General features: G+C 53.5%; 8 protein-coding genes across 11 annotated transcripts in view; 3 read left to right on the forward strand and 5 right to left on the reverse strand.

Annotated features, from left to right (window-relative positions):
* Positions 1–4,410: 4,410 nt before the first annotated feature.
* On the reverse strand, positions 4,411–8,485 carry GATSL3 (GATS protein-like 3). The gene is made up of 9 exons (XM_012658002.1): positions 8,244–8,485; positions 7,580–7,650; positions 6,220–6,407; positions 6,007–6,139; positions 5,664–5,787; positions 5,103–5,216; positions 4,866–4,948; positions 4,687–4,781; positions 4,411–4,533 (listed from the first exon to the last, which is right to left on the reverse strand). The coding sequence occupies exons 1-9, from the start codon at positions 8,354–8,356 to the stop codon at positions 4,465–4,467; spliced, it is 990 nt and encodes a 329-aa protein (XP_012513456.1). The 5' UTR covers positions 8,357–8,485; the 3' UTR covers positions 4,411–4,464.
* A 2,436-nt stretch (positions 8,486–10,921) lies between these two features.
* On the reverse strand, positions 10,922–40,336 carry TBC1D10A (TBC1 domain family, member 10A). Of its 2 annotated transcripts, XM_012658001.1 has the most exons (10): positions 40,031–40,336; positions 22,472–22,571; positions 18,144–18,251; positions 14,743–14,849; positions 13,936–14,050; positions 13,791–13,856; positions 12,960–13,149; positions 12,686–12,840; positions 11,691–11,769; positions 10,922–11,418 (listed from the first exon to the last, which is right to left on the reverse strand). In XM_012658001.1, the coding sequence occupies exons 1-10, from the start codon at positions 40,237–40,239 to the stop codon at positions 11,294–11,296; spliced, it is 1,254 nt and encodes a 417-aa protein (XP_012513455.1). In that variant the 5' UTR covers positions 40,240–40,336; the 3' UTR covers positions 10,922–11,293. The 2 variants fall into 2 exon arrangements, with proteins under 2 accessions (XP_012513455.1, XP_012513454.1); XM_012658000.1 differs by having other exon boundaries at positions 10,922–11,769.
* A 6,499-nt stretch (positions 40,337–46,835) lies between these two features.
* SF3A1 (splicing factor 3a, subunit 1, 120kDa) lies at positions 46,836–67,124 on the reverse strand. Its single transcript, XM_012657991.1, has 16 exons — positions 66,908–67,124; positions 63,569–63,690; positions 58,894–59,101; positions 57,496–57,753; positions 54,749–54,823; positions 53,912–54,062; positions 53,384–53,577; positions 52,413–52,527; positions 51,950–52,135; positions 51,144–51,265; positions 50,809–51,054; positions 50,048–50,255; positions 49,378–49,532; positions 48,300–48,401; positions 48,114–48,185; positions 46,836–47,346 (listed from the first exon to the last, which is right to left on the reverse strand). The coding sequence occupies exons 1-16, from the start codon at positions 66,968–66,970 to the stop codon at positions 47,245–47,247; spliced, it is 2,379 nt and encodes a 792-aa protein (XP_012513445.1). The 5' UTR covers positions 66,971–67,124; the 3' UTR covers positions 46,836–47,244.
* A 6,325-nt stretch (positions 67,125–73,449) lies between these two features.
* Positions 73,450–82,175, forward strand: CCDC157 (coiled-coil domain containing 157). The gene is made up of 11 exons (XM_012657992.1): positions 73,450–73,697; positions 75,632–75,803; positions 76,481–77,123; positions 77,814–77,891; positions 78,195–78,385; positions 79,602–79,769; positions 79,904–80,072; positions 80,983–81,014; positions 81,121–81,273; positions 81,717–81,805; positions 81,896–82,175. Exons 1-11 carry the CDS (start codon positions 73,450–73,452, stop codon positions 82,146–82,148), a joined length of 2,196 nt encoding a protein of 731 aa, XP_012513446.1. The 3' UTR covers positions 82,149–82,175.
* Positions 82,176–83,903: 1,728 nt separating this feature from the next.
* Positions 83,904–90,761, reverse strand: RNF215 (ring finger protein 215). The gene is made up of 9 exons (XM_012657994.1): positions 90,474–90,761; positions 90,042–90,185; positions 89,488–89,559; positions 89,323–89,408; positions 88,735–88,891; positions 85,291–85,407; positions 85,071–85,214; positions 84,727–84,829; positions 83,904–84,637 (listed from the first exon to the last, which is right to left on the reverse strand). Exons 1-9 carry the CDS (start codon positions 90,759–90,761, stop codon positions 84,615–84,617), a joined length of 1,134 nt encoding a protein of 377 aa, XP_012513448.1. The 3' UTR covers positions 83,904–84,614.
* Positions 90,762–101,819: 11,058 nt separating this feature from the next.
* SEC14L2 (SEC14-like 2 (S. cerevisiae)) lies at positions 101,820–119,767 on the forward strand. Its single transcript, XM_012657993.1, has 12 exons — positions 101,820–102,023; positions 104,122–104,197; positions 108,364–108,407; positions 108,803–108,862; positions 109,077–109,265; positions 110,222–110,317; positions 110,478–110,538; positions 110,931–111,014; positions 113,745–113,851; positions 113,934–114,073; positions 114,203–114,372; positions 119,315–119,767. The coding sequence occupies exons 1-12, from the start codon at positions 101,970–101,972 to the stop codon at positions 119,443–119,445; spliced, it is 1,212 nt and encodes a 403-aa protein (XP_012513447.1). The 5' UTR covers positions 101,820–101,969; the 3' UTR covers positions 119,446–119,767.
* A 2,756-nt stretch (positions 119,768–122,523) lies between these two features.
* Positions 122,524–125,357, forward strand: MTFP1 (mitochondrial fission process 1). Of its 2 annotated transcripts, none has more exons than XM_012657996.1 (4): positions 122,524–122,736; positions 123,443–123,570; positions 123,939–124,171; positions 125,197–125,357. In XM_012657996.1, the coding sequence occupies exons 1-4, from the start codon at positions 122,670–122,672 to the stop codon at positions 125,267–125,269; spliced, it is 501 nt and encodes a 166-aa protein (XP_012513450.1). In that variant the 5' UTR covers positions 122,524–122,669; the 3' UTR covers positions 125,270–125,357. The 2 variants fall into 2 exon arrangements, with proteins under 2 accessions (XP_012513450.1, XP_012513449.1); XM_012657995.1 differs by having other exon boundaries at positions 122,572–122,736; positions 123,891–124,171; positions 125,197–125,356.
* A 9,851-nt stretch (positions 125,358–135,208) lies between these two features.
* The window catches only part of SEC14L3 (SEC14-like 3 (S. cerevisiae)), a 10,544-nt gene continuing 8,395 nt past the window's right edge, over positions 135,209–137,357 (reverse strand). Inside the window, exons 10-12 of one of the 2 annotated variants that reach the window (XM_012657997.1) lie at positions 137,220–137,357; positions 136,956–137,125; positions 135,209–136,109 (exon numbers count right to left, since the gene is read on the reverse strand). The exon at positions 137,220–137,357 is cut by the window's right edge and continues 2 nt beyond it. In XM_012657997.1, coding sequence (XP_012513451.1) covers positions 135,988–136,109; positions 136,956–137,125; positions 137,220–137,357 — 430 coding nt within the window. In that variant the 3' untranslated portion in view covers positions 135,209–135,987. The remainder of the gene's footprint in view (positions 136,110–136,955; positions 137,126–137,219) is intronic. The other variant, XM_012657999.1, reaches the window with a different exon arrangement.

The following is a 137,357-nucleotide window of genomic DNA, read 5'->3' on the forward strand; positions in this document are numbered from 1 at the left end:
AAAGTGTCTCTTCCCCCGGGGAAACTCCCCAGGCTCCTGTGGGCATGCTCAGCCTCCTTTCGGAATTCAGGTTCTGCCATGCCCAGCTATGTCACTTTGGGCACGTCACTTCACCTCTTTGCGTTTCGCTTCCATCTGTGTAACATGGAGGTAGCGCAAGCACGTGTTGAACATACAGTCACGCGCCGCATGACGACGTGTCAGTCAGCGACGAACCACACAGATGAGGGTGGTCCCATCAGATTATAACAGGGTTGAAAAATTCCTATCGCCTGGTGACGTCTTGATGATCCGAACTATGTAAGCCTAGGCCAATGTATGTGTTTATGTCCCAGTTTTTAATAAAAAAAAGTTAAAAATTTTTAAATTTTAAAAATGGAAAAAGAAGCTTATAGAATAAGAATAAAAAGAAAATATTTTTGTAGAGCTGGACAATGTGTGTTTTAAGCTGTTATTACAAAGGAATCAAAAAGTTAAAAAAAATAAAAGTTGGCCAGGCGTGGTGGCTCGGGCCTGTAATCCTAGCACTCCGGGAGGCTGAGGTAGGAGGATCGCTCGAGCTCAGGAGTTCCAGACCAGCCTGAGCAAGAGCGAGACCCCATCTCTACTAAGAATAGAAAAATTAGCCGGGCATGGTGGCGCGTGCCTGTAGTCCCAGCTACTCGGGAGGCTGAGGCAGGAGGATCGCTTGAGCCCAGGGGTTGGAGGTTGCTGTGAGCTAGGCTGACGCCATGGCACTCTACCCTGGGCATCAGAGCCAGACTGTGTCTCAAAAGAAACAAAAAAAAAAGTTTATAAGGTAAAAAATTTACAGTAAGCTAGGGTTATCCTTTTTTTTTTTTTCCAAAATATTAATTAAGGTGGTACAAGGGTTTTTATCACATGGCTATCTTGTAAGACGCTTAAGTCAGGGCTTTTGGTGCGCCCGTCACCAGAACAGCGTACATCGTACCCAACAGGTAAATTTTTATCCCACGCCCACCCTCTCGCCCTCCCCGCTTCTTGGTTTCTCATGTCCTTCACATCGCTTGGTGCCCATGTATACCGATCTATCAGCTCCCGTTAAGGTTATTTGTGAAGAAAAGTATTTTTTATCAATGTAGCGTAGCCCGAGTGCAGTGTTTAACGTCTGCAGGAGGGTACAGTGACATCCTAGGCTGCACACCCACCCAGCACCCACTCACTGACTCGCCGGGAGCAGCTGCCCATCCCGCAAGCTCCATCCATGGTACGTGCCCTACACAGGGTACCACTTTTTACCTGTTCACTGTGCTTTTTCTATGTTTAGATATGTTTAGATACACAGATACTTACCGTTGTGTTACCGCCGCCTACAGTACTCAGTACAGGAACGTGCTGTTCAGGTCGTAGCCTAGAGTACACTCTATGACATTTCAGTAACGATGACATTGCCTAGTGACCGTGTTTGTCAGAACGTGTCCCTGTTAAGTGCCACGTGACTGTGTCCATTAACGGAGCACACCCCCTGTCCTCCTGTACAGAGCATGCACGGTTTCTTCTCTCGCCCCCACAGAAAGAGGACCCAGAAGCCAGCCGTGGGGCGACTTGGCAAGCGTGGGGACCAGACGGCCCCACCTGGCAGGGATGGAAGATGAGGACTTGAAACCCGAAATTTCTGCTCCGGTATCTCAGAGGGGGACTTAGGAGGTCATTTCCTCTGCATCGGCATGAAGATCCGAAAGGGTGGAAATGAGCCGGTGACTCTGTCTGGCTGAGGTTGCCTCATGCCCCGTCCCCACCCGCCCAGGCCCACATCCTCCCCGCAGACGCTGGGCACTGGGCTGGCGGTCGGAGGGCTGAGAGCCCCTTCCCACTCCTGGAGGGACCGTGGGCAGGACCCCTCCCCAGCAGCAGGCTGCCATGTTCAGGAGACCAGCGCTCAACCTCCCCAGTCTGTGCTGCTGTGGGCAGGCGAACGAGGTCCCCAGGGTGGAAAGTCAGGGTGGTGGGCTGTGTGCCAGTGAATGTCCCCAACCCCAGGCCAAGGCTGACCAGACCAGTTTCCTTTGCCTTGGGACTCTCTGGGGGCCTGGGTGGGACAAGAAGGTGGTTCTGTGAGCCCCCACCACCTGCCCGAGTGGACCCAGAACATCGGCCGCATGCGAGGTCCACAGTCACAACCCTGGAAGCCTCTCCGCTTCTCAGGTGTCCTCAGGGCACCTCCCAAGCCCTGTGCCCCTGACCCCAGGTGGCTCTCAGGGTCTCCCCAGCATTCCTGAGTACATGTCCCTGTCTGTAACCTATTGAAGCCAAGAGCTGGCCCAGTGACCCCCAAGGACCTTAACATCTAGGAGCTAAAAACCCTCCGTACGGACACACTTGGATATGTGGCAGAGACACAGGTGGACACACTGACCTCCAGGTCCCGGTCTGAGTCCTGCGGCCCGGGTGAGGGGACATGGGATTGCCATGGACTAGGGCTGCCCAAGGACTAGCCGAGGCTAGAGTGGCACCTGGTATGAGACACCTGGGAGAGGCCTGAGGCCCTTGGAGAGCCAGGGAGACAAAACACCAAAGCAGGCAGTGACTCACAGGTCAGCTGGACATGGGCCAGGAGCTCTCTAGCTGCAGGTTAAGCGGCCCCAAGAATCCTGATTCGAAAGCCCCACCTCAAGCCCAGGACACCACCAAGCCAGGGCCTATACCAGGCCCTTCAAGGAGAGGAACTGGGACTCCCCCTGACCCCAAACCAAACTCCAAGGAAAAGCCCCCCTCCCAGTGTTCCTGAAGGAGCTATCTCCTAGGTCTCCACGCACATGGGGAAACTGAGGCTGAAGGGAAGGAGCTGGCCCAGGTCCCCTACTGCTCACTCACCGGGCTGGGGTTGTGCTCTCAGCTCCTCTGATCTGCAGCCCGAGGCCCCAGACTCTGATCCCCAGGGGCAAGGTGGGCACACCGCCAGAGGCCTGGTCTCTGTTCTGGCTTTTCTGGGGAGCTACGCAGACCTCTGAGTACACAGAAGTCACACCCTTCTTCTTGAGAGTGGGCTGGTCTGGGCTGAGAGCAGCCGATAACCTCCCTGGTGCATCTGTGGGGCCCCATCAGGCCACAGCAGAGTCTTCGCCTCGCCGAGCAGGGAGGCAGCCCCTGAGAACAAAGACGGCTCAAGGGAGCCTTCAGGCCCCTGTCCTGCCCTCCTGGCCCTGCACCTAAGCAGGGAGAGGCCAAGTATGCAGGGTCCTTCCCCCAACTCCAGGAGAGCCCTGGTGGCAAGAACGGACTGATCTCTTAGCCAACAAAAGGGACAGCCAGACCTTAGGTAAGACCCAAAAGAAAACACGCAACAGCCTGGAGGCAAAGCTATTTCAGGCCCTCCTTGGTGGGTTTCCCAGCAGGCCAGCCGTACCGTACCTACGGTGGCAGGCAAGGCCAGGGGACCCTCAGCAAGGAGGGTCTGGGAGTCTCTGCCCATGTTTAGAACCTTCTGGGCTATTCTGGAAGGAGCAAGGAATGAAGATCAAAGAGCTCAGACGTCAAAGGCAGGCAGCTGGGGATGGGAGTCACGTGACCGTGGCTGAGTCTTGTCACTTCTCAAAGTCTCGGTTCCTCATGTGGAAGATGGTGATGGTTCACGTACCGCTCGCAGAGCCGTGGCGAGAAGTGAGCAAGTGAAGGGAGCCCGGCCCCGAGACAGAGGGGCCGTGAGGTGCAGCCGTGGCTGAGACTCAGACCCAGGTGAGCCCCAAGGACCACAGCCCAGCCCAGCCATTACAAAGTCCTTTATTAACAAGTCAATAAAAAAAGGAGAGACAGAGATGTAAAAATACTTTTCTTAGAGGCCCCACAGGGCAAGGCACTGTCAGGACTCACCTGCCCAGGGAAAGCAGCCCAGCCAGAGGCACAATGCAAGTCAGGGCCTAGTCCAGGTGACAGCTGGCCCGGGGAGGCTGGGGGACAGGGTAGGGGATGGCTCAGGCCTCAGATAAGGGACTGTGCAAATGCCAAGGCCGTGCAGGGAGTGATGGGTTAGGCCCCGAGCACCGTGCTCCCCTGGTAAGGGCAAATTCTCGGTGGGGCAAGCACCTGCCCACTCCACCTGTGGGTGCACACACGTGTCCACGTGAGAGCCAGTTCCTGCACGCAGCTTACAAACAGAAAGTGGGATGAGGGGTCCCAGGCAGGAATGGGGGTCTCATCCCAGAGCTTAAGGAAATAGCTTAGAGAAGTCTCTGCCAGCCTAGGCAATACAGCGAGAACTCGTCTCTACAAAAAAAAAAAAAAAAAAAATTAGCCGGGCGTGGTGATGCACACTTGAAGTCCCAGCTACTTGGGAGGCTGAGGCAGGAGGATCACTTGAGCCCAGGACTTTGAGGTTGCAGTGAGCTATGATGATGCCACGGCACTCTAGCCCAGGCAACAGCGTGAGCCCATGTCTCAAAAAAAAAGTCTCTGGAAACCTGGAGACAAGGAGACACAGAGAGGCTGCTCTGCTGCCCACAGGCCTCAGGAGGCCAGGCCCTCCTGCCGTTGCTGGAGGACCTCGATGACACTGCCAATACCATCCTCAGGTACCTGTGGGCATGTAAGTGGGAGGGAACAGTGAGAGCTGAAGTAGGCCAGGGATACCCCAACTTCCTGGCCTAGCTGAGACCCCCTCCTGCCCACCCACATTTTTGGGCCTCACTGTCCCTGCACGAGCCCCCAACCCCAGCCTGCGGTGCTCACCAGGGCGTGGTCAAAGTTGAAGGTGCTGATGTAGTAGGCAGAGATGTCGGCAGCAGCCAGGGGGCCTGCGATCTGGGCCACGATCCCACATTCATCTGAGTGTCGAGGAGGGGTGCATGTGGCTCACCCCAGTCGCCCAGAGGCCCTCCTGAACCCCCAACCCAGGGAGCAGCCCTCACCAAAGCCCAGGGGCTGTCCACCGATGCGCACCATCCTCCAGAGCTCCCCGGATGAGCTGGTCAGCAGGAGGTCGCTGGGGAACCTAGGGAGGCAGGTGGCTGGTGGGCAGGGCACCCCATCTGCCGTGCCATACCGTGAGCCCCTGGGGAGGTCTGCCAACTGATCTCAGGGTCTAACCACGTCCCCCTCCCCAGGGCTGCTTAGGGTCTGTGGCCCGGGGATCAAGGGTCACATACTTTTTCTGCGTCTCAGCGTCCATGACAATGGAGATATAGCCCTCGATGAGAGAGAAGGCAAAGAACGGAATGGAGCTGGGTTCAGGACTGCCAGAGGCTGCCTCCTTGGGGGTGCTGGGGAGGAACAGGAGGTACAAGGGCTCTGCCAGGCACCCAGCCCACTCCACCTCCTCCCACTCAGCCTCCAGACCCCTGGGAAGGGGCTGGCACAGATGGCCTGGGCAGGCCCTCTTGTCTCTGCTCCGCTGTGCAAGGGCCCAGCCCTCTGGAAGTTGTGGGCAGGAAGGAGGGAGGATGATGAACCCTGCCTGTGCCAAAGACAAAGGACCCCGGGGCAGAAGGTGGGATCAGGGCACAGCTCAGGGGTGGCTCTGCTAATACCGCAGGAGAGAACTCCAGCTTTGGGGTTGGGACCTTCCCCAAAGGTCAGTGAAGGACAAGTGGGCATGATTGGCTATCAGGAACCCCAAGACACAGAACAAGGCACAGACCGGAAGGCAGTGGGACACGGCATAGCAAACAGTGGTGTGAGGACAGAGACAAAATGCAAACAAAGCCCACCTGTGCGAGTAGAAAAGGACATCGATGAGGGTGGTGGCGATGGCTGGCAATGTCTCAGGGTCCAGAGTGAGGACACAGAAGCGGTTCTGTGGGCTCTCGATGGGATGCACCGTGGGGCTGGGCCCTGCTCAGGAGGGACCAGGGCATCCGTGGGCTGGGGCACCCCCTGGTGGCCACTCGGGGATGGGCCATGCTCTGCAGGAGCAGGCCCTTGGGGCCCATCTCCTGAGACAGACAGTGTCAGCTGGTCTCCCCACATCCACAGACCCACCCGCACAGGGGACAGGCCCCAGTGGGAAGAGGAGGCCCTGCCTAAGTTTGGGTGTCAGGGGGTGGCCCTCACCATGCTGGGCTCGGGGAAAGCCGTTGGTGGAATCATCCCTGGCCACAGGCACAGGCTCCCCGCCCACCTCACGGTAAATGTCGAATTCCTGGGCCAGCGTGTGGATCACCACGGACAGGTCCTGCTCCCGTACCTGGGGCACAGGCAGGTGAAACGTCACGTGGGTCCCCAGACACCCACACCTACCCTGCCCTGCACCAGTGGGAAACTTACCAGGATGAAGTCCGTCTGGTAAGTGGACAGCATCAGCACAGACACGTGGTGCTCAGCAAAAGGCGCGATGACTGAGCGGGCGATCTTGGTGACCCCAGCAGCCTGTACCGCTGCACCACTGTGAGATGACACGTTCAGCACCAGCCATGTGGCCTCAGCCACTTGCAGGAACTCGGATGGAGGTAGCTCTGTGGGTAGGGTGCACATGCCTAGTCAGGGCCTGCAGGGCTGGCCCCTGCCCCTCTCTGAGCCTCAGTTTCTCTGTCTGTGCCTTGGAGGGCTCTATCAAGGTAAGGGCAGGTCTGGAGACTAGGGCTATCTCCCCCCGTTTCTGCTCCTGATGTCTGTACATATGCAAAGACTGAGAAGTGCTTCAAGTGCCGGCCTGCTGGGGATTGAAACTTCCTGTTTAAGACCAGAGCTCCAGATTCAGACAGACCTGGGTTCGAATCCCAGCTTTGCTATTTACTTGCCATGTGACCTGGGGCAAGTGATTTGAGTCTGTTTCCTCATCTGTAAAATGGGATGACAATTATCTACCTCATGATAGTGTATTCTGTGGGTTAGCAGAGGCTCTACACCACATGGCACCACCAGGGGGCACCAGCAGATGGGGGTTGGCTGGGTATTCCCCCTCCCCTTGTGCAAACTCAGACTTTCCTGCAGTACAAACAGGGAAACTAAGGCCTGAAGTGGAGCAGGGCGGGGAGAGGCCAAGCTCAGTTGGCTGGCCTGAGACTCCAGGCCTGTGAGGACGGGCCAGGCCAGCAGGGGTAGGAGCCAGACGTCTGCTCCAGGGCCCAGGGAGGGACCAGGCTGGTGTCCAGCCCTGAGCAGGGGCCAGGTCCAGGGTGGCTGCTGTTCACCCAAGCACAGCTAGGAGGCCTCCAGGACCCTGCCCTGGGATGGCTGCCTGTCCTGCATTCCTTCCTCAACCCTCAGCTCCGAGAGTTCCCAGACAGCAGAGGAGGCGGCGGGACCCAAACCAAGGAGATAAATCCGGGAGGAAATAATGTCCAGGGGGTTGTAACAGCCACAGGGAACCATAACTGCAGCCCCGCCGCTAGCCTGAGACTGCTAAGTGCCCCTCATACACGGCCCCCCACGGGTTTTAAGTGTATAAAGCCCTCATGGGACCCTATTATATCAGAACCATAACTGTACCCATTTTACATAAGAGGAAACAGCTCAGCGTGGGGAAGGGCACATAGCCAGTGAGCGGTGGAGTAGCATTTGAACCCTGATCCATATGCTTTTAAGGCCCGAGCTCTTGGGGCGGATCCCAACACATGGTGAGAATACTGAAGAGGGGAGCAAGACAAGCCCCTCCCGTGCTCCCCCTTCGCAGACCAGCCCCCACCTTTAAAGCCCTCCTCGTCCACCATGAGCGTGTAATCCTCAGGGGTCTCCGTCAGGCTGAAGAAGTTGCACCTGGTTGGGGGTGGGGAGCATCTTCAGCTTGGGGCGGAGAACTAGGGGGTGGCGGCAGTGGACATCTATGAGAGATGTCCCTGAGAGACCCCCGCCGGGCGCCTTCTCGCCCCCTGAAGGCTCAACTTCCTTCCCAGGGCAATGGAGCGTGGGCCCTATCCCGCGGACTTATTTTCCGCCTCCCGACCTCCCCAGGAGCCCTCCGCCATCCATTCCTGGAGGGAGAGGCTCACGCCGCGGCAACAGCCCCAGGGGCGTTGGACCTTGGGCCCCCTAGTCCAGCGTCTCTGACCTTAAGGGAGGAGTCTTGGAAGGAGGTCTCCGCAGTGGCCAGGTAGCAATGCCCCCATTTGACACCACTCAGAGTTAAGCACTGCTGACCCCAAGCTGTTTGTGCCTTGGCCCTGGGAGGGGGCCGGATAGGCGGCGGTCCCAGGGAGGGTAGGCCCAGGCCGGATGGCGGCCGGAGGAGCAGAGCCCTCCCCTCCCGCTCCCGCCCGCCTGCCTCGCGGCGGTCCCAATCCTCCGACCCTAGCCCGGAGCCACAGCAGAGCCCCCAAACCCCATCTGTGCCCTCGAACCCGGGCGCGCACCGGCTGCGGTGGGGCAGGAAAAGCAGCTTGATGAGCGGGTGGGTGTAGAGCCAGAGACCGGGGCGGGCGAGGCTCAGCACCCGCACCCGGTGCTCTAGGATGTGCAGCTCCATCGCAGCTCGCGCGGACCCGACCCCGAAGCAAACTAGACCCAGGCCGCGCGGGAGGCGGGGCGGCGGGGGTGGTGCCGAGGATTTAAAGGCGCCGCTGAGCGGCCGTGTCCACGCCGCCTGCTACATGGCAGACCCGCCCAGCCCAGCGCTGCGACCCGCTCCCTGACAGCCACGCCCCGCGTGAGGCGAGGCCTATGGGTGACCACGCCCCCTTCCAACACCAGGTCCTCACCTCGCTTTGCAGCTCACAGAGCCGGCCCCGATGGCTCCGCCCCTTTAGCATTGGCTGCCGAATCACCGCCTGACCCCACCCCCCGCCTCCTCCATGCCCCGCCCCTGCCGCGCCCCCTCCCTGGGCTCCGCCCTTTCCGCAAGACGCCAGCAGCGCTGGGGTGGGAGCATCCCGGAAGCTGGGGGTCACTTCTGTCGTTCAGGCTCACACGTGGGTCTTATGACTGAGGTCATTGAGACTCAGATGAAACGAACCGGAGCTCAGCTGGGACCCGAACGCTGCCCCAAAATCCCCGGAGCGTGGAGGGGCAGAGATTCGCTGTACACCTCAGTAGAACCTGTGATTCGCTTCCAACAGTGGCACCTTTCTCCTTCCTTTCGTGGCTCAGCAGGTGGCAGGGCCGACAACCCAGAATTGGTATTGATGCATACCCCTCCCCCGCTTTGTGAGTAGGCTGATAAGATGAACCTGGCCTGGTGCCCTACTCGTTCCTCTCACTCAACTCTCAGAGTAGAAGGCTCCCCACCAGGGGCACAGACATAGGAGAGTCCTAGCCACCTCTGCAAGAGCAACATACTTTGGGGTAGGGGACTGAAGGGGGCCCAGGCCTAAGGGCTTGAGGTCCCACAATACAAACCAAGCCCAGGAGTGCTTGAGCCAGGAATGCCCAGGGCACAGACTTTGAGGGTCAGGCCACACAGGTGAGGCTCACTGGATACTCAGACCTTAGGCCTGGGACTGGAGCCCTGCCAAGGTCTCCCCAAAGCCTGCAGCCATTAACAGAACCCAAGAGGCCTGAGCACATCTAAACTTGCTTCAGGCCCAGGGTGGCCCCCAGCACTGGCAGACACCCCAGATCTTATCAGGCCTCTGCACGTCTAAGACCCCAAGGCTGAGCAGGCATCAGCATGCCCAAGTTGGCTCCATAGTAGGGGGCCAGCCATGCTCCAGGGGTCCCTTGTCTGGCCCGAGCACCTGAGGCCTCAGAGCTGAGGCTTTGCACCAAGCAGGTTAAAGCAGGCCTCAGGCCTGATTGGGACCCAGCAGGCCTGAGCAGGCCATCTGCCTGCTCTGGATCCTCCACCATAGGCAGATTAAAAACAAGCTAAGCCTCCTCCCTGGACTCTCAGTCTCAGCACATTCCTGTGGAACACTGTACAGCCGCCACATCCTGGCCTGTCCCCTGGAGGACTAGGGAAAGGAGGAGAGTTTCTCAAAGGCTAAGCCCATCTTGTCAATGGCAGGTACTGATGGGGTGGGGCATCACAGGGGTGAGGGGTAGGGGGCAGGAGTGGGGTGGCCTGCCCTGATGGTCTCTTTTGACCCTTTACCTCCCTAGGCCTCGGTATCCCCAGCTGTACCAGGACGGGATGTTCCAGGCCAAGGCGATGCCTGAAAGCTCCCAGGGAGGCTCTGCTCCTCCCTCCCCCACCCCTTCCCCTACGGCCTGGCCCAGCTCGGTGTCTGCCAAGAACAGCCGCTATTGTTTGACTGGAAAAGCTGCTTCCTCAGCAGAAGGGGGGCCTTTCCCAGAGACACCCTGTCCTCGCCCTTGCCAGTCATCAGGTTGTGACCGCAGGCCTGCCGGGGCCCTCAGTGGCAGTCAGGTCACCTGGAACCCCGGCCAGGAGAGGGAGCTGAGTGAGGGCTCCGGGTGCAAATCTGGCTTGGCTTTCCTCTCTCGGGGGAGGTTCCTTTCCCACTCAGCTCCCATTTCCTTGTCTGTAAAATGGGGATAACAAAACCTACCTGATCAGCCATGTGACACAACCAGTCCAGCCTGGCATGTGGCAAGTGCTCAGTTAATGCAAGGCAGCATTTTATCAAGGACGCAGACTTCTCCCCTCACTGCTCTGCCTCTGACCGAGGCCTGGGCTGAGGATGTGAAGACATGTGTGGTGCTCCCTCCTGCTGCCAGCCCCGGCCCAGAACCAGTGCTCAGAAGCTTACTGGGGCCTGGAGTGGCATCCTGCCCAGGCCTTGGAGGAGCAAGACCCTAAAACCTCTTCCTTAAGGAGCCTCCTCCCTCTCAGTGATGGGTAGGAACCAAGACCTGGGGAGCATGCCCTGCCCTGCCCCAGCACTGGGCTCCAGCCCTGGTGCCCCTCATCCATGGCAGAAGGTGGACATGGGGCAGTAGGGATGGGGTGAGTAAAACTGGGGGCTAAGAACAGGGGCTGGCCCTGGACGTGGCATGTCCTCTGGCACAGGTACTTCTCAGAGAGGCTGTGGTACTGGGCTAGGGCCCAGCAAGGGGGCCTCTGCAGGGCATGGAGAAGAGATGCTACGCAACAGGGTGGCACCCCCTGCCCAGTCCCTAGCTGCACACCAGGTCTACACAAGCCTGTTTATTTCTGTACAAAACCATGTTTCTATTTTACAAAGAGCACCCAACCCTCTCCCCTCACGCCAGTACCCTAGCCCTGGGGACCATCCCCCTAGGAGGAGGGGGCTGAGTGAGGCCCCACCCACTCAGTCCTGGCTTCTGCCTGCCCTGGCTGGGCTAGCCCGAGCTCCACTCTAGAGAAAATAAATAAGGAGGCTCAGGCAGAATCTGTGCTGGGCCAGCCAGACTCTCTCCCAACTCCGCAGCCAGGCGGCTGGGCCCTCAGAGGGTGGGCCTGCAGTGTCAGTCCATGAATCATGTAGGTGTGTGGAGACCCCGTCCCGGAGGCCTGAGCTGCTGGGGTTACAAGTAGGTATCCTCACTCTCTTGGGACGTCAGGCTCTCCTGGGAGTGGTGGTGGGCTGAGTCCTGGGGAGCCGAGTCTTGAGGGGCTGGGTCCTGGGGTGCCAGGTCCTGGGGTGCTGGGTCCTTTGGGGACACATCCTGTGGGGGACATGCATCTCCTGCAGCAGCCACCACCATGGCTTGATTTGGGGCTGGGGTCTTATCCAGCTGCCCACTCGCCTTTGTCCGCTTCCGCTGCTCCTTCTGGACCTGCTTGGGTGGCTTGGGCTTGGCTTTGGAACTTGGGAGGGGGGCATCTGGGGGCAGGCGGATGGATGGTGAAGGCTGCAGGGCAGGCCGGGGGCCGGGTTCTGCATCCAGGATGGCCTTGGCACCATGCAGCCTGGGCGGGGAGCGGCACTGCAGCTCACCTCGGGTCTCCTGCCAGCGCCGCAGCTGGATGAGATGCTCACGCTCAATCTGGCGCTCTGTCACCGGCAACTCTACCACCTGCAGAGGGTGACAGGCAGGTGGGCACCAGAAAGAAGGACCTTCCCCTTCTTCCCAGCCGGGGTCTCCCCTGTCCCTCAGCATCCTCCAGCCCTGACAACCAAATGCTGACCCCAGGAAGGACACAGGTCTAGTCCCAAGCTGTGGTCACAAGTCCCAGAGCTGAAGCCAGGTGAGCCAGACACTTGAGACCCTCTGCCTCTGAGGATAATGCTGCCTACAATTCATGAGTCCGCCTGCCCCACTGTGAGGCACGAGAGGTAAGGCTCAGGCAGGGCAAAACCTGCTCTCTGTCCCCAATACTGCCCAGGGCAGCCTGGCTGCCTGGGCTCAAATTCCAGCTCCATCACCTTCTGGCTGGGTGACTCTGGGGGAGACTGCTTTGTGACCCTGCCTCTGTGCCTCCATTTCCTCACGTGTGAAATGGGGGTGCTGCCACAGCCCTCAGCAGCTATTGGGAGAAGCAGGTGTAAAACAGGCCATTGCTCTTCTGCTTCTGCCCCACACACTGGCATCAGCCCTGCCCCCAGCCTGGCCCTCGCCTCAACCCAGAGAAGCTGGCTGTGCGTGTGTCACCTCATTACAGCCCCTAAGAGACAAGTAGCCATAAGGAAAGAAAAAAGGGAATAATAGAGCCAAAGCTGGGAATGAGGTACCAGTGAGGAAGAGAGGATGACAGGTCACCACTCCTCTTCCTTCCCGGCTGGCTCAGATAAGGCAAGCCCTGCAAAGCTAGGCTTCCCTGTGCCCCACACTCCTCACCCGGACAGGAGGATGAGGTCCACCCACACCCTACTGGGCTGCTGAGCAGCGGGCCTGGCACAGGTGACCCAGGGGCAGAGAATTACCAGGCTGTCCTCCAAAGGACACCCACGTCTCCCCCTCCCTTCTGGCGAGGGCCAGGTGTGGGCCATACCTCCTGGACCAGGAAGGCCTCCTGCATGATCTTGGGGCTGAGGCTCCGCAGTCGCTCGATTGTCTCGTACTGGCCCTGGCAGGCTTTGACCTTCTCGGGGGAGCCCAGCGCGTGCTTCAGCAGCACCAGTCCCACCCGGAAGATGATCTTGACCCCTGCAGGGGCGGGGGGGCAGGTGGTGAATGCAAGGGGCCTTTAGGGGCTTTCTCTGGAAAGAGAAGCTGCCTGTGGGCTGGCTGGGGGCGGGGCCACTCCTTCCAGTCCTGGCTGGTACCTTCACAGAAGAACATGTCCCAGACGCGCAGAACGGAGCTCCAGGGCAAGGTGCGTGCGAAGGCGCACATGAACCACTCTGTCATGTAGAGCAGCGGGTCGATCTTCTGCCGGCTGAGGTGCTTGTGGGCCACCGGTGACACTTTCTGCAGCAGTGAGAAGAGTATCTCCCCATCCAGCTGGATCGCCTCCTAGGGGGACATGGAGGCCACGGGGCCATGACCCTGGCCTGCAGGAGCCAGGGCAGGGACTACACCCCAGCGCCCAGCATCAGACAGGCACTTGTTCATTCCTCGGGCGGCTGCTCCCTGCAGGGTGCCAGATACAGGGTGCTGGGATACAACAATGAACAAAGCAGAGACAGCTGTCCCCTTCGTGTAACTCAGTGAGAAGCGGCACATGAGCACAATGAGAATGCGGGGAAGGGGAGGGGGCTGAGTGCCCGGGACAAGGCAGGAACAGGAATGTTCTTGAGCATGTGTTGGAACATGTGCCTGTCAGGGTCAAAGAAGCTCCCTGAGGGCTGAAAGCTGAGGCAAAGGAGTTTTCCAGGGACAGCGGGACAGTGAGGGGAACAGAGCTTCCAGGCAGAGGTTTGAGCCTAGGCCCCGAACCTGGTGCCCTGGAGGAACTTCAGTCCCACCAAGTGGCCAGAGCGGCAGGAGGCGGAGATGGAGGTGAGTGTGGAACTTGATGATGGCAGAGCCCAAGAGACCCGACCTGGCAGGCCTTGGGACTTAGCCTGTGGGCAACAGAAGGCCCTAGGCGGGAGTTGCTGTGGAGAGAAAGGCCTGGAGGGGCCACAGAGGGTGTGGGCCTAGTGGGCACTCACCAGTTTCTCACTGTAGTAGCCGGGAAGGTACTTCTCACAGATCTGTACCAGGCACCAGAAGGCTTGCTGTGGGCGAGAGAGATGTGAGGCCTTGCCACTGGGGGTTCCCCACCAGCCCCCCTGCTCTCCCAGGGCTTGGTGGTACCTCAGCAGGCATGTGCATGAGCAGGACGGCGGCGATGGGAGCCTGGGCCTGGCAGTAGCCCTCCTCAGGCCGGTACAGCGTGTAGGCCTTCAGCACGCGGAACAGGTCCTGCTGGCTGTGGAGAGGCCAGGCAGGGCAGCAATGACAGGTGTGACTCTGCTACCCACTGCTCTCACCTCTGTCCCACTGGATCAGACCTGCCTCAGAATCTGCACTTCCCTGGAGAGGGGAGGTGACCTGCTGTGGTCACCAAGGAGTCAGTCTCCCACTGCAGCATATGGGCACCCACATGACCGGAGGAAAGTGCTGGGGCGGGGCTCCCCATGACAGGTGAGGGCAAGGGCTCAAAGAGGAAGCAGGGCCAGGGCAGGATGCAGCACAGGGTGGGGATGTGTTGGGGGCCAAAAGTGGAGGCCCCTCACACAGCAGCTGTGGCCCCTTGGCCAGGCCAGCTTTGGCCCAGGTGTCTGTCTTAGTCCTCTTGGCTGCCCCATCTCACCCCTGCTGCAGACCCTCCACCCACCCAACTCCCTCAACCCTCTTTCTCCCCAGCAAAAACTGTTTCCAGAAGAGGGCCAGGCTGAGCAAGCTATAGTACTCTGGGGAGTCGATGAAAGCTGCCCCAGAGGTAAGAGGAGATGCTGAGAGCACCTCTCAGACTCAAACCAAAAAGAGGGGATGCTGACAGTGGAGATTTGGGCACTTGGCTTCTGGACCTCTGAGATATCCTCACACTTGTACTTCCTCTGCCCCCTGAGAAACTGGGCCTACAGCCACTTCCCAGCCCACAAAGCCCAGCCTGCTCACCCGTGACCCCCCCGGGACACAAACATCTCGTGGAAAGGGAACTGCCGGTGCAGGTCACGCTCAATCACATCCAGCCACTTGGGGTCCCCAGGGGACATGTCCAGCTCCTGGAAGCAAGGGCAAAGGCACACATTAGGGGCTGTGGAGGATGGAGGGAGCCACTCCTGATAGAACCTGGGCCGACCCAGGTATTGCAGGAGCCCTGCACCAAGGCTATGCCCACGCAGTCCTATCATGGACTGGGCCTTCCTGAGGACAGCTTCAGATGGAAGGCTCCTTGTCAAAGCAATAACTACCATCTGTTATACATCTCTGAGCCACAAGCCGAACTGAGTATGGAGCACCTGTGGGCCTCACTGACTCCTCTCCTCAACCCCCTAAGGCAGGTCCTATCACAACACCCGATTCACAGACGAGAAAACCGAGAATTCAGACCATAACGCAAAAACAACAACAAAAAAAACCTGAGTGTCAACTAAACTCACTTGCCCAAGGCCTCGTGGCTCAAAAAATGGTGGAGCTGGAATTGAAGCCAGCTCCGACTCAGAGCTATCAATCCCAGCTCCTCCGCTACTCACCTCCCTGTGCAGGTGGCATCACCTATCAGGGAGGGGTGTGTGTGAGTGATTGGCACAGGGCGCTGTCTAGAAGGACATGACATCTGTCAAACCATTAACCTCAGATGCTTGTCTGGGTGCTGGACTTCAACAAAGTTTTACTCTTTTATTTGAACTTCTGTGAACATTTTAGCATGTGTACCTTTATAAAAACAATGAAACCATTACAAAAAGAAAAATCGTTTCTCGGTCATTTGAAATGTTCTCTACCTTGATTTGCATGCTGGTTCCACGAAAGTGTATTATTTGTCAAGACTCATTGAACTGCACACTCAAGATCTGTGCATTTCACTCTATATACATTCATATCTCAATTTTAAAAAAGGAAAGAAAAATTAACTAGGAAGGAAACCCAGAGGGCTGAACAGGGATGCAGAGTAAGTACAAGTTGCCTGCAGGGCAGGGGCAGCAACAGGGAAGGCCCATGCGAGGGAGGCCAGGTCCTCAGCGTTTGCTGAGGCACCAAGTAGGCACAGGCCCTGGCCCTGGCCCCAGCCCTGGCCAGCAGGTGACTTCATACAAGCCCCTTTCCCTCTCGTGCCCCTTGGTGGGGGTGTCCCAGCATTAAGCTAAGGAACCCAGCGTGCCAGGAGCTTGACTAGAGAGTGTACTGAGGGGAAAGGCTGATGGTCTTCAAGGCTGGAGGGTGTAGGGAGTGGCTGGGGCCTCCACAAAGCGCCCTGGAGCAGGCGCGCAGCAGAAGGCGTGGGTAAGCACCCTCAAGATGGGGACCTGCGTGTGTCCTGTGCGCTTCTGGGTGCTGTCTGAGCACGGCGCGGTTTGCTTTTGTCAGAAAGGGCCCCACAAATTCTCCTGGTGGTTTCCATGAAGTAGGGATCTGAGAACCCCAAAAGTCAGTTCCTAGGATGTGTTCGTCTGGTATCTCAGCAGCTCAAGGTACTCGGCTGCACATGGATTGGTGAGAAAGGAAAAGGCATAGCTGTCGGGAGAAAGGGCGCTGGCGGACGAGCAGGTACTGCAGTCAGTGGGCCTGCAGCCTCCACCAGCCTGAGAGTGCTGGTACCATCATGAGGGGAAGCCAGAGAAGAAAGCCGGGTGAAAAAGGATAGGAAGGTCCTGCCTGCTCAAGGAGGAGAAAGAAATAGCAAGTCCAGGAGAATGTGGAGCTGGCAGCACCTACAGAACCCGCCCTGACTGCTGCAGCTGGGGTTGGCCACCTGGACGGCGTGTTGAATGGAGGGCCCTGGCAGGGGGAGGGAGCACAGGAACGGGTATGTGGGGCCACCACAGCCCTCTCACTGTACCCCACCTTGGCGCATGTGCCCAAAATAGCTTCTCAGGCATCCTCTGGGTCACCTGCAGGCAAAGTCCTTCCAGGGGTGCTCACGAACCACTCTTCCGCCCCCAGGACTGCTGCAGGACCCTGTCACTCAGCTTCAGTGCATTGAGAAGACCTTTGTCAGCAAATCTACCTCCTCCTTTCTCAGCAAAGCAACCTTCCATACCCCGCAGAGGTGGCCTATTCCTCGCTGGACACAGCACTCTGCCCACACAGGCACACAGCTCTGCACGCTGCTGTGCTTACTATGGATGTGTTCACACCTGTGGAACTAAACAACCAGGTGGCTGCCGGGCTGCCTACACTCTTGGCTCTCATGCCTGGCTCTGGCAACCTGACACAGGGAATGAGGCTCCTACCCCGAGCCTCCCAGTCTGCCCAGGATGCAGCCCCTTAAAATGGAGGAGATGTAGCCACTGGGAAGAAGACTCTGGAGTCAAGAGGTGCTGCTCTAGTGGGGCCTGGTATTGGTGCCCTGGGGGATAATCCAATCCCCCTGATACAGAGCTACCTCAGCCAACACTCTACCAGCTCCCCTGACCCCACCCCCAGGGCCAAGTGCTACCAGCAAATAGCTCTCACCCTTTCCAGGTCAACAGCAGAAACTCTAGGCTGCTTGGCCCTGTCCTGCCCACCCTTCTCAGAGAATGTGTTCAGCAGAATAGGAGTATCTGAAGCTTGAGGCAGGTCAACAAAGAGCTGGTGGCTGGCAGCTGTCTCACTGCCTGCCACCAGTCCCAAGGGCCTGGGAGAAACCCTGATGCCTGGGGCAAGGTCTGGCAGATAAGCTAGGGACCCCAGGGAAGCCTAGAGCCTCCCTGTAGTTCCCTAGGGGAGCAAGCTGGAGGAGCTGGCCAGCTCAGTGAATGGAGAGGTTTTTCACTCTGGCCAGCCATGGGGCAGAGGCGGCAGGAGGGAGGTGGGGGCAGAGAGGCTTGACTACAGAGGGCACCCTCTCTGGCCACTGACTGGCTTTGACCCCTGGGGATACTGGTTTGGCTCTGTCACCCCCAGGGCTGATGACCTCACCAGCCAGACAGGTGGACTGTGTCTGGCCAGGCTTGGATAAGGAAGGAGAAAGAGTAGAGGACGGGAGGCCAGGAAGTGTTGAGGGGCCTGTGGTCCCTCTAGGCAAGCTTCCAAAGGGGCTTCCCTGACTTCAGTCAAGGAAGTGGTCTGAGTGTCCTCTCCTGATGATCAAAAGCCCGCTGAGCATAAGGAAGCAAAACCTGAGTGGTCACCAAGAGGAAGCTGGAATGGGAGCAGCATGTCTGTCCATCCCATTGAGGGCTGCTCAGGGCTGCAGACTCAAATGAGCAGAGCCTCCAGGAGTCACAGGTACCCGGGCAGTCAGGCATGTGACTGGAGGAGCCATTGACAGCTCATCCTGCTGATGTCCAGGTGAGCACATGGGGGATTCACGGCTATGGGGAGGACGCCAAGAGATGCGGAAGGAAGGGCAGGGTGAAGGAAGGGAAACTCACGTCAAACTTTCCAGGGTTCTGCTGTAACTTGACCTTGCCTCCTGACAGGTACTGCCAAGCACGGCCCCGCAGAGAAGGTGGGATGCCCTTCTGGCACCGGAGACGGATCTGAAAGTCAAAAGGATGGCTGTGCCCGTGCATCTGCCCAGGCAGCTCCCCAGCCCAGTCCCTCTGCCAGTGCCTGCCAGGCCCTCAGTGCACGTATCAGCTAGAGCAGAAACAGGGAGAAGAGAGGACTTTCGTACTGTTGCTATAATGCAGACCCTATAGTCGGGGGAGGAGGTGACTGCAATTAGACACGCTGCCACCAAGTGATGGCAGAGTTGCACAGCCCCTGGTCCAGTGACAACACAGGCATTCCTGAGGTCTGTCACAGAATTCTGGACCCCCCAAACTATTTTCTGAATCAAAATGAAGCCATATAATTTGGGAAAGCCCTATGATTTGTCACCAGGGAAGGAACTGCACTTTATGGGGCATGGCTTGGACACTTTCGTGGGGGTGTTGTTTTAAGCAGCCAAGTGGCAAGACACAGCCAGCGTAGCGGGGAGAAATTGCAGCAGAACTCAGAAGGCAGATGGGAGCTGCTCGAATGGCTCCCTCTTTGTTTTGGTAAAAAATCCCTTCTCTTCTCTCCTTGACCCTGAGCTCCCAGGATCACGAGCCTGGGGCAGAGGCAGCTGGCCTGGGTGTGAATCATAATCCCAGCCCTTGCTAAAATGGCCCAGGTCTTCTCTGCCACTCGCAGAACGGGAGAAGTGAGAAAGGAAGTATTTGAGGTAGCTCATGACCCAGAGCTAGTGCTTAATTCAGACTAGCTGTTTTTATCAGAAGTTTTCTAATGCCAAAACCCCATCTGAAAAACTAATATGTTTTTTACAAATGGGGAAACCAAGGCATAGAGTGGGAAAAATTAAAGTCACACAATCAGAGACCCAAATACCTCCTAGCTGCGCCACACAGGCTCCAGGGATCCAGATCCACGCGCTCTCCACTCCACTTGCCTCTCAGAGATGGATGGGGGTGGGGGGCTCCCCCTGGGCTTGGGACCAGAATGAGGCTCTGAAGGCAGCTGTCCTGCCTGTCAAGGAGGGTGGGGGCAAATGCAGAGGCACTACTCCTATGGAATGGTGGAGGGTGGGGCAGGGGCCAGTGACACTCCCTCAGGCCCTGCACTGGGATAAAGGAGATGAGCACCCATGGCATGAGAAGAACATCTGGACGGACGTGGGTTTAAATCCAGTGCTGACTTTGAGCCAATCACTTCTCAACTATAAGATCAGAATGATAATATCTCTTCCCTGGCAGAGTGGTTGAAAGGATTCCACTAGAAGGGGAAAAATGTGCTTACTGTGGGGCCTGACACACAGCCTGTGTTCACTAAGTGACAGCTTCCTCTCCGCCCCTCCATCCCAGCAGGATGCCTGACATAGAAGCCCCAGGGCCTCCGCTTACACCTAACTTCCTCTCACCTGGAAACCCCCTCAAAACAGTCCCTCTAACAGCTCTCGGAGGAGGGAGCACAGAAGCCCTGGCCTTCCTGATGACCAGTGCAAACAAGAGAAAACTTTCCAAGGGTCAGAGAGAGTCAAGAACCAGGAAGGAGCCAGGCAGAGAGGGGAAGAGCAGCACTGGCTGGTCACAGGCACCAAGTAAGAGCTTCTGGGACTGCCTGGAAAGGGGGCATAGGAAGGGAGTGGAAGGGAACTGCCTTGGCAAAGGGACATAGTACAGCCCAGAGTCACAGGCCCTTCAAGCTCCCCCAGGGCCAAACTCAACATGAGGCAGCCCCCCTGTGACAGCCCCCCATCATCCTCCTTCAAGAGAGCCCTGGAACACTTTCAGTCTATTAAGGTTCCCAGAGAGGCCTCACCCTAACTGCGGACCCAGGGCTGGGGAGCTGGGGACAGAGAGCCCAGAACATAGCCAGCCTTCCCCACTCTGGCTGCTGGTATTGCCCTCAGCATAAAGGTGCTAGAGACCCCACCTGCCTTAGGCAATCAGTAAAGATAAAGCATGACAAAGTGCTTCCAGAAACCACAAAGGACTACCATTCTCTGAGGCAAGGCCTGGGGAGAGGTCTCTGATGAAAGCTGAATGAGGCCACACCCTTGCCTGCTGAACTCTGGGAGGGCAGGGCTCTACAGGGGAAGACAGCATTCCAGCCACAGCCTTGCCTCTATGCAGGCCCAGAATTCTGTCCTGGACATGGCTGGGGAAGGAAGGCACTCTCTCAGCAGGATTATGTATGGGTCTGAGCCCACTTCCTGAGACAGGTATTGTCCTTCCTGTACCATGACTTCCAGACCAGAGGGAGAGCCCGAGCCTCCACAGGCAGGCCAGGAAGAGCTCCCAGGGCAGGGCCCGGTGGGGCCACAGCTGAGGTGGGAGGAGGGGTGCCCTGTGGTTGTCTCGGTCTGGAGAGGAGCAGTAGGTTAGGGCTTCTGGGCAGGGTGGGCTGAAACACTCCTGTGGAAGCCTCTGCTGGGCAGGGCAGCCCTTGGGCTCTAACTACAGTGCCAGGGAAGCAAAGGGGGAAGAGGAAGTGCTGCTCACTGCTCTGCTGACAGGAGCTTCCCAAGGCTCCCCTCTGGAATCCCCATTTGCAAGAAGGCCAGAGCCACAGTCCCTGCCAACCACTAGTCACCACAAGAAATGGCTGAAGAGCAAGCTACAGCTCAGGGTTAGAGCCGAGCGGTGATGAGGCAGGAGAACAGACCCCAGAGTCAAGCAGGAAGCAGTTGAGGAATAACTGCCTTAAAATTTTTTGAGAGAGACAGTCATCGATTTTCTCGTAAGCAAAAGATGAGTGCCCCAAAGTCCATGTAGAACAATAATAAAGAGCCTTGGCTTGGGTGAGCCTCTCCCATGGCACAGTGCATTACAGTCTATGAAGTACTTATGGTCACCACCCTGTGGGAACCTTGAAACAGGATTATCACTCTCACTTGACCAGAGAAACCAAGGCTGAGAGGGCAAAGTGACTTGCCCAAAGTTATACAGCCAGCCACGGGCACGAAGGGAGAAAGGGAACGGGGCTAGGCCCAAGCCCAGACCTGACTTTTGGTCCTGAGTTTTCTGCTAGGCCTTGCAGCCAGCTGTGTTGGCCCGGACCAGAGCACTGTGTCAGCAGACGACAGTGGACAGTGGGGTTCACTCTGTGGACTGGGAACTTGTGCAGAGGAGACCCTGGCTAGGAGGCTCTGGACAGGTCTCCTCTAAGCCAGGAAGTAACTAGACCCTGGTGAGGGTAGCCAAGGATGTCGACACACACACACACTTAAGAGTGGTGGCCAAGAATGTTTTCCCAGGGGATAGAGCCTGACTAGAAAAGGACTACTGGGTGTTTTCATTTTTGTAAGACTGTTATTAAACTGTCAGGTTACTTTTCTTTCCTTTCACTTTGGCCAGGAGGCAAGAGGGAAATCATCAAATTAATCCAGAGGGTGAAGAAAGACACTTATTGTGGTGATGAAGAGGGCAGGTGCTAAAGTTACATTGCTTGGGTTCAGATCTTTTTTTTTTTTTTTTTTTGAGACAGAGTCTCACTTTGTTGCCCAGGCTAGAGTGAGTGCCGTGGCGTCAGCCTAGCTCATAGCAACCTCACACTCCTGGGCTCAAGCAATCCTTCTGCCTTAGCCTCCCGAGTAGCAGGGACTAGAGGCATGGGCCACCATGCCCGGCTAATTTTTTCTCTATATATATTTAGTTGTCCAGATAATTTCTTTCTATTTTTAGTAGAGATGGGGTCTCGCTCTTGCTCAGGCTGGTCTCAAACTCCTGACCTTGAGCAATCCACCCGCCTCGGCCTTCCAGAGTGCTAGGATTACAGGCGTGAGCCACTGCGCCCGGCCTTGGGTTCAAATCTTGATCCTGCAGGCCAGCCTACAGTGGGGCTACTACGACCACTAACCTCACACCAGGGTGTTGTAAGAATTATCCGAGACAAGTGCCAAGCACACTGCAAATTTTCCATACATGTTAGCTATTATTGGTATTATAAAATCCTCCCTGATGGGGTAAGCAGCACTCAAGGCCTTCTCCCAGGAATGCTAGGGGAAAGCTACGTATAAGGGCTATTGGCTAAAAGTGGCTTTGAAGATGAACTCCAGAACAAAGTTCTGCACAAATCTGAAATCATCTATGAGGTCCCAACCTTCCCCCTGCCCTCCAGCCAGTTTCTGTCCTCCACTGGCAGCTGAAGGACACCTAAGGCACCTGGTAGTTGGAGAAGCCCCTGCCCTCCTAAGTTGAAGTTCCTACCTCTTCCTCCTCCTCCTACCCAGGCTGCCAACTCCCAGCCCAAGGTCCAAGGCCAGGCCCCTCACCTTTTTGTGCTTCTTGGCCATCCATTTGTCCCAGTTGTTGAGCATGTCCAGCCACTTGGACTCCCTCTGCCTCAGCACCTCCAGGGGCACTTCCTCCAGCCTGTGGAGCAGAGGGCAGGGCCTGTCAGAGGTGCCAAGAGAAGCAAAGGCCCTGGCTTTCGCCCCAGCCACCAGCCTGGTCAGACCTCCATTCCTCCGCGCCCCCATCCCTGCCATTCCCTCTGGGACTGGTAATTCATGAACACCCCACTGCAGACGACAAGGAACTCTGCCCTCCTCCCTGGAAGACACAAGCCAGAGAGACAGCAGGTTCAAGTGCTCTCCCAATGTGTCCAGGGGCCAGGGGTCACTGTGCTTCTCTGGAGCAGAGGCTAAGTGAGTGTCTGCATCTGTGCACCAAAGCAAAACATTCCAGTCCTGGGTTAGCCTTGGTAAACAAGTCTTTTTGGAGGGCCTGTGTGCAAGGCGCAGAGTTGGACACAAAAACTAGTCAAACGAGTACAGAAATAACATGCCACCTCCTCACTCGAGCCAAACTAGTTACTCAGAGTTTCCCCAATTACGCCCTGGCCCTTTCCCACCTCTCAACCTTTACTCACGCCAGTCCTTTTGCTGGAATGCTCCCCAAGCTGTCTCCACCCATCAAAATCCTACACACACTTCAAAGCCCCATCAAACACCACCTCTTCTATTCGTACGTCTACTGCCTGAGCAGCTGTCAAAACCGTGCTTTGTTCTGGACCGGCTGTGGGGATGTATTCCCGTGACCATGACAAAGTCTTGATCCTCATGCTGTTGATGTTCTGGTGGGCACTAAACGTGGGGATAGCAGCTCAGCATCGACACCCACCCCAGGCAGGCAGACTAGCACCAAAGCAGCAGGAGGTGGGCTGGGGCAGGAACCCCTGGCTTAGCCAGAGTGTGTTATCAACTGAGTGGGCTTCCTCCAAGGAGTGATGCGCTGGAAATTCACAAGTTCACATAACTGAGGGGCAAAGAGAAGAAGGAGACTAACATTTGTAGGCTAGGTATTCTACATATGCTTTCTAATTTAGTTTACAGAGCAATTTTGGTAACAACAACAATAAAATGTATGCATGCATCTCTCTCTCTACACACACATACACACACACACAACACACACACACACATACACTCTTTTCTTAAAATTATTTTGAAGTGGTGGATTATGGATCTTTCATATTTTTTTGTGCTTTATGTGGTTTTTTTTCAAATTAAAAAAGTACTTGTCTTCATTGATCATGGCTGAGGAAAAAAAAAGTATTTGACAGTATTAATAGAATAAAATATTAATGACAGACAGGGAAATAGAGGCTCAGAGAGGTACGATACTCAGGAAAGGTATCTTGCTCAGAGTCAAACAGCAACTCAGTAGAAAAACCTGGACTCAAATCGAAGTCAGGTCCTTGCCAAGAGCTGCACTCAGCGCTGCCTGACCTCCCAGAGAGGAGCACAGGGTCAGAGGCACTCAAGGCAGCTTGCAGGAGGCTTTCAGGAACAGGACCTGGTGGGGCGGGGGCCTGGCCCAGGCCTCTCGAGTCTCTGATTCTCTCTCTACCGGAAGGAAATGTGCTGCTGTGACTTTTACTGGTTGGAAGAACAGAGCGAGGAGGGGCCCTGGCAGAGCGGAGGCCCCCAAGACACAAAAGGGCAGGTCCTCTTCTTCCGTGCACTTTACCTGGGGAACTGCCCAGGCCTAAGAGCAGCCTTGGAGCTGAAGAGTTGAGAAGGGACGACAGCCAAGGGCAAAACAGGCCCCCGACACACTGACAAGTCACCCCCCTTAAACTGCTGCCCCCCTCACCACCTAGAGGCAGAACTAGGGCACAAAACCACTCCCTTCCTTTCTCTTTCTGATAAGAGCAAAGCAGGGATCAGGCCTTTAGGGACACACGTCTCCAGGCAACCCCCAAATACCCAGGAAGCAGAAACCAAGGGCCCACACATTCCAGGCCATGACGCCTTCCACCACTTACAACACACTCGCTTATGCAACAGTCAAGGGATAAGCCTTAGAGTTAACTAAACGAAAGGGTACCCACCCTGAGTCAACAGGCAGTTCTGGATGTGGATATAGCTGATCCAATCCCCCCACTGCACAGATGATGAAACTGAGGCTCAAAGAGGGCAAGGCTTTCACCCTAGATTACCAGTTTCTAAAGAACTCCCATGTGATTAAATACAAGCTCATCTGACACCTCAGTCTGGCTTTGCTGATAAAATCTGACTGCAGGGCCTCAGAAATACCCATTCTCCCAACTGTAGATACACAGAGGAACATGTTGAGTTCTTTTAACTGATGCCAGATAACAGCTTTGGCAGTTTCAAAGCCCCAACGTCAAACCTCAAACCGGAATTTCAACAGGGTACAAAACAAACTACCATATTTCCTGGATTCTAAGACACCACTGATTTTAAGCTACACCATTGATTTGGCAAAATCTCTTCAGAAACAAACAAAACCTCCCCCCCCATTAAACCCACTTTTACTATTTTACTATTTTAAATGTACATGTCAATCAAAAAGATCCATTTTGATTTTTAAAATCGTAAACTAGAAAAATTTTGGGGAAATATGGTCATTTGAATGGCTTCTCCTTCAACAGCCATGGCATTTAATCTACCTGGGGATGGTGAGAAGGAAGTGTCTGGAGGGCTGGCTGTTCCCAGCACTCAGCACACCACATGCTTTCTAACTGCAGGTAGACATCTCTTGTGCACAGGATGTGCTCCTGAAAGGCTATTCATTGTTTAAAAATCAGAAGGTTCATGTATCCTTCAACTGAGCCATTCAGGATCTTGGAAAGCATCTGATGCAACTGCTGTCTGCTACAGGAATCCCTTCTATGACAGGCACGTCCCCTTCCCTCTCTGAGCCTCAGTTTCCCTATAGGTTTGGACAGCCTGCATTGTGAATTTGACTCCATAAGGACACCCAGAGAGGAGCTGTGAGATGAACCTGGGGTCAGGGGGGTCCCTGCAAACAGTGTGATGGCGTAGAGGCCCTGGTGGGTTCCTCCTGACAGTGGGAGAGAGGGCACAAGCCAGCTGCTAGTGAAACTGAAGCTGATCCAGGAGAAGGGATCAAATGACCCATGGGGTAGCCAAGCCTCTGCGAGAACTCTTCCAGGGATAGGGCCTCATGACCTTCAGGTGAAGCCACCCTATTGTTAATTTTCCTAGCATCTTCTACCTATAATCTAAACACCCCCTTCAGAGGCCGCACAATTCTCAGACTTCTCTCATACCTCGCACACACATGCTTATCCTTGGTCATCCACCCATTCCTACCTGGGATGCCCTTTCTTCTCCCAAGTCACAGGAACCCTTCAAGGCCCAAGATGACATTAAAAACCACAACTACAGCAATAACAACATTAGCAACAGTCGTTACCATTTGTATATCATTTACTACTCATCAATTTTTTCTCAGTACTTTGTATAAGTGTTGATCACATGTACATTTCATAGTAACCCTACCATAATATCATTTTCTCCACTTTGCAGTAGAATCCAAGACTAAGGTTGAGGGCTTGCTTAAGACCACGTGGCTGTAAGTGGCAGAGGTGGGACTAAATCCCAGGACTGCCTGACTCCAAAGTCCTTGCTCTTGACCCTTGAACTACACTCCTCTGCCTCCACACGGCCTGCACGCCTGCTGCCCAGATCTCATTAATTTTCCTCCAGCCTGAAGACCTTCAACCTGGCTTAGAAAACTATTTCTCACACTTTTTAAACTGAGACCCACAGTGAAAATACATTTTATACTGAGTTTATACACACACACACACACAAATATGTTTTACGAAACAAGTTGCGCTAACATATACTAATGCACTGATATTTTCAGTTCAATTTTATATTATTCTATTTTTTTTCCCCTTTAAATGCCTGTCACAATCCCCTGAAATTGATTTCAGCATCAATTCATGAATGGGTCAAGCCATGAAGTCCGAAATGAGCACTCCATTACGACTTGCTCACAGTGCTCAGCACTACCCCTCCCTCCCTGGACCAGGTCTTGAACTTCTTCTCTAACTCCCACCATACACCTCACAGGTGCTCAACACGTGCCTGGTTTCCTCCATGACATCATTACTTTCATTTGCCACTGCATTCAGGGCTACAAGCCACTTCTGCCTACAGCAATTTTATTTGTCCCTCTAATAGCGGAGCCCTCACAGATTAACTACTATTTCCATTTGGCCCATGGGAGACTTGACCTGATCAGAGAGGTTGTATGACTTGGGTAAAGTCACGAAGCTAATAAGTAAGTGGCTGAACCAAGCCTTCCCCTCTGCCTCAGTGACTCATGGGCTGCTTCTAACTCCCCAGGGAAGGCTGTTGGGAAATCAGGCCCTCCTCCGGATGCTGCTGTGTGTCTCGATCTCTGGCCCCTAAGCCACCGGAGACAGTCTAACCCCACCTCCTCCAGTGTCCTGACTGCCCCCAGAGAGCAGCCTGCCCAGACCTATGCATGCTCGGTGGCACCAATACACTGATGGGTGTAGCTTGCCAGCAAAACCCCAGCTGGAGATGGTAAGCCTGGGCAACCTGCTGTTTGCCAGCACCCCATCTCCTGAGCAGGAAAGGCTCAGAAGAGACAAAGATGGTGACTGATCACAGATCCTGTCAGGCTCCTGGGCTGAGCTAGGCTTAGCTGTGCTGTGCCATGCCATGGCCCGAGGCGGCAGGGAATCTACTGACCCCATTCTCTGCACATTCCCGGTTCTCCAGCCTTCTCCTGTAACCTAGAGGCTGGAGGCTTCCAAAAGCTCACTTGACCTCCTAAATCTCAGCCTCTTCCTTGTTAAGTGGGGCCATAATGCACACCTCATATTTTATAGGGCTGCAATGAGGGGTAAATGTGTACAAGGGCCCAGCCTGGCAGGTGGCTAGCAAATGGTAGCCGTTAGGCAACTGGCATTTGCAGTTTACCTAGCACTTTCACATCCCTCTTCTCATCTGACTGGTCCCCATACACAGTCCGCTGACGTAGGGAGGGCATGATTATCGTCATTTTACCCAGGAAGCAACTGAGGCCCTGAGAGATTACATAATTTGCTCAATGACAAATTATAACTCCTGGCTTCTCATCCCAGCTCTACCACTTCACAGCTGTGTGAAACAGGGCAGGTTGCTCCACTCTCCGAGCTTCCAGTTCCTTGGCCATAGCATGGGGGCAATGCCACCTCCTCGGACAGTAGCAGTAAAGATGATGTGAGGCAGTAAAAGCTGACATGTTTCGAGCACTGGCCATGTACTAGCTCTGCCAAACACTACGTAGGTACGCAATTCCCCAAGGAAGGAGCCTGTATTATCTCCACTTAATAGACAAGAACACTAAGATTCATCGTGGTTGAGTAATCTGCCCGAGGTTACACAGTCTGGAAGTGGAGGCTGCCACTTGAGCACTAAACTCTCCGATGCATATCAAGTGCCCTGCACATAACAGTGCCTCAATCCCTGTCACATTCCCTTCCTTCTTCACCACCCTCTGTGCTAAGAAGGGCTGGAGGGAATAACATGAAAGTAGCCTCTCACATTTGGGTCTCCAGGATGGAGAGGACGCAACCAGAGAAAGTCTCACTGAAGTGTGGAAAATTGGGAAATGGGTGTGCAGAGAAAGCACAGCCAATCACAGATCCAGAGACAAAGGAGGGTGAGGGAGCTTCCCTCTCCCGCTCAGAGCTCAAAAGAGAAGTGAGGATAAACAAAAGGCTGACCTACTTTGCACATTGGGTAACAACCTCTGGAGTTCATTACCCTAAGAGGTGGTAATGACTCAAAGTATAAATAGCTTTTAGACCAGTTCCATAAGAAGTGATGATGGGAAACCAGAGTGCAGGAGAGGTGGTGTGCAAATGGCTGGCTGTCAGGGCTGGGAGCCCTGTAAGATCACCCAGGGAGGCCATCCCCTCCCCAAACAGCTCGGGAGGCCTGTGGCCCAGAGGGTAAGTGATCTGTCCGAGGCCATGCTGTGAGCCGGTATGGAAAAGGAAGATGGTCCACAGCAGCCTGGCGCTCCCTCCTGCAGCCCGGCTGCCCCTGTCTTGAAGCTGGCAGTGTGCAGGCTCCCTGTCTAGGTGACAGTCTGGCTAGCTTCACTCTCCCTCGCTCCCCATGCAGGCTAGTGCTGGGCCTGCCTCTCTTTCCCATGTGGAATTCCTGGCTCTGCTCCTTTCAGCGCTGGGTCAGTGCACACTGATAAACAGGTTCTCTCCACCCTTCACTGGCCTTGGTGCCCTGGGCCTCCGCCCAGCTCCACCCCACTGAATGAAGAAATGGTTCCTTTGGCCACCAGCCCTACTGGCTCCAAAATGCAAGGAATACCCTCCTCCTCTGCCCCACTCAGCTAGAAAGAGCTCAGACCACAGCAGAAACCCCCAGGGCAGCTCTGACAACTGCAGAAAGGTATGGAGGCTAGTCTCAACAAAAGACATCCCTTCCCCCAACCCCAGGCCCTACCAGGCAGTGCTGCTTACAATTCCCTGCTGGTGACTAGATCCTCAGATCACAATCTCATTGCAGGCACTCAGGGGCCACTTTAACTCATGTATGGCCCTCACCTATCCTTACCAAATTGCTAGATCTTACTGATAGATCTTACCAAAATTAGTCTTGACTTGTTTATATAAGGCCCCTCATCTGCCCAGACTCCTTCACAGCTCCCTACTGCCCTCCTTGTCCAACAGAAGGCTCAGGCCCTGGCTCTCAGGCCCTCCTGTTCCCCTGCACATCCCTCCTTTCTTCCCTAGTACTACGTCTAGGTGCCTCTCCTGAGCTACTCTCCCTCAACCCCACTCCCCCACTCTAATGTGGTTCCACCAACTTGGGAGGCCTCTTTCAGAACTCTCTCTCATCTCTACAAAGCTTTTCCTAACTACTCCAGGGACAGAGCACAATCAGCCCCTTATTATATTCCACACACATCTCTCCAGAGCCCATGTTCCAGACCCTGAATCTACGAAGATGAATAACATGCAGTCCCTGTCCTTGAGGAGGTGAATCTGGCCGAGGAGACAGATGAGTGGGTAAATTACTAGCACACATAGAAGAAACACTATCACAGAAGCATGTAAAAGGTGCTAGAAGACTGCAAGTCCCTAGGGTGAAGGCAAGGGTGTTTAGGGAAAGTTTTAAAGGGGAGCTGACTTTTGAATTGGGGTTTCAAGGGTGACAGGAAGTAGCCAGGCTGGGAAAGGGGAAAGGACACACCAGGCAGAAGGCTCCGTGTGTGCAAGTGCAATAGGAAAGGGCCTGGCTGGCTTGGGGAACGCGAGCAGTCCCGTGGAGCAGGTGCAGCTTCTCCACCCGCCTGTCCACTCTGCTAAGGCAGCATTCCATGAGAAGGTGCGCTCCCGGGGGCAGGGGCTCTCTCGGCCTCCTTCTCTGCAGTGTGTCCCTGGCCTAGAATAGTGCCTGGTACCTCCTGGCACTCAATAAACATGTGTTGACCAATTCATTAGCTTTGTGACCTCAGGTTCAATGTTGTCAGCGAGAGATGGGAATACTGTCCTCTACCTTGAGATCAGGTGGGTAAACACAGTAAGAGCTTGATGAAGGACATCCTCTCTGGCCTGATGCCAGCTCTACATCTTCCTCAAAGCCCAGCACAGGGCTGAGCACAGATCTGCTTGACAATGGCCTTTTACAACATTACAATTCTAATATTCAATTACCTTAACTGAATGCCTGTTATAGCACTTGCCAGGCACTTGCCAAGCACCAGACACTGTGCTCAATACTTAACTTGCATTATTTCATTTAATCCTGACTAGCCTGGGAGACAGGTCCTTTAATTATCAATCCCCTTGTGCAAAGGGGGAAACTCAGGTTTCCAGCAGGCCAAGTCCACAGCGAGCAGGGGATGGCCCAGAAGTGAATCCAGGCTCTGCTCTTCCTTCACTATCACTTGACTCCAGTATTGAGTGTTGTCCACTGGGCTGGGGGCATGCAACCCTGCTCACAGAGAGCTTGGAGCTCAGTGGACTCAGAGGCACAAACTGTGTGATGCCTGACACATCACTTTACCTCTCTGGGACTTGGTTTCTGCCTCTGTAAAATGGGATTATGATGATAACTATATCTTGCAGAATTAAATGAGGTGGTGTAGGTGAAAGCCTGGTCTACCATACAGGCTCCTCTGTGAAATGCCATTACCATGGCTATTTTGGGAGGACAGAGGGGGTCACTCAGAGGCAGGACAAGAAGCTCAGCATGAAAGTCTACAGGGAATGCAGGAGGGTGGTGGGAATTATGAAGCAAACTGGGACTCCTTCCCCAAGTGACTGCCAGGAGGGCAGAGGCCCCAGGCAGCACTATGGCTGCACGCTTTGAGTTCAATCTTTCAGAAGGCCCACCTCTGCTCTCACTTCTGCTTTGTCTTCACAGGCCAAGAAGAAGGAAGATCAGGCCCTCGGATCAGGGCCCTGTTCCCAATGACTCAGTAAAGAACTGATGGGGGGATTCCCAATATGCTCTGGCAGGCTGGGAAGCTCCAGACCACAAGCTGAGTGGGACTGGCTCCTGCCTAACCCCCAAAGCCCTGGGGTGGGTGGGCAGAGCATGGGGTGGGGGGAGGCAGAGCATGTGAGGGGAGCCAGATCTTCATGCCTATGCTGCCTTGCTCCCTACCATTATGCCAAAGGCCTGAGGTGAAATCTCAGAGGGTAATTCACACTTGAATTGTGAGCGCCACCATCTTCCATGGAACCCTTACTTTGTGGCAGACATTGTACTGGGTGCTTTACCAACACCATCACCATTAATCCTCATAACACCCCACCTCCCAGTGCCACCCTAGCCCATTTATAGACTGAGAGAGGTCACATGTCTAGAAAGTGACAGAGCCAGGACCTGAAGGCAGGTCTGCTGGTGTCTTCGACCTGGGCTCTCCCAGGCCCAAGTTTAGATTCTCCTTTCTGGTGAAGCCAAGACAGACGGGGAAGGGAAAAAAGGAGCATCCTCCAAAAGTGGCAGGCCAGGAAGGATCACTTCTGGACACACAGCATCCAGGGCCCAGAGAGCACTGAGGAGGAACAAGAGCTCTCCACACTTACGCTCCCTCGCTAGGTAGGCCCCCCACAACCCAGCTGCTTGTCTTGGGGAACATGTGAGGAGTTGTGTGTGGAGACCTGGGACAGCAGTTATGCCATCCATCATAAGAACTCAGCAACAAAAACAACCCGAGAAGCTTGTTAGGAGAAATGCAGACACTTGGGGCTGGGCTGAAGTCCTAAGGTTGGGACAAGGAGCGGGGGGGGGAGAGGCCACATGGTGGCCATTAGCCACTGGGTAAGCCTGTATAAGATGGAAAATTGGGAAGGAGGACTCCTGAGTTCCAGGCCCAGTTCCATCCCTTGCTCAGCCTCAGTTTCCTTGTCTGTAAACAGGGTAAAATAATACTTACCCTACTAATTTCCCACTGTTGCTATAAGGGTTACTACAAGGCAACAGGAATGAAAGCACTTGCAGACTAAAGAGCTAGACAAACCAAAGCATCCTTTGATGTCATTATACCCCCAAAGACATGAGGGCCATTGGTCCTGCACACAAAGAGAGGTCCTCTTACAAGAGGAACAGAGCATGGTGGAAGCACTGGCTTCCGTGGGCAACAGCGTGATGACCCCTTGCATTTGTGTGGTACCACACAAACGACTTCCCAAAGCATCTGCCATATACTCCAAGGTCCGTCTCGGAATGTTAGAAGTAGACATCGTCAACATTAATCCCATTAAAAATGTTTTATTATGTGGGGGAAACTGAGGTTTAAAGAGATTAAGCAACTTTCTCAAGGTCACACACCTAGTAGCGGCTCAGTGAGGCCCAGGACACAGGTCCCCTGATCCCTGTTTGGGGAGTCTTTGTTTATGCTGTGCTCCTAATCCAGTTGTCTCACTCGATCCTCACAATCCTTCCTACACAGCCACACCTGGAACTACTTGTTTACTAGCTGACTTCCCTGCCAGGCTGTGAGTCCTGTGAGTAGGACCAGGTCTGTATCCTGAGCCTAGCACAGGGCTGCACACACAGTAAGTGCTGGATGAAAAAGAGGGAGGTTTAGTTCCGTGGTTGGGGACAGCCTGGCCCCTGTGCCCAGTTCAGAGTGCTTTCTCACACACGAGCCGAAATCCACATTTCCAGCCAGAATCTCTCATCTCTGAGAAGCCGCTGGTGTTGCCCCTAAGTAGTGCAGAGGGGTTTGCCTTCCCACAGGTGCTGGACTTGCTTGCACTGTCCCAGCTAAGGCACCAGCTCCAAGAGCAGAATAAAGACACTAGGTGAGGTCCAGCAGGCCCTCAACTGCCATCTGCTTCCCCTGATGAGTTTCTGCTGTGTCCAAAGGCCCAACCCTACACCCCGCAGGTGCCATCCCACTGCAAGGTAGGTTTTCCATGCCCTCAGGCCTCACCCCTCTCTCCTTAGAGAGCAGCCTGGTTCTCCTAGCAGCCTTCCTTGCCACCCAATATGTTTACCAGGCAGAGACCACAAAGCTCAGTCCTACTCACCCCACTCCCTCCCCAACCAGGTCAGCTAACCCGCTCTCCTGCTGGAGGGAGACAAAGAACCCCTTGATGTGCCCTTGGCATGCCAGCCATGCCAGGCACCTTGGGGAGCCCAGGGCTGTGGCAAAGCAGAGTCAGCAACATCTCACTGCCCACTTCAGAGAAAGGCCATAGCTGGTCTTGCCTCCTGTAGCCAGAAGGCTCCATAATGGGCTCTGTGAGAGGCAAGGGCCACTTCCCACCTCCCTGTCAGTCCACACGGCCAGTCAGGAACCAAGCCCTAATGATTTGCCGGCCTCTTCATCCTCATAGCTCCAGACCTCTTCCAGGCCTCACCACCGCCCCTTGGGCTACCCTGGATCCTCCCAGCAGGTGTCACTGCCTGTGGCCCAGCTCCTCTTTATACCGCCTTCCATACCGGACCCGGACTAACCTTCCTGAAACACAGGAGGCCTCAGCCTGACACTCACGGCTAGACTCGACTGCCCAACCTGTTTCCTTGGCCCACCCTTGCTTCCCGTCATCCTCCTGCCTCCCACTCTTCTTGTCACCTCTGCTCTTCACACACTACATGCTCGAACAGTGGCTTTTGGGAGGGACTTGGCACATGGGTCCCCTCCCATTCCTTCCCTTCCCATGGCCTTTCTTGCCCCTTCGGAGGCCTAGATCAAATGCCACTTCTTTCCAGGCTCCTGTAGGTGGGGCTGGCTCTGCTTCCAGAATAACCACATGCCTCAATTACAGCCTTTATCACTCAACACCGTTGAGATCTGTTTGTGGTTCCAGTTTCCAACCAACCTGTGAACGCTTTGAGGGCAACACAACACAGAAGTCTTGTTCAGTTCTGTACCCCTTGTCCCAATCATGGGTCTGGCAGAGTAGGTGCTTAATAAATGTTTGGTAAATAAGCTCACTGCTAAGATGGATAAGCTGGCAAAAAGAAGCTTCGGCTTGTTCTCCAGGCTGCGGAGTTTGCTGCCTACTTCCCCACCTGAAGAGGAGCAAGGAGCTAAACTGCGACAGCCTCTGAGGAGCTGGACAGGACACAGAATGGAGTAGGGTGGGATGTGGGTAGGGATGGGGAAGAGAAGGACAAGATAGAGAAAGCCAAAGTTGGCAGTTGCCCTGAAATCCTGGATGAGAACTTCTAAGCAGGTTAAGCATAAGGAGCGTTGATTTGCCAGTGGGGCAGCCAGGACACTTTTCTCCCTGCCAGGGAGTGTCCCTGGGCCCAGGATAGCAGCAGATTTACTGGGGCAGACTAATCAGCTAAAGGAGACCTTCTCCCCCCACAAGCATGCTGCCTGCAGGATAAAGAAAGTGATCGGCTAGGGCAGTGGCAGTGGGTGGATGACTGCAGAGCTCTCTGCTCTGGTGGGCAATGAATGCATCCTGGGCCTGGAGGCTCACTTGGCTTGACAGCGAGGAAGAGAACAGGCAGTGCCATAGCTGGAGGAGCACTGGGCTGAGAGTCGGAAGACCTGGGATCCCTCTCTGATCTGGCTCCACTGTTAACTAACTGCAAGGGTTATCTAAGTTTCAAATTCCTCATCTGTACAAGGAATCTAATCCCTGCTTTACCTACAAAGAAACACTACTTCCAAAAGGCACAGGCTGGATATCAAAGTCAGATGGCCATCATGCAGCATTTTGGGGTCAAGACCAATGCAGTGTGGACTCTGGCCACACTTCCAGGGCCTCCCCAGGAATCTTCCCCCCTGAGCCTTTCTCCGAGGCCATGAACTGTCACTGTACTGAGACCTGCTTTGCTCTCCAAACTGGGATGGGGAGGTAGCCAGGTTCCTGCTAACTCCTGCCCTGGGTGTGGGGGCCTCAGGGGCAAATGAGCACCTGGCACCCTCCCTGCTGCCACCTTAGCAAGGCTTAGTCACTGGATTTAATGTCAAGAAACAGCTTCCAGTTCTACCATTTACCAGCTGGCAAACCATAGGCACTTTCTTCTCAGGTCTTCAGTGTGTTTATCTACAGATTGGGGATAACCGCCCCTCTCTGGGGAAGTGAGGGTTCACGCCTGCCCACCGGGGCTGGACCTCACCGATACTCACCATCACAGCCAGAGGTGGGAAGTAGAAAATGAAAAGAGGATCACTAGCCACTTCAGTCTTTATGAGGGGGAAGAACATCTGAGCATCTACACTGTGCTGGGCTCTTTTCAAATATCAGTTCACTTAAGTCTCACAACAACCCTGCAAAGTCAGTATTATCATAACCATTTTGCAGGTGAGAAACTGAAGATCAGAGAGGTGAAACAACATGTCCAAGGTCACACAGACAGCCAGACTCCAGAGCTTATGCGAGGAGGGAGCACAAAGCACCTTCCTTCTCACATCTCGGTGTAAACAGGTTGGGTGGCTGGACCAGAGCCAGGCCTCGCTGCCCCTCTAGAGGTCCTGTTTCAGATCCAGATGCTGGGAGCACAAAACATCAAGCAGGCCCCACCGCCTTATCTCTTTCCCACAGCTTAGGGTTTCCTAGCAGGTGGACACCCCGGCACCTTCCCAGGATAGCAGCTGGTGCACCGGCCCCCTCCTTTACCAGTCAGGTCTTGTCTCAGGCCCTAGAATATCCCACAGGGCCACCAAACTGGATTTTCCTTTGAGGCTGAGAGAAGGGAAAGAGGAGAGAAAATGGGGGAGGGGGTTTGGTCTAGAGTCACAGACCTGGACCCCACATGTACAACTGCCTCCTTCCAGATGGGCCACCCAAGGACCACTCCATTGCCAGCTCCACTCTCTCCTGAGACCTGTAATCGCTCAAGAAAAGTGGTTTGCTCTGAGCTTAAGAACTGGAAAAGGTGATGGGAAGGCAAGGAGGCAAGCTCTGGCCTGCCAGGGCCCTGGCCCCATCCCAACAAAAACTGGCACAGATCAAACAATAGGGATGCCAATTAAGCCAGTTCTATAATTTCCAAAGTTGTAGGGCTGCCACAGTTGGCCAGTAGTGGAGGGCCCAGGGAACAGGGAACTGAAGAAGGCAACATTGCTATTCCAGATGTTTCTCCCTGGGCCTAGCTCAGATCCCTCACTCCCCTAACAGGAAGCCAACACCCACGGGATCCCAGACACATAGCTCCTCACTCATCTGGCCTGCACACTGAGACCGGGTGGGAAGCTTCAGCCTTAGGAAGCCAATCCTGACAATCACATGGGAAAAGGAGAGGGAGGTCAGGGATCATCTCTCTCAGGCCATCTCCCTCAGACCAGGAGGGCTGGTATACAACTTCCAGCCTTCTTTCCCTTCCTGACCACCTCCTCTATGCTGCAGAAGGGACACCAAACAAGTCTGTTCTTCCTACCCCGAAGTGATAGGAAGGGTAACATCACGCCTCCCACCCTTCCTTGCTAAGAACATATCTTTCTTTTCATCTGGTCCTTCTCGGGCTTGAATGCCCAGCTCAGTCTCCAGTCAAGCCAGAACTAATGCTGCCAGCAACCTGGTCTGTGCCTATGATACCCATAGGGTCATTTGCTGCCTCTGGCTACTGCTCAAGAGCAGGCAGGGACCAACTCAGTTCCACCAAAGGTTCCCTACAGAGTAGGCTTAAAAGACAGACAAGGTGAAGAAGTGGAAAGGCCTAGGGCTGGGAATCAGGAATTTCAAGTTCAATTCCCAGCTTTGCTCCTAATAGACTGAAGAGATGCTAATCACTTCTCTCAGGCCTCCTTAGTTTACCTATCTGTATGATGATGGCTATCTCTAAGGTCACCTTCAGCTTTCTGACTTGAAATGTCTATCAGTAAATTATCCAGTAAATAAACATTAATTAGCATTCACTCCACCACAGGCCTGAGGAAAAAAAGTGAATAATCTGGTTCCAGTTCTGAAGATGATCAGCCTAATGACCTGGTAATGACAACACACTCATACCCATCTGGGCCATCCCTGTCAGACTCCTATACTGCTGGGGGAGTCAGAAGTGCTGAGCCTAGCCAGGGAAGGTGAGACCAGGCAGGTTCCTGCTAAGAATCTTCTGTTCTACCTGTCTGGCACCTGATTTCCTTCAGGGACCACAGGCCATATTTATGGATGGTGAAGGCAGTGGAAACTGTACTGACCTAAGAGTCTGAAACCCTGGGCTGGATTCAAGTCCTGGTTCTGCCACTCTGCTGTGTGATCTTAAGCAAGTTATTCGCCTCTCTGGACCCCAGTTTCGTCATCTGTATAGTAAGTAAGGTCTAAGCTAGTCAATCTTTTAAGATCCCTTTCCGCTCGAATAGTCTATGATTTTTTTGATCTACTCATGTCAGGTACCTAATAGCCACCTGAGCAAGGTAGCCTCTGACTTTGCTTTCTTCTCCACCCCTCCAACCCCCAGTAAATACCAAAACCAAAGTGTCTGAGACAACCTTCGGCCCAGGGTAGCTGAAATGGACCTTTACTCCAGAGCCAGAGTCCGCACCATCTCCACTGCAGCCATCAGTGCTAATGTTTCACTTCTCTGGGACAGCACATGGACTTCTAGCCCTCAACCACAAGACTGGGTTCAGGGCAGTCACCCTGAAACTTCCCATAACTTCCCTTCTAAGGCCTTGCATAGGGACTTACTCTTGGCTTTTTTGAAATCACAACATAAACTAAGCAGGGAACATCCAAGCTTTCAGATACCAGAGGTTTTAGGTTGACTGAAAAGCTTAAGAAAGTGAGGCAGGAAAGAGGAGGAGACCTGGGATCCCACTTCAGCCCCAAGCCCTACAGACATTAGTGATGTAGAGAGTGTCTGCAGAGCCACATCCTGGGTTTGCAATTGTGGGGTGGGGAAGACAGATGTCTGGCTGCATGGTTGGGGACTACAGCCAAAGGGAGGTGCTCCCACTGGGGCCTCTCTCTGCCCACAAATACCAGAGATATGCCCTCATTTTTCTCCTCATTTCTCAGACCCTTAGAAGGTAAAGAAAGGAAACTAACATTTTCTGGGCTACTAATTGTGCCAGGCAGCGTGCTAAGCACCTTTGCATACCTGATCTCATTTAACCTCCACACTAATGTTGGAAGTAGGTGTTACTGATGCCCTTTAAGGCGAGTAAACAGGCTCAGAGATTCAGGATCTTGCCCAAGGTCACACAGCGAGCAAGTATGATTCCAAAGTCTGGCCTTCTTCCACTATATCACACTGCTCTGCACCCCAAGACTGGCTGACTACCTGATAAGCATGTAGTAGGAACTCTCTTTTTTTTTTTTTTCCCCATATTGGCCACATTATCAGGAACAATGTAGTAGGAATTCTCATGCCATAGAATTCACCAACAAATCTGAGCTCTTCTTTCCAAGCTCCCACAAATGCAACTGGGAACTCCTTTCCCAGCTCTCAAGATCATATCCCTCCCTGGGCCCTAATCCCTGGTGACTGCTCCCCAATTCAAAATCACACCCTAAATCTCTTTGGGGTTCTCAAAAGCTGATCCCTGGGGACTGTGACAAAGCACTGACAAGTCAGGGTGAGGGATCAGAATGAGGGGTGCTCTCTGAGTCCTGAACTGGACTTGGCTTAGGCTGCTGTAAGCAAGTGGGGAGGGGCTGGAGGAGACAGATCCAGTAGGTAGAAGGGAACTCCCCTTAGGGGAGGGGCCTAGATTTCTAGAAGGGGGAGGAGGCCTGGTGAATAAAGAGGCTTTGGGGTTGGGGAAGATCCCGGAAGTGACCATTATGGGGCTGCTTGTGTGTGGTGGGGTGGTTCTTAGACAGTCAAGGCACTTCCTTAGGTCATGAGAGAGGCTGGGGGAACCTTGGACAGTCACATCTGGTCAGAGAAGCGGGGGAAAGATACCCTCTGGAGTAGGGTCATGGCTGGGTTCTAAGAGCCTCCACTGGTGATTGTGAGAAGCTGTCTCTGTTGAATGCGAAGTGCACATCAGGAGGGAGCCTTGTCAGTTCTGTGCACGGCACTGGTCTCATGTGACAGGACAGCTCAGATGGGAGTGGATCTGGAGTCCCTCTTCCCTCAGGGGTCTGCCAGCCAGAGGTTTGTACATGCCATCTGAAGACTGGGCTCAGGGGGTTCTGTAGGGCAAAGTGACGCCCAGCTTGGAGGGAAGGTTCTGCTCCACTGCCTCACATTTCTCTGTCTGCCAGCTGGGTGCCTGGGTGCTCTAGGGGTGGGGCACCTGGGTGTGCTATGTGAGCAGAAACCCTGCTGTCTCCCTGCCTGCCCCTCCCCCGCCCAGATCTGTGTTTTGGGAGGAGGTGCATGTCCCCACAGCATACATGGAGTCTGCCTGCTGGCTCCTCTGGCTGTTGGAGCTGACAGTCCGCCCTCGAGGGGAGGCGCTGTCACCCTGTAGGTGGTACTGGGAAGGGATAGTACGGGCCCACCTGTTGCCAGGGGCAGTGAAGGAGGCTGTCTTTGAGGGGGGAGGGGAACACTCTCTGAACCTTCCATGAGGGGAAGGGACTGTCTGTCCCGGGATGGGGCTGTCTGTGAGGGAGCACGCCACTGTCAGTCCCTCCAGAGGGCTGTGTGCCTGCAGGTTAGGGTCAGTCTGTCCCGGGATGGGGGCAGGACAGTCAGTCCTTTTGAAGTCTGCCTAAGGTCTCCTGGAGTGGAGGCAGGGGGTTGGTGAGCCAGGGTGTCTGCGGGTTGTGGGACAGCGGGGAGAAATGGAAAATATCTGTTTGGGGGGTGGCGTCGGCCATCTGTGAGCCTGTCAGAGGGTGGCAAAGTCAATCAAGGCCAGGATGGCAGCGGTGGGTTAGGGGGGTGTCTGTCGTTCTGTCCTGCAGTTGAGAGGAAAGCACTGTTGGTCCTTCCTGGAGGGCGGGCCAGTCTGTCTGGGGCTCGGGGGTAGGGGAGAGGAGCTGTCGCCCGACGGTCCCTAGGTCGGAAGTAGGACTGCCGGAGGGGGGCGGGTCTGTGGGGGAAGGAGGGAGGTGGGGGTGGGGCAGGGGAGAAAAGCGGTGGGTTGTCTCTGTTGGGAGGGGGACATGTCGGTCGGTCCCGAAGGCGGCTCTGTCTGCGTCCAGGGCCCCCCCCGCGTGGATACCGCGCCTGGTCCCGACCCCCGGCGCTACTCACGCGCCCTCGGCGCCCTGCGAGCCCACGATGAAGCCGAACTTGTCGATGCGACGCTCTGCGAAGCCGTTGGCCTCGGAGTCGGAGCCGAGAGAGCTGAGCTCGTCGGTGGCTGCGGCGTCGGGACCCTGGGCCAGGCTCTCCCGGGTCCCCGACAGGCTCCCCCCGGCCGCGGGCGCACGCGGCCCATTCTCTCCGCTGCTCTTCGCCATCCCGGCCGCGCCCGCCGCCTGAGCCCCAGCGGCCACCTCAGCCACCTCAGCCGCCTGGCCGCCGCCGCCGCCGCCGCCGCCCCGCCCACGCGCTGTGTCCATTGGCTGCCGCAAGGCGGCGGGCGGAGCTTTAGGCCCACTCGAGAGCTCCCGCCCCCACGCCCAATGGGCGCCGCCGACCCCGGGCCCCGCCCACCGCCCCCAGGCCGGCGCCAACAGGCCCGACGTGAGGGGGCGGGGCAGCCGTCACCTCAGCCCTCCTTCCCGGGCTACCAATCACAGGAACTCACCTGGACGAGCTCCTTCGGCCTTTCCGGGTTGGCCTCAGGCCGGGCCTGTCACCTGCTGCTGCGCTCATGCCGAAGGCCAAGGGCCTCCGCCAGGAATTCCGCATCTGCCTCCTGAGCCCCGCTCCTCGCGAGACCCCAGGGACGCGGGTGGGGATTGTTTAATCCATTCACTTAGGAGGAACTCTGAGACCTAAATGGGTTCAGGGACTCTCCCAGGATCTCTGAGCTGCTTAAAGCCTGAGATAGAGGTTTGGCAACCCCATCCCCGTGCTCACTGCTTCTGGAGCTTTAAATTAGCTCTTGGGAGACGAATAATGCCAATGACCAATAACATAAGAATGACCAGCATTTATTGAGCCACAGGCACTGCCCTGAGTTCTACCTACTTTCTCTTGTAATCTTTTTTCCCAACAGTTTTATTGATATAATTAACATACCGTATATTGACCTGTTTAAAATGTGTAATTCAATGGTTTTCAGCGTATTTCAGAGTTGTGCAACCATCACCATAATCTAATTTTAGCAGTTTCATAACTCCAAAAAGAAACTGCTACCCATTAGCAGCCGCTCCCCATCCCCCAGTCCCTGGCAACCACTAATTTGCTTTCTGTCTCTATAGATTTGCCTATTGTGGATATTTCATGTAAATGGAGTCATATGATGTCTTTTGTGACTGGCTTCTTTCATTTAGCATTATGTTTTCAAAGTTGATCTATGTCACAGCATATATCAGTTATTTCATCCCTTTTTATGGCTGAATAATATTCTATTGTATGGATATACCACACTTTGTTTATCCATTCATCAGTGGCAGTTATTTGGGTGTTTCCAGTTTTGGGCTATTACAAATAATGCTGCTTTGACCATTCAAGTATAAGCTTTTGTGTGGGTATGTATTTTATTTTCATTTCTCCTGGGTAGGTATCTAGGAGTGTAATTTCCGGGTCATATGGTAACTGTTTAACCTTTTGAGGAACTGGCAAACTGTTTTCCAAATTGGTTGCACCATCTCTTTTGTAATCTCTTAGCAATGAGGTATATACTATTATTTAGTCCCCTGTCACAGTTACGGGAACTGCAGTGCTGGGAAGTAAAGTCCACTGCCTAAGGTATCAGAACTAGCTTGTGACAGAGACAGGATTTGAACCCAGCTCTTAACAACTGCTTATATTGGGAGGAATGGGCCAATTTTACCTATATAGAGTTAGCCCCCAGCAGCCAACTTCTGACCTCAGAACTTGTCAACTCCAGGAGCTATAATGATAGCTCCTCACTTAAGTCTAATACTTTATGGTTTACAAGTCACAACCATGTTATTGTCTGACACTCCACTGCAGACCTGTGGGAGAGAGAGGCCCAGAGAGGGGAAGGGACTGGAAGACTCAGGCATGGCTGCAGGGCCTGGGACAGGCTGCTAAGGGCCGCAAGAGGGGGTCTTAAGCCTTGAATGATTTCACCAGCCGTTTCCTTGATGCCTCATGGCCCAGACATTCTTGAAGACTTCATTGTGTGGTTGTCACATTCCATGGGCTTCTGGTTTTCCATAAACAGGGCTACAGAAGACATGGGAGTGGGCACAGGCTATTTTGGTCTCAAACCCTCAGTCTGGAGGATGTTCCTCCCTCTCCAGTGGCTCCAGTGTGGTGGGCTTAGTCCCATCTCCTGGTAAGGGCAGAGTGGGCCTCACCCAGGAAAGGGAGAGAGAGGAGCTGGATATACCAGGAGCAGATGTGAAGCCCCAAGCATGGCAAAGCAAAGTATTCACAACCCTTTGACTTCATAATTCTGGTCCTAGGGTCATATCCCAAACATGTTCCTACTCAGCTCTGAGAGGGCACATGTACAGAGATGTTCACCCCAAGAGTATTTGGGGTGGGGTGCAGGTTAGAGGCCCCTGAATGCTCATCTCTGGGAGACAGGATAGATGTTACTCCAGATAAAGTCTTAATGCCCCAGCTTCTCATTCTATCAAACCACCCAGGATTCAAATTTCTGCTCTGACCTTGAGCAAATCAATTCTCTCTCATTTCCTCATCTGTAAAATGGAAATACTGAAAAAAGAGCTGTTCTGGGACTTCAGTGTGACAATATATGCTAAGCATCTGGCACAGGGAGATGCCCAGTAAATAGTAGCCAGGAGTGGTGGCATTCGTAGTTTGCAAAGCATGTGCAAATCCATCATTGTCTTGAGCGTTCCCCACCACAGCCTGTGGCTGCAGCAGGAGAGTTTACCCAATTTAATCAATAGAATATGGCTTGGAAGACTTTACTTCATGCCTGTGCCCCTTGACAACTGGGTGTTTTTGTGCAAAATTGCTTAACTTTTTAGAACCTCATTTTCCTCTTCTGAGAAACAGGGATGTCAATAATTACTTGATGAAGTCAATCAGCTATGCCTCTGAAGCCTCCAGTACATAGTAGGCACTTAATAAATATTACGTTTCTTTGCTTCCTTCAAACTCCAGAGCTCTTTAATATAACCAGACAATACTCTAGTGAACCAGAGTAGTCTTGGCCCAATAGTTTACAGTCCAACATGACCAAACATAGAACATTAGTCAGGCAGCATGAAGAAGAAAATGAAGCCAGATAAGGTATAGAGAATGCTGGGGTAGGGGGTTGGGGGAGGGATGGAAATGATGGAGCCCTTCTGGGGGACCTGGGACAATAGCGTACAAGAAGCAGGGCAGCAGGGGCAAAGCTTCCCCTTGAAGGAGAAGCAGGCTCAAAAGATGGTGTGGTTAGATTGGTGTGAGAAAGCAGGGAAGCAGCAAACAAATGAATAAATGATCAAAAAGGAATGCCCTGCAGAATCACATGGTTCACTGGAATACAAAATAAGAGGCCTCAGGCAATGAGGTGAAACATCCTGGTGAACCGGCTCTGTGGACATTCTTTTGAAGATGAGAGATGCTTCCCAGGGCTACAGGAATGTATTGATATCCTGGAGTCTCATGCTGAGGGGTCATTCCCAAAAGCTGGGCCCGAGACGCTGACACAGGCCCCTCTCCTGGATCCTGGCACATGCAGTTTGCATGTGCTCAGGAAACCTGTCAGCTTTGGGTGTGAGCAGAAGTCCAGATGCCATATCCTTTATTCATAAAGACAGCAGAGTTGAGGCTCAGAAGGTAGACAGCTGGAGCCCAGCAGCCTACGAAGAGCGAGCAAATCATAAAGTGTATTTATCCCAATGTGGAGAGTATAACGGTTAAGAATCTTTTGGTTAAAACAGCAAAAAACACAACTCAAACAGGCTTAAACTGTATTAAGTGTATCCTATACCTTAAAAGAATTCATAGTGTAAGCTTCAGGAACAGTTTGATCCAGAGGTTGTATCACCAGCATTATGGTCTTATTTTTCCTTTTTTGTCTTCCTTCCTGTGGCTACTTCATTCTCAAGCTAGAATCCCTCATGACAGCAGCTCCAAGCCTCACATCCTTCCTCACACATCCACGCAAGTGTTCTGGTAGGTTCTGTTCAATTGTAAGAAGGCTGCATTCCCTCATGGGTCAATCATTTACACTGGGTCACATGTCTATCACTGAACTAAATCACCACAGTTCAGAAATAGGGAACACTGACAGGCTTAACTGAATTCAACTGTTGTACCTTCTCTGTAATGATACAAAAATAAAGTATGGGAGTTTATCTTTTTAAAGAAAATTTTTTTTCAGACAGGGTCTTACTATGTTGCCCAGGCTGGCCTCAAACTCCAGGGCTCAAGCAATCCTCCTGCCTCAGCCTCCCAGGTAGCTGAGACTATAGGCACGTGCCCCCACACCTGGCAGGAGTTTATCTTGTCCTGCTTCATGGACTGAATGGCCCAGGGGTACCTAGAATTGTTTGCTTCTGTGCTTATTAAAAGATAAGAATGCAGAATAGTTAAGAGCAAATACCCAAATCAGGTAGAGTTAATGATTGTAACTCAAGATCTTACACTTTACTTTTATTTTTAAAAAGTAAACCTCTGAAAATCTTATATACTAGTAGCATGTGTATCCACGTATACCCTTAAATATGAGATGTACTTTTTTGCCTTTCCAGTTCTCTAATTACAGGGATATTATGTATGATTGCTATAGTTACAGTACATAGATTTCGAGTTATAGCCTAACATAACCTAATGTAACTGTTGTATTCTCTGACACTATTTAATTTTAAAGTGAAATGGATCTGATCATTAGTGGCCTCCCCTGAGCTACGTAACGGCTACTCATTCTAAGCAGTGGTTGGAATTAAAAGTGACATTTCCTTAACGTCTATGACTCCGGGAGTCCTGAGTGCAAGTCTTTAAAATTACGGTGACTCTGAAAATGTCAAGTCTTATCCCACCTGGTTTTCCCACAGTCCCACAACAGGAATAGTTCTTCCTATTTCACAGTCTGCTCAGGTAGAGCAGTGCACACAGAGCAGTCACCAGGAGCAGATGAGCTGCTTTGGCTTTCCAGAGCCTTAACTGGCTACATGACCTTGGGTATTCCACCTCCTTTTAAAAATGGGGCAGGTAATCCTCAGGAGATTGCAATAAGAATCAGAAAAGCTGTGCAAGCAGCTTTGTAAACAGCGAGGAGCTACCTACATGCTGCAGGCCCTAAACGGGAAGTGCAGTGCCAGGCCACGCACTGGGCCTGTGGCCACTGATGGTCAAAAGGCTTCATGGTCAATGGGCTTTCTGCAACTGAGCAAGCGAGGACAGATGTTCATTCAGGAGCTCTGGGAAACTGGGTTCGCTCCTCGGAAGGCGACTCAAAGGGCCCATTCACTCACATTCCGCCCAGAAACATTCCTGGCCTCCAATCACAGTGTCAGCCACGGAGGCCCTACGGGGTCAGCCAGTCTGTGGAGGCGAGTGCCCTGACCCCCACTTCTAAGAAAGAAAGAACTTGGAGTGTGGGACTCCCCAAGGTCTCCTGACCCGCCTCCCTATCGGAATGAGTCTCAAATAGTACTTGGGGGATTTCTGGTGTTGACCATGGAGAAGCAACCAGCAGTAGGCTCACTTTAGGTACCCAAACCATGAAGCCCACTTCAGGAAGCCACATTTCATCTCTAGCCCCTGGAACACACTTCCAGCAACAAGGCAGGAGGTAAATGTCAGACAGGGTAAGAAATGACATCCTATTAACCAAGTTAAATATGCGAGGGTTCCAGCAATTTGTAATGGAGCCACACAACTGGCACAACTGGCACTGTAGACAGGCTGCCTGAGCCCTAAATCTGAAGTTGAGGGCTTTGAGCTTGGCTGAGGGGGACAGGTAGGGATAGGGTGGTGACTAGAGAGCTGGTTCTATGACCTTGTGAATGATTTCACCCCTCTGAGCCCTGGAGATGATCCGATGGGGCAGCTAGGAGGATCAGCTAGGAGGATCAGCTAGGAGGGACCGAAAATAAAAGAAACTGGGAACCCTCAGGGGACACACACGGACGGGGACACACACGGACGGGGACACACACACACACACCTGCAGAATGAAATCAGCTTTAGCTTTAAAACCAGGAAACTGTTATCAACAGGCTCTCACCTTCCTCCCTCTGAACACCCACAGTAGCGCCTATCTCCGTGATAGCTCGATTCCAAAATAGCAGCCTATATCTGGCCCTTACTCAGGCACCAGGACTATGACAAGTGTTTTGCACACATTCTCTTTTCCCCTTCACACTGTGTGACTGTGGGCATACAACTGACCCTCTCAGTGCCTCAATTTACTCCAGTGTTAAATAGGGATATTCACATGAGGATAACATGAGTTAGAATTTTAGAGTGCTTAGAACAGTAAAGAGTAAATTAAATTTTAGAAAGTCCTTAGAACAGTGCATGACCTTGGCACAATTAAGTATTTATTAAATAAATACATTTTAAAGAAACCTCATCATATCCGCATACTGGTGAGACACCTGCCCAGGGCCACAGAGCCAATCAGGTGATGGGTGATTGCAGGTCTGTAGGAAACCACTGCCCTCGAGTCTCATCTGCATGTGTCTCTGTGGCCCACTAGCCCAGGGACTGTACCACCTGTCTTTGTTCTTCTGTGGTGTCTGGCATGCTGAAGGCTTCCTGTTTCGATTTGGTAAATACATAGGGGTAGGTCTTTGGAAGAGTCCCAAAGCTTTAAAAGGGCAATACAAATACAATGCTTTTTAAATGTTTAAGAAAGATTCTTATACATAAAAGATAAGATGGCAGCAAGAATTAGCTGCAAACCCCAGTATTGCTCAGAGTAGAAAAGCCACACAGCACTGTTCAGTGTTCCCAGTGCCTTGCATCTGGATGGGGCACAGGTGGCCGAGGGACAAGTCTTATTACATTGATTTCACAAGAAGGTCCAAGAGGTTTATTAGATAGCCCATGGCAAGATACAAAATGATTAATGACAACAACAATCACATTCTATCAGCCAAGTACCACTTAGCTCTATGAAACTATCCTGCAGGACATCTCTGGGCTCTCAGTTCCTAATGGGCTGCCTGAAGAAAGACACCCTAACGCAAAGGGATTCCAAAGAGTGGCTTAGAAATCCCTGCTACTTTTACCAACGTGGGGAAGGGGTGGGAGGAATGAACCTGTGTAGGACAATTTAAATTCCCAAATTGAGTAAGAGGGAAACTAATATGCAGGCAGGGCCCAAGGCTCCAGGTAAGCCTCCTGGGTCTGGGGCAGGGGGTGGGGGACAGGAGAGGCAAAATGGCAGGGACCTGACAGTGGGTTTCTCTCTTCTACTTCTTCCTCCCGCCTCTCTCCTTGAGGGCCAGGTGGATGACGGCACCATTGGCCATATTGTAGTAAGCCAGCGAGTTGGAATCCTTGATGAAGATGCCCTGGAAAACAGACACCATGCCTTAGTTAGGGGCAACCTGGCCTGGGGCACACCGCTGCAGCCTTACAACTCTGAACTTAGCCTGTTCACACTCTGAACTTAGCAAACACAGGAGCTTGAGGGAAGGGAGCAGGCAGGGGACTGGAGGGCTCTCCTTCCTCCCACTCTTTTCCTTCCTTCTCACCAATTTATGCTCTTCCCCTTTGTCAACATTTGACTCAAAGCTCAACTCCCTAAAAAGCTGGCCCTGACAAACCCCAAGGAGTTTTGACTCTCAAATTACAAGATCTTTAGACATCACCTAGCCCAACAGCCTCACTATATAGTGAAGGAAACTGAGGTCCAGAGAGGGAGAACACCGGCCCTGCATGCGATCTGGCAGGCACCAGGCTGGCTGGACTACCACCTCTGTGCCCGTGTGTAATGCCAGGCTGCTAGAGAGCACACTGCTTGCTAGGACAGCACCGCTGGGTCAGGAACCTCCAGAGCCACTCCCAAGTCTTGTCCCCAGATCTCTACCCTCTAATCATTGAGGCAAAGCGTTTTCTGGCCCCCACACAAACTACGACTACTGTGACCCTGCCAGAGCTTCACACTGTCAGGCTCGCCTGGCCCAGCACTCCCAGCCAGCACCATCGCTTCCAGGTTGGACTCAGATGGCCACACCCAGATGTTTCTCCACTCCCCACTGGGTTTCCACATGGGATTTAGCTTCTGTGATGGCAGAGGTGTTAGGACCCAGGGGTAGGACGGTGGACACTGACTCACCTCATACTGCAGCTTCTGTTTCCCTGCAGGCATACCAGTGGCTTCATGAATCTTCACCTTAATGACAGACACCTGTGGGACCAAGGAGAGGTCATTTACCCTCTTGCTAAGGCCAGCCGGAGGAAGACATCCCCTGACCCCTTGGCTCCCATACACCTGATGCCAGCTGATGGCAGCAACCCATACCTGGTCTGTGAGCGGAAGGGTGAAGACCAGCACCTGCCCATTCAGTTTCCATTCCGTCTTATCCTGCATGTTGGGCACCTGGACTTTGATGGACACTGGACCCTGTAAAACAGGAGGCAGTCATTATGCCTGGGGAGCCCGGAGCCAATCAGGAACCCTACAATGCTATTTCTGGGCCAGTCCAGATAATATCACCTGTGCATCTGGGCACCTGGATTCTGGCCGCCGAATGACATCTGATATCACTTGTGATGTTGCACAAGTCCCTTCCCCTCTTCAAGATTTGGTTTCTTTTCTTTAAAACCACCTTTATCTTGCCTCCTGCTGAGTCTGGAGCTAAAGTAGTGAAAATGCTCTGCAAACCCCAAGAAGCATTATAAGGGGAAGACCTGGGTTCCCAATTCAGCTTCCCAGCTAATTAGGTCTCTCTGAGCCTCAATGCTATTATCAGTATGATGGTTGATCATAACTGTTGTGAGCATTAAATGGAAAAGCGCCTGTAAAGTGCTTAGCTCTATCCTGGCACTCGAATAAGTACTCAAAGAAATGAGAACTATTATTAAAAAGTTAAAAAAGGCTTGGTTAAACACACCGGGGGAGCAGGGGCTGGGGCTGTTTCTGCCTCTTCACTGGAGCCAACCAGCTTTCCTAGGAACCAGCAGTGCCATGGTTCCCACCTCCCCTTACTCCAGTCCCCACCAGGACCCCTCCACAACAGGCAGACCTCCAGAGGGCTGGAACTGGGGAGGAAGGCCACAGTGAATTTAAGAACTGCATCCAGGATTTCCTCCAGGTGTCTAGGGTCCCTCCCACACCTGAGTTCTGCTACCTGTGCAGCTGGGGTTCCTGCTGGCCTCTAGAAGAGTCCATACCAGAGGGAACACCACCATTCCTGCAATTGCTGATCCCACATTTCGTGTGCACTCAGAAGCCCTAAGAAGCCTCCGATGGCTGACCTAGACCCCAGAAGCCAAACCATGAGTGGAAACAGGTCGGCCAGGGGAATATGTGCCTAGGGTGGGACTAGACCCCCCAGCTAGAGATTCCAGGCCACAGGCAGCACTCTGCAACCACATACCTTGTTCCTACGCAGGAACTCCTCCTCAGGCATGAGGCTATCCTCGGTCTTCAGTTTCTTGGAGGTGGGCTCATCTTCCATGGGAGGTGGGGGATGGACGGGGGGCATTGGGGCCGGAGCTGGGACGGGTGCCACAGGTGGAGCAGGCACAAAGGCTGCAAAGACAGGAATAAGCAGGCCCATGAGTGGGGGGAAGGGGCCCGGGACTCAGGCTGGTGAGGATTTGAAAGATTACAAAGGTTCCCCCAGTCAGATGTGTGAAGTGCTACTCCTTGCTGAGTCTGGCAGGCATTAGATTAGGTTCCCTGGCAGGGTAACCTGGGAGGCTGCCCACATTGGACAGCAAGAGACTGGAGGAGAGGCAGGACTGATGGATGGAGTGGGTACCAGCCAACAAACACCTGTCAGGCTTCTGAGTCTGTCTGGGGCCTAACCTCTAAGTGCAGACACCAGCTTTGCCATTTCAGACTCCCATCGAACTGTGGCTCCCAGCTCCAGGCTTGGGAATCTTTCACATGGGAAACCAGGGCTCTCCTCTGGGCTGGTGAGGATTTGAAAGGGGAGATTACAAAGCTGAAACATGTGGTACTAACATTAGCCAGTGCTCTGTTGACAGTGCTTGGCCTGTGGTCCCTGACCCAGTGGCCTGTAAAGCTGCTAAGACACTGACCTGTTGGCACAATCATGGGAGGTGGGCGAGGTGCCATGATAGGAGGGGCCGAGGGAGGCATGGGCACCACATTGATCCTGGGTGCATGGATGATGGGTGGCATTGGGGCGATCACTGAGCCAGGGGGCAGCCGGACCACAGACGCCATTGGGGGCCGGGGCATGACGGGTACCGCAGACACAACTGTAGTACGGACAGGAGGCGGCATCTGTGGAGGGCAAGGAACCCACATGTGACAGGAAGCCAAAGCTGGATTCCAAGGGTACACACAGCTAGCAACTAGCCACCTACAACCCTGAGGATGGGGCTGGGTAGCTCTGCCTCAACGCCCTGGTGCTGATAGACTACAGCCTCACACTGGGCATCTGACAGAAACTGAGTTGCTGAGAGGACCAGGGCAGCTCTCTCGACTTGGGACTCAGCGGGTCAAACTCAACGAGCTGCTCGTGGCAAACACTGAGAGCCACTAAAGAGGTTAACCTTGACTAAGCCTCCTGGAGACAGGCCAGCAGTCCTCAAAGACCCGCTAAGCCATATAGCCTTTCTCTGCTGCAAACTGCCCCTTGTCTCCCTGCCTGTTCCAATCCTCCTCTGAAGATAGATCAGGCCAGAGGTTCCCACTTCCTTTTAAAGGGTTCTTGCTCTTTCAACTTGACCCTCTCAGCACTCAGGCCCCACTATAAGGTAGCTGCCCTTCTCAGCCAACAGTGTCCAACCCCATGAACCCTAAAACGTCAGTCACAGGCTGGCTGCTGGCTTACCGTGGGTGGTCGGGGCACCGAGGTGATGGGTGGGGCTGAGCTGGGGATGTTGGTGGCTGAAGACGGAGGTGGTGGCTGCTGGGGGATTTCATTCGGTTTGCTGGGGCCAATCTTCTCTTTGGTGTCATCTTCCGGCACCAGGCCCTTGGCCTTATGGATGGCCTCGATCTGCTCCTGGAGGGTAATGTTGGCCTGGGCAGCCTGCTGGGTCCGGGCCATGCTGCCCGAGTGGCCATCCCAGGTCACCTGTAAGGCAAAGCTTGTCAGGACTCCTGGAACTGAATCCAGTGTGGGAAACTAAGGGCAGGGAAGGCACTAGGATCTGTTAGCCACACCTTTTCCTCTGGCTTCTGGATCTCCTCCTCACCGATCTTCTTACCGATGGCCGTTTCCTCTACACCGAAGATGTCGGTACGCCGCTCAGCCAACTGTTTCAAGCTGCTCTCAATATCAAGACCTGTACACAGTCACAGAACAGGAGCAGGGGACAGAAAAGGAAACTAAACCATGTGTCCTTGTGACAAGGCAGCAACTTTCCTGGTGTGCAAGGTGGAGGATGGGATGAGGGTGACTCCGGGCTCCAACACAGCACTCCTGTTCTCTGAGCCTGGGGAAAGCTGCCCAATCGGCACTAAGCTTATAAACCGAGTGCTTGTCAAACCCCTCTGACTTCTAAAAGGATGGTGGGCCAGAGAAGGCAACTGTGCAGACAGGGCCACATGAGTGGTAAGTGCAGAATCAGGACTAAAAGCCTGGTCTCCCACCTCTGGCATGGTTCCCTCCCTATCGTCTGCTTCTCACACCGCAGCTACAGGACCCCTGTTCCATTCCAAGGAGCTCAGAGTACTCTAGCCATCAGTTCCCTCGTTCTAAGAAAGCCACAGGAATGAGCAACCCCCCTGCCAATAGCCAGATCTTGCTCTGGGATGTCAGCAGGCATATGTCATGTACGTTAGTGCCTGCCTTTGGAGGATTCCTGTGGGGAGTCCTTCTGGAAAATGGGGAGTTCTTTTGCAACATCGAGGGCTGCATCTATCCTCAAAAGCTTTTGCTGACCTCAATTGTTGCTTCCTACATTTGCTTAAAGGGAGTTGACCGTAATTTGGAAATTCCCATGGGATCTCTTGGAGTTCCCACTCACCTGGTGCGTACACCTCATCGTCACTCTGCTTCTCACGGATGGAGCGATCCCGCTGCTCCAGCCAGCGGGGGTCGAGAAGCCCGATGCGCATGTGTTCCTGCATTTTGCTGGCAGGGATCTTCTCCCCCGTGATGGGGGACACAAGATATTCATCTGGAGCAGGGGCTGGAGGCAGGGGCTTAGAAGCTAAAAGGAAACAGATGTTTGAGTAAGAACACAGGATGGCAGCCTGGGTTAAGTGACACATCCATTCAGCGCTACCCTTGTACGGGACACTGTGCAAGGCACCAAGGCACCAGAGATGACTAAGTCTTGTTCCCCACCACAATGCCTGTAAAAGAGAGACTACCATTGCTTTTACAACAAGCCACCTCAAGTCCTCTCAGAAACAGCCAGGTCTGAGGAAGGCACGAGGGCACACAGGACCTTCCTAGGTGGTCTAGGGCTAGGAAGCAGGCCACACCTTTGGGATCATAATCCTTGCGGACAATGACTTGGTCTGGAGTCGGGGGCAGAGGCGGAGGCATGGGTGTCTCTGGCGGTGGGGGCACTTTCTGCCCTTCTTCATCATCTGAACCCTGAAAAGCAAAGCAGTAGCAGGACTCAGAAGGGATGAGAGGCCACTTCCCTGCAGCTGAGCCCTGGCAGCTCTCAGGGTGGCAGGGAGCCTTGGCCTCTGCCAGCCAGCATCCATGTGCTAAGCCTCTCAGTGCAGCTGAGGCCAGCCGGCAGCAGGCCAAGCTGCTTCCTTAAAGCATGAATGGGAGCGCTGGGGGCCATGGTGCTAACATTCCTCCCAGGCATTTCCAGCAGTTGGCACCAGGCAGTCCCAAGAGGCCAAGGGCACTTAACATGCTGGGGAGGGGTGCAGGAGGCGAGTCAGCACTCAATGGTAGCTGCTCACAGAGCAATGCTGGGAGGGAGAGAAAAAGTCAATTCCCACAGACACAGGAGCCCTTTCTTCTCAGACTGTACACAAATTCTTTCCAAGGGGGAGAGCAGTTTGGCTCTGGACAGTTTATGCCTGCTAGGAGTGCATGGCTTGAAGGGGGTAGGGATGTCCAAAAGGAAGTATCGGATACATTTAGAAAAGCTCTGGGAGCCTGGGGCCTGGCTAGGAGCTCAAAATATACCAAAGCATAGGATGATGCGGAGTGCTCCCTAAATGAGGGCTAGCATGAGGCAGTGGGTATAGGGCCTGTAGGCAAAGGGGAAGGCCACAGAACAGGGCCAGTACAGCTTTTAGATCCTTGCCTTGAATGAATCTTTGTTGCCAGAGCTGGAAAGAGGCTCTGTGCTGTCTGGGGTTGGGCAGCTGTACAGCCCTGTTCAGGACCCACGCTGCCTTATAAGGCACACAAGGGAGCTGGATCTCTGACTGCAGCTGGGGCTCCAGGGAGAAAGGTCATCCTATAGGCCCACCCAAAAGCTCACCTCATCCATGTCTTGCACTTGGGTGTCCTGGTCCAGCTGGGAAGAAGGCTCCTCTGCTTTCTCCTGTTTCTCGTCCTCCTCATCAGATTCGACCTCCATCTCGACCTCCTCACTCTCCCCAAACTTCTCATAGCGTTCCTGAATGAGGATTCGGGCCCCCAGCTCCTCCGGCGTGGTGGGGGGAGGGAAGTTCCCTACCAGAGGGTGAGCCAGAGTCAAAGAGATTCCTTAACAAAGACCCACCTATTGCCCTGTCTGTCTGGACTCTCCAAGGCTGGGGCTCTGTCTGATTTCTCTTCCTACCTCCAGAGGCCCACCCAGGGTCTGGCACAATACATCTATATTGAATTGGACGTAATTTGGGGAAAGTGGTACAACTGAAGTCTTCTGGGAGCAGGGAGGAAGCAAATATTGATAAAGCCCTCTGTGAGATTTGGCTGCAACCTGGGAACACTCGTCCAAAGTCTCCCAGGATGGCTCAGATTTCCTGGCTTCTCATCTGGAGTCACTCTCCTCTCACAGACCTACCCTGCTCATTGGGTTGGAAGTCCACTGTTTCCACAACCACAAAATCATGCCAGTCAATTTGAGCATAGGCCACCCGCTCCTTCTCCTTCTCCTCTTCTTCCTTCTTCCTCTCACGCTCCTGGAACTTGGCCCACTCCACTCGGTAACACACCTGTCAGGAGATGGGAAACAGCAAGGTGCTAAGCTGAATCAGAATCTGTTCTCCATGGGGCTATCACCTCCAGGGCCTTCACCAAACCAGAACCTCCTTCAGAACAGGATGTTGCTCTGCCCACAATGGGAACTTCCTGGAACAAACTATAGTGTTTGCATCTGATTCCAGCCAGGCCCAGAGTTTGGACAGATGAAAATTCTAAATGCTACAGAAACCACCCTCTGTCTAGACCCAAGAGCAAATATTTGTTATAAGTTTTCTGCTCAAGTTGGCAAGGGGCTCTGTGCCCAGAGTAGCAAAACCCTCCAGGAAGTCTACGTGACAACGTACTGTCCTCAAGAGAAGCAGCAGTCTCAGACGCTGAAAAACAAAAGCCTTCATGCAGCCAAAAATAGCCAACACCAATATGCCTTCGTGACTCTGAAAACCTGGGGGTTCAAAAAGCATCTATCATCAGAGGACTTGCTCAGGAGAAAGAAACCGACTGAATCTGAGAGCAAAGCAGAAAGTAGTGGTATGATGGAAAGCATATGGAATCCAGGTTTCTGTGGCCTTTCTAGCCACAAGGCCTTTCTTCCCACTACTCTTGGGCCTGGAACATAACAAGGTACTGCCTCAGAGATTGTCCCTAAACACAAAATAGAACCCACACAGCAGAACTTGCACCATCGGTAACTGTTTACCTGATCCAAAACTTCTCGGGGGTTTTCAGCCTCTTTCTTGAGCTTTGTAAATAAGCCTTTGGGAGGAATCAAGATCTAAATAAAACAAAGAAGAGTTAAAGCAACTGTCAGTGTATCACGACATGGGACAGAAGGTGGCTGGGTAAGGGCCTGGGCCTGGGTAAGGCTCAGAAGGTAAGAGCATAGAATTCTGGGTCCCAATCCCAACTCCACTTGGCCATGGGACTTTGGGCAAATTACTTAACCTCAGTAACTTGGTTTCTTTCTACAAAATGGTGACACCATCACTTAAAGTTGGTACCATCGACTTTTTTAAAAACGCTGCTTTAAGGATTAGCAGGAAAGCATGCAAAACACTGACAGAACACAGTCAGTATGTGATGGCTGCTTTCAGAAAAATGATTTGCTCTCTTTTTCTTTTGAAAGTACTATTCAGATCTCCCCGGACTATGCTTTTGAAGACTGCAACCTACCCTGCCCCACCTCCCTATATTTCTGTCTCTCCTGCTTTCCTTTTCTCCATAATATTTAGCACCATCTGACATATGCTGACATTGCACTTGTTTCCTCCCTACTAGACAAGAAACTCCACGAAGACAGGGATTTCTGTCTTCTGTTCACTATTACACATCCAGTACCCTGAATAACGTCTGACAGTGTATGTTTACTGAGAGAATGAATGCTGCTTTTATGTTAAACAGCCAGCCATTCTAAATGCCCCAACAGTATCTACTGCCACTGGTGAAGTGGCTGAGCCCCACACCCCAATCCTCCTCATACCTCTACACAAAAATCTACCTGTGCACAGTGTTCCATGGCTAGAGACAGACACCAGTGCCTCAGGTTAGAACAGTAAATGCCAATACCCAAGTTCCAGGGAAAGAAAAACAGGAAAGTAACAGAATAAAAAGACCTTTAACCCTAGAAGCAGTCCACTGAGGGAAATTAACCCAGGGCTCATTTATTAATAAAATTGATACTGTTTACTTACAGTAACCCTTTGGCCTTCAATGTTTGTTATTCTAGCTATTCTGCTTCTGCATTTGGTCATATTCTAAACACACACATTTTTATAATTCTTTCTAATTATATACTTTGAGTGAAGTTAGAGGAAATCCTTATGAGTCCTTTCAAGTTAGATTTTTCATGTGTTCATTTGAGATATCAAGAACAGATGTACACACCGGGCGCAGTGGCTCACACCTGTAATTCCAGCACTCTGGAAGGCCAACGCGGGAGGATTGCCTGAGCTCAGGATTTTAAGACTAGCCTGAGCAAGAGCAAGACCCCGTCTCTACTAAAAATAGAAAAAAAATTAGCTGGGCAACTAAAGATAGAAAAAATTAGTTGGGCATGGTGTCGCACGCCTGTGATCCCAGCTACTTGGGAGGCTGAGACAGGAGGATCGCTTAAGCCCAGGAGCGTGAGGTTGCAGTGAGCTAGGTTGACACCACAGCACTTTAGCCCAGACAACAAAGTAAGACTCTGTCTCAAAAAAAAAAAAAAGAACAGATGTACAGACCATCCCACTGAAAAGGAAAATTACCTCCGCTATAAGTATAGCAAGAAAAATGTGCCACAGGCAAATCTATACCAGTGTACTTTGCAATAAATTAATGATCTAATTAAAACATTTTAACACACTGACTGCCACACTACTAAAAAAATTTTTTCCCTTGGGGCCACAGTGTTTTATTAAAACAAAACGATCCTTTCTAATTTGTTATTTTTTATTGTTTTCTGTGCATGAATTATACGCAATGCAATCCACATTTTAAGATTTGTCAATATTAATTGTAACAATAAGAACATCAACAAGTAAGATTTTCACAAATCAACTGTAGGGCTTTGCTTCACGAGGCCCTGGGCTCAAAACTATAGCCTGAGTTAAATATAATACAACTCACGTGGCCAGTTAATGTGTTAAGTACCAGTATTAACCTGTCCAGATTCTTGATTGCAGCAATGTCACATGGTAATTAAGAATTGGGGTCTGGAGTAAAAATGCCAGAGCTCAAGGCCCAGCTCTGCAACCTCCTAGCTGTGTGACTCTGCCAAATTAACTTCTCTGGGCCTTAGTTTTCTCTTCTACAAAGCGAACATCATAATAATGGCTACTTTACAGGCTATCAGAAATTAAATGAGAAGTTGCTGCATATTTAAGTTCTCAATAATATCAGTTATAGCAACTTATGTTACATTTCTCAATTCCTATATAAATGATATTTCTGATTTAAGGGACTTTACAGGGTTAAGAACAAGGGTTTTAGAGTCAAATGCGGGTTTAAATTTCTACTAGCTGACAGATCGTGAATATGTGACTTTACTTCTCTCAGCTTGTTTCTGCTTCTGAAAAGTGGAGGAAAAAACACTTAAATTAGATAATAGAAGGCAATTATTTAGGGCTTGCTTCTTCTCAGGCCCTGTATTAGGCAACTGAAATGGAAATGTACTTAAAAACAGCTAGCATCACTTGGCCTTCTCACATAGTAGGCAGCAACCTTAACAGTAGTTGGCAACCATGTGTTTCATTTCTCTTTAGAAACAAGTTTTCTGTGTTGCAGTTAAAGAAATAACTGAATAGAAATCAAGATTTTACATTAAACTGGGATTCATTCGTAACATTTGCTCAGAGTCCCCACAGGGAAGCACTGTCCCATAGACAGTGAGTGGAGAAAGTGTTTCTGGTGGTTAAGATGTCTTCCTTCCCTAGGCCCATCACCCCAGCCCCTGCCCTGCCCAGGCACCTTGGTATACTGTTCCACCAGCTTCGTGAAGTAGTTGAAAAGGCTGTGCTGTGGGCGGAGAAAGTCAAACTGGTAGTTGCGCTGCTCTTTCTGCATCAGTTGGGTGAGAAACTGGCGCCCATTCCTGGCCACAAATTGAGCTGTCAGCTTCACCACATCCAAGTCAAAGGCCGAGATGGAGGGGGGGTCGGCAATGAACTCAAACTCGGGAGGAGGCTCTTTGGGCACGATGGTCTCTTGGATCACCTGGGCTTGGACCTAAGAAGCAGAGGGAGTATGAAGCAGGAGGTATGGGGTGGACAGGCTCCAGAGAGAAGGGGCAGGAATGCCCTCCCCCCAAGCAGCATGGCCATGGACCACTACATTTCTGCTAATTACGTACACACCATTGGCATTGGTGTGAAAGAATCCTAACTCACAAGAGCATCAGTTTCCTGGCCCACCGTGGCCTCAACTCGCTGAACAGCTTCAAGTGAGACCTGTGCCCTTCTATCTCTCTGCTCCTGCCCTGAAATCAAGGGCCAAAACTGGATGGCAGAATATCCAACAGGAACGTGGCTTATTCAACCCCACCCAAGTGGGATGGAAATGCAGTAAAGCCTACATGTGTGCAGAGAACTCCACTGTACAGAGTGTTTCCATGACCTCCACATGAACCATGAGAAAAACAGATCAGGTCACATGAATCCTTCTTATAGATGCAGAAACTGAGGTAGCCTGAGGCCCTAAGAGTAGTAAATTGCAATGCATTTCTTAGAACTGGACTTTAACATTTACACCCCACTTCAAAACAAGGGGCTGCCTTTTCTACCATGGCTCAGAGGTGCAGCAAAATGAAGGGACCAGTCCAGGTCTGCACAGGAAGCAACATGTGTCAGCCCATCTTCATTCACAATATTAACAGCCCCTAGTGCTGGGCCTCAGCTCAGGGAAGAGGGTATTAGGGCAGGCCAGGTGGAGGGGGCCTGGGAAGATGAAACAGAAGGCAAGGGATGGCACAAGGGGCCCACAGCCCACACTGCCTCCCTCAGCACAGTCAGGTAGGAAGCCCTCCACACACCAGGGCACTGCCCTCTCGCCATGATCAAGGCCTTGGATAAATCACACTTCCCCCAACCCTCGGATTCCTCATCTGCCAGCCTCCTCCTGCACCCTCTGTGAGGAGTCAATGCGTCAGGGCTCCTATGGTACTGAGCACAGAGCTCTGACAAGTAGTGCTCAAGAAATGCCAGCTCTTACCAGTACTTCACTGTCTGAGCCTCAGCGTCTGCCTCTGTGAGAAGGGGATGACCTCACTTCTCTCCCTGGGTGGTTGTGACATCTGGAATTATGGATACCCTCCTGTCTTTGCTTCCCTACCATCCCTGGGGAAGTGAGGAGAGGGGCTGGGCTCCAAACCTTCTGGGGCAGCTGCTGCTGGGTGGCCTGCTGCTGCTGCTGCATGACCTTGGGGATGGCAGCTGAGGGCTCCTGAGCCTTTCCCTCCTTGAACTCGCTGACCTTGTGGCGGTAGTATGCATGGTAAGGGTCATTGGGGTTCAGAAAGTTGAACTTGGGGTTGTTGATCTCGTTCTGTCGTATCCTAGCTTCAAATTCAGGCCCGTTTCTGGAAGCAAGAGAAAAGAATTATCACAACAACCCTTGTGACTACTTAGATCCAGAACACTGTCCATCGAGCCTCCTTCACGCCACCACCCACTGCTCAAACCAGCCCATCCTTCAGCACAGCAGGCATCCTCCTCAGGCCTCCTGGGAGCAGCTGTCAGTGCTATCTGCCTCATTCAGCCTGACCCAGGCCACCTCCACACAGGGTCTCCCCAAACTCAGTCAGTTCTCAGCTCCTCTGCCATTTCTAAAACCATCTGGGCTATTGCCCTTTTCTTTTAACAAAATTTATTTACTTAAAATGGCTTGCACCCGTAATCCCAGCTGCTTGGGAATTGAGGTGGGAGGATTGTTTGAGCCTAAGAGTTTGAGACCAGCCTGGGCAACATAGTGAGACCCTGTCTCTACCAATAACAACAGAAAATTAAAGATAAAGGAGTCAAAAGTGAATACGATGAAAACAAAGTAACGTTTTCAAAATTTATTTAGCTCACAGTTTGCTGAAGCTAGTTCTCTTAGTTAAAAGGGGAGGTTAGCAAGTGCTGAAGAGGTGTTAAAGACATAATAGCACCAAACTTAGACTCTGTCCTTTAGGTAATGAGAAAACACTAAAAAAACATAAAAATTTAGATGATTTAATGCCTTGTCCAAGTAATATCTAAAATCCTCCCACTTACTACTGGTGAAGCCCACACAGGAAACCTGCTCCACAGGGACCCAGATTTATGCTACTGTCCAAGGCACATTCAGGTGACGGAGGGTGGTAAAATCTGCAGGGGATGGTCTCCCACTGTTCTCTGCGCCTGAAATGGTTGCCCAGATATGCCCCATGGTCACAGTTTGCATGTCTTCAAAACCTCAGGATAATGAAAAAATGCCCCTGTCACAGTGTTTAGGGAACTCTGATTTTTAAAAAGTCCCAGTGGTAGTATTTCAAGGTGCCACACTTACAGCACCTACATCGGTCTGGACATTCAGGCTTCAGGTTCACTACTGACTCACTCAGACCCACAGCAAGTTACCAAACTACTCTTTGCCTCAATTTCCCCATGTATAAAATGTGGCTAGTACCATATTCCCTCTCTACCATGAAGTACCACTGAGAAGATCAAATTAGTCCAGGAGATGCCAAAGCCTTTTTGAATCATACAGTGGCCGGCAAATGCAAGGGGCTGTTCCATAAATTTTCCACATGTCTGTGGGGCTTCCATCGTTCTCTGGCCAGAACTCTGCACTCAGAGCTGCCCTAAACACATTCAGGCATGGCCCCAGGGTGTGACTTTCTTCAGACTTTCACACCCCTGGTCCCGTGAGAAGGCAGGAGACAAGGTGCAGGCAGCACTGTGCTCCAGATTCACCACGACGATCTGTGCCATGATGGTGGTCAACACCCAGGCCAGCTGCTCAGCAAGTTCTGGTCACACCCTGTAGTGTGACTAACACCATAAGGTCTCAATCTGACCATGAATTAGTCCAACTGGAACCTCATGCTTTAGGAAAAAGCATTTCCACCTCACTCCTTAAATAATGCAAACCAGACACAAAGAGGAGGGAGAATATTCACTTAAATCCTGGTAAACTAGGCCACCATGCCCAGCAAATGCCCAGGGCAGACGAAGGGCTGCTAGAAAAAGAGGCCCTGGTTGTCTCGTGTATCACCGCCTAAGACATAACCTCACCACATATGGGAACAATCTGAAAGATAAAACGATCAGAAGGCAGGCATGTTCATTCCAAGCTATTTTGTTGCTTTAAATCAGCTTAATGTTAATTTTAGAAATATATTCTCTAACACAGGGAGTAGATTTCAGCAGAAAAAGACATGATTCTGACTCAACCAGCTGGTGGGACTTTTTAAGGGTAATTTCCACTTCAGTTTCTTGACAGGAAAATGCAGGAAAGGGAAGACCCAACCTAGAAAGAAAAATCCCTTTTGGAAAACCACTCAGTTACGGATTTCTGCTGCACATTCCAGAAACACACGTGAACCTAGCAGAAGTGAAGCCGAATCCTGCATGCTTGCTCTAACCCAGTCTGTCCCTTTGTAAATGAAAGCAAGTTTGGAGATTCTAGAAATGCCTACAAAAGCAATCGCTGCAGCTAAAAATCTATCTAGAGATGTGCGTGTATAGTTATTTTTAAGGGACCTTGACAAACTCTTATTTCTGTAGCAGCAGAGGATGGTGCAAAACTATAGGAAAGCTACTTAGCAAAATGTTTAAGAAATCTTTAAAAATGCTTTTAGCCAGTAATGTGCTACACAGAATTTTCTTCAAAGGAAACAACATAAAAGAAAAAGAAAATGCTCAGAGACTTCCCCATAGTTTCATTTGCCAAACTGAAATGCTGGAAGCAATCTCTAAGGAAAATACAGGGGAGACAGCCAAGTCAAGGAAGGTCCTTCACTTCAACATGGTGCATCTTCTCCACAGAATGAGCAGGACAGTGAGCGACACAGAAAAATGCCTACGACACACCGTGGAGGGGTAAAGAAGGATGTGAAAGTATCTCTGCTAGCATTATAAGAATCTAAAAACGGATAGCAAGGGCCAGAAGGAAACAGGAAAAAGTGAAAACAGCTGGTAGAAACCATTCTGGTAGTGAGATCGTGGTGACTGTTCACCCAACACCCTTTTCCTATTTATTGTTTTTAAAATATCAGGGGAAAAGGGGAAGCATGAGTGTTGCTATGAGACACTAAACATTTATCTTAAACAACACCTGCTTCCCTAAATCTGACATGACCTAACAATGTTCAATTAAGCACAGAGCGGCTTTTAACTGAAAACCCAGGTTAATTAAAGCCTGGAAATGTGAAGAGATGAAACTGCACAGAGCTGACACAGTAAAACACATTAACTGGAGTAATTCTGTTTAATTTTATTAGAAGGCAGAGAAAGGAAGGATGTTAAATGATGTGTAGTGATGGGCATGCTGCCTCAGGGGAGTGACTGTCAAGGTGTGGCCCGCTGGAGAGCAGATGCCCTGACTGAGGGCAGCAGTCTGCTCAGGGCCAGATGAGCAGGAAGAGCTGTCCAATTGGTCAAGAGAAGCCAGAAATCCAGATTTTTTTTTTTTTTTTTTTTGAGACAGGGTCTCACTTTGTTGCCTGGGCAGGAGGGCAATGGCTGATCATAGCTCACTGCAAGCTCAAACTCCTGGGCTCAAGTGATCCTCCTGCCTCAGCTTCCCCAGTAGCTGGGACTATAGGCAAGCACCACTATGCCCAGGTAATTTTTCTATTTTTTGTAAAGATGGGATCTTGCTATGTTGCTCAGGCTGGTCTTGAACTCCTAACCTCGAGCAATCCTCCCACCTCAGCCTCCCAAAGTGCTAGCATTACAGGCGTGAGCCACCATAATCTAGATTATAAAATTATAAAATCTCCTAATTTTTAAATAGTGGCAACTAATTTGAGTTTTAAAAAAATATTGTGAGGACAAACAAAACATCTGTAGGCTGTACATAGCCTACTGGTTGCCAAAGGAATACTATAAATACCCTAGATGAGGTGATGTATTGACCTTTGGAGTCAAGTGGCCATCAAGAAGATTCCACCCTTTGGCCGGGCACGGTGGCTCACACCTGTAATCCTAGCACTCTGGGAAGCCGAGGCAGGAGGATCGTTTGAGCTCAGGAGTTCAAGACCAGCCTGAGCAAGAGTGAGACCCCGTCTCTACTATAAAAAATAGAAAGAAATTAGCTGGACAACTAAAAATATATATAGAAAAAACTAGCTGGACACGGTGGCACATGCCTGTAGTCCCAGCTACTTGGGAGGCTGAGGCAGTAGGATCGCTTGAGCCCAGGAGTTCGAGGTTGTTGTGAGCTAGGCTGACGCCACGGCACTTTAGCCCAGGCAGCTGAGTGAGACTCTGTCTCAAAAAAAAAAAAAAAGAAGATTCCACCCAAGGATGTGCGTGTATAAGTGCAGTGGGAAGGAGGGAGGGGAGGAACTCTGACTAATTTCTATCCCATTGAGATGATAGCTAACACCTGCATGATGTAATTGAACTGCATTCAGTCCCATTACGTCACTCCTGCCTCAGATAAGACAACCCTGAGATGGCATTTTGTTCAATTTTCCAGATGGTTCATTTCAGGCTCTGTGGAATGCAGTCCTTGCATAATGAGAATGATCAACGCTCCATTTTATCTTACTCTGGCCAGCAGCTCAGACACAAACACATACATTCTGACAGAGCGGCTTTCCAGGCATTTCCTCAAGCCTGTTTTGAAAGCAGAAGCTCCTGGTGACTATAGAGTTAGGTGTGACTGTCACTTTGGCCACTGCTGTGCTGTGTCAGAAAAGCTACCACCTAATTGCCATGTTATGGTTTTAGACAAATTAAAAGGCCTAAGCCAACAATGCCTCTCCAAAAGCCCAGGCATTATCCTTGTGCTGATTCAGGAACTCTTCCTGCTAAAATCCACCTCTGACCCACTCTAGCAGAAGTAGCTACATTACCTGGCCACAAAGCTGGCAGTCTTGTCAACAATATTTCTGACCTCTGGAGGAGGGTAAATAATCCCCACCACTGGCTTGGAAGGCGTAGAATCCTCTTTTGAAGATGCTTCTTCTTCTGTGGGCTATGAAAACAAGGAAATACTGTTAAACCCCTCTAGGATATTGTTGAGAGCACAGACTGTCACCCACAGACTTCCCTCGGGTCAGATCCTCTGCTTCAGAAAAGCAGTTCTCTTAACAGGAGTGCACTTGCATGGGCCACTCCTGGGAAACCAGGGAAAAGAGCAGCCTCCTGGCTCCCCACTAGCTAGGCTGCCTCAGCAGGACCAGAAACCTGCATTTTTATCAAGTGCCCACATGATACAGGATGCAGAGGCTCTGACTACATTCTGAGAAACCATGGTCCAGAATCCAGAAGGCCGTGTCTGTAACCCTGCACCCAGCACCATGCCTGGCATGGAACATTCAATAATTGTTTTCTGAATAAAGAAACGGGAAATTCCTCACTGGGCAGCTCCTTCTGCCTTGAATGCCCTTTCCCTCAGCATCCATTCCACACTCTTAACCAACATTCGATTCTCAAATGTTTTGTGAAACTCTGCTGGAATATTCAATATTAAATGTCCCATAAACTCCAATATTCTTTCCTCAGCAGCTTCTTCCCCTTAGTAAACAAAGGGGCAAGTCTCTCATCTTAGAAAAATAAAGTTTCTCCCGTGCCTACAAGTTCCTTTATGCTGGTGCCTTCTCCCACCCCTTCCTCTAGTAGCTAAACATCCTGAGTTCTTTCCAGTCTTGGCTTTCCTACTTCCTCACCTCCCATTTGGGTCCCATTCATTTTAAGTGCTCCTGCCAAAATCAAAAACTGCCTACTGGCTGGGCGCGGTGGCTCACGCCTGTAATCCTAGCTCTCTGGGAGGCCGAGGCGGGAGGATTGTTTGAGCTCAGGAGTTCGAAACCAGCCTGAGCAAGAGCGAGACCCCGTCTCTACTAAAAATAGAAAGAAATTAATTGGACAGCTAAAAATACATAGAAAAAATTAGCCGGGCATGGTGGCGCACACCTGTAGTCCCAGCTACTTGGGAGGCTGAGGCAGAAGGATCGCTTGAGCCCAGGAGTTTGAGGTTGCTGTGAGCTAGGCTGATGCCACAGCACTCTAGCCAGGGCAAAAGAGTGAGACTCTGTCTCAAAAAAAAAAACAAAAAACAAAAAACAAAACTGCCTACACCATTATAGGCAACTACAGCCATTATCTGGCCTTGACTAGTGACCACTCTTTCACAAAACTTCCCACTCAACTCCCAGGCCCCAGTCTCACCTGTCTGTCCTTCTTGCTCACGATTCCACCCGTTTCCTTCCCGGCTCCTGTTTTACCTCCTGCCCTGTAATGCTAGAGACCCCCCCAAATTCTGTTCTTGGCTCTCTTCACAGTATTCACACCACCGTCAGGCACTCAAAACCACGTCCTTCACTTCCCTTCCCGCCTCTAGGCTGAATAATGCCGCCCAAATCCATGTCACAGATCACTCCTTTGTCTTTAGATCCCAGGGACCACTGGGCACTTTCATCTCTAACCTCTTTCCTCATGAGTGGCCATGCCATTATCCAGGACAGAAATTTGGGTCTCCTTTCCCCTCCTCAGCCTCCACACTCAATGACAATAAACGTCATCATTTATCAAGTAGAGTAGGTCCCAGATACTTTTCTAACCACGTTAAAGATGTTAACTCTCATAACCCTTATGAGAGTCCTACAAGGTTAAGTACTCTTATTACCCCCATATTACAGATGACATAAAACAGATGAGGAAGGGAGAGCTTAATGTCCAATTGGCAGAACCAGGATTCCAACGCATCATTTTGGCTGGGGAACCTGTACCATCAGCCCCCTTGTGACAAGAGCTTGCCCATCCCCTCTGCCCCATCCCCCTTTCCCAATCTAGGCTAGGCCCTCAGCACCTTTTTTTGTTTTGTTTTTTCTTTCTCTCTCTTTTTTTTTTACTTTGTCTCTTATGGTTCTTCTGAACCTCAGCATCTTTTGAACAGAGTGACTGACTGGTCTCCCACACTCCCAGTGATTCTCCACACCACTACCTGCCTACATGAATTTCTGAAACGCAAATGTCACTATCTGGTGTAAAACGCTTCCTTTTCTCACCATCATCTACGAGGAAAAGTTCAAATCCTAAGAATCCCACCTCCTGCCACTGCTTTTCTAACCCTACAGTTCAACACTTGTTCATTTTCCCTTGACCAGAGGCAACATCTGATCCTTACCTCAGTCTTTGTACTTACTACCAGGTACTACCTTGTTTATTTTCCCCCAGTGCCTGGGAAAATGCCAGAGATGCAAAGGCACTTAAATATTTGTGGAAAGGGTATGGCCTCTTCAGTCATGTCCCTGCTTTATTCTGAAACCAAAGCAGTGATCAGCATATAGTATATGCTCAATGAATGTTTGATGAATGAATAAAAATTACTATTTCCCTTCCCTAATCACCTCCCTGGTGAACTCCTATTCATCCTTCTAAAAGCAATTTACCTTTTGCTCCTGTGATCCTCCCCTACCTTAATTTCCTCCTGACTCCAGCAAGCAATGCTTATTAGATTACCATGTCCTTTGTACCTAAAACTTCTAGCACAGAGTATATGATACTGTACAATTATTTATGCACAGTTTTCCCTTCAACTGAGAGCTTTCTCTCTCTTTTTTTAAGAGATGATCTTCAGTACCATGACTGAGAGTTTTCTAAGGGATGATGGATGACACTATGTCATTTATGGCGATCCGCACAATAAACATCTGTTAAGTATTCAGGTATGTCTGTCTTCCCGCTAGTCTCTGAGCTCCACAGGGAAGGGTCGTGCCTCATTCAAGCCCCTGACGTCGGGGCCTGGCACGGTGTCTGGCTTAGGGTAAACACTGAGTAGACGCCGAGAATTAACATCCAAAAATGTACCGTGCAGACTGGATTACTGGGCAAAGGCTGGGAGGCCCAACTGCCAAAGACAGTTGGTGAAACAATGCTTCTCACACTTTAGTGAAATCACCTTGGGATCTTGTTAAAATGCAGATTCCTATTTAGAGGGTCTTAGGCGGAGACTCCGCATTTCTAACAAGCTCCCAGGTCGCGCTGATACTGCTGGTCCGCTGACCACTTTGAGAACCACTGTCCTAGAGCGCTCGTTCGCTACGAGAAGACAGCGCGGCACGCGCGCAGCCTCCTGGGACTTGCAGTCCCTCCAATCCCTCCCAGAGAGGCCGCCTCTTCCAGCGCGAGGGAGGAGAGCCCAGGCCTCGGCTCGGGCTGCAGGTTGAGGTGCGGGGGGGGCGAGGTACCTGTTTGGGTTCGGTGGCCACCGGCGGCGGCGGAGGCACCGCCTGCACGGGTCCGGCCGGCATGACTGCGACGCTCAGGGCTGCCAGTCCGCCTCGGTATCGGTAAGAGGAGCACCGTCAAGATAGCCTCCCTGCCGGACGGTACGACGAGCTCCCAAGATGGCGGCAGCCGAGAGAGTCGTCGCCGAGGAGGTGAGGCTGACGCATTTCCGGGTCCGCCCCCTCTCCGTGGCGTGCTTCCCGCCCCTCCCCGCGGGCGCCGCCGCTCGCGGCGCAGTTGCCATGGCAGCGGCCGCGGCGCCGGGATAGGGGTTTCAGGGGATCCCAGAAGCCGTGGGCGTGCCAGGGGCAGTTCCACGAGCCAGCCAGACACAGAGGCCGAAGGCGCGACGCTGGAGGCAGGTGAGATGTTCTACACCTGACCTCACGGCCTTGACCCCTCCTTTACTCCACAGCCAATTCTTCGCCCCCTCCGACCCCGCAGTCCACGGGCCCCGCTCCCTCCCGTTGGCCTCTCACTTAGGAGAGCCCCTCTCCCCTCAGGCCTGCAGCCTCAAGGCCCCACCTTCCTACTCCTTTACAGCTCCCTCTTTCACTCCAGGCCCACCTCCTCCAAGGACCCCTTCCAAAACAATGCCCTTAATTCCCACTGGTCCTTTCTCCCTTGGCCCTGCCTCTTCTAAGTTCCACCTGCAGCCTTCCATAGCCCCGCCCGCAAGCCCCACGGGACCCTCTCAAATCAGGCTTCTTTAGGCTCCACGCCTCACTCCCACAGGTGCGGCCCTGCGGACTACGCCCCTCGCTTCCCCTAGGCAAGCCTGGAATCCTGCAGGCTGCTCTCCCGCTCCTGAGAGCTCCTCCCCCCGCCCTGCCCCACACACGTCCTAGCTGGCTTATGTCATTGTTATTATTAATGTGGAATAATAATGATACCTAGGATGTATTATTCCCTGTAGCAATCTACAAATAAGGACAGTGAAGTTCGGAGTTGGTGGAGTGGGAATCCAAACTCAGGCCAGTCTTACTCCACTATTAGTGCAATTAGTTATTCCTTTGTTCTCACTCGGTCCCTTCAGTGTCCCCAGGGATCCAGGCAATTAACCACCTCAGGTCAGAGACTGACAACTGCCATATAGTTGGTTTTAGAGTTTCCAGAGTGTTTTCTTGGTGGTGACTTTGAATTTCAGTGGGCACATTGGCTGGAAGGTAGGAATAATCTTTACCAGTGGGGTAGAGTACTCGTTCTCAGAGAGGCCTGAGTGTTGAATGGAAGTGGAGGAAAGGCTTCTGCCCTTCCCTGGGAGTCAAAAGTCCACCTTGACCCCCAGGAAACTGAGGAGAGGCACAATTAGCCACTGCTGCTCCCTAAGGGCAGTGTTGGCTTAATTAGTGCTGTCACCTGTGTGGTCATAGGTACAGTGCAGGGCTGACAGCTTGAGGCCGAGGGTTCCACTCAAGATCCAGGAATTACAGAGAAAGCCCATGTCAGATGGTCCTTCACTGGACACACACCTAAGTGCTTCTGAAACCATGCCTATATCTGCACAACCTCAAGTTTCAGAAGGAAGGACATAAGGTAGCTTTGGATAGTCTTGATATTCTGGCATTCGCTGCCACTTATCTGAACCAGAAGCTAATGGGAGTTAATATCCAAGACAGCTCCAGATAGCAGCTGTAGTTGTTTGAAAGGGAACAGATCAATGTTTCTTGGTGCCTTCTCAAGCAAGCTTATGAGTTTCAGGTGCTTTGCCACCTGAATACTATTGCTCCCAGTTTGGGGCTTCTTGCTTGCTTTATTTATTTACTTCATGCTCATTCCAAGAAGGAAACCCAGAATGTTTTAGTTTGTTGTTTCCCTTTGTTTCCACCTCCCTCCTTGGGGACATAAAATCTCTTGGGCAGCAGTAGCTCATGAGAGGTAGTTGCCAAGGCAGCATGTGTGTGGGATGTGTGTGTTTGTGTGTGCGAGTGTCGTGGGGTAGACACACATAACTTCCCATCACGTGGGTGGAACTGACACCCAAGCTCACCTTGTGCAGAGACTGTCAGACATAGTTGGTGGTTCCTGGAGTACAGAGTTCCACGTACCCTCCTCTGTCCCTAGTCTTGACACAGTGTTCGGCATGTAGTTGATAATCAGTCCCCATTTGCTGGATGAGCACACAGCATCTGACACTCTCCACCTGTACTGTTCAGTACAGTAGCCACCAGCCCATGGAGCTTTTGAGCACTTGAATGGCATCTGGTCCAAACGGAGATGTGCTATGTCAAATAGACATTGGACTTTGAGACATAATACTAAAAATAAGAATGTAATAATAATAATTTTATCTTGGGTTCATATTGAAATGATAATATTTGAGGTATATTGGGTTAAATAAAATATGTTATTAAAATTAATTTGCCTATTTTTAAATTTCTTAATTTCTTTTTAACGTGTAGGGGAGAAAAAGTAATATCTTTTCCTCACTCATTGCTAGGTTCATGGCTGAGATGCCTATAACAAGAAAGATTTATAAGAGAAAAGTATACAAATTTATTTAATAAATTTTTCCTTAACATGGAAGCCTTCAGAAATGAAGACCCAAAGAAATGGGGTGATCTGTGTATTTTTATAGACAATTGTGCAGAAGTACGATTGGAAGACAAAAGAGTATGATCTTAGTAATAAACTGGGGGAGAATTTAGCAAGGCCCATTTTTCAGATTCTTCTAGGTGTCCCTTTGTGACATTCCTTCTCAAGTAGGTACAGGGCAGGACACCTGTCACAGAGGAGAAGGGAAGGAGAAGGTCACAGAGGGACCTTGCTAGTGGCCTATTTCAAGGAAATGGATAAGGGGAAGGTGATTGTGTTCTTCCTGCTTCTGCAGTTTTCTCAGTTTCCAAGGTGCTATATTTTGGGATAGCATTTCCTGTACCCCGTCAGTGTCTAATAGAATATCTAAAATCCCATATATGGCTTGCCTTATATTTCTTTTGGACACTGCTGCTCTAGAAGCAGCATAGCCTGAAGATAGAATAGAGATGTTAGACTGAGAATCCCAGCTCCCTGAATGACCTTGGGCTAGTCCCCTAATTTTCCAGAGCCTCAGTTTCCTCTTCTGTATGAAAAAGGAAGATTTGGGGAAGTGGCACACAGTAGGTTTAATCAGAGCTAGCACTATTTTTTTTTTATTTGTTTTTTATTTTCTAGGGTTGAGCTTCTACTTGGCAAATTTTTTAAAGAATATTTTTAGAGACAGAGTCTTGCACTGTCACCCAGGCTGGAGTGCAGTGGCATGATCACAGATCACAGCAACCTCGAACTCCTGGGCTCAAGTGATGCTCCCACCTTAGCCTCCTGAGTAGCTGGGACTATAGATGCGTGCCACCACACCTGGCTAATTTTTCTTATTTTTTGTAGAGATGGGGTTTTGATCCTAGTTACTATATTGGTGAGGAAAAAAGAGAGAGAGAGGGATGAGGTCTCACTGTGTTGCCAGGCTGGTCTCGAACTCCTGGCCTCAAGCAATCCTGCCTCAGCCTCTCAAAGTGCTGGGATTTTAGGGATGAGCCACTGCACCCTGCCAGAACTAGCACTATTGAAGCATGCATGCCCTCTGCTCAGGCTCAAGGCAGGCATCCCACTTGCCCTCTCCCTCACCTCATTCCTCTGGCCTGGAACACCCTCCCGTTCTTCCCAGACAACCTCCACCCAGCCCCGCAGGAAGCCCTGCCTGACTGTGCATTCTCTCACTCTCACCTTCATCTATTCCCAGGGACTGGAGAGCTGCTCGTGGCAAGGCCTGCACTGGAGACAGGAAGCCAGGTACCTGGATAAGCCTCTGACCTAGAGCCCCAGAGCCCACAGTCTTGTACAAGAGCCAGACACACTCAGTTGCTCCAGCTTTATAGGCAGAAACTTGCATGGAGGTGAGGGCAAGGCCTGGTCCTCTGGGAGGCTGAAGAGTCCAAGTCAGCTCTCAGCAACCACCCCTAGGTGCCTCTGAGCTTCCCAGCTGGCCCTCAGACCTCTTGGCCCAGGCGATCAGGCCATACCACACGCTCACAGGGAGACAGGCTGTCGCTCCTTAATAATGACTTAAATAATGATTCCATTCCAGTGGTTGTGTGTACTGGGAAGAAAAAGAACACAATGCTCTGACAAGGTGTAACAGGGGACCTCACCCGGCCTGGGGACGTGGGGAGCTTTCTGTAAAGACCTGAGGGAGGTGTCTTATCTAGATGAATTATGGGGAGGGGTGCATTCTGGGTGGTGAGACATTGAAGCGGAGGGGTCAGACCACACAGGGCCACAGCCCCAGGAAGTTTCCCAGTCTTTAGTGCTGCAGAAAGACATTAAAAGGCTCTGAGCAGAGGCCAAGTTGCCTTTTTAAACAGTCACTCTGGTTGCTATGGACAGGATGGATGAGGTGGTGCTGGGCCCAAGGGAAGTGGGCGACCTCTCAGGGAGGCTATGTCAGTGGTCTGGGGAGATGGCGGGGCAGGAGCAGTGACAGTGGAGAGATGTGCTGGCTTCCAAGTATGGCCTGGATGTAGGATTAGCACACTTGGTGCTGGAATGATGTGGGGGTAGAGGAAAGAGGGGATTCGAGGACACACCTGGGCTCGGGCTAAGCCATGGTGCACACAGTAGGTGCCATTTTCTGAGATGAGGGAGGTCAGGGGAGGACAGATTTTGAAGAAAAGGGGCTTCCTAGCCAGCCTGGACTTGCTAGAGGCAGCAGGGACTGTGGCCTAAGTACTGCCCCAGTAGCCCCTGCATTGCAGGGAGGGGCTGTGGTGCTAGGAGGTGCTTCCTGCTACTGAGACATCCGCGAAGGACAAGGGGCCCCTGCTGGCAGGTGGGAGGGGCCAGAGCTCAGCATCTGCACAGGTGCCCTACTCCCAGCGGAGTACTTGCTCTGAAACCAGCTGCCGACTCGCACCCCAGCCCTGCCAGAGGGTGACAAGCCACAGGACGGGCCAGGACAGTGTCCTGCCTCTCCAGCTTCTGAGTCAAGGGCCATGGATGGTTCATCTAATCACTGTCTTCAGGTATCCACAGGCTCCGGAAGATGAATGAAAAGCATTTAATGTGAGCCCCTGGGGAACAGGGAAGTATGGGAGCCAGGCATCTGCTCAAGACAAGGAAGTCTTTGCTGTTGTTACTGCTAATAATATTATTCCTAATAATAATAGTTAATATTGCTCAAGAACTTCACTGGTGCCTTGTCTTGGACCAAGCACTGTACTCATGACCCCTTTAAAGTCTTTACAACAACTCAGACTGCTTGGGGACAGTGTCCCCATTTTACAGCTGAAGCAGCTGGGGCTCAGAGGGGTAAAGTGACTTGCCTGAAGCCACACAGCCAGGAAGGGGCAGGGCTGGGACTCTGTATCAAGATGTAGTGGGCTCCCTGTCACCAGAGTGGTTAGGACAGGTCTCAGTACAAGTCTTCAGGTTTTCTTCTCTTACACTTTAGGACTTGTTTTCCCCTAAACATCAGTGCATTTGAAATTTTCTTTGTGATTCTTTTTCTCTTCTCCATTCAATCACTCGGTCTTTCATTTACCAGTGAGCATCTACAATGGGCCAGTCCCCAGGCTGGCCACACTGGAGATACCACAGTGACTAAGGTGGCCTGAAGAGGAGGCTGTTGGGCAGAGAGCAATCAGAGCTGAGATGGGGGAGCCCAGAGGGCTTATCTAAGCCAGCCTGGAGGGTGCTCAGGGAAGCCTTCCTGGAGGAGGTGATATCCAGGAACCCTGAGGGGGGGTGAGAGGAGTCAGCCAGGTGGTGGGAATTAGACGGGGAAGCATGATTCAGACAGAGGGGCAGATAGGCAAGGATTCAGAGACAAGTCCCTGGTGCGTAAGCTGCTGCTCATAGCTGCTGGTGGTAGGAGTAGAGAGTATGGGAGGGGGCTGGAGAGGGAGAGGGAAGAGTGGGGATTGTGGTCAGAGGTGGCTTTTCTCCCAAAGGCCACAGGGAGTCCTGAGGCATTGTTGGCCAGTGTGATGTGGTCAGATAGAGTTTGGCCCAGATCTCTGGAGCTGAAGTTGATCAGATCGGAGCAGGCAGGCCTGTGGCCCAGGTGGAACCTGCTGCAATGATCTAGGCGGGAGATGACAGTGGCCTGGTGTGGCCCAACACTGCCCACCGCACTGTAGCTGTAACTCTCTTTCAGTTGTCTGTGCCCATGTTTGAGGGTTCGCCCTGGGAGGGAAGGATGGTAGGCGCATTCTTATTCACAGCTGTGTCCTCTCAGCCTTTAGCTGGGGCCTGGCACACAGGTTCTGAGGAGGGGCTTGTGAGATGATGGACTCAGCAGTTGGAGCATGGGGAAGAGTAGGTGACAGGGAGGCTGGCAAGGATGCCCAGAATCAGGTCCTGAAAGGCCTCATCACCTGGGACTGGGGAACAGACTTCTCCCCATGTTCTGCAGTGGACTTTCAGCTCAGGAGCCACCAGGCAAATTAGGGTTTTAGGGAGTTCCTCCAGCAGCAGCTCATGGCTCTGGCTAGCAGGACCCCTCTCTCCTGCCCCAGGAGCTGCAAGGATGGCACACCTGCTGGGCAGCCAGGTCTGCATGGACAGCCTACGCAGGGACCTCACTGACCTGCAGGGCGCCATCGTGGACGTGTTCTCTCGTGCCGGGCCTGTGCACTTCCCCTCCTGGAAGTTCCCTGACCGCGTGGCCTGTGACCTCGACATGGTGGCCCTGCTAGAGCACTATGACCATGTGCCAGGTGACCCTGAGTTCACGCAGCTGTCCCACGCCGTGCTGCTGGAGCTGGTCATTGACAGGTGAGGGCCTTGACCATCCTAGTCATCTCAGGATGCTGGCACCCGCCCCTTAAACCAGTAGCAGCTGCAGAAGCCCACCCCCTCCTCCAGGAGTGATGATGACATTGGGAACAACATTCACCATTGGCTGACTACCTGGCAGGGACCAGACCAGCTCAGGAACCTCAAAGCGATCTCACCTTTGGTTGTGTTGTGTGCTAGGCGATGCTGTCCTGTCTGCCTCAGGGAGTTGCTGGCCTGTTGGTCTCTGTGGCACCACAGCTCTGGCTGCTGCCTCCCAGCCACTTCCAGCTGCTCCCTCAGAGTGTCTGTGTGTCGGAGATGCCATAGCTGCTGCTTGGAGTTTCCATCCCAGACTCTTTTCCCTGGCATCCTGCGGGCGGTGCTGTTCCCTCTGCCTATCACAAGGCCAGACATGGACATGTTTTTCCAAATCCTGGCCCTGCTGGATAGAGGCTAGTGGATGCCCCTGCAGCCCCACCACTTCCGTGCTATCATTAAGGTTAACGTGGTCATTGGCCTTCTACTTCCTGGGGACCGCAGCCCAGGCTCCCCGTGCTCAAAAACCTTACACACTAATAAAGCCATCGGGGCCAGGCAGGCAGCAGAGATGTGAGAGGGACCCTAGCAGTTGCAGGATGACCTGCCTGGGGACAGAGAAGCCAGGGTTACCACCCTGAGGCCTAGAGGAGCCCTCGGAATGAAAGCACCATTTGTAACCTGTGAGGGACTGGACATGTGAGAGCACAGAACACACCTTCCTTCCTTTGCAGCTTTGCACCATGCACTGTGCTGTCCCTCTGCTAGGAATGCCCTGACCCCCATTCCTGGTCTGGCCGAGCCCCACTCCGCCATCAAGGCCCAGCTTACTACCCTCTTCTCTGTCAAGCTGTCACTGACATGCCCCTGCCCTGCCTGACCCCTCTGCCCACCTCTGGCTGAGTCAGACCCTCCGGACTCCTGTGTGTATAAGTAACTGCTGGCAGAGGCTGCTGGGTCTGAGAGCCAGACCAGCCTGAGAAGCTGGAGGTCAAGGCCATGGCCTTCAGCCCACGGTGTAGCCTTTAGAGGAGCTCAGTTCGTGGATGGGGTGGTGGCTAAGGACACAGGCGGTACAGCAGTCTCCCCCAACAAGGGTGGAGCTGTCTGGGAAGACAGATGGCTCTGTTGAGGCCATGCTCTGTCCTATTTCCAGATGCCTTCCCATTCCCTAGTGCCAGTTGTCCCCATTCACAGAGGAGGACACCTTGGCCAGAGACGGGCAGGGCCTGGAGGTGGTTGGCACCTCCTCCCCCAGGCCCTCTCTGCCCAAGACCCCACTTACCTTTCTAACACCCTTTTCCCTTAAAATTAGCACCTGACTCTAATTTTGAACTTGGAGGTTAGGATAGAGACCTCGCTGTACTTTACTTCAAGTCTCCATTGTCACAGAAACGGCTCGCCCTGTAGGAGAAGCCCCTGCCTAGGATCAGGAGACTGCACACACACCCCTGCCCTGCCCTACTCGCCCTGTGGCTGTGGGCAGGCTCCTCCCCTCTCGAGGTCTCAGCTCTGTCATCTGGAAAGGCTCTGGGCTACTTGACATAGGTAGCTATTCACCCAGAACTTTCCAAGGATTCAGGATACAACTGAAGCAAGGCCAGGCCTGGCTTCCTAGAGCTTTCCAGTCCAGTGGGGAAACAACCAGGCAGAAGTGCTGCTACCCAGGAGGACCACAAGAGGCCCCCTGAACTGAACTTGGGACCAGGGAGGACTTCCTGGAGGAAGTGACCCCTGAGTTGGGTTTGAGGCTAGCCCAACAGCATGTGCTGAGACTCTCCAGGGCCCTGGTGCCTGGGCCAGTTTCCCAGAGCCAGAAGCTGCCAGTTGTGTGGTGTGAGGGAGCATGTTGGCACCAGCTGAGGTCCCAGCAACCTTGGCATCTCTGCCTATAGGCTCCTGCTGCTACTTCAGAGCTGTGCGAGCTATTTGGAGACCCTTGGCTCAGAGCAGATGATGCCTCCCACCCAGGCTGTGGGGCCCTGCATGTCTGTGGGGCTCACGGTGCGACGCTTCTGGAACAGCCTGCTGAGGCTGGGCATGCTCTACCAGCAGGCAGCCCCCCAGGTGGGTTGGACCCGCCCTTTCTCCCCCAACTATGATCACCCTACCCAGCTCCAGCTTCCTGGGGTACCACATGTGTGCTGCATCCTTGACTGGCTCCCCACTGCCCTCCCAGTCAAGGCCCACATAGGACAGCAGTTAAGAACACAGGCCTTGGGGGCCATGTCTGGACTCCCTGGCTCTGCCATTTGTGCTGTAGGACCCTAGAGAAATCCTCCCTACTCTGAACCTCAGTTTTTTCATATGTACAATGGTGGAATATGAGCCTCATTTGTTATGGCTCCTCCCATAATCCCCACAACCACCCAGTGGGGAACGACCACTATCACCATGTCGGGGAGGGAACTAAAAGCGAGAGTAGTTATAGTGACATGAGAGCAGGCAAGTCCACTAAGCAAGAGCCCAGTAACCGGCAGCTGTTACTGTCACCATCACCTTCCCGATAGCGTGCGTATAATCACATCAAGCCTGGGGCGGGGCTGGGGGCAGCAGAGCAGGGCCTGGCTTGGTAAGGTGAGTCAGTGGGAAAGAGGGAGATGGTTCTCTCCTAGTCATGCTGGTGTCAGATAACATCTGAGGGTCTGCGCCTCAGGCAAGGCTATCACAGAACATCCCCAGAGAACTGGTCACCTCCCAGGCCCATCTCCCTCACCTGCCTTCTTTTCTTTTCCTGACCACAGAAAAGGGAAAATCAAGGGGAAACCCCCACCTCCAAGCCCACAGCCAAGGGCGAGCCGGCCAGGAGCCCTGAACGTATGACTGCCAAGTTCATTAAGGCCCCCTCCCCAATGCCAAGATTGCCCCAGACCTGCCAAGAGCCGGAGACCGTCCCTGTCAGAGTCTCCCTGCAGCGTCTAGCCACGACCAAGAACACCAAGAGTGTCCACTGCCAGACCATTGAGACGGCCCTGGTGCCCTGTGACGCGTGCACCAGCGTCCAGGGCAGCCTGCAGGAGGTGGGCAAGGTGGTCATCAGCCTGTGTCAGAGCCAGAACTTGCCCTCATCCTTAGGCCAGTTCCAGCAGCTGGTGCAGGACAGCATGGGGCTCAGGCCGCTGCCAGCTGCCACCGTGGGCCACTGGGCAGCAGAGCAGAGCAAGGACCTGACGCGCCTCAGTAAGCATGTGGGGGCCCTGTCTCAGCTTGTCGGGCCCCTCAGGGCCCAGCTGGAGGAGGCCGAGGGGCAGAAGGCCGGACTGAGGAAGCAGGCGGGCAGGCTGGAGCAGGCGCTGCAGCAGGAGCAGGGGGCGCGGCAGCGGCAGGCGGAGGAGGCCAAGCAGCGCGTGGCCGAGTGGGAGCACGACAAGCAGCAGCTGCTCACAGGTCTGTGCCCCAGGGGCTGGACACCTAGTGCCCAGGGCTCTGCCACAGCCTTAGCATGGGCATTCCTGGGACAGGGCTTCGAGTACAAGCAGTCTGTGTGGAAGAAACCTAGGTTGGGGTGTGGGCAAGAAACAGGGAATGGGAGGCAGCAAAGAAGGGTGTGTTTATCCAGCAGTGACAGTGACATCCTCAGCAACCGGAGCCCAGTCCCACTGGGGGATGCCAGGAGATGCCTCTGACCTGTCCTGTCAGGAGGGGAGGGGACTGGGGTACGTATCCACTCACTCTGCTGGTCATGGAGGGTTACTTGCCGGGAGTTAATCCCCTGGCACCTCCAGCCAAGCGCAGCAGCCCCTGTGGCTTTGGTGAAAGCTGTTAGAGATGCCGCTACTGGCACTGGAGATCGGCCGGCGCCTGCTGACATGAGGCCTGAGGGATTCGGGCAAGTCACTGCTCTTTCTCACCCTCGTTGTTGCCGCCATGGAGGGCTCCAAGGCCCAGAGGTGCAGACATGTGGCAGCCAGCAGGGTGGACAGGGTCCAGAACCCCTGGCCCTCCCCAGAGCCCTATAACCCCAGGTGGCCCCTCTGCACTACGACGGCTGCCTCCACGCTGCAGGGCACGCTGGGTGTGAAGGCCGCTGGCCTGGCCCAAGGCGCCTCTGAAGGGCCTCTCTCTCGGTTGCCATAGAAACCAGTGACCTAAAGACAAAAGTGGCCGCCCTGGAAAGGGAGCTGAAGCAGCAGCAGGAGTCCACGCAGGCTGTGGGTAAGAAGCCCCATCTCAAGCTGTACCACAGTTGGACAAGCACCCTCCATCTCTGTCCCCTGAGCGTCCACACTGTTGAGCAATGACCAAGCTGGGGTGCCACCTCCCACCCAGGGAGCGCCTTCTGTTTTACAAACCCACTTCGGGTGAGGGGTCCAGAGCCCCATTTTGTGGCGGAGGACACTGACGCCTGGAGATGTGATGTGACCTCCTCCTCCGGTCCCAGCTGGGTCAGAGGTAGTGCAGGGACTTGCACCCAGGGCTCCCCTGCCCCACCCCTCCTACACCCGCTCAATCCTGCAGAGGCGAAGGCCCAGCAGCTGCAGGAGGAAGGCGAGCGCAGGGCGGCGGCTGAGAGGCAAGTGCAGCAGCTGGAGGAGCAGGTGCAGCTGCTGGCGGGGCGGCTGGAGGGGGCCAGCCAGCAGATCTGCTGGGCCAGCACGGAGCTGGACAAGGAGAAGGCCCGCGTCGACAGCATGGTCCGCCACCAGGAGGTGAGGCCGGGGGCCTCGCCAGGCCCTGGGTGCCCACGATGTGGGCTGCAGGAAGAGGGCTCCACTGGCAGGGATTGGGGGGCTCATCTATGTATCTGTGTACAGAGAGTCTGCCCTGAGCCGGGACTGGGGGAACAGTGACCCAGGGACAGATACCGCCCAACGAGGCCTCACTCTGGAGGGTTCCCCACCAGGCAAGGAAGAGCAGATATGTCGCATCTCTCCTGTCAGATGGCTAAGAGGGGCGGGGAAAGTGCTGCAGGGGTCCAGGGAGGCCCAGCCACGTATGCTGTGGGAATCCAGAATGGCTTCTGGGAGGAGGTGGCCTTTGAGCAGGACACCAGTGGCTGATGATTAGCCCATCAGCCAGGGGAAGGACAGGGAGGGCAGAGGGTGAGCCACGGTGCAGCTGTACTCTGGGCAGTGGGGTCTCACAGGGGTGTGGCTGAGGGAACAGGTACTGGTCACCCAGTGAAGGGGGAAGGTCTGGGGCTGTCCTGGCTGGGCTTACCTGCAAAGGCTCAGCGGGGAGCCAGGAGCCCAGTTTACAGTCCCCAGGGTCAGGCATGGGCCCTGGATAGGGAAATCCTTTCTGCCCCAGTGGGTGCTTTTCTCAGTGCCTTGGGAACAGTCAGAGCCACCACGTATTGGGTGTCTGCTGTGACCCAGGCACTGGGCTTCAGGCTCTGCAGCCCTCTCCTTCTCACTCCCTGCCATAAGAATAGGAGATGGATGCTGTTATCATCCCCATTTTAAGGATGTGGAAACTGAGGCTTGGTGAGGTTAAGGAAGTGGCCCAAGGCCGCACGGCTAGCGAGAGGTGGACCCTGGACTCAGAGCAGGCTAGCGTAGGCTCTTCCTGCTTTACACTGTGGATGTCGGGAGACGTGGGTTTCAGTGACACGGGCTGATGTGACACTGGGCACCTAAGGTTTATGAGAAAAGCCTGGTTCCTAGAGTTCCTCTCCAAGTGGGGACTGTGACTGGGAAGAAGTGGGGTGAGGCCCAGAGTCAGCCAAGTGCTTTTCAGGGGGCACGTGTGCCACCAGGCTTCCCTCTGCCCCTTGCCCTCTGCTGTGCCAGCCTCGCCTATGCACAGACACGGCCTGAGGGCAGCGGCTGGGAGGGTAGCAGATACTGGAGCCTCTTTAGTCCCACATAGCTGGGCCTCGCCCCATGGGCCTAATGGCCTCCCTGCCCCTCCATTCCCACTTAGTCCCTGCAGGCCAAGCAGCGAGCCCTGCTACAGCAGCTGGACAGCCTGGACCAGGAGCGCGAGGAGCTGCGGGGCAGCCTGGATGAGGCTGAGGCCCAGAGGGCTTACGTGGAAGAGCAGCTGCGGGCCGAGAGGGAGCAGGGGCAGTGCCAGCTCCAGGCCCAGCAGGTGAGGGCAGTTCTTCCCTCCAGCCACCCGAGTGCCTGCAGGCCTGTCTCATGTCTGGGGGTTGGGAACAGTGTCCCCGGGGGAGCCAGGAGCATGTGGCTCAGGAGCCAGGCCTAAGCCTCCCCCTGCCCCAGGAGCTGCTGCAGAGCCTGCAGCGGGAGAAGCAAGGCCTGGAGCAGGTGACCACTGACCTGCGGCTGACCATCTTGGAGCTGGAGCGGCAGCTGGTGGAGCTGAGGGAGCGGGAGCGGCTGCTGGTGGCCTTCCCAGACCTGCACAGGCCCAGCGAGGCCCAGATCCAAAGTAGGGGACCAGGGATGGTGCCAAAGGCATGCCGGGGCCCAGGGTGGGCAGCTGAGGGCTCACACGGGCAGGACACTGGGGGTTGCAGTTCCCCAGCTTGCAGCAGGGTTGGCCAGCACCACACAGGTGCTTTGTGTGTTCTCCTCTCCCTGTGTAGACAGGGATATGGAAGCCCGGAGGTGATGTGACTGCCCCCAGTCACAAGCGCCAAATGCAGAGCCAGAGTGGCTGTCTCTGTAGCCCATGCTCTTCACCATGTCACATGCCCTTGATCCACTTCCCTACGTCCCTTTTCCCGGCATCTCCCCAAACCATGCTGTGGGGCTGGTGTCCTGGACCCCATGGCACAGGAGTGCTAGGTCCCCATCTTGGCACAGGATTAGATGTCAGGAGACCCAGGTTCTCCTCCCAGCCCCTCCAGCCCTCTAAAGCTCTGGGGGGGGGGGTCCATTCGCAGAGTGTCCGGAGGAGCTGCTCAGTGCAGCTGCTCACGGGAAGTCATCCCTCCTGAGCACTAAGTGCCAGGCCCGCGTCCCCCTCAACCTCCCTGCGAGGCGGTCAGCAGCCCCTTTGGAAAAACCAGGAAACCGAGAAGCAGAGCGGGCAGTAGCTTGCCCAGGGTCATGCAGCCAGAAGGAAACGTCCATGCCACAGCCGCGGGAAAGGGCGACCTCCTAAATGCCTGTGACTCACGCCCAGCGCCGGCTGTGTGGTTTTGGACGACTCACTTTTTCTCTCTGGCCCGCCAAAAACAGGCGGCCTTGGAAGAGATTCACTCTCTTGCTTATTAGCTAAGTCCTCTGCAAGCTCTAGGGCCCACCCAGCTCTCAAGTTTTTTAATACTGTGGTCACCTTCCCACGGCAGGGGGACAGGGAAGGGGGAACAAGGCCTCAGGAGCAGGAAGACAAGATGGGAGGCCCAGTGCTCTGCCCAGCTCGCCTGCGCCTACCAGGCCACCCACCCACCCACGCTGGTGTGCCTGCTCTCTGCGGTCCTGTCCCACTGGGCACCAGAGGCAGAGCCGGTGGGGTGTGAGGGCCCAGATAGCATGTCCCTGCAGACTCCGGCAACGTCATGGACGACATGGAGAGGCAAGTGCAGGCCAATGACATCCGCATCCGGGTCCTGCAGGAGGAGAACGGGCGGCTCCAGTCAATGCTGTCTAAAATCCGGGAGGTGGCCCAGCAGGGGGGCCTCAAGGTGGGCCTGAGAGGGTCGTCCTTTGGGGACTTGGAGGAAGCCCCTACCCATCAGAGGTCTTTAGACTGTACCGTGGGAATTGGTGAAAGCCCACCTCATTACACGTGGCTGTAGGCTGCGCTTTTGTGAAACATCTTCCGTGTGTCAAGGCCTGAGGATGATATGGATCCAGTGCCTTCTAGCTCCAAAGCCGCCCTTAGCCCTTCATACCTGTATGTCACATGCAGCCAGAGCCTTGTTGAAAAGCAACCTTCCCACATTTATTGCCTGCCCGAGAGTCTGCAGCTGAGGATGGGCCCTGGGAGGCTTCTTGCGCCCTGCCCCTTAGGGAAGGGACTGTGGTTATGGGTTTGGGCCGACCCTCCCCATCCCTGGCTATGAAATCCTCTCTGTACAGTAGGGAGGGGCCTCCTGGGCCCTCCCGAGCTTGGCTTTCTTTGCAGTTGATCCCACAGGACCAGCTCTTGTCCCCTTCCAGCAAGGGAACTCAGGGAGCAGCACCCCCAGTGCAGGCTCAGAGGGCATCCCCAGGGTGAGTGAGGCTCTGCCAGAGGTGGGGCAGGTGGGTGGGTGGAGTGGTCCCCCTTGCTCACAGAGGATCTTGGATCTGGTCCTCCTTCAGGCCCCTGGGCAAGTGGCACCCTCCTGACAGCAGCAGGACAGGCAGTGCAAGCAGGACCTTGCCAGGCCAGCCCCGAGCATCCACACCTCAGCAGCCCTGCGGCCGGCCCAGCAAGCCTTCCCTGGAGGATGTGACCCACTCGGCCATCTGTGTCCAGAACCCCATCCAGGCCTTGGCCAGGCTGAGGAGGAGACTGTCACCAGGCCAGGGCCAGGCCAGATCTGCACACCAGCCCCAGAAGCGGCTCACGTAGCCTGCAGCAGGGCTGGGGCTGGATGGCAGGCGGCTGGCAACCCACCCACTGTAATAAAGCCCCCACCATGTACCCACAGCAATCTTGGCCTCAGCATGGCTAAGTCGGGGGGACAGCCCTTCCTCCCCTCTCCTGAGCAGGGGCCACTGAGTCCGCAGCCATGCAGGTCATTGGCCAGCAGAGTCCTGGCACTATGAGCCCTCAGTAAGTGGAAACTTCCTGCCTCCTTCCTGGCAGACTATGGGAGAGGAGAGCACACCAAGGGCAGAAAGAAGCTTCTAGTGCATGGGCCAGGTGAAGGGCAGTCTTTCTATCCCCCAGCAAGGGCCAAGGGGTAAACCTGGACTCAGTGACTGGCACCAGTGGAGAGGAGGATCAGGGTGGAGGTGTGCAGGGAAGGGCCGGTGAGGACACCTGAAAAGCAAGGAGTCAGAGGCTGGGACCCTGCTCTGGGCTCACAGGGGCAGGCAGAGGGCAGCGGTGCCCTTAGCCTCCCACCCTGGCTCTGAACCTGGGGCTGAGGACATGACGGGCCCAAGAACGTCAGGTCCCCTTTCCCTGGGTGAGAGTCACAAAGGGTTTCTCCAAATCTTGGAGGTCAGAGCCCCAGGAGGCCACTCAGGGCAGGGCAAAGCCTCGCACAACCAGAGAGCGGGACACCCCAGCCAGCACTGGCTTGACCAAGCCTGTCCCTTGGAGCCCACCCAGCCCAGGATGCCACGCGGCTGGGCTCTGATGCCACCTGCTACACCAGATACACAGCTATCAAGCTTTGCTAACGAAGCCTCCAACCTTCCCTGAGTCACCTCCGCTGTAAAGGACAGGCTCCAAGACCTTGCTGAGGACTTCTCAGGGTGCACAATCCCAGCTGCCTATGGCATCCTCTCTGGATGAGGGGGCCACCAGGCAGCGTGCCTCAGTTAGCAGGCGTCAGCAAGTGCTGTGTGCAGAGAAGACTGGCACAGCCGGGTCTGCCCAACTTCTGCCTCCGAGGGGCCCCAGCCCCTCCCTCACAGGGGCGAGCCAGCTCTGAGCAGGAGGCCTGTGCCCAAGAGGGGCCCCCCACAGCTGAGCGACTCTCTCAGGCCTCCGCCAACTCCACATCCATTTATTAATTAGCTCTTGGCTCTGGAGGTCAGAAGGCAGGCTCTGCATGGCCCAGTTCTCTGCTCAAGGCCTTAGAAGGCTAAGATCAAGGTATCCACTAAGTTGCGTTCCCTTGCCGTGGCTCTGGGAAAGAATCCACTTCCAAGTTCGCTCTGGTGGTTAGCAGAATTTTGATCCTTGCGGCCATAGGACTGGTCCCCATTTCCTTGCGGCTGGCTCTCAGTTCCTAGAGGCCATCCACCTCCTTGCCACGTGGCTCCCTCCAGCTCCAAGTCAGCAACAGAGAGCTGCTCACGCACTGAATCCCCCTCGTGCTTCCAATCCCTGACTTCCTCTTCGAGCAGCTGGAGAAAAGTGTGCTTTTCACAGGCTCACGTGGTCAGGTCAGGCCCACTCGGATACTGTCTTAAGGTCAGCTATGCCACGTAGCACCTAATCACGGGAGTGAAATCCCTTCATCACAGTTCAGAGATTACACAAGGCATGTCTGTGGTGGGGGAGCAAAGGGGCAGATCTTGGGGGCTACCTTAGAATTCCACCTACCACAGGTGGTAGAACCCAAGGTGACTTTCTCTTAAAACATCCGTACGATTTTACATCTTATGTTAAAATATATCCACGTTTATTTTACTATTAAACCTTCCCAACCCCAACTGTTTTTTTCAAAAAAAAAAATGGATGCCCCGGAAGATGCACCACATTTATCCTGTGGCTTCAAGTGTCCTGGTCAGCGACACACAGCCCCAACCAGAAGTACGGGAATAGATGGTTTCTAAGGCCTCTGGTCCCAGCCAGGCCCGGGAAGGCAGCCCAGGAGTCCCAGGGCCACAGGCAGTGGAGGAGTCTCTGGGCTTAACTTCACAGCTTTGACCAAGACATAGCGTGAAGGATGGTCAGGCCAGGGCGTCCCAACACCAGACAGCTCTTCCTTCAGTCCGCCGCCCCAATAAATAAGCACAAAGCCTGGCCGCCACAGCCTCAGCCCTCAGGGATGCCCTGGCAGGCCACAGAGAGCTTTCCCAGAGCCCTGGGGACAGCTGCACTGGCCCCACATTTGTCTTCGCCCAGTGACCTGGGAGCTCCTGTGACAAAGATAGATGCAGATAGATGTCCCAGGATTCCAGAGAAGGGCCCAAAGCAACCCTTCCTCCTTGGATGGCAGCTCCAAGCCCTGCATCCTCATCCTGACGCTGCGGGTCCCTCCCTCCCAGTGTGGATATGGAGGTGGGGCCCTTATCCTTCCTCCCACCCACAGGGCTTGCTGTCCCGTCCAGCCCACTGTCCTGTCCCAGTAGCCAGGCTGAGGGCGGGGTACAGGCAAGAGGAGTCCATCGCATGTGCAGAGTCCAGTGGGGGCAGCTAGTCATCTGAGTAGCGGTTCCCTACAGGGGAAGAGGAAAAAGAACGGGGAGGGAGGCATCAGGTGGGCGCCAGGTGGCATCGGCCAAAGGGCCCCGCGCCTGCTGCTCACCCAGGACGTTGAATTTGCACAGCGGGCAGGTCTGCTGGAGCATCAGCCAGGGGTCCACACAGTCTCGGTGGAATTCATGCTTACAGGGAAGCACCCGGAGCCACTGCAGGGGTCGGGGAGGAAGGGCTCAGGCCACGGGGGCAGGACTCCAGGTGGGGGTGCCTGGTACCATGCCCCTCACCCAAGCTGGGGAACTGAAACCTGGTGGCCTGCCCACTCCCATAATTCTGCTTTCTGTAGCCCTGGTGGGGGCTGGAAGAAAGGCGTGGTTGGGGTGGTCTCTTGGCAGCCAGATGGGAGGCATCACAGCTCAGCCAATGGCCGGTCTCTGCCACGGCACTGACCTGCTTGTTGCAGAAGTAGTCCAGACACACGGCGCAGGTCTCGGCGCCAGGCTCCGGGAGGCCCTGCACTGCCCTGCTCAGACGGCAGCGCCGTGTCTTCAGGGACGCCAGTCTCCGCACCACGCGGCGCTTAAACAGATCCACCTGTCAGGAGAGGACGGGCACCGTCTTGCAGGCCCAAGGGCTGGGGGCAATGGGGCTCCCTTGGGCTGGCTCCCACCTGGCCTCCGGGCTCCCGCTGGCTCTGCCGCGATGCTTGCCGCTGGGCCTGGACCACAAGGCCTGTGCACAGGAGCATGGCCACCAGCAGGATGGCATTCCACAGCTGCTGCAGGGGCTTGTGGGGAGGGAAGCAGGTGTCAAGGACACTGGGGCTGTCCCATACTATTCACTCGGGACCATCCACCCCAGGAGCGCCAGGGCCTCTGCATCCCTCCCACCTGTGTGCTCCTCAGGGTCTGCCACCACCCTACACATCTCCCCATCCAGAGCCACATCTGTCCCCAGCCCAGGCCTCTTCTCAGCAACAAACCTGGTGTTTGCACTCATGGAAGCTTCTTCTATCTGGCAGCCTCAAAGATTCCCCAGCCCAGCACCCTCCCACCGCACCCCCACTCCACACTTCCTCAGGCCCCGCCATCACCCGCTCACCTCCGCCCAGGGTGAACGCTGGCACACCCTCAGTCTCAGAGGGAGCTGGCACCCACGCCCTGCTGCTTGGCTCTCCTAGGGGGTCTCATGGCCTCCTTCCCACCCGTTTCCCACGCACAGCCAGAGGGATCTCACCTGCACACCCTTCCCTGCGGTGCCTCCTCCCTCCTTCACCCACCACCTCCCTCCTCTCAGCGTCCCATGCTCCTGGCCTCCTCCTATGTCTGTACCCTTCCACACACTGTTCCCTGTCTTGGGCACTCTCTTCATCCTTGCTCTCTCCCTTGGCAAATGGCCCTGGACACCTCTTGCTCCAGAAGCTCTCCCTGACCACCATGGCTGGGCAAATGTGCCCCCCAGACCCACTCACCCCCTGCCTAGCCCTCTTCACACCCACTCTACCCACAGATTTCCTTGCTGCTGCCTCAGGGGTGCGTGTCCTCTTGTCAGTAGGAGGGAACCACGGTTGACATGGTCACCACTGTAGCCCCAGTGCCTCACGTGGTCTTTGTGGAATGCATGAATTTGGAAGGGAAACACTATGGACAGGACACTTTAAAACATGGGGGTCCTGTGCCCCTTGTGGGGGGCAGAGGCACTGGGGGGACCTTGACTTAACTCTCACACATGCAGTGTGCTGCTAGGCTCTGGCTACCCAACAGCTGGCTCGGGTAAGGACGTAGCAGAGGAAGCAAAACACAGCACACTGTCCCCCATGGGCAGGCCACTGCACACGTCTGGAGACGTGTTACGGTTGATAAACAGTCATCTAAAAGCTTTCTGTATTCCGAGTGGCTCTCTGCCATCATGTTCTTGCCTGACCAGTGCTGAAGTTCAACTACTGTCATGTGCGGGGAGAAGAGCTGAGAAATGATTTGATGTTAAAGAGGCCACTACTCTAGATGAGGCTGGGTATCACTAGTGCCACAAGACATTGCTCTTGCTCGCAGTGGAGATGCTCCGGGGGCTATTACTAAGACGCTTCTATGAGCCCCAAGTCCCCACTCCGTTCTGCTCCAGTTTCCCCTCCAGTTGCAGCTGGGCAGTGGCACCTGTTCCACAAGCTGTCCCCAAGCTCTGGGTTGAGCTCAGGTGTCTTTGCTATGCCCTGGAGAGCCCTGTGCCCACCACCAGCTCAGTGCTCACCCCAACAGAGTGACAGTGTATCTCTGGCCTGTCTGCTCCCCAGACTGGGCCCCCATGAGCCCCGGGCTGGAGCTACCCTGCCTTTGTGTCCCACGCCATGCTGAGCCAGGCTGGCCCACGGCAGCCCAACTGCATGGCCACTGCAGTGCAAGCTCTCCAGGGCAGAGCCCGCTCTAGAACTCCGTGCTTTGGAGCAGCCAGCAAGCGCTGGGTGGCCCAAAGGTGTGGCCAGCCTGAGGCTCCGCTGCAGAAACCAAGCCTCCTCAGGTTCAGCTAACTTGGGAGAGCCCCAGATGAGGCGGGAGGGCAGGGCAGGGGCTTGTCGTCAAAGCAGTAAGGACATGGTTCAGCAGACCTTCCTGATACATCGTTGCTACAGCTCTGGCGGGATGGTGACTGGGCCCTGGAATCCGGGCTGAGAGTCCAACAGCCAGCCACGGAGATGCTTGCCCCAGCCACCCTTCAGACACCTTAGCTTCCACGGCTATGCCGACCCCAGCCAGCAGTACTTGCATGGGCCCACCTGGACCCTGGCTGGCAGTATGGCCAAGAGCTTTGCCCTCTGCACCAGCCAGACTGACCTGAAGACTGCGAGGATTCCCACCTCCTGGCCGCTTACCAAGTGTCTGCCCTGTGCAGAGGGCTCTGTGGGTTGCCCATGTGTTAACAAATAAGGAACATGAGATCAGAGAGTTTTAAACACTCGGCCTAAGATCACTCAGCTAAGCTCTTGGAGCCAGATTTTTTTTTTTTTTTTTTTTTTTTTTTTAGAGAGTCTGTTGCCCGGGCTGGAGTGCAGTGGCACGATCATAGCCTACTGTAACCTCAAATTCCTAGGCTCAAGTGATCCTCCTGCCTCAGCCTCCTGAGTAGCTGGAACTACAGGCACATGCCACCGCACCTGGCTAATTTTTAAAATTTTTTTTGAGATGGAGGTCTCATTATATTGTGCAAGCTGGTTTCAAACTCCTGGCCTCAAGTGATCCTCCGCCTTGGCCTCCCAAAGTGCAGAGGTTACAGGTGTGAACCACCGCACCCAGCCCAGAGCCAGGATTTGAACCCGAGTCTGCCTGACTCGAGGCTGCCCTGCACAGCCCATGTCGGCCCAGACCTGCTTAGAGGCTGCGCGCCAGGAGGCTGGTGTGTGACTATAGGGTAGAGACTCAAGAAATGCTTATGGACAGAATACCTTTGAACCCCCTTGATGCCAAGCATTGGGAAATTCAGAGGCAATAAAACACAGCCCTGGCTGTCAGGAGACAAAGTCACACTCCCCAGCACACGCAGGATGGGCTGTTCTAAGAGCCCTGGGAAAGGCCTGATAAAGCGAGTGGTGATGTAGCAGAGAGAAAGACCTTCAAGCTGAGGGGTGTCACAGAAGCTTTCCAGAGAAGGCCAGCAGGATGAGTTAGGAAAAATGTTCTGGAGGAAAAGGGTGTCCACGCCTACAGCCAAGCATGGACGAGGCCCAGTGGCAGGACACCAGGGCGTGTGTAGAGGGCAGTAATGGCACACGGTGGCCAGAGCATGGGGAAAAGACTAGAAAACTAGGACAAGTGAGTGCTCAGGAGAGCAGCGAAGCCAGGCTGAGGAGTCTGAACTTTATTCTGCAGTCAATGGGGAGCCAAAGGCGGCCTCTGAGCAGGAGAGCAACACACAACAGCTAATGCTGATGCACGTGACTGAGTCAGGTGCGGCACGGAGTGGCCACCTGCATCATGTCACTGAACACTCACTCCTGTGGGTGGGAGTGGCTGTCTTGGCCACCAAGGCAGGGAGAGGCCACAGGATTTGCAAGAGAAGGCCATGGATGTGGCCCCACCTGAGCCTCCCCTCCCTAGGCCCCATGTAATTGGCTAGCACCCACCTGCTCCTGGGCACGGCTGCCTCCCAGGCAGACCAAGTCCTGCCATCCTCCAGAACCATCCTTGGAGAGGCCACAGGTGGTCCACAGGGTCAGCTTCCACTCAATGTTGGCCGACAGGGACTCTCCACTGGTGATCTCAGCTGTGGCCTGGGTCCTCCTGGGAGGGAAAGTCACACAGAGGCCAGATGGAAGGGCTCTTGGGAAACAAAATGGATCCACCCAGCCCAGCCCTGTGGGAGAATGATACACTAGAACGTCACCCCTACAGGCCTTCTGCTTTGGTCCCCAGGCCTTTCCTGGCTATTGGTTTTTCCAGTTTTCATACCAGCCAAGCTGCAGAAGCCCACAAGCCCAGGGAAGAGCTGATCAATCAGGTATCTGGCTTTCTCCTTCCTGGGGCCAGTCCCCTCTGCGCACAGAGCCACCTCCAATCTCCAGACCCTGGCACCTCCTGCCTGTCCCCTCGACCATTTTGCAGCCTGGGAGAGAACAGTCTTAAGGCTGAGCCCCCTGAACCCATGGGAGATGCAGAGACCCTCAGCATCCAGGCTCCCAGGCACAGTCCTTCAGAGCCTGACCCCAACTCACTGCAGCAGTGCCTCCAACAGCTTGGTGACATTGGAAGAATAATGGAGGACGATCACTGGCCTGAGCAGAAGCTGGGATATGTCCAGCTGCAGGGGGACAGGGAGGTCAGCAGGCCTTGGTCCCCGTTCCCCAGCCTGCTCACCCTCACAGCCTGCTCCAGTTTACCTCTCGGACCACGTTGTGGTTCAGGATGAGGAGAAGCAGGGCAGAGGCTCCCAGGAAGAGGGCCCGCCGCATCTGCAGGAGGACAGAAGGCGGGAGTCTAGCATATACCTGCCCACACACCAGTCTAACCACCTGTGACCCCAGCTGCTCTTAGCTCCTGGCCCTGCGGTGAGTAAAACTCTGGACCAGCTATAAGCTCCTGGAGGTCAAGGGCAGAAACTCTCATTCCTCCTGCCTTCCCTCCAGATGCTCTGTGGGATCCAAACAATGCTGTGCCTTCCCTGGTCCTAGCAGGGCAGTTCCCCAGCCGGCCCCCAGCAGGAACTCCCCATCCCATACTCTCAGCGCCTGGTCCAGCTTTCTGACCTCTCTGGCCTCCTCTCGCACCCCTGCTTTGACACCATACTGACTCAATTCTCCAAACTGGGGTACCCTGATCCGCCCAGGCCCAAGGTTTCTCTGGAAGCTCCTTAGGGCCCACCTGGTAGCCTGGCTCCAGCAGATGCCTTGGAACCCTTTCCTCCGTCCCTCCTCCCCCCAAACACCCCCTGCACCTGCCGGACCAGGGTCTTGGGATAGGCTTGCGGGCCACTGCCCTGATTCTCCTGGTGGAACTGGGCCGCCTGCTCCTTGCCCACGTATGCCACTGCAATCCAGCCTTCTACTGGCACCTCCTGCTCGGCATCCACGACGTCCATCTGTGTGGTAAGGGGCCATGAGCAGAGGGAGGCAGGAGGAGGAGGAAGAGGGAGCTGGGGGTCGGGCACAGGGGATGCAAGGCCAGGATCTGGGAACGAGTTCGGAGGGGAGGGCATCTGGATCTCAGGTTTTGGAAGCCTGAACGCTGGGGACCTGGGCAGACTGGGGAGGGGGCGCTGGACTGTCAGGGCTTGGTCCCGGATGAAGGCTGGTTCTAGGTGCGGGGTCTATGCCGGGTTAGGGAGAGGGGTGTCGGTGAGGCGTCCAGATGGTTCCGCGGCGCTCACCAGGAGCAGGCGTCCGCCCAGTGGGGGCGCCGGGTCGGCTTCGGGGCCGATCCTGACACCCTCCAGGACCAGAGCGTTCTGCCGCGGCAGCCTCACGTCCACCCGCACGGCGCGGGCTCCGCCCCGCCCCGCCCCGGCCCTGGGCTCGCCGCCGTCCGCCGCAGCCCCAGGCCCTGCCAGGCCGAGCCACAGCGGCAGCAGGGGCAGCAGCAGCAGCAGCGGCGACGGGGGCGGCGGCGGCGGAGGCGGCGGTGGCGACCTCAGCGCAGGGCGAGCGGCGGGGCCCATGGCCGGACCCGGCGAGCTGGCGAGACAGGGGCCGGGGGTCCCAGGCGCGGGGGGAGCGGAGACTGCAAGGCCGCGGCCGGACGGGGCGGGGCGTCGGGAGGGGCGGGGCCGCGGCCGGACGGGGCGGGGCTCCGGCAGGGACGGGGTGGGCGCTCGGCGGCTCCAGCGCCGGATTGGGCCGCGCGCGTCCCCTGGTGGCCGAGGAGAGCAAAGGCTCCGACAGGCGCTCGGGAGAGGGGTGGAGCCCGGGTCTCGCTGCAGGGACCGGACGTTAGAGACGGCGGAGACCAGAGGGAGGCAATTGGAAGGGGAGACCTGGGGCGGCAGAGACACGATCAGAACCAGAGAAGGTCAGGAACGAGGGACATCCGGCGGCCTGGGGGCTGGCCGTTGCTCTGCCGCGGCCCAACAGACCCACGACGTGGCCAGGGCCAAGTCACGCCCCCCTCTTCCCTGGGGCTCCATTTCTCGACCTGACCAAGCAGCAGGAGGCGAAGAACCAGAGCTTGGTGTGGGAGGCAGACGGGGCAGATTGAGGCAAGGGTTCCAGAGGGGAAGGGGGGGGCTGGGGGCCATGAGGCAGGTCACAGTCCCCCAGTGGGGTAGAGAGGCTGGGTCACTTCTTCACCCATCTGTGAAATGGGCATGATATAAAACCAACACCCACGAGCAAATAATCTCGAATGTCTACTGGAATGTGAAAGTTCCGCTGTTGTCCTAAAACTTGTCCTTCCTCTCCAGGGGTTGGAGCGGCTGGGAGCTGGCTCAGTCTGAAACCTGAGCATTTTTTTTTTTTTTAATTGCACACTGATAAAAGGACAAAGGCCTGATGAGCCATGACACTGTTTTTGCCAGAAAAATTCAAAGAATTTTAAATACCTGCGTAATCACCAATGTGAATGACCCGAAGAAGAGTGAGATATGAGAATGAGACTGTAATTATCGGTTGAAGACCGCAGAAGGGTGGGAAACAGGCCAGAAACTGAACCACACATGTAAACCTGGTGTGTGTCAGAGGAAGCATTGCATTTGGCGCGGTGAAAGGAGTCAATATCATGGACTACTTGGTAAACTGTGGTGAGAAATCAGGTTAAGCATCAGGAAAAGAAATCAAATTGGACCCCTATTGCACAGCCTATATAAACAATCAATTCCATGTGCACTAAAGACCTAAATATGAAAAAGTAAAACTGAACATTTCAAAAGAAAGAAACAGGAGATTATCCTGATCACTTCAATGTCACGAGAGATTTCTTATGACATAAAAGCAGGTTGAAAAATGTATCCGCAATAAAAAGAAAAGCTTCTGTTAATGAAAATATCATATAAAGTGCCAGGAAAAGCCACAAACTGGGAGATGGTATTTGCAACCAAATGATTCATATGCAGAATATATAAACACATAGATATGGGCACATGATACAAATAAGCATTTGACAAAAGAGGAAATAAGAATGACTGATAAATATGAAAAGATGTTCAACCTAATTATTAATCAGGGAAATACAAATTAAAATCATATGAGAGGTCAACTGGTGAAAATTAAAAAGTCTAATAATGCCAGATGTTGTTGAGGATGTGGAACAGTGGAATCTATATGCTGCCGATGGGTGTGCAGACTGGTTATGCTGTACTAGAACAATACAACCATGTTGGAAAACTATTTTGCATCAAATAAAACTGAAGGTGCACACTCTCGGGTATCCCTGGGTATATACTCCTAGGTGTATGCTCTAGAACTTGGTTCTCAACACAGACTGAACTTTAGCATCATAAGGATCTTCTGAAAAATGCTGACACCCAACCCCTGACTGAGAACCATCCCTCGGCACGTGCAGAGCAATGCTGAATAGTAAAAGACTGGAAACAGCCCAACTCTCCACCACTAGGAGAAGAGATGAACTGTGGTATCTTCATGTGGACAATACCGTACAACAGAAAAAAGATGAATGAGCTAGTTATATGTTGCACCTCAGATAATTCCTAATGCGGAGAACAAAAAGCAAGTCTCCAAACAATACATTCCACCTAAGCTCAAAAATGTCAGAATTTGTAAGATCAATACACAAAAATCAGTTGTGCAATGAATAATCCAAAAAGGAAATGAAGACGATTCCATTTACATGGAATAAAATACCTAGGGATACATATAAATAAGGAAGTAAAAGACTTGTGCACTGAAAGCTACAAAACATTGCTGAAATAAATTAAGGAAGACCTAAATAAACTGCAAGACATTCATATTAATGGATTGGCAGACCCAATAGTAAGATGACAATACTACCCAAAGCAATCCCTATCAAAATTCTAATGATTTTTTTTGAAAAAATGGAAAACCCCATCCTGAAATTCACATGGAATCACAAGGGACCCTGGATAGCCAAAACATACTGGAAAAAAATGAGCAAAGTTGGAGGACTCACACTTCCTGATTTCAAAACCTACAACAAAGCTACAGTAATCAAAACAGTGTGGTATCAGCATGAAGAGAGACATACAGAACAATGGAATAGAATTGAGAGTCCAGGCTGGGTGTGGTGGCTTATCTCTGTAATCCCAGCACTTTGAGAGGCCAAAGGGGGAGGATTGCTTGAGCCCAGGAGTTTGAGACCAGCCTGAGCAAGAAAGCGAGACTCTGTCTCTACAAAAAATTAAAAGGCATGGTGGCATGCACCTGTAGTCCCAGCTACTCGGGAGGCTGAGGCAGGAGGATCACTTGAGAAGTTTGAGGTTGCAGTGAGCTACGATGACACCACTGCATGCACTCTACTCTAGCCTGGGTGACAGAGCAAGACCCTGTCTCGTAAAAAGAAAAAAAAAAAAGAATTGAGAGTCCAGAAATAAACCTGTACCTCTATGACCAATTGATTTCTAACAGGATGCCAAGACCAGTCAATGGGAGAGAACCATCTCTTCAAATTGCTCAACTGAATATCCACATGCAAAAAAACGAGTTTGGACTGCTACCTCATACCATATACAAAAATTAACTCAAAATGGATCAAAAGTGGGAATGCAAAATGGTGCAACTGTAGAAAACAGTAGGAGAGTTCCTCAAAAAATGGAAAACAACAAGTGCTGGTGAAGATGTGGAGAAATTTGAACGCTTGTGCATTGCTGGTGGGAAAGTAAAATGATGGCTCCTCAGAAAGTTAAACACAAAATTACCATACGACCCAGCAATTCCACTCCTAGGTATATACCCAAAAGAACTGAAATCAGGTACTCAGGTAAATACTTGTACACAAATATTCATAGCAACATTATACATAATAGCCAAAAGATGAAAAGGACCCAAGTGTCCACCAACAGATGAATGGATAAACAAAATGTGGTACGTACATATGATGGAATATCATTTAGCCATAAAAAGGAATGAAGTACTGATACATGCTACAACATGGATAAACCTCAAAAACATTGTACCAAGAAGCCAGATGCAAAAGGTCACATTGTGTATGATTCCATTTATATGAAATGTCCAGCATAGCGAAGTCTATGGAGACAGAAAGCAGATTGCTGGCTGGAGGTAGGGGAGAATAGTGAATGACTGATTAATGGGTACACGCTGTCCTTTCTGGGTGAGGACAATGCTTTGGAATTGGATAGAGGTGATGGTTGCACACCGTTGTGAATGTGCTAAGTGAATTTTTCACTTTACAATGTTTAATTTTATGTTATGTGAATTTCACCTTAGTTTAAAAAAACCCAACATGGAGAACAGATTATATTTTTTAGAGATGCATTCATATGTAGCAAAACTATAAAGAAAATTAAGGGAATGAGAAACACAAAGTTCAGTTCCCTGGAGTGGGATGTAACTGGGGAAAGGAGACACCCAGGGGGCTCCAGTGGCATTGGTGACATTCTGCTTTTTAAGTCACACGAGCGTTTGTTGTATCATTCTTTATTCTTTGCACCGTAGTCCCCCCTATCCTCAGTCTAATTATTCCAGCACCATTTATTGAAAAGACAATCCTGGCCAGGTGCTGTGGTGCGCACCTGCAGTCCCAGCTACTTGGGAGGCTGAGGCAAGAGGATCGCTTGAGCCCAGGAGGTCAAGGCTGCAGTGAGCTATGATGACGCCATTGTACTCTCATCCAGGTGACATAGGAAGACCCTGTCTCCAAAAAAAGAAGAAGAAGAAAAGACAATTCTTCAATCCTTTCTCCATTAACTTGCTTTTGCGCCTTGCTAAAAAATCAACTTAACCGTATTTGTGTGGCTCTGTGGCTGGATTCTCTATTCTGTTCCATTGGTCTACAGTAGCCCCTCTCCTTAATTGTGTTTCCAGTTAACTGGTCAGCTGCAGCCTAAAAATATTAAATGGTTCGCATGCTTCTTTTCCTGGGCAAAAAATAAAAATATTAAATGGAAAATTCCAGAAATAAACAATTCATAAGTTTTCAATTGTGTGCCATTCTGAGTATCATGATGAAATCTCATGCCATCCCTCTCCATCCCACCTAAAACATGGACCCTCCCTTTGTCCAGCACATCCACACTGTATACGCTGCCTGCCTGTTAGTCACTTAGTAGCCCTCTCTGTTACCAGATCAGAAAAACATAGTGTATTGTCTCTGGGGTTTCAGGTATCCACTGGGGGTCTTGGAACGTATCCACCTTGGATGAGGGGGCACTACCTGTTATGAACTTTCTTTTGCACGTATGAAGTCACTCTTCTTAAGCTGCAAATGGCATTGTGAAAGCCCCTTGGTGCCTGCGGAGAGTTTTGCTTCCCCAGTTCTGTGATGGCCCAGACCATCGGTCAGCTCCAATGACAGGGTTGCAGGGACACACCCTGTAATTAGGCTGTTGGTTCCATGGTCTGCCTACGTTGTCCCCACTACTTTGTCCCTACACCCCATCCTGCCCACTCAGGCAGAGGGTCCTCATTGCCCCCCAACACACACACACATCAACCAGACGCAGATCCTAGCTCACACGTGACCCCCATCCACTTCCCCACAAATACCCACATCCTAGTCCTGGACTTCCACCAGTGGGAGCGGGAGCCCTCCCTGCAAATTCGGTGGGTAACCAGAATTACCCTGTGGTGTGTCCTCCTATGTCCTCCTATGGGGGAACCCTTGGTTATGCCGGAAGGGACAAGAGCTTGAGGATGTAGTCTCAAAGTGGGTGGGGGTAGCCCAGCCCAGCCGGGCTCTTCTGCTGCTGGGGACAGGGGTGTGTGTGTGTGTGTGTGTGTGTGTGTGTGTGTGTGTGTGTGTGTAGGAGCAATGAAGACTAGAGCCACTGCTGCAGGGCAGAACAGAACACTCAGCCCTGAAGGTTCCCTCTGGAGGAGCCCAGCCCACAGATCCCAGCATGCCTGACCCAGGGCACAGGGTGGGGAGTTACTGGGGACGGGGCTGTCACTCTCCCATTGCCTCTGGGCAATCCACTTCCCTTTTCTTGGCCTGTGTCCTCAACTGTAATATGGGAACTTGGACTAGTGGGACAATTTGAGAGGTCCTTTCATCAGACATGCCTGATTCCAAGCAGCTGGCTTCTTGGAATACAAGGTTTCCTGGCCCTGGCTGGGCTGTGACCTGCGTGGAGGAGGCCCCCCATTCCTCCATCTCTCCTCCCCCCCTGAAGTGGCAGGGGGACCTGGGAAGAAATGAAGCCATTAACGAAAGTGTGAGGCATAGGATGTGTTACCCCGTCTGTGGTTAGGGTTGGGGGCTGAAATGCTTTAGAATTGGTACCAGGAATGGGGTGCGTGGTAAAGCCGGTCAAGTACCTCGGCATGAGCCTTCTGCTGCTGTTCCTTTGCTGTGAAATGAGTTCTTCGGTTGGACAACAAGCTGTACAGATGCCATAAAAATGGATGAGGCATTCTGTGAGTCTGCAGATGGTAGAAGGGCAGTGAAGGCAGATCCATGTCTGAAATATGTGTCTGTTCCCATGAACCTGGGCCCCTCCACCGAGGAAGAGAGGCAATGCAACCAAGCTGCCACCAGGTGGCAGGCTGGTCCCGGGGGAATGAGGCCATGGTGGGGCCCAGTGACTCTATTAAAAGGGCCTTGAGGAAGGCACTGTCTGGCTCACAGGATGCGCCACCGGTGAGGCTTCAGGCCCAGTGGCAACAAGAGAGGGCTAGGCCCCAGGGGGTGGTGTCTTTAGAACTCAGAGGTCCCCAAGACCCCTTCACTTTATAGGCATGAGCCCCAGGACATAAAACAAATTGTCTTAGAAGATCTTAAAGTGTCCCCTGGTGACCTAGTTCCATTGCCATCTCCCTCCACTCACCCAGACGCCCAGAGAGGGTTGATGACTGGCCCAAGATCACACAGGGCAGATACAGAGGAGCCACAGCGTGAGGAGGGGCTAGAAAGTGGGAGGGAGGGAGACCTGCTCCTTCCTTGGATCCAGATACCAGGGTCATGCCCACAAATGGACATCAAGGGCCTGCTGGGTTCCAGGCACGGGGCATGGGACAGTGACCATGACCAGCAATGGCTCCTGCCCTTGAGCACAGAGGGTCAACCATAACCCCACATTCACAGGCAAGATCATTTCAGGCTGTGGCAAGTGCCACATGAAGGAGATAAAATAGCATTAGAGAGGAGCTAGGGGCCGGGTGCTACTTCGGCCTCCTCGCCAGGGAAGGAAGGCCTCTCTGAGACAGGGCGTGTGGGTTGACACCTGAAGGCAACAATATCCCCGGGAAGAAACAGAAAGTGCAAGTCAAGACAGCCGATGCATTCACTGTGTTCCAGGCACCAAGCAAGGTCCTTTTCATGAATTAGCTCATTTAATGTCATCACAACCGTATGCGGTAGTAAGATTATCATTGCCATTTTATGGAGGGGAAACTGAGGCACAGAGGCCAGGTAACTTGGCTAGGGGATAGAACCAGGACCTGAACTTGGTTCAGGTGGGGGTAGAAATGGCAACCCACCCTTCCCAAGGGAAGTCTCCTGGCACAAGCTAGAGCCAGAGCAGGGGCTCCCGCACCCCTCCTCGCCTTCCCTCCCTTCTGGGGGAGCCCTGAGGTCCCCACTCCCTGCCCCCAGCCTCTCAGTTCACAGCTAACTGGGCCACCTCATTCTAAAGGGATTTGACTCTCGGAGACAACTAGAGACTGCTGAGAAAGGGCTTAGGGATTAGACAGTGACACCGGGAAGCTGAGGGACTTAATCGGGGTTCGGGTGTGGGAAGCGAGGTGGAGAGGGGATTTGTTCCTTCGCAAAGCCCAGGTGGACTGCGGAAGTGAGGAGGAAGTGGGGCTTGTGGGGAGGGGCCCAGCGGCTCCGGTTCTCCCTTTCTTTTGTGCCTTCAGAAACAACAGGTCATGGAGTAACAATAATCCCTCGCCTCTGGGCGCCCACTTCTCTAGCCATTATTTCAGCCGATATTTTTCCAGCCATTGTTATACTTGGAATTCTCACAGCGACAGGATTAGTTTTCTCCCTGGATCACAGGCCACCGGAGAAGGCAGGTGACTTGAGGCAGTGGCAGTCCCACGGCCGGGCTGCGAGGAGGGGAGGAGGCTCCAGCCAGGGCCTTTCTGCTTGGCTGTCCGAAAGCACAAGGGCTTTCCAGAGAGTTCCCACTGCCCTGGCCCCATGGAAGTAGAGCATTCTGCAAATATTTGTTGAGGGCTTTAAAGGGTTTAAAAGATCATTCTTTCTGACTCTCAAAAATCACAGTGCGGATCTCTGCACCGGCCCCCTCCCGTGGGCACAACAGAGGCCAAGGTCAGGGGTCTGAGAAGCCTCTGATCTCAGGCAAGGTCAATGCCCTCGTTGTAGTGAGGAGGCCACCGAGGCCAAAAGGGGCACGGGCAAGAAGCCCAGAGGGACCCCCATGCGTGCTCCTGACCGAATAGTCACAGCAGCACGTTAACTCAACAACACAGTCTACATCCAGCCCAGGCTCTAGACTCCCCGTCCAGGGCTCCCACATGTTCCCAAAAGAATCCAAAGTCAGGACTCTAACTCCCAAGACTAGGACTGCTACCCCCGTGCTCCCCCTAGATCACTGCACTCCACCAGCCTTATTTAGGTCGTTTGCCCTCCATACTTCTTCGGGCACATCCCTAGAAGGTATACACGGGACAACGCCCTTGTCACAGAAGGTTCTCACCTCCAGCCTGCCTGACCCGGGAGGCCAGGTTCTTCCCGTTGGGCCAGGCTGTTCCCTGATAGTCACCACTACAATACAAAGTAGTCCGCATCAAGGTTAGGAGAGAGGGGCTTCTGGCTGGCAAAGGTCATGTTGCATTGTGGGTGGATCGGAGAGGGGTTCCCAGAAACAGCGTTGGATCAGGGCCTCGAAGGCCAGAGAGGACTTGACGGGAGGACACAGGAGACAGTAGCAACTCTGACAGAGGCAGAAGGGCAGACATGTGTCTGAGGGACAGCAGATGGCTCCTTGATCTGAAATGAAATAACGTGGAGGGAGTAAGTGGCCATTGAGGACACAAGGGTTGCTGGGATAAGGTGGGGGTGGCCCTTGAATGCAGGTCAGTGCGGTTGGGCTGACTCCGGAAGGAACTGGGGAGCCATTGTGGATTCTTGAGCAGGGGTGCAACATATCTAGTGGAGAGGGAGAAACTGTCGAACAAGGATTAGTGGATAGAGACAAGGTGGGGATGGGAAGGAGGGACTCTCTCTTAGGAACGGGCTTGGAGGAGTTTACCAGATTATTTATTTAGGAGTCATAGTATCAGACTAACTAGCTGTTTCACAGTGACCAGGAGATAGGTACGTCTTGGTAGAGGACCTGGGAGGGAGGCCGTGTCCTGCTAGGTGCCCGTGTTCCTGCGCTTTCCCAGACAGCATCTGCTGGCCGCTCCTAGGCCTGCCCACACTTTGGCTTGAGGGCACCTGGGAACGTTTGGCCTAGAAGCCAGAGACTTGGGTTCAAGTCCCAACTCTGCACGTGCTCACACATGACCACCTCTCCCTTGAGTGCCTCAATAAACCACCTGACCTTTCTATGTTAGAAGATTGTCCAGCACTTAAGTGACAAACTAGATCTGAAAGTGCCTTGTAAACTGCTGAACCAATATAAGGGGCTGTTCTTCTACTGTCCTGTGAGTAGGTTCTACCCTATAAAGAACATCGTGTCCCGGGAAGGCTCTTAAATACAGATCTTAGCCAAGTATCCAGTGAGGAAGGCAGCCCTGCTCTGCCCCAAGGCAGGAGCCAATGCTTCTTCAACTAGGGCAGGACTGCTGGGACTTCCTGAAAACTCTTTGCAGAGGTGGAGGTCGGGGACCTCAACCCTCACTCTGGGTGAGGAGGGAGACTGGGGCATTCTGCTTTCTCCTCTCCTGGAGACTTGAGCGCTGAGGCAGCCAGGGCATGGCTCTGGGAGACGGGATACCCACAGACCCTTGGGGCTACCTCTGCATTAATTCTAAACCAGAAGGGGACAGCACGGCTGAGCACCTTCCACGTGTCAGGCGCTGGGCACTCCACATCTGTCATTGCCACTAATGACTTCAGGTGAGCCATGCCCTCTCGGGTCCTCAGTTTCCCCAGCTGTTCAATGAGGTGAGCTGCGTGATTCCCGAAGGATCTCTGTTTATCTCTCCCTCCCAGGGCTCCCCCATCCCCTGGCTCTATGGCTTTATTGGAGCATTTCTTACATTCGTTCATTCAGTGCACATTTCTCGACAACCCCTGTGCGCAGGACACTGTGCTGGGTGGGGGCGGCTGGTGAGGATTTAGAGGTGAGTAAAACAGGGCCCTGTGCCCAAGGACCTCATCGTCTAGCAGGGTGGATGCTACTAAGCAGGGTCACATCAGGGTTCTGAGGGTCCGCCCTGCCTCCACGCGCCTCCTCTCCCCACCTCGTTGGCTGGAGCCGCACTTCCCACCACCCACCAAAACTTTGCTCGAGTGCACCGTTGCGCTCCCACGGAACGAATGAGTCTTCCTTCCGCGTCCCCCCGAATTTTAAGGCCCAGCTCAATTCCACTCCCTCCATAAAGCCTCCTAGGATTCTTCCAACCCAAAGCAAATTCTCCCCTTTTAAAGCACCTCCAGACACCTGCTGCCTCTCCTTGGGACATTTATTTTGCTTTTGTATTCTAGTGGACAGTTCCTTATCTGCGGGAGGCCAAGGTGGTATCTGATTTGTTTCTGGGTCCCAGAACAGTGCCTGGCACACAGTAGCAGGGCAGAATGGCCCAAAGCATGTGACCAGGTGCTACCCTGCAGGTAAATTAAAGTGCCAGGGCACCCAGGCAGAGGAGAAAGGCTGTCGAGCCCAGAAAGGAGGAAATGTCTTCATTGTATGGGGAAGAGGCAGTGACAGGGGTGTGGCTGGACAGTCAGACGGCGCAGGCTGGACAGGAGGCTGCTGGGCTGCAGTGGCCAGAGCGTCCATCCCACAAGTCAGACTTGTATCTACCTGGGCACCCACAGCTCTGGCCCCTGGGCGAGAACTGGGGAAGGATACGTGACATCAAACCCGCTTTCACTGGGACATCGCTCTCACTGTGGCTTCCTCCATGGCCACCTCCATCCCCACCCAGAAGGAAGCCTGGCCAGGCGGGCAGCAGAGCGAGGTTTTGCAGGGCAAACTAGGAAGGGAAGTGGTCACAACAAGCCAACCCCATGCTAGGCACCACACCAAGTCAATTATGGCTCCCTTTAGCCTCCTGCCCACTTGAAGTCAGCTCCCACCGGTGGAGCGGGAAGGCTGTCAGCGGAAAGGCCCAAGCAGGGTCTGGCTGCGTGGTCGTGAACCGATGGCAGGACAGTGGAAGGCAGGGGCCCCGGAGAAGATCGGTCAGTACCACGGTTCCCGGAAGCAGCGCCAGGCTAGGCTTAGGGGACATGCCCCTCTCAGCGCGCCAGGCCAGCTCTCTACAGTCTCGGGCGAGCCGGATCTTAGGGGAGCTCATTAGATAGCACCTTCCAATCCCTTGTGGGTCAAGGCCCAGAGAGCTCAGGTGTCTCTCCCAAAGTCACACTGTGAGCTACGGGTCAATTTCGAACTAAAACCCAGACTCCTGCGCTCCTGATGCCCACGGGCCTCGGGCCTCCGATTTGAGGAGGGCCACGCGTGCCAGCGCCCGCTCCGCGTCGCTCCCCGCCCCGCCCCGCCCTCGGGATCCTTTAAGAGGCGGGGCTTGGCCGCCGGCCGCGCCGCCCGGGCTCGAGCTGGGACTTTACTCCGGCGGCGGCTGGAACCAGTCTCTGCTCCATCAGCTGCGGCGACCGCCCGCGCCGGGACTGAGCCACGATGAGCGGCAGAGTCGGCGATCTGAGCCCGAAACAGAAGGAGGCACTGGCCAAGGTGAGCCCTCGTCCTGGCGCGCCCGCGGCAGCGAGACCAGGAGGGGCCGGGTAGGGGGCGAGGGAGGGACCGAGGGTCCCCGGCGGGCGGGCGGGCGGCGGAGGAAGCAGCCCCGGCCGCCCCTGCTCGGCCCGCGCCCCGCGGACGGCCCCTCCCTCCCTCCCTCTCCCGCCTAGGGGCGCCGGGAAATCTGGCCACCCCCGCCCAGCCCCGAGCAGCCGTGGCGGTGCCACCTGGGAAGAAGTGTTGCTTGCAAGCCCTCGGAGGCCACTGAGGGCACAAAGGCGACATTCATCCTCGGGACTGGCAGCCAGGCCCTGGGCAGAGTCAGGGCTGCAAGTTTCCTCCCATTTCCGGGAGATTTTCCTCTTGCAGGGGCAGTGGCACGATGCAAGGGCCCCCGAACAGCTCCTCAGGGGACTTGGGTAGCCCCTGCTCGGGCACCAAGCCGCTGTGCGACCTTGGGCAAAACCCTGTCCTCTTTTTGCTCCTTGATGAAATGAAATGGGGAGGTTGGACCAGGTGATGTTGAAGGGACCCTGTGTGAATTCTGGGTTCCCCGGTGACTCACTGGGCTGGGGTTAGTTTGAGCTGAGACCAGCCCTCCCTTGTTTTGCAACCCAGGCCTGTGCCTGGCCTGGGACTTAGGTTGATGCTTATCCGAAGGCAAGGAGGTGAGCCTGGCTTTGCCTTGGCACCTGGGAAGAGGAAAGGGGCAAGAGTTTGAGGGCTGGACTGTCCTCTCAACCAACTGAATGTCCTCTTCTCTGTCACCCATGGGGAGAGGGGAGGTCACCTGTTCTCCCAGGCAGAGCCGATTGGGTGCAGCCCCAAGGTTTGGAGGCCCCACAGCTGGGCAGTATTCCATTGCTGGACAAGGGGGTGGGGGCAGATATCTCCTGCCATGGCAGCATTGGGAAGGCACCAGCCTCATAAAGGTTTTGTCCCAGGCGGGGCCTCCCCTATGCCAGGAAGGCTGGACACAGAGGTTTCAGATTTTACTGCTGACCTGCAGGGGAAGTCACGCAGAGAAGGGATTAGATGGTGATTAAACTGGAGACCAGGGGCTGCGTAAGGTCCTTCGTGAGGGGTGGCTGCCTGCCCGCAGTTTGGATGAGCAGTTTCCCAGAGCACCTGGAGCTGCTTTGGGGAGCGGGATGGTCTGAGTCCATGGCTGACCTAGGCAAGAGGCAGAGGTGGCCAGTCCTCATTGGTCTCTTCTGGGGCTATCATGTAGGTCAGTGACCAGGGAAAGGTGAGTGGCTGGAGCAGCAGGCTTGGGGAGGGCACATGGGGGCCTGCTCACCTACAGCGTAGTGAGAGGGTGGACATGGGTGTGGCTGTCCCTTGGGGTCACTGTCCACCTCCTTCATTTGGCACTACCTGCACCCTCCCCTTAATGGCTTCCTGCTGGAACTGTTCCCTCCACCAGGATAGCCCGCCTCCCTCCCGCTGCTGCCTTTGAAGTCCTTCAAGCCCAGCTCAAATGCCATTTTTTATGTGAAACCACAGGAGGCCACCGTCTTCCTTCCCTCTGCTCCCCAGCACGCTGCTCATCATCCCCTTACGGAGGGACCACAAGAGCGTGATGGAAAAAGCGTGTGCTCTGGACTCAGCCAGACCTGGGTTTGCATCCCAGCTCTGCTCATTACCAGCTGTTTGACCTTGGACATGGACATGCACTTCACCTCTCTGAGCTTTATTTCCTTCATCTGGAAAATGGGGACAATAATACCTGTAGGGGCTCTGAAGGAGGAGTAAGATGCAGTGCCAGGATCAGCGCTGGGGAATGCCTGGGGAGGTGACAACTTTTGCTGTGGCCTGTACCACGGCATCTACCATCACATTTAGCTGGGAACACATCTGCCTGCCCACGAGGCTGGCGTGTAGAAGTGCTTGTGGAGGGGCAGGGACAGTGTCTTCCTCCCTTCCCACCTCCTCCCCTGCTCCCCAGCACCCCCTGGCAAGACAGAGAGCACCACGCAGCACAGCCAGTGTCTGCAGAGTTGAACCGAGCAGCGAAGGCCCCTGTGGAGAGTCCCGGGCAGAGGGTGGCCAGGGAGGGCCCTACCACTCACCCAGCTGCCTCTCCCTACAGTTTCGGGAGAATGTCCAGGATGTGCTGCCCACTCTGCCGAATCCGGATGACTATTTTCTCCTGCGCTGGCTCCGAGGTGAGGGAAGAGGGGCTGTGGGAGGCTGGGGCAGGGGCTTGTTCTGGGTGACACAATGGCACCCTCTGAAAACCCTGCCCCTGGCGATCTGAGAACCTGGAGTGTTCAACCTTTAGAACCAAAAGGGCCTTTGGCAGTTACATAACCTCAACCTTCCTAGTGGATAGATAAAGACACTGAGGGTCAGAGAGGTGAAATGACTTGCTCCAAGTTACACTGTGAGCAAGCTGCAGGCAGAGGGAAGATGAAAGTCCAGGTCTGCTGCCTCTCAGCTCGAAGCCATTTCCATCCACTCAAAAAATCCGCTCTACTGACGCACCTGCAGAAATGGGCTGAGGAAAAGCCTAGAAAGGCCCTGCCATGTGGGAAGTGGGAGGCAGAGTTTAGAACCAGAGTCCTGCCCACTGGGAGAGGCTGGCCCCACTGTGCCCTGCTGGGATGGCAGGTCCCCTGCTGACAGCAGTTTGGGCAACTTGAAGGAGGGGCAGTGTGCATGGGGAATCTGAGGGGCCCAGCCTGACCTCGGGTGACGAGTCTCCTCCAACCACTGCCAGGCCCCAGAGCCCGACTTCTAGTTCCTGCTCTGCCCTGGCCTGGCTGTGGCACCTAGGCCAGTGCAAACAGCTTCCCTACACTCCTCCTCTGGGAGAGCAGGCTGTGGCAGGGTGCCCTGCCTGTTGCAAGACATGACACCACAGAGCTCTGCATGTGGCAGTGAAACGTACACATTTCCACTAGCATCAGGGTCAAACTCGGCCCCGTCGCCCAGCTCCTGAGATCTTCCCTTCTTCTCCCTCCTCTCCTCTCCTGTGATTTCAGGTCATGTGCCACCCTCCCTGGTTCTTCTGACACACTTTTTTTGGCCTGTATAGAAACTTTGTTAACAGACATAGAAATACTAAAACTCCATTGCATTAGATTAGCAGAGCTTACGTGGTGCTATAGGATCATAGCCCCAGATATTAAAGTACAAATCATGCCCTGTTATTTCTCTATGGGCACAAACACACATGCAAGCCCCAGGAGTCTCGGGACAGGTGAAGAGATGTATTTTCCTTCTCTTTCCAGAAATTCGATAGCGCTGGCATGCTCCTGAGGGACTGCTAGCAAACACCTGAGGGCAGATGCATCTGGGGGAGCCCTGTGGGGCCTCACTTGCCTCTGGAAGTGTCATTTGCCCCTTTGCTAAAATAAGCTTTGATGCCACCCCCTAGCCCACCACCCAGGGAGGGCGGGAGGCAGAGTGGGGGCGGCAGTGGAGCCGGGCCAGGCTGGAGGAAATTTTGGCATAGCATTTGCTCAAGGGCTGGAGCTAGAAGCAGGTGGGTGGAGAGAGTGGGAAGACTGCGGCCTCCTTAAAGGGCCAGTTGCAAGACGATCCAACAATCTAGGAGCTGCTCTTAGGCGGTTTCAGGGAACTGTTGAATAGCAATGAAGCTCTCTTTTATCTAGAAAAGGGCCGGCCTGGGGTCCTGGCAGCTGGTCTCCCAGACACCCCGACTCTCGAGTCCTGGGGTAACCCTCTCTTTGCATAAGGCGGATAGTTCGCCAAGTCCACTTATCTATCAAGCACAACCTACCCCCTCAAGGAATATCAGAGAGTGTTGTCAACGTCATTTGCCAGATGAGAAAACAGGCTCAGAGAGGGGAGGGGACCTACCTGAAGTCCCACAGTTAATGTGAAGCAGAATCAGGACACACACCTAGGGCCCCAGACGCAAGGCCAGCATCCTGTCCAGGAGGCCACCGCTGCCCCGTGAAGCCAAGTTCAGCCTCTTAAAACAGAGGCAGCGTCCCCTCTGTGTTTCATTCGCGCTTCACATTTCCTGGGCAGGAGCTCAGGCCTGGGTAGAACCTATTGTGAATTTCAATGAGGGTTTTTGTTGCCTTTAAAAAAACAACAACAACAAAAAACCCCTTTTCTCTTTCTCCCTTTGATTCTAAAGGAGACATCTACAAGCCACACACCAGCAAAGTATCTGTCTCTAACCTAGGTGTGAGTTCGGGGTTCCCCTCCTTATTTCCCTCTTGCGGGGTTCAGTTTTCTGCTGGCCCCCATGTGCACAAGTCTCCCCTGCCCCCTCCTGACTGGGGCTGCGCTCTGGGCACCCCAGCGGGTGGGATAAGCAAGATAGAACAAGCCGGTGGTGGGAACCCTGTAAGGGGGGCAGAGCAGGTCTGGGTCCCTGCGTTGCAGGGACTACGGAACCCAGGCTTTGGGCTGCCCCTGACCAGAGCAGCGGGAGCCCTGGGGAGGCCCGATGGAGCAGGCATGGGAGGGCACCATGTGGGGTACTGCCAGGAGCAAGTGGCAACTCAGGGAGAGCCCTCGCAGAAGATGCTGGATGTTGGGCCCTAACAGATAAGGGTTAACTGGAGAGCCTCCCCGCTAGATGAGATATGCGGGCTCACAGTTTGCCACTACTCCTGTGCCCTAGAAAGATAAGGGCTCTTCTCGCAGCAGGGGTGTCCTTCCTATGGGAGCTTCTCATTTCCATGGTCCAATTCCCCCATCACCAGAGGACATTGCTTTATATCTTCCTAGTGTTTCTAGCTTATTAGATGATTCGATCAGAGATGTGCAGTATCTTGTCCAAGGTCAAACAGAGGAGTGGAAGAGCCGGAATGCAAACCCAGATGATAATTCCTCTAGAAGCTGCCCCAAGCGACTGCAGTGGCACATGGAAGGCAGTAGTCGGCTCTGCCAGTCTGGGTCCAGCACCAGTGGTGGGCGTGGCATTGGGGAACTCTCTCGATGCACTCTCTGGGCTCAGGAGAGAGGACTAGATTTCACGACAGCAGAGTCAGGGAATGTGCTGGGCACTCACAGGGAGCAGTGATTAAGGGACTGGTGACAATCCAGAAGGCAGCCTGTCTGGCCGAGGTTCCAGGGCTGTCAGTAGATCTAGATGCCAACCAAATCCACACAGGACATACGGCTGGGAGGGACGGTTCATAGGTCAAATGGCAAAATTGGTCCAAATCTGGATCATCTCAAAAACTCTTTAAAGGACGGCACGAAGCTGATTGTAACAAGATGAAATTTGATAGGGAAGATTCAAGGTCCCACCTCTCCACATATGGAATGGAGGCTTAGCAGTGCACAGGACAAAAGGATTTGGGGGTTGCAGTTGACTAAAAGCCCCACCTGAGTTAAGGATGTGAGTGACTGTTGCCAAGAAAGTTTTTAAGAGAACACCTGATGCTGTCTAAGCACACTCTAGAGGAACACTATAAACCGGAAAACATTCCAAGGGGAGTTATTTGGATGGACTTGAAGCCAAGCTGTGAGGCTTGGTAAAGGCTCCAAGGATGGGCAGCCTGATAGTAGAGGGAACTAGGAGACAGCACAGAATTCGCCAGTCTTGGATGGGCTATCGTGTGGCTGAGAACGCAACCCTGCTGTCTGCCTGCCTCTGGAGCGGATCTCAGCTCAGTGTGACAATGGGAACTAGTGCAAATGGCAGCTAGGTAAGCTATGATTACCTGGGAGCAGGTGGCCTCAGGGGGACAGTGAAGTCTTTGTGTTCAAGCTTGAGCAGGACAACTTGTTGGGGTTCATGCATAAGATAAAGTGTTGGCCCAGGCGGACTTTAGTTCTGAAACTTTCCAGGAGCCCTGGGAGGAGGGCTCTTTAGGTCCCTTCAGGGTATGTGTGGGTCCTTTGAGGCCATGGCAAGGTTGGCTGGAGGCTCATCAAATCCCACTGGGATGTCCCACCAGCTCTGCCCCAGATTACACAGGCAGCCATGTTCATCTTTGCACTGTGGGTCAAGCTCTCAGTTGGACATTAGACTGTGGAGAAGATAAACTTTGTGTAAGAGGGGAAGGCCAAATGATAATGGGGTCCAGGGTTCACTTTTGCTGAGAGGAGACAAGAGCTTTCACCTGATCGCATCCCCTGCAGTCAAACTCCTGGCCTGAAAGTTGCAATATGCTGCCTCCAAGTGCCCTGAACCTTGAATTGCTCTCCTCACAAACCCAGGGCCTGCCGTGCTCCAGAGCGCTCATGAAAGTCCTCATGTTAGCGTCTGCAGGTGGGATGATCTGAGAGTCAGCTGGGGACATGACTGGGAGGAACTGACCCCATCATGGGAATAGGGGACTCTCCCACCCTCGGACGCCCCGTCTGCTGGCCTAACCCTGACCACATTTCCCTGTTACAGCAAGAAGCTTCGACCTGCATAAATCTGAGGCCATGCTCCGGAAGGTGAGATCCATTTGGCTCCAAATCGCGCTGTTGCCTCAGTTTCTCCCCATCAGAATCACACCTTGCTTGGACTTTTGCCCACTCCCAACTCTGATCACAGCCTTTGGCTTGTGGGACATATCTGATTATTAGCCAACCACTGTTGTCTTATCCCTCTGGGACAAAGTGCATTCCCTTCTTGTAAAGGCAGGCTTTTGTAGTTCCGGGCCAGCCAAGAATGCTAATCTGTTCTGCTGAGGCCTCCCAAACAGGCAGTGCCTTCTTTTCCCTTTGGGCCTCCTGCCTCCTAGGGAGGACCTGTGGCCTGGGGGTCTGCTCATGCTGTCACTGATTGTTAGAGGCCTATTAACCTTCCCCGCCCCCACTTCTTAAAATTCCTGATTGTGTATTTGCAGCATGTGGAGTTCCGGAAGCAAAAGGACATTGACAACATCATGAGCTGGCAGCCTCCAGAGGTGAGGACAAATTACCCTGCCACATCCCTGTGCTATGCCTATTAGACCCACGACCTGCGTCCTGGGCCTGTTGGACTGCTGGGATCCTCACAGGAGAGGTCTGACCGTGCCAAGCGAGCCGTGGTGGTTTCCAGAATGGGTACCCATTGGCATGCAGGGGAGGGATGTGTATGGCTGCCTGCTGACCAGGTGCCTCCTCTGTGTCTCTGCCCAGGTGATCCAACAATATCTGTCAGGGGGCATGTGTGGCTACGACCTGGATGGCTGCCCGGTCTGGTACGACATCATTGGACCTCTCGATGCCAAGGGTCTGCTGTTCTCGGCCACCAAACAGGACCTGCTCAGGACCAAGATGCGGGACTGTGAGCTGATTCTGCAGGAGTGTGCCCGCCAGACCACAAAGGTGAGTGGCTTACAACGGCTGACAGTGAGTTGGCCGTGGCGGAGGCATTCAAGCGGAAGCAGGGATGTCGTGCAGGAACTGAAGCACAGCTTCACGGCTGAGGCCCGGGCTTTTGGCTTTCATAGCCCAGTGAAATTTCCAAGTTTTAGAGACTGATATAATGTTGCCACATTTTTATTTTACCAGGTAAGGTAAAATACATTGAATACATTTAGCTTCATAAAAAACTCACTACAGTATTGTTATTTTTCTCATTTACCTGGGGACCAGTGAAATCTTTGTCATGGACCAACCCATCCTTGGGCAAGTATTTGGGTACTACTGGTATAGACGATCCCAGATTCTATGCTTCTCTAACTCAGTATTCAAAAAAGATAAGGAAAGGCCAGGCGCCGTGGCTCACACCTGTAATCCTAGCACTCTGGGAGGCCGACGTGGGAAGATCACTTGAGGCTAGGAGTTTGAGACCAGCCTGAACAAGAGCAAGACCCCGTCTCTACTAAAAATAGAAAAAATTAGCTGGGTAACATGGCACGTGCCTACAGTCCCAGCTACTCGGGAGGCTGAGGCAGGAGGATCGCTTGAGCCCAGGATTTTGAGGCTGCAGTGAGGTCCTGAGGAATAAGTGGCTACACGGGTGCCACAGAGAGCGCACAGTGAGTCAAAGGAAGAGGGAGGCTTCCAGGCCAAACTGCAGCACAGAAGGGACCTCCGATGTGATCTAGATCCACCCAGTCATTTACTAGATGAGAACACTGAGTCCTAGGCAGGAAGAGTGACTCGCCTAGGTCACAATTCCATGGGGTGATCATCTTGATTTGGAAACCCTTAGCTTTAGCCCCGTCCAGCTCTGGTTTGCTCTATGGTGCCTGGTGCAGTCGGCATTTGCCCTGAAGTGGGGTGGGCTTCTGCAGTGCGGCGGCCTGCTGTGACTTCCCGCTGTCTGTTCCCTGCAGTTGGGGAAGAAGATTGAGACCATCACCATGATTTACGACTGCGAGGGGCTTGGCCTTAAGCACCTCTGGAAGCCTGCTGTGGAAGCCTACGGAGAGGTGAGGGGCAGCGAGGTGGGCAGGAGGACTGGGCCTCTGCCAGGCTGCCCTGTGGGGTGGGGGCGGCGATGGGGACAGACCCAGCCTGGAGGAAGCAGGGCCTCTCTCCCTGGCACAGAGGTCTGGGCCCGCTGGAATCAGAGTGATTTTGTTTCCACAGTTTCTCTGCATGTTTGAGGAAAATTATCCCGAGACACTGAAGCGTCTTTTTGTTGTTAAAGGTAAGTTGGGCATTTCCTGTGATGGAGCCGAATGGGAATATTCCTGGGGCAGATTAAGGAGAGTAAAACCGAATGAGCCAAGGTTGCGGGGTGGTGTCCAAAGACTTGGTCAGAAGACTGATCCTTGACATGCGCAGAACACTTTGCAATCCGCAGAGCTTCCGGTGTTTATTGTTAATTCCTCCTCTGAGCCCTCCAGCCTGATGAGAGAGAGGAGACCCTTGGACTGTACCCACTGTACCTCAAAAAGGTGCCCACACTGAGCCTCACGTCCTGGGCCCCACGGCACTAGGGAACGTGTGTCCGATGTGGGGTCGGGGGGCGGCAGAGGACACTGCTAGGGACAGACTGGGCACTGCTCCCGGCCTGACATCATCTGGGCTTTGTTCCAGCGCCCAAGCTGTTTCCCGTGGCCTACAACCTCATCAAACCCTTCCTGAGTGAGGACACTCGTAAGAAGATCATGGTCCTGGGAGGTGAGTGTTCCAGACTCTTCTCTACTGCACAGGATGGTCTGTGGCCCAAACTGGGTCTGGTTCCAGAGGTGCCGCCACAGCCACCAGGGCAAAGGCACCCCCTCTACTGGTTTGGTAGCAGTGGGACCCAGGAGCAAGCTGGGACCGTCCCGTCTGTTTTCATAAAAACTCTTTCTCTCGGACACTCCCGAAGCAAGCACTGGGCTCATCAGTGTAGATTCAAAGATGAGCTGAAACTCCAGTCCTTGCCCTCCTTACAGTATAATAGGACAGAGAGGACCTAGAGAGAGAAAGCTTTGGCACAAACTAGAAAAGACACTAGAAGGTGCCGCGGAGCTCACAGGAGCAAGGTTGCTTTCAGCTGGGGCCAAATAGGAAGAGCTTCATTTGAAAGCACCTAGTACGTGCCAGGCCGTGGACGAGGCGCCAGGGCTACAAAGGTCAGATGGAGTCCGCTGGAGATCTTGTGGCCTCTTCCAACAGATGTCTCATCAGGATGACATGGTCAATGTGAGGAAGGGGAAGCCACACAGTGCACAGGAGCATGAGCTCACCCCACCTGAGCTCAGCAGGAGATGACACCTACCTAAGCTGTGCGCTGCAAATGGATAAGAGTCAGACACAGCAAGGCCGGAAGCTGCTTGTTAGAAAGAACAGCATTGAACAGACATGACACAGCATGGCACAGGCAGCTGTCATGGAATGCCAGGCAGGGCGCAGCAAGAGATGAGGCTGGAGAGGGAACCAGGAGCTGGGGCACCATGTTGAGAAGCTAGGACATGACTCTACAGGCCACGGGGAACCAGAGAAGAGTTTTTGGCAGGGGAGCGCCACAATCGGAATTTCAAATGAGACATTATACCAGCAAGATTGCGAAGGACATAGAGACCAGTTTGCACACCGATGCCTTAGTCCGTGCAAGAGGTGTTGCGAGCAGTAGCGATAGGGATAGAGAGGAGAGGGTGGATTTAATACTTACTTAGAAAGCAAAACAGCAGAACTCAATTGACTGGATGTAGGAAGTAAGGGAGAAAGGGAAATCTAGAACGATCCCCCGATGTGTGGCATGACTGAGTAGTAGATGGTGATGCATTAGTTTAACTGGGGAAAACACTGGAAGAATAGGCTTGAACGAGCTTGAAGTTGAGTTTGAGAATGGTGTGAGATATACAGATGTTGGGATTACTTGAGTCGGAAGCTTAGGAGAGAACTCCAGTCTGGAGATTTGAGAGGTGTCAAATAAAGGTAGCGGCCGAACCTTGACGGTAGCTGCGACAGCCCACGGAAGAACAGAGGCTGAGCCCTGGGGAATATCCAAGCTCAAGGGCAGGCAGAGAAGGAAGAGCCCACCAGGGAGACTAGAAGAAGTGATTAATGAGGTTGGCAGAGAAGCAGGTCAGCAGGGAGTGGATGTACAGGGAAGTGGGGGAGAACATCAGGGCACAAGGGAAAGTGTGACCCAAAACCCAGCAAGGAGGACACACAGGAATCAAGCCAGCCAGGGACAGGCAGGAGTTCAGTTTTGCAGGAGCATGAAGTGGAGCGGTGGGAGAAAGGGCTGCAAGTGTGGATTGGGACAGCCTCATGGAAGGCTTAATGCCACCTATGGAGCTGACCTTGGGGATAAGTAATAGGGATTCTGAAGGTTTCTGAATGTTCACCTTTAGGTGACATGTTAAAAGTGGGGATTTTCCAAATGTGTGCCAGTGAGACCCAGTAGGACTTCTGGGTTCTAGCCCTAGCCCAGGCAACAAAAAGTTCTGCGTCTTCTTGACTCAGTTACTCTCCCTGTAAAATGGGAAGAATCCTCCTGGCCTTATCCCAATACTCCAGCTGAAATGGGGGTAGAAATATAAAATCTACACAAAGGCTTTTATGATTTTTGGTTTTTCTGCTGCTACCACCCACCATGTGCACGAGGCAGTTTGGTTTCCTGGCAGCAGAGCTGTGTAGGAGGTTCAGTCTGTTCTCCTACCCACACCTAAAACTCTTTCAACCAAACCTGCCTTGGGCTGGGGAGGTACAGGATCTTCAACAGAGGAGGGAAAAAAATTCAATCTAGGCTGGTCATTGGAGCTTAGCAGTGTAGATTAAATCACCCCAAGACCACAGACACTGTGTTCCCAGGAGTTGCATGGTCTCTGGTCCCTAAAAATCTGAGGACTGGCAGACCCTGGACAGCCTCTGTGGATTTCCAGCCAGCATAGCACAGAGGACACTGGGTTATACCCCATGGCTTGGAGCTGCTGCCTATATAGGCATGGAAAGGTTTCCAGTATCAAAATATTGTACTTGGCTGGTATTTGTTTACAAATTTGGATTGGTGGAGAAGTGGTTCTCAGCATTGGCTGTACCAGAGTTAAACTCTCCTAGTCAGGAAAGGGCTTATTAAAAAAAAAACAAAAACAAAAACAAAAAACAAAAAAAAAAGGGCCAAATCACTGAGAGCTAAATAGCTGAAAACAACAGGAGCCATTAGTGAAACTTGGCTGAGGAAAAACCAAAGGAACCCATTTAAGGGGTCACTCTACAGGGATGCATTTATTCAGGAAGTCATGATTAGGTGTAGGGGAAGGTGGGGGAAATCTGCTGGTATTTGGGGCAGAGGGGGTGATGAGGTGGTGGATGGGTTTTTTTCTGCCTGTTTAGTGTAGACCACTAGGGTCATGTATGGTGAAATCTTACCTAGTGGTGAGACACATCTTTCTCCTTCCTTCCGTCTCCTGTCAGCAAACTGGAAGGAGGTTTTACTGAAACATATCAGCCCTGACCAGGTGCCTGTGGAGTATGGGGGCACCATGACTGACCCTGATGGAAACCCCAAGTGCATATCCAAGGTATGGGCTGCTAGGGGCTGGAGGTGAATAGGGAAGCCTGGCTCAAACGCACGTTCTGGCTCACTCCATGCTCTGCTTCTAGATCAACTATGGCGGCGACATCCCCAAGAAGTATTACGTGCGAGACCAGGTGAAACAACAGTATGAACACAGCATACAGATTTCCCGTGGCTCCTCCCACCAAGTGGAGTATGAAATCCTCTTTCCTGGCTGCGTCCTCAGGTAGGGCCCTTCTGGGAAACCTGAGCCTTTCATCTGTAGGTGGCTGGGGAGGGAGAAGCCCTGGTACCAAGGCCCCAGAGAGGACACACACAGATAGAATTATGTCTAACTGGGTGATGTCCCCTGCAGGTGGCAGTTTATGTCGGATGGGGCAGATGTTGGTTTTGGGATTTTCCTGAAGACCAAGATGGGAGAGAGGCAGCGGGCAGGGGAGATGACAGAGGTGCTGCCCAACCAGAGGTACAACTCCCACCTGGTCCCTGAAGATGGGACTCTCACCTGCAGTGATCCTGGCATCTGTAAGTAGCTCTGTCTTGGCAATGTCCTAAAGCCCCTGTCCAGCTTTCTGCCTGTGAGTCTCCTCTTCCTCCATGGATTTTTGGCTCTCAGAATGTTAGAACCAGAAATGCGACTCCATCAGTTCAAGTCTCTTCTTGTAGAGATGAAGAAAACTAGGCTTGGAGAGGTGATATGACTTGCTCAAGGTGACCCAGCTGCTTAGCAGCAGGGTGAGATTCTGACCTGATACTCCCACGTACAGGTGAGTCACAGTCCTACGTGATCACAGGGCTTCAGCTCATCCGGTCCAGGTCTAACTGGGATAATGACTGGCCAGACATTTCTTGGGGATGCTCCTTCCCAAAGGCCAGAGCGACAGGACTGGCTGGGTGGGCACAGGATCACAGGGTGAGCAGAGTGCTGAGAAGTCCTGCTTTGTCCCCTCTGAGCCCCCTTCATCTCCGGTTGACCAAAGAATGGACACAGTGAACAGGCAGTCTCCACAAGAGTGGCAAATAGACATTTAAGAAGGTGTTTAACCTTGCTTGACTTTCCAATATTGATTAAAATTCCCTTTGACTCAGCAATTCTACTTCTGGAAAATTTACACAGAAATATTTACACAAATACACACAGATACTGGAAGAAGGATGTTCCCAGCAGCCTGGAAAATGGGCAGTAAACCACGTGGCCATAAGGTCTTGTTAAATAATTTATGGTCCATCCAGACAATGGAATATCATATACCTGTTAAAGAGAATAAATTGGCATGTAAGATGTCCGATACATTTAGATACGTGTTAAATAAACAAGCATGAAACATAGCATGTATGGTATACACTCAACTTTGGTTAAAAAAAAAAAGTGTGTACCCAGTAAAAGAATTCTGGGGGATCTCTGCTAACTCAGAATGATTATCTCTGGGGTAGTAGGATGCTTATGGATGGCTTTCATTTTTATACTATTTCTGCAGATATATTTTATAATGACTATGCAGTACAAGTAGAAAAACCACACACACACACACACACACACACACACACACACCCCAAACCTCCAGTTTCCTTTCTGTTAGAGCCAATGGAAAATCAATGAGAACAAGGGCTTTATCATCAGACCTGAGCTGGACTTGGCTATGGACTGGCTGCATGGCCTTAGGCAAGTGACATATCCTCCCCAAACTTGCTTCCTGATTGCTACAATGGGGGTCTCCCAAGGACACCCAATAATTTAATATGATAAGGTCTTTGAGGCATTTAGTGTAATGCCTGGCATATAGCAGACACTCAACACACTGTCGTCACCATTGTTATGGCAAGGGCTGGGGAGAAGCCCTGTGCCCCAAGTCTACGGCAGTCTGGCCAGGAGGTCTGAACTAGCCCCACAGATGTCTCGCGCCAGCCTCTGTGCTTGTCCACACCATCACCTAACCTGAGACTCTGCCTCTTCCCTCACATCCCAGGCAGCTTCAGCCTCCACCACCCCCTCCTCACAGATGCTCTTAGCTCCCTGGGGAGGGGGGAGTATTCTTGTTAGTGAGCAGCAGGGCTGGGGTGGGGGAGAGGCGTATACTGTGTGCTTCAGTAAGAACAAGACTTAACACCCACCCAGAAAATGTCACCCACAGAGGATAAAGCACTTCAGACATACAAACTTGAATTGCTTTTTTTAATGGATGGGGAAGCTGAGGTATAGAAAAGGAATGTTCTCTCTCCCACAAAGTAGCTTGTGTAGACACCAAAAGCCAGAAGACACCGGATAATCCTAGAGTCCCGGTGCAGGACCTCTTGGCCACAGGCTGTCCTTGATGTGACAGAGAAGAGAGACCCAGGGAAGTGACTGACCCAAGGTCACGGAGCCAATAGGCGAGCCACAATGCATTACATTACCCTTCTGTCTTCTCTTTAGTATCTGAAGGAACAGCCTGAGAAGAAACCGCGAACCTTTTAACATAATCAGGCTTGGGTCTGCAAATCCCAAATTTATTTTAGTTTCTCTTGGATACATTCCTGACAGAACCTTTACCTGCCTGCAGGGCCTTGACTGGGATCTGCTAGTTGCCCATTCCCAGGAGGAGCAGGGTCAGGCCAGCATCCATCCTCCTTCCCAGGTGTAATGACAATGAGGTGGATCAGCTGTCATCTGGGGCCACGGCTGGGGTTAGACCTGAGCCCAGAGAGAACCCAGTGTTAGGTTACACGCTCACCTGCAGGAGGGCAATGCCCTGGGAGAACAGGTGTCCCCTGGAAAGTGGAACATAGTCACCCAGTAGAGAAATTAAAATCTGTGCCACCCTCGACGGCAAATGCACATTAGCCCTCCCCCAGCCCCTTCGGTCCTTGTCCCCGTCTACTAAACTACTGAGGAGGAGGACCAAAGTTTGAATTGATTTAACTTTTGTTATCTTACCTGATTTTTATTGAGGGCCTATTTATTGTAATAATAGTATAGAATATTCAACTAGGAATGAAACGATTCAGAAAAAAAGACCTGGTTTTTGTCTACCAAGGGTGCACGATGTGGTCTAGAAGACCAGAAACACTGTAGGAAGTTTAAACAGCACTGCCAGGCCATGCTGCAGGGAACAGACCCCAGCTGGGCACCAGGACGCCTGGTTTCTCAGTCCAGCTTTGTCACTAACTCTTCCAGTTTTTTTAAAAGACCCACTACAGAGCATCTTCCATTGTCTTGAGCAAATGTCTCTAAATAAATAGATCTGGCTTTCCTTCTCCTTAAAATGAAATGAGTAGACAAAAGCAGGGGATATTAATCTAGGGTCCCCTGGAGCAGTGGTTCTAAATCCTAAAGCTCAAACACTCCCCTTTTATAACAACAGTGTCTAGTGTCCCCTTTACTATTCTGAAATGAAACTCATAGTTAATATAATCCACCTACCCACATAATTTAAAAGTCAATATAATCTCCTATCTGTAATAAAGAGAAGTAAAAGCTTACATATATATATTTTTTTCAGTACATAAATGAGAGTACAAGATTATACCTACCCCTTCACACCCTCCTCTTCAGAATAGTACCTTTCCCATTGGGAACCAGTGCCCTAGATGGTCTATGTTAGACTCCAGGGAATCTGAAATTGCATGTTTTTATCAGATTCCCAAAGGGATCAGTTACCCAACAAAAGCTAAGGAGTCTTAGCCTGGAGGATCTCTGGGGGCTCTATGAGTCTATGAGTACCTGATTAGTGTCAAAATGAACTGTACAAACTCTGGAGTTGCAGTGATTCCATTTCCCTTGGGCCTGTGTGTCCGATCAACCCCTTCCTTGTTTCTAAGGCCAAATATCTTGCTAGGCAAAGCCACCTCAATCCTGGTACTTGGTCCAAGGAACTCAAAGGACCTCTCCTCCATCATGGATAACTGGTTGCTAAGGCTCTATCATCCAGGGCAGAGAGGAAGCTTCACTCTCTCCAGAGGGACTGTTGGTCCTAAAAGACCTCTGGTACAGAGAAAACATAGATGACTGATACTCACTTCACACCATGGAGGAAGAGTTGGTGGTATGTCTAGCCTTGGTCTATACGATGCATTTTATCCAGGGTCAGGAAAAGGTTAAGTCTTAGGATTAAATCCAGTTTTTTTCTTGCTGGGAAAAGTGAGAAAAGACCAGGATAGGGAAGAAGCAGAGCTAGCGTTTTTGTTTTCACACTCAGTTCTCTCGAAGGGGTGTTTGGCCGAAATGGAACAACTTCTCAAAGAAACAGGGTTGGGGTAAAAGCAGTCTGTTCCTTTGCCAAGGCTTGGGAGCTTTCTCTGCCAAATGCATGCCTATTTTCTCTTTCTAGAGGAAACCGCTGCTAACACTTCTTATCTATTATCCTACCAAATATTTTCCAATCCTCTAGAAGCATCACGTTTCCATAATAAACAAGAGTATATACACACGTATACATTCACGAGAATTAAGTCAGTCACTGAGTGATTGTTCAAAGGAATTTTGAAACTGTAAAACTCATCGTGGGATTTGAGAAAACTTCCCTGTAGGACAAGCACCTGAGTGGTATTATCAAAGAGAACCTGAGAGTGTAGGTGGATCAAGTAGCAAAGCCCAGAAAGATTTCTTAACATATATATTATAAAAAATGTTACAAACTGTTCTGCACTTTTTTGGCCTCAGGCTATATGGTGGACAGTTTCCCCAGTCACTTCTATGGAGCTAACCTTTCTCTTTGTCGGAATAGTATTCCATCATATGGACTACAATATAAATTGTTTAAACAATTCTCTTTTGATGAACTTTCCAGTTTTCCCAGTTTTAGTATTAAAAACAGGAATGCAATGAGCACCCTTGTCCAAAAGCTTTCTGTTTTAAAAAGTCTGCACATTTTACCTTTTGTTAGAAACCGAACAGGGCCAGGCCTTTCAGGGCCCAAGTCTGGCAGGACAAAGGCAGCAATGTGCATCAGAGGGAAATTCTAGCTCCATCATTTCCTCACGGTGTGACACAAGAACCTTTTTATCTGATGTAAACCAGGATCGATGCTGAATTTATAAGAGTTGTGAGGAAGGGCAAGATAACATATACAGATTACTCACCTAGTGCTGCAACACATGAAGTCATTATTACTATTATTGTTACAATTACGACTGCTGCTAACAATTCTACTTCCCCCTTTCAAAGCCCAGTGCAAACTCTAACTCCTCTAAAAAGCCTTTCACATGATTTTGGGCTACTGGGTCCTCTTCTTCCAAGCTGTTACAGACATGATAGTCTCTGTACTCATCTGGCTCTTGGCAGGTTCTGCCTCATATTTTTTTCTCTCCATGAATGGCCTAATCAACCCAGCTAGATTAAGTTTCAGAAGGTCAAGGGCCATTGCTTATGCCACCTTCATCCCCATTACCTACCACACTGCCTTGCTCAGTCAATAAAATTCAACAAAAATCGCTGTCCCCAAGCCCTCTGTCAGAACTGCCTGAATGTCTGGTTTCTGCCTCCCCTCAGATGTCCTGCGGTTTGACAACACCTACAGCTTCATTCATGCCAAGAAGGTCAGTTTCACTGTGGAGGTCCTGCTTCCAGACAAAGCCTCAGAAGAGAAGATGCAACAGCTGGGGGCAGGCACCCCAAAATAACGCCTTCTCCTAAAGCAGGCCTGGCCCTTTCAGTGTCTCCCTGTCAATTTCTACCCCTTGTAGCAGTCATTTTCCCACAACCCTGCAGCCCAAAGACATTGGGCTGGAGGAAAGACCTCAGGCTGGATCTGGGGAGCTTTCATTTCAGAATCAGGAAGAAGAGGAGTGGCTGGAGTGGGTCTCCTTGCCGATCAACTTACTAAGGAGTCCCCAGGGGCTGGCCACTGTGATAGGATCTATCTGTCCTGTAAAGTGTGCCAACTTCACCTGTCCAGTGACAGCTAAGATAAGAAGCGGGGTACCACGGGGTGGCAGTAGGGAAGAAATTAGAAAAAGGGTGAAAGACTAAGTGTTAAGATTCTAACACTTCAGGGAAGCCAGCTGCAGGGAAGGAACCTGCTCCCAAATGAACACATAAGTTTAGATCATAATGAGGAGTAGCAGGGTAGCTGGTTGCTAGAGCTATGGTGGGGGTCAGAGGCTCTTCTCAATTTTTTTATTACTGAGGCTGGGGTATCTTTTGGCTTTTCCCAGGCCTCAGGAGGTGGCCTTGAGTCAGCACAGATCTTCCCACTCAGGGGTAGACAGGCAGGCCTCTCCCTTACCTTGAGAACTACAGCAATTCCTGGGCTCCACTGACTGCCTCTTTAATTACTGATTTTCAGTGACTCAGACCTTCCTGGGACTTTTGGTATCCACCCACTGTTTTCTAACACAAACCGCAAGGGAAATTACCTGCAGGAATCAAAGCCATGGGAAGGGCCAAAGGATGGGGGTGGGAGTCCTAAAAGGGGGGGAGGTCTTCCAGTCCCCTTTTCAGTGCTACCTGCCTCTCACCAAGTGATCCTACATTTGAGCACCCTAGACAAAAATGGTACGTGGGATCGAGACAGTACTACTCAGAGAGGGTATTTCCCAGTCTGAGTCTCCCACGGTGCCGCCAACCCCGCTTCCTGACTGACCTGAGCAAGGCCTTGGCATCCCCATCTGTGTGGGAGGCAGACAATGGATGCAGTGGGTTCCTCGTGCCTGTCGGCGTAGCTAGGTCGGGAGGCTGCCTAGGCAGGAGGCCAAAGGCAGGGCCAGCATCTCGCAGAACCAGGGACTGGGGGCGGCCTCAGCCAGCCCCGAAAAAACCACAACACTTAATGCGACCCTACAAGCCCTGCCTACGAACCCCACGTCCTGGACCGCACAGAACATTAGAAGGCAGCCCCAGACCTCGCGAGAACTTGTTTCCCTCAGAACCCAGACCCCGGCCCAGCCTGGGAAACTCGTCTTGCGAAGCTAGGGGAGCTCCGGTCAGAGGCAGGGCTAGCGCGGGCCGGAAGGGGCCGAGGCCCGCGCTCGAGGACATCCCGGCCTTGGTTTACAACGCTGTTAGGAAAATTAACCAATGAATAAAGCCACGTTCAGTTCGCAGGGAGTGGAATTCAATGCCCACTGCTCGATTCCTCGTTGCCCCTCACTCAGCAGCCCAAACTTCTGCAGCCTCAGAAGCCCAATGGCGGCTTCACGGCAAGTGACCAAACTCATGCGCAGAAACTCTTCGCTGCTCTCTTCTCGAGGGAGGTTTCCCATGGAGCCAACGGCCAGCTTGCCGTCTGATTGGCCCAGCCAGTGGGTGTTCTTCCGCCATCTTTGCTTAGGGCATTAAGGGCGCACCTGACCGCCTTCACAGTGAGGGCGGAGGCCCCGCCCTCTCCCTGCTCGGTACGTGCTCAGTGGTTCGTGAGCGCCAAGAGTAAGTCCCGTCGGGCGCCAGCTGAGCCCGCGGAGGGCCCAGAGTGAGAGGAGGGAGGCCGAGGAGCAGCGATCACGTGGTTTTAGGGACTGTCTCCTAATTCCGCGCCTGCACTGCGGGTGTTTCAGGGGCTGGCGACCGCTCCGCCCCTCCCACCCGGCTAACGAGCCCGGCTCCCCGTGAGATAACCGCTGGCAGGACACGATCCTACAGTGATAGGAGCCCTAGGGCTGAAAACGGGGACCTCAACAGAGAGTCAACGGTATTCATTTTCCTCGTCTTTGTTGGATTATAATAAGAGCTAATTCTTAATGAGGCCTCCTGGGTACCACGTGAAAACCCCGTGCTTACCGCTTTGCGTGTCACAAAGATTAAAGGAACTAAGTGCAAAGCGTTTAGAAGAGGGCCAGGTACAAGTAAGCGCTCGGGAAATACTGGCTACTTTCATTTTTCACAGAACTGGGAACTGCAGCTCAGGGAGGCCAACAGCTAAATCAGCGGCACGACTGGGATTTGAACCCAGGTCTCCAAGGGCCACGCCTTTGCCTTGCGGATACCCGCAAAGGATTCCGAGTTTTAGTGAAGTGCACTCATTACTCACATGGGTAAACTGAGGTCCAGCCGGGGAAGGGCTTCCTTCTGTTGTAATCACTAACCCCCAAGACCCTGCATTCTGTTCTCACTTCCCTGGAGTTTTGTACCCCAACCCTGTCTCCCTTGCCTAGTTAATTCGTTGATTCAGTCAACATCCTGCCCCTGGGGGCGTACTGATCCCGTTAGATCCCAGTGGCACCTGCTGAGAGGGCACTGCAGAGTCAGGGCACCACTCACTACCCCAGCTTCATTTACCGAGCTTTCCTAAAAGGCACGGGATTTGGAACCATACTGTCTGGATTCAAATCCCGGCTTCACCACTTAGCAGCTGTGTGTTCTGGGAAAGTGACCCACCTTCTCTGTGCCTCTATGTCCTCACCTGTAAACCAGGATCCCAGGCTGGTGGGAGAGTTTAAGCCATCGAGAGTCCTTAGCCAACGCCCGGGCCGGTAGTAAGCTCAATAAATGATGATTATAATTAATCCTTGCTACCATCCCAGGGAGTGGACATTATCGCGTCCCTCATTTTACAAACGAATCAGGTGAGGCTCAGAGAAGTAGACTCTTGCCCGAGGTCACACAGCTATGAAGTGTAGCATCCCTCGATTTGAACCCGGTTTCTTTAGCTCCAAAAACTGCAGTCAGTCCTGGGAGAGGTTCGCGCCAACCGCTCAGAGATAACGCGAGGAAAACGCGAGCCCAGGAGAGGGGCTTCGGTGCGCGGGGGAATTTGCAGACGCTCCCTGCTGGCGGAGAGTGCCTGACCTGTCCTTCAGTCCCGGACCTTCGGCGGGTCCCGGCCCCGCGGACCCAAGTGCTCCTGGCGGTGGAGGCGGCAGCGGGACGAAGTGCCGGCTGCAGTGGCCCGAGCCGCGGCGGGAGAGCCATGTCGCAGCCGCAGCTGGGGGGCGCCGAGCGCGACCTCTACCGGGACACGTGGGTGCGGTACCTGGGTGAGCGCGGGGGGACCTGCGCGGCGACCCCACCCCCGCAAGGCTGGGGAAGCAGGGGTCGCCGGACGCCGGCCCAGGGCCTGGAGGAGGCGGGAGGATCCTAGTTCTCATGTTGCTTGGGCCGGAGACTAGGCTCAGAGAGGGCTAGATGCTTGCCCAAGGTCACACCACACTGGTGAAACAAGGAAGTCCCCACGGAGTAAGCGGGCCGCCCTCTCTGGCGTGCTTTCCCGGCGGCTGTGGAGTTGGGGGATCCGGACTCGCATTTCGGCCCCGCCACTCATTAGCTGCCTCTGAGCCTCAGTTTCCTCCTCGGCAAAAAGGGATGAACTCGAGGAGTCTCTCACTGGGTGGTGGTTGTAAGGGTGGAATGAGGTAAGACAGGCCGGGCCCATGGTGAGTGTCCGGTTAGTGGGGCTGCCCTTGATCAGGAAGTCTCTCTGTCACCTCATTAGTGTACATACTCCTAGGACCAGGGCTTGGAAATCTAACCAATGAGCAATGATTGATGACTCTGTGTCCAGGTCTCCCACAGTGGCCCTAGAGTCAAGGTGGGCATCCGTGGTACCAGTTTACAGCTCAGCGAGGTAAAGTCGGTTGCCTAAGGTCACCCAGCTTCTGGTTAGCAAACTAGGATTAGAGCCAGCTTACTTTAGCACCTCCTTGTGGAACACGAGCCTAGGAATGAAGGGTCCCCTCCCACTAGGCTACGCCAACGAGGTGGGGGAGGCTTTCCGTTCCCTGGTGCCGGTGGCTGTGGTGTGGCTGAGCTACGGTGTGGCCAGCTCCTACGTGCTGGCAGATGCCATTGACAAAGGCAAGAAGGCGGGAGAGGTGAGTGTCCCCCACGCCCGGCCGACTCCTCACGTGGTTCAGTCCTCAGCCTGGCATGTGATAAAGTCCCCATGGGACAGTGCTCTCCTCACCGCCTCGCCTGGTGCAGCCCATACTTCAGTCCTGTTTGTAGGATAGTGCACCCTAACCCCCATGTCTCCACCCCTAGACCTGGATGTGGCAGTCTATACCCCAGTCCTGGGCATAGAGAAGTCCACCCCCAGCCCTGAATGTGGTATAGTCCAGAGCCCCCTCTGCCCCAGCGCTCCCCTACTGGCCACTTGCCTCTCTCTGGTCCATCCTCATACCCCTTGTCATAGGATTTCCTGCCTCTGCCCCCCTGGATTAAGTGTCTCTGTGCCCACCAGGTGCCAAGCCCTGAAGCAGGCCGCAGCACCAGGGTGACTGTGGCTGTGGTGGACACCTTTGTGTGGCAGGCTCTGGCCTCTGTGGCCATCCCAGGCTTCACTATCAACCGTGTGTGTGCCGCCTCTCTCTATGTCCTGGGCACGGCCACTCGCTGGCCTCTGGCTGTCCGCAAGTGGACCACCACCGCCATTGGGCTGTTGACCATCCCTATCATTATCCACCCCATTGACAGGTAAGTGCCCTCCTGGCCTCAGGACTCATCCACCCTGCAGGTGGAACTGGGCCCTGAGAGGTGTGGGGCATGCCCAGTTTGCACAGGACAATGGCAGGCTGACACCCAGGGCTCCTGACATAGAAAAGACAGTCTGTGCCCTTGTCATGTGATCTGGCAGCTACTTTTTGACAGTAAAGGAAAAGAGGTGCCCTGAGGATATGGGACACAAGACAAGGAAATTCCCAGAAAGAAAGCCTAGCATTACTAAATAACCCAGAGGCAGGAAGGAGCAGGTGCACCCTGGAGGGGATGGCTTTGGGGAGGTGTTGGTGACAGAAGCCTAACTCAGACTAAATGGGTAAATAAAATAGGAATAAAATTCCACAGTTGTGTTCCTTTGAGGCATGGCTGGATCTAGGTGCTAATGATGTCATTAGGGCTCTGGGTCACCCATCCTACTTCCCTTCTTCCACACTACTCCTTGTTGGCTTTACCCACTTTTCCCTTGTGGGAGCAGATGGCCCCCAGCAGCTCCCAGCTTCCATCTTACCAGCTTAGCAAGCCCCATCAGAAGCTTTTTAATAGTGACAACAAAAATCCCAAGGCAGGTTGTCATTGGTCCATCCCAGACTGGGCGCCCACCCCTAAGCCAGTTTCTCATTTCTGATTGGCCAGGCTTGGGTCATGTGCCTGCTCTTAGAACTAGAGGTGGTGTCAACCCAACCAGACCAACATGGAATGCGAGGAGTGTTTCTCCCGGGGAACATAACTGATCCTGAGGCCCTGAGCGAGTCCTTTACTCTCTTTGTGCCTCAGTTTCCCCAACTGAATAAAGAAGAGAAAGATGTCTGCCATTCTGGGGGTTTGATTCTGGCTTTTCCAAGTAGCCCAAGGTGGGAGGAGTGGGTTAAGGATGAGTGTCCACCTGGGTGGCATGTGTATCCTGCATTTAGGGGTCCCTTTCCCTAGCCCTGGCCTCATGCCTCCTATTTCCTCATTGCCACCCGTTGGCTACCTGCTCACCACCCTCACCCTCCCTTCAGGTCAGTGGACTTCCTCCTGGACTCCAGCCTGCGCAAGCTCTACCCGTCGGTGGGGAAGCCCAGCTCCTCCTGATCGTGCATTGGCCTCCTGCTCATGCCAACTGCCCATTCCTGCCAGGAAAGGTGGATGCCTGGCTCCCCGACTCCAAGACCCTGGCACCCAAGTTCAAGCCGATGGAAGCCCAGAAACAAATACCTCAAGGAGCAGTGGCTGCAGCGAGTCCGAGACAGAGGCAGGACCTGAACCTCGACGGCTTCCCCGGAATCCATGATACTGAACGGGAGAGGACTCTGGGTGGGCCTGGCTCTGTCTTTTGACAGGAAAGTCACATCCTCCCATGGAGGTGAGGAGACTGAGGCCCAGAGAGGGCAAGGAGCATGCCCAGGGTCGCTTGGCAAGCTGGGCACCCGGAGTCACCCCATGGCGGCGCAGCTGGACGAGGAGCAGACTCTCAGGGAGAAACGCAGGAGTGCAGTCGCCGGGACACCTCAGGGCACATTCTCTGGCCAGTTCCGTCCCTGGTGCAGGGGCTGCTGAGGCCTGGCCAGAGGTCCCTCCCCTGCACCCAATAAATCCTCAAGAAGTTGAGTTTTGTCTCCTTTTCTGTTGGGGATAAGCAGGGGTGCGGTGGTGTGGAGCGGGGCTGACTTCTGCCGTGTGTCATTCAGAGTGGCCTCCCTGCCCAGCAGTGCTCTCCTGCAGGTGCCTGGGGTTCCACCATGGGTGCCGCCAACTCCCTTTGGGATAAGCATTGCCCTCTTTCTACAAGCCCCCTAAAGCAGCAACCCCTGTGGGAGGGGAGCCTGTTGGCAGACACCACCTGAGCCTGAAGGTGCCCGAGATGTTGATGACAGCCGCCATATGAGTATCGCATGAGACCACCCCCATGAAGGGACTCAGGAGTCCAGAGAGGAGAAAGTGACTAGGGGGCTGCCCCCCACCTCCACCCCCGGAGGAGGGAATGACTGCCCTGAGCTGCTGGGCCTGGAGTGCTAAAGGGGCCATTCCTCCCAGGTCCTCGGCCAGTGCCTTTTTGGCAGCGACAGTTCAAAGAGGTAGAGAGGTGGGGCACATAGAGCTGAAGCAGACCTAGGTCCTCTCCTCAGCCCTGCCCCAAGCTACAGGTCAGGTCCAGCCCAGACCCTGCCCCGCCCTCCACCCCTGCCAGTCCAGGTGCAGCCAGGTGGACCAGCCCTGCCCTGGTGGGACCGCCTGCACCTGGGCTGGGACTTAAAGGGGCAGTAAGGCCAGGTGGGGGTGCTGGGGTGGTGGCTCCAGCTCTGGGGGTATCTACAGCTGCAGGGTTAGTCTGAACCGCCTCTCCTGGAGCTAGGGGTCCCTGAGGCGTGGGGTGGGCTTTTCTCTGCCACCCTTCTGACCCCACACTATCAATGTCCCTGTCCCATTTTCCTGCCCTCCTTCCCAGCTCCAAGCACTCCTCCTCTAGCCCACCCGGTACCTGGGCTGGCACCCCACATCCTTCTTCAGCTCAGCGTTCTCGCAGCCCACCCCCTCCACCTCACCCCACAGTCACAGCCCGAGGCCCGGCTACATCCACCCTTGCATGCCCGTGACTTCTGCTTCGTTCGCTCTCCACCTTCCACCGCCCATGCTCTCCCTAAAGCCAGGAGCTACCCGGGCCGGGTTCCCACTTTGTGCTCATGGGCTCAGCCTAAGCTCTCAGCCCTGCCCCTGCCTGTTTTCCCATCACCCCATCCTGTGCCTGTGCCCCTCCCCCGCCCCCCAATGTACCGCTGCTGCCCAGTGCAAATCCTCTTCCTCTTGGCCAGCTCTGAGCATCCTTCAGAACCAGCGCCAACGCCCCTTCTGTTGTTGCCTCCTCACTGTGCCCTACTGTGGGCCCCTTCTGCCCTTGGTGGCCCTGCTGGTGGCCCTGTCTTGTAAGGAACTAATGGGGTGCAAGTTTTAGACACCTGGCACATAGGTGTGCACCCGAGGGGCTTTTGGGCATTCTGAGGCCAGGCTGGTGGGGATGAGGTCTGTGGACATCCTGTCTGTAGGGACCAAGACCCACTCCTGCTCCGTTCTGGAGACGCAGGCAGTGGAAGGTGGGGGCATGTCGGGGAAGCTTCTGGGCAGGGTCTGTGGACCATGTTCTCACTAAGGCTGTTGTCTGTCCCAGCCAGAGTGGGCCGGACTGCCAGGGGACAGCCTCCTGCAGGAATGCCATCAGACAGATGTCTTCCTGGCAGTGAGGAAGGAGCCCCAGGTGGGGGCCCGCCACCTGCACCTTGGCACCTGCCCACCCTCCCTGGTCCCTGTCATGCCCGGCTACATGGTCTTTGCTGCCCCATTCAAGGCTTGTGGCTTTGCCTGGCTGGGGAGGGGGCAGCTGAGGCTCAGGAAGACAAGGCTGCCCAGAGCCTGGGGCAGAGTTGGGGTTTCTGGTCTGGAGAGGGCTAGAATCAGATCATAACGCCTTGCTCTGTGGCCTTGGGCAAGTCACAGCCTCTCTGGGCCTCAGTGTCTTTCTCTAAAGGCTGCAGAGGCCTGGATTGCCACGGAATTTGGTGGCCAAGGGCATGATGCAGGCTTGCCGTTCATTGTCTGTGTGTTTTATGATACGTGCCTTTCACCTGTGTTTATTTCGTGCTTCCTCATGGGGAGGGGAAACTATCATTCCCATTTTCCGAATGAAGAAACTGAGTCGGCCACCGGGTGCAACTTAGTACAACGTTCTCCAAAGCAGAATAGGCGTCTAAGCAAGGAAGGGACCTTGAACAAGACCTAGACAGGAAACTGAGGCCCAGAGAGGGCAAGTGACTTCAAGGCCAAGCTGGGGAGATACCTGTCCTGACTTCTTCTGCCATCATAAGGAGGTGCCCCTGCAGATCTCAGGAAAGATGGTGGAGTTCTTTGCTGACCTGGCCTATGCATCCCCACCTGGAATATCCAAGCAGCCGCCGATTGCTGCCTTCTGCCAGTGAGTCAGCTGTGCGGCCAAGGGGTGAGCACTGCCTAGTGCCCCTTAGCCTGTCCGGGGCCCTGAGACCTGGAGGTCCACAGGAAAAGGAAGGGTAGGCTGGGTGGGGGCTGCCCCTCTAATGAGCAGGCACCAAGCATGGACTGCATGGGCCCCTCCGTGGTGTGAGCCCGGGGCAGGCCTGGGCGTGCTAGCCTGGGAATCTGAATTTGGAATTCCTGGATTCTCCTGGCCCTTTCTCTCCCACCCTTTCCTCTGCATGGGCTGCCCTGGGGGCTTGTTGTGGGCCTTCAGTGTTTATTTTCCGGGACTCCTCACATGCCAGACTCTCAGTGTCCCCCTCTCGCTTCCCTGCGAGCCTGGAAGCCCCCACCTCACCTCCCGCCTCCTCAGTTACCTCTGGCTGGGGTTGGACATCTGGACTTCAGCGTGAGACTTTGGCCTGGTTCTTCCTGTCTTGCAGGTGGGGGACATGGGCTGGGCCAAGGCAGTGTCCCAAGGGGAAGGGCTCCTGGCTCAGGGGCTCCTATGCCTCCAATTCTGGGCAAGGCTGCCCCTGCAGAGAACAGGGAGGGCCAGGTGGTGAGATGTAAAGGGCACTGGGTTTTGGGCCACCTCCCGCCGGCTTTGTCTCTTCCCTCCTGCTGTGTGGTCTTGGGCAAGCCCTTTGGTGTCTCTGGGCCTCCTGTCTTCCCCATGTGGTTTTCATTGCAGCCCAGCATGAGGCCAACACCAGCTCCCTTTTCCTGGGCTCTGAGCTCCAAGTGGAATTTGCCGTGGTTGGCAGCTCCCATCAGCCCCTACAGCTGTACGTGGACGAGTGTGTGACTAGCCCCAGCTGGGATCTGGAAGTGGCCCCCGTGCATACAGCCTTGTCATGAATCATGGGTACTGGACCAGGGAGGAGGACAGGGTGGGATGGGAAATCACTATGTCCTGGCGTGAGAGGATGGGGGAGAGCCCTGCTGGGATTGGGGGCAGGGAGAGGAGATGTCTTTTCCCACCCCTAGGCTTGGTGTCCCCCGAAAGACCATCTTCACGCAATGCTCAGTATCACCACAAGGGGGAAGCACCTCCCAACATGCACATGTTGACTGGTTCAAACTGGTTATCCATACTACCTGTTGGTGAACTACTCGTAGTGTCTGCCTGGTCCTGTCCTAAGCACGTCATGTGATGTGGCTCATTTAATCTTTACAGCCTCGTTATGAGATGGGTTTGGTTAGGTCCCTGTTGCCTGAAGTTGGAGTCACTGGCCCAAGCTCACGCCACCCCTCTGCCTCCCGCCACCTCCCCCAGCCCAGGACTGCTTCCATGCCTCCCGCCTTCCAGCCCGTGACCCTCTACACAGTCTGGGGCAGAGCTGACTCACAGGCTGCGTGACCTTGGGCAAGTTACCCAGCCTCTCTGAGCCTTGGTTTCCTCCCTGTACAATCCTCTCTCAGCCTTGGTTTCCTTGCTGTACAATTCTCTTTAATGACCTGAAACTGGTGTGAGGATTAGAGGAGAAATGGCTCACAAAGCATCAGGCCAGGGTGGTGCTCACAGTGGGCACTCCGCAAATATTGGCCATTATTATTGTGGCAAAGACATCTACTTCTAGGGCACATGATTGAGCTGTTCCATCTGATGACTAACCCGGGTAGAAAGCATGCCGATGACATGGCTCGGGGATTCCACTTGTAAGAATGTATTCAAGGCAATAATCGGACGATCGTCCAGAGATGCGCATCTGAGGGTGACAGTGGTGATCTTACTTGTACGAACTAAAAGCTCCGGAACTCCTTAAACACCCATTGCATGAAGGAATGTTCTTCTGATACGATCATACTGGTGGCTGAGTTTCCCCAAGTCCCTCCTCTGTCCTGATACCTTCCATGGCTGTCGATGGCCACCAGGATCCAGTCTGAACACCCCAGCCTGGCATTCAGAGCCCCCAGCCCTCGGCGGTCTCATCTCTCACCACGCACACCCCTGCATCCATGTTCTTGCCTCCCCCGACGCCTGCCATTCTCTGGATGTGCCCTGCACGTCCTGCCTCCGCGCTTTTGCTCGGGCCGTGCCATCTGCCAGGAATGGCCTCCCCGCCCCCCTCTTTTCCCAGCCTTCAAGGTCCAGCTCCAAAGGCACCTGCTCCATGAACCCTCCTCCACTCCTTCCCCGAGACAGAATTCTCTTGCCCTGCGGTACCTCCCTCATGCGCTCATCCCTCCCCTGGACAGGAGTTATCAAGTGACACCCACAGAGAACAGGGATGGAGCCCGGCATGCTAAGCATTGCATCCTGTGATCTCCATAACAACCCTGTGCGTAGCTGCCGCCCTTATCACCTTCCCACAGGTGAGAAAATTCAGTTCACGGCGTGGTCAGCCATCATCAGCATTAACTCTTATCGCCTTAGGAAATCCGATGTGAGTGAAGAGGATTTTGAAGCCTTTTCTAAAATCAGGAGGCGTTGCAGACAGGTGGTGGGGAGGTGTCGCAGTTGGAGAATGTGGAAGCATTTGGCCTGGGCCCAGCTCAGCTGTGCCCTAAGCTCACCTGCGGGCTGCAGGTGAGGCTTGTCCCTTCCTGAGCCTCCTCTGGGCCCATTTAAGGAGGCCCGTGGGTGGTGGGCAATGTTTCTTTTCACTGTGGCCACCCTGGGGGACTTCTGCTAATTGCTCTAGTCTTGCTGCTTGCTAAGGTCTGGGAAATGGAGCTCCCTTAGGAGGTGGGGTGTTGGAGTGGGGGTCTTCCTCCTGCCCTCTCTGCCCCTCACTCAGCACCCTCCTGCCAGCTGTGCACCTGGTGAGTCCCTTGAGGCTAGCCACCAACCTGTGTCTGGGCGTGAGGCGCTGGTCTTGGCACCCTGGGAATGTGAGCAGGAGGAGACCTCTTTCCTTATGGCCTATGAGTCACCCTTTGGAGTGCCCTCTGACACACGGCCCCACCTCCCAATACTCCCGGCCCTGGGGTCCCTCGCTTCGTCCTCCGCTGTGAGCTGAGGCCACCAGGACCCTGGGTCACCCATTTCTCTCCCCAACCCTCACACTGCGTCTGGAGAGACTTTGGGGCTTGTCCCAGGCTAAGCAGGTCCCTCCAGAGTCCAGGCAATCCTGCTTCCTGAGGCCAGGGCTCCCCGGCCAGGCCAAACTCCAGGGGCAGGGGCACACCCCAACCTGCTCCTCTGGCCTCTTGGGCAGACCCTGACCCTGACTCTGACCCTAACCCTGACCCTGACCCTAGCCCCAGTCCTGGCCCAGACCCTGACCCTAACTCTAACTCTAGAAAGGAAAGGGAGGCCGGACCCCCTGAGTGTTTCCCAATTTGGCAAATAAAAATAGAAGATGCCAAGTAAAACTCGAATTTCAGATAAGCAGTGAATTTTTCAGTATAAACATGTCCCAAATATTGCATGGGATATACTTCCACTAAATTTCTTTCTTTTCTTTGTTTGAGATGGGGTCTCACTCTGTTGGCCAGTGGGGTCATCATAGCTCACTGCAGCCTCCAACTCCTGGGCTCAAGCGATTCTCCTGCCTCAGCCTCCTGAGTAGCTGGAACTACAGGAATGTGCCACCACACCTGCCTTAAGAGCTTTTTAAAATGTTACTCGTTAATTCCTATTTATAACAGAATAGAAAGTAAAAATTCTGAAACCCAGTGAGTCACCCATACTTAGGCATTTGCTAAGTGAATGTTTTATAAGACAGGATTATTTGTGCCATTATAGAACATGCTCATTCCCTGATCGAATCAAGCACATTTCTACGCCTAGGCGAAGGCATCCTCGTTTCTTCTATGAGAGTTAATGTCTACACCGAATTCCACGGTCTGCCCAAGTTGTACCCTAACCAGTGCCCTATGGCAGAAGCTCCCCAAGGGTTCCAATCCGTCCCTGTCGTAAACCCGTGCTGTGGTGAGGAAGTACTCACAGGGGAGGGAGAGTCAGGTGGAGAACTGTCTCTCCTCTAAGGGCCTGTTACGGGCTGGGGTTGTGACAGTCACGGGCTGGCCTGTCGTCCCCCTGTGGTGCTCAGATGATGGGGAATAAATGAGGCACAATGTAGTTCGACATGGGAGGGCGGTGTGGGGGCCATGGGAGCCCCTTCACCCAGGGCTGGGTGTCCCAAGTTCTTCCTCGGTCCCTCCTTCCTCCCGGGTTTATACCATCTGCTGGGTGGGCATCAGGAATGGGACAAGACCCTTCGAGCCTGGCCAGAAATCCTGTTTTTATACCACTTCCTCGACAGGTGAGCCTTCCCTGTTTCAATTAGTGAGGCTTTGGGAAAATTCCTTCCACTTTATGGTCCTGAAAGCCATGATGTGTGGGCCCTGCTGGTTTGAGGCCTGGGTTCTGCTCTGGGGGCCTTTGGCTTGTGTGGGCAGATGGACGTCACTGCACCCACCATGGGAGCGGGCTCTCAGCTGGGACGAGGGGGACAAGGTGAGTCAGAGGCAGGGGACCATGAGGAGATCGTGGCTTGGGCGGGGTCAGCTGTGGGCTGGCTGGTGACCTTGAGCCTCTCTGTCCTGCGGATACTGTGAGAAGGAAGCTCGGTGGCAGGTCCCATGACAGGTGCTCTGATACCTCGTTTCCTGCCCCTCTTACCAAAAGCATAGTAAAACAATATATAACCATCGTAGAAAACTCAGCTACTTCCCCAAGATATAATCCTACCACCCAGACAATTGCTAACTAACATCTTAGTGTGGCCATATCCAGGTGGATTTCGCTATATATTCACATTAACATAATGGTATGGTGTTGGTAATATTCTATAACTCGCTTTTATGGTACCGCATAGACAGCTCTGTAGGCGAGATACCTCTTTTATTAATACATTTATGATGGCATTAATATTCCATGGAATGGAGGTAGGAGAATTTAGCCAGTCTTGTGCTGATGGTTATCTGTGTTCTTCAGCCTTCTCTTAAGCCCTGCTAGGTGACACCTTGCTGCCCTGGCCCCTCTTAGCAGATGAACCCAGGCCTGGGCTCTGGGTCTTTGCCAGGGGCTGGGCGGGATGTTGTCCTCATTCCAAGCACAGAAGAGAGGAGACCCTGGAGCTAACAGCTCCCCCCGCCCCGACAGAGTTCCCCTGGGGAAGGGGACACTTATACGGTGGTGGCCGTGGTGCTGCCGAAAGTCAAGAAGCTGCCAGCGTCATGGTTTAAACGTGAGTGCAGGGGCTGGGTTGGGAGTGGCAGCCTAGGCCCTATGAGGACTGGCCCCTCCTCTGCCTACGGCTGTCCAGGTTCATGAATAGTCATTCTTGGTCCTGTCCCCTGCCCTTTGTTGTCCCAGCCACACCCTTGCTTCCTCGGGCACTCCTGGCTTTTCTTTCCCTGCCTCGGTGAACAACTCTAGCTGTCCCGCACAGCCTGCCCCCCACGTCCGGGCAGTCCTGGAGAGGCTACTCCTGGCCCCTCCTCCCCCACCTTTTGCAAGACACCAAAGGACCTGCTGGTGGCCACACTGGCCTGCACCAGTGTCACAGTGCTGCTGCCCCTGAGGAAGGTGCTCCAGGTCTTCCAGCCATGCTGCCCTCTCTGCAGCTTGGGGAGCACCTGGGGTGATGCCCCACCAGCCCAGAGGCCCAGGAGACGGGGCTGGAACCTTGGGCAGCAGAGTGACCCTCCTCTTCTGAGAAGGAGATCAGTGGGACATCCCAGTCTGCTTTGCAGGAAGACGAGGAGGCAGCGGCCCCTTCAAGAGATACATACGTACAGCAATTTTCTATTTTTCTAGTGGGCTTGTCTTGCCTTAACTTTCTGGGGCACTTGTGTTTGTTGGTACTATGTGTTGGCGGAAAACCTGACCTCTCAAGTGCATGACACGAATGTGGACTCTGATGAGGCCGATGTAGCAGGGGGTCTGGGGGGAAGGAGTAAGATGCAGGGGTGGGGGTCTAATTAGCACCAGCATAGAGTTGCCCACAGGTCGCCCTGGCCTGAGCTCTGCATGGTAGGGGGCTGGGCCTTTCAGCTTCAGCTGCCAAATTTGACCCCGCTTATGGGAAATAGCCCACGGCTACCATCTTTGGCCCCCCCCAAGTGCAGTGGGGGTGAAGAGGTAGGTAGGTAGGAGCTAAGGTAGACAGCCTTAGCTCCAGTCCTATTTCTACCACCTGTGGGCCAAAGGAACAAGGCACCAGCCTTTGAGAGCTTCGGTTCCCCATCTATAAGGTGGAGATCAGGTCCTGTGCCCACAAGCGAATGCGGGACAGTGCTTGCAGCCGCTTACTCAGAGTCAGACCTCCTGGTCCACCCACGTGTGAGCTCGGCCCTCAGCTCGTTAGTTTCCATGGTGTCCTCGTGGCACCAGCCAAGTCCTTTGCTTCCCACCCATCTCCATTCCCTAGTGTGATCTGGCACCTCCTGGTGAGAATTGTGCCAGGGCCTAGGGCTCAAGCCAGTGTCTCCGTGTCCCTGAATCAGAGCAGAAAATTGGGGAGGAAACTGGGGAGTCCTCGCCTTTCCCCAAGTCACCCAGGGTTGTGGTGGGTGTCAGGGGGCTTCACAGAAGCCATGTGAGCAGTGGACAGGAATGCCAGGCTTAGAAGCACAAGCCCTGCCCCACTATGCGAATTTCCTTGGACAAGATGCTTAAGAATGGTGGGTCTCCACGGCTCCAGCTGCTCCTCTACCCACAAACAGGGATCAGAGACGGTGACACCCTGGCCATTTCTACTGCGGTCTTAGGAGGTGGTATTGTAGGGCAATTAAGAGCAATGGCTTTTTTTTTTTTTTTACATCTCACTATCATTTACATTGTGGTTTTAAGGAGCCTTTGGAGTCCTTTGGAGTAAACAAACAGACAAATAAAACAACCCCCCCACACCCCATAAACTCCTAGGTCCTGGATCTGCCACCTAAGCTATATGATGTTGGGTGAATGGCTTCACCTCTCTCAGCCTCAGTTCTTTTATCTGTAAAGTAGCCATGGTAAGTGGCCTTGGGTCCGGCACGAGAATGAAATGAGCTAAGCTCATAAAGCACCTGGCATGGTTTCTGGTACATAGAGAGCACTCACCAAATGATAGCTGGGATTTTTTTTTTATTATTATGCCAGCGGAATCTAGAGCCAGATGTGACTTCCTTTACTTCCAGGAAAGTTCCTTTAATTATTTAAAACATAAGCGATGAGCTCCAAGGGAAGGGGGTGCAGGTGGGGGTGATAGAGGTGGCGACCTGAGCGCTATGGGTCACATAAAGCCAGGTGTAGGCATCTCCTGTGAGAGGCACGTGGTCTTCGTGGCTGGGGCCCCCAAGAGGCAGCCAGTGCCAGAAATCTGGAGGCTGGATGGCCTGGTTCTCCCAGAGAGTCCTTCCCTGCCATGCCTCTGCCCCTGTCCAAGGTGCTGAAATCCACCCCACGCTGGCTGCTGCTCCTCACGCACACCCATGGATCACCTGCTCCCTACCTTCTGGTCCTCCAGCTCCACAAGTACACACCGAGCATCAACTATATAGAGAGTGGAAGTAAAAAGGATGTAGATATGTCTCCAACCCAAGTTGCTCATAGCTCATAGGGAAGGAATTCAAGCACATGCAAAAACCTTAGGATAGGTGAGGACCAAGGCTCAGGGATTCATTTTCCTATTTCTTGAATTCCAGTGACATCCACCTCTTGTCTTTACCCTTGATTCTTTCTCTTCTGTAACTTTTCTACCCTCCAAGGCCGTGCCTCTCATGCCTTTCCTGATCTGACCACAGCGGATGAGTCTTCCCCAGGGCAGCTATTTCTGTACTTGTTAACATCACAGAGACAGAAGAACTAATGATCAATTTGTGGCGGGGGGGCGAGTAGGATATATAGAGAAAGCAGAAGATCAGGGGTCTCTGAGAAGGGAGGGAACCACCTAGACAGGGGTGAGCTCCTCGTCATATTTCTGCATGCCCTCGTCCGGGAGCAGCACTTCCACTGTGAAGCTGACCTTCTTGGCGTGGACGAAGCTATAGGTGTTGTCGAAGCGCAGGACATCTGGTGGACAGATGGAAAGATGGACAGTTGGGCCTGGCTTCCCACTGTCTGCATCCCTGTCCCAGCCACGGAGGAGGTCGGGCTTATGTTCCCACCGGCTTTGTTTGCCAAGCTGGGCCAAGTTCCCACCACACCTTTTCCCTTCCCCGTGGGAACTGCCACCTGCCACCCCTGAGCAGGCCTGTAAACAGACACCGACCTCCTTCTGGCATGTGCCCAGGTCTGGCTTTAGTGGCACCAACTGGCAATGAGAACAATGGCCATCGCATCCCATTGTCCCCACACCTGGGCACTCACGTGAAGGTGGGGTGAAGGGGGATGGCTGGGGACATCAGAGGCCTCCCAGCCTCCCTGGATGATGTGGGGTTCTGGGCCAGGCCCGCTGCACAACCGTTCCTTCCCTATAACCATCCCAAGAGGCAGCGGTTGTCACCCCTAGTTCACAGGTGAGCGAACCAAGGGTCCTTCCTGGATTGGTCAGACTTTGCCCAGGGTCACACAGCTACCCCTGTTGCCACACTCAGCTTTGGGGCTTTGTACTGGCTTCTCAGAGTCCCAGTTTCCTCATGAGGAAGGCTACACCTGCTCCATCATCCCTTGCCTGTATCCTGTGTCCTGCGGCCCAAGTGCCCTCAACACCTCTGGGGCCTGTGTGTCTCTTGCTCTTGGCACACAGTAGGTGCTCATGACTGTGGACTCAGTGAGCGACTTTGTGAATGAATGGCCCTAATCTAGGCTGTGTGTCTCTGGATGAGGGGTTGTCACTGCCCCTCTGGTTCCTTCCCTAAACTGTGGGACAGGTGGCTCCAGCCTTCCAGAGCCAGGGCCCAGCCGGGGCAGACTTACAGACGCCAGTTTCCAAGCAGGTGAGGCTCCCGTCCTCGGGCACCATGTGGGCGTTGTAGCGCTGGCTGGGCAGCACCTCCGTCATCTCCCCAGCCCTCTGCCGCTCCCCCATCTTGGTCTTCAGGAAAACCCCAAAGCCGATGTCTGCACCATCAGATGAGAACTGCCACCTGCGAGAGGAAGAGGGGATGGGTTGCTGCTCAGCTTGATGGGTCCCTCAGGGGTTAGGGCCCAGCCAAGGGTGGGACAGTGGCCTGTCCCTACCTGAGGACACAGCCCGGAAACAGGATCTCGTATTCCACTTGGTGCGAGGAGCCGCGGTTGATCTGCACTGAGTGTTCGTACTGTGTCTTCACCTGGTCCCGCACGTACATGGACTTGGGGATCTCCCCACCGTAGTTG

The sequence above is a fragment of the Propithecus coquereli genome, unplaced genomic scaffold, assembly GCF_000956105.1.
Source record: "Propithecus coquereli isolate 6110/MARCELLA unplaced genomic scaffold, Pcoq_1.0 Scaffold567, whole genome shotgun sequence".
NCBI lineage: Eukaryota > Metazoa > Chordata > Mammalia > Primates > Indriidae > Propithecus > Propithecus coquereli.

Excerpts from the sequence above, each read along its gene's own strand:
- GATSL3 (XM_012658002.1), bottom strand. The coding sequence starts at position 8,356 with ATGGAGCTGCACATCCTAGAGCACCGGGTGCGGGTGCTGAGCCTCGCC. Across the intron at positions 6,408-7,579 it reads GGACGAGGAGGGCTTTAAAG|AGCTACCTCCATCCGAGTTC; the intron begins GTGGGGGCTGGT and ends CCCTACCCACAG. Across the intron at positions 4,782-4,865 it reads TGGACAGCCCCTGGGCTTTG|ATGAATGTGGGATCGTGGCC; the intron begins GTGAGGGCTGCT and ends CTCGACACTCAG.
- TBC1D10A (XM_012658000.1), bottom strand. The coding sequence starts at position 40,239 with ATGGCGAAGAGCAGCGGAGAGAATGGGCCGCGTGCGCCCGCGGCCGGG. Across the intron at positions 14,850-18,143 it reads AGAACCCTGGAAAGTTTGAC|GAGCTGGACATGTCCCCTGG; the intron begins GTGAGTTTCCCT and ends CCTTGCTTCCAG. Across the intron at positions 13,857-13,935 it reads TCATGCACATGCCTGCTGAG|CAAGCCTTCTGGTGCCTGGT; the intron begins GTACCACCAAGC and ends TCTCGCCCACAG.
- SF3A1 (XM_012657991.1), bottom strand. The coding sequence starts at position 66,970 with ATGCCGGCCGGACCCGTGCAGGCGGTGCCTCCGCCGCCGCCGGTGGCC. Across the intron at positions 63,691-66,907 it reads TGGCCACCGAACCCAAACAG|CCCACAGAAGAAGAAGCATC; the intron begins GTACCTCGCCCC and ends TTGTTTTCATAG. Across the intron at positions 52,136-52,412 it reads CAAGGATTATGATCCCAAAG|CTTCTAAGCCCCTGCCTCCA; the intron begins GTGTGGCCTGCT and ends GTTTCCTTTTAG.
- CCDC157 (XM_012657992.1), top strand. The coding sequence starts at position 73,450 with ATGGCACACCTGCTGGGCAGCCAGGTCTGCATGGACAGCCTACGCAGG. Across the intron at positions 79,770-79,903 it reads GCCAGCTCCAGGCCCAGCAG|GAGCTGCTGCAGAGCCTGCA; the intron begins GTGAGGGCAGTT and ends CCCCTGCCCCAG. Across the intron at positions 81,015-81,120 it reads GTGCTCTGCCCAGCTCGCCT|CATGTCCCTGCAGACTCCGG; the intron begins GCGCCTACCAGG and ends GGGCCCAGATAG.
- RNF215 (XM_012657994.1), bottom strand. The coding sequence starts at position 90,761 with ATGGGCCCCGCCGCTCGCCCTGCGCTGAGGTCGCCACCGCCGCCTCCG. Across the intron at positions 89,560-90,041 it reads CCAAGACCCTGGTCCGGCAG|ATGCGGCGGGCCCTCTTCCT; the intron begins GTGCAGGGGGTG and ends GTCCTCCTGCAG. Across the intron at positions 89,409-89,487 it reads ACCACAACGTGGTCCGAGAG|CTGGACATATCCCAGCTTCT; the intron begins GTAAACTGGAGC and ends GTCCCCCTGCAG.
- SEC14L2 (XM_012657993.1), top strand. The coding sequence starts at position 101,970 with ATGAGCGGCAGAGTCGGCGATCTGAGCCCGAAACAGAAGGAGGCACTG. Across the intron at positions 102,024-104,121 it reads AGAAGGAGGCACTGGCCAAG|TTTCGGGAGAATGTCCAGGA; the intron begins GTGAGCCCTCGT and ends CTCTCCCTACAG. Across the intron at positions 108,863-109,076 it reads TGAGCTGGCAGCCTCCAGAG|GTGATCCAACAATATCTGTC; the intron begins GTGAGGACAAAT and ends GTCTCTGCCCAG.
- MTFP1 (XM_012657995.1), top strand. The coding sequence starts at position 122,670 with ATGTCGCAGCCGCAGCTGGGGGGCGCCGAGCGCGACCTCTACCGGGAC. Across the intron at positions 122,737-123,442 it reads CACGTGGGTGCGGTACCTGG|GCTACGCCAACGAGGTGGGG; the intron begins GTGAGCGCGGGG and ends CCCTCCCACTAG. Across the intron at positions 124,172-125,196 it reads ATTATCCACCCCATTGACAG|GTCAGTGGACTTCCTCCTGG; the intron begins GTAAGTGCCCTC and ends CCCTCCCTTCAG.